The sequence below is a fragment of the Platalea leucorodia genome (genome assembly GCF_965183815.1).
Source record: "Platalea leucorodia genome assembly, chromosome: 16".
Lineage (NCBI taxonomy): Eukaryota > Metazoa > Chordata > Aves > Pelecaniformes > Threskiornithidae > Platalea > Platalea leucorodia.
The window spans coordinates 12,387,915-12,507,842 of NC_138838.1; the positions used below are offsets into that span (position 1 = coordinate 12,387,915).

The 119,928-nt window shown below is 46.7% G+C and overlaps 9 protein-coding genes across 14 annotated transcripts; 5 read left to right on the forward strand and 4 right to left on the reverse strand.

The window, feature by feature from the left end:
• Positions 1 to 7,500: 7,500 nt before the first annotated feature.
• LOC309597909 (merlin-like) lies at positions 7,501 to 26,820 on the reverse strand. The gene is made up of 18 exons (XM_082327900.1): positions 26,680 to 26,820; positions 25,209 to 25,326; positions 23,300 to 23,425; positions 22,804 to 22,926; positions 19,021 to 19,104; positions 18,140 to 18,208; positions 17,841 to 17,923; positions 16,527 to 16,602; positions 15,935 to 16,072; positions 14,103 to 14,177; positions 13,227 to 13,340; positions 12,674 to 12,796; positions 11,876 to 12,093; positions 11,081 to 11,183; positions 10,230 to 10,357; positions 9,479 to 9,629; positions 8,583 to 8,792; positions 7,501 to 7,574 (listed from the first exon to the last, which is right to left on the reverse strand). Exons 1-18 carry the CDS (start codon positions 26,685 to 26,687, stop codon positions 7,539 to 7,541), a joined length of 1,983 nt encoding a protein of 660 aa, XP_082184026.1. The 5' UTR covers positions 26,688 to 26,820; the 3' UTR covers positions 7,501 to 7,538.
• A 4,451-nt stretch (positions 26,821 to 31,271) lies between these two features.
• On the forward strand, positions 31,272 to 36,985 carry MRPS17 (mitochondrial ribosomal protein S17). 2 transcript variants are annotated; one of them, XM_082328240.1, is made up of 3 exons: positions 31,272 to 31,322; positions 32,681 to 32,827; positions 34,171 to 36,985. In XM_082328240.1, exons 2-3 carry the CDS (start codon positions 32,705 to 32,707, stop codon positions 34,459 to 34,461), a joined length of 414 nt encoding a protein of 137 aa, XP_082184366.1. In that variant the 5' UTR covers positions 31,272 to 31,322; positions 32,681 to 32,704; the 3' UTR covers positions 34,462 to 36,985. The 2 variants fall into 2 exon arrangements, with proteins under 2 accessions (XP_082184366.1, XP_082184365.1); XM_082328239.1 differs by lacking the exon at positions 31,272 to 31,322 and adding an exon at positions 31,329 to 31,542 and having other exon boundaries at positions 34,171 to 36,984.
• Positions 36,986 to 37,007: 22 nt separating this feature from the next.
• Positions 37,008 to 52,065, forward strand: NIPSNAP2 (nipsnap homolog 2). The gene is made up of 10 exons (XM_082328236.1): positions 37,008 to 37,209; positions 41,484 to 41,623; positions 41,702 to 41,747; positions 44,617 to 44,711; positions 46,678 to 46,748; positions 47,161 to 47,301; positions 47,727 to 47,758; positions 49,053 to 49,147; positions 49,978 to 50,061; positions 50,847 to 52,065. The coding sequence occupies exons 1-10, from the start codon at positions 37,124 to 37,126 to the stop codon at positions 50,909 to 50,911; spliced, it is 855 nt and encodes a 284-aa protein (XP_082184362.1). The 5' UTR covers positions 37,008 to 37,123; the 3' UTR covers positions 50,912 to 52,065.
• A 102-nt stretch (positions 52,066 to 52,167) lies between these two features.
• On the reverse strand, positions 52,168 to 67,499 carry PSPH (phosphoserine phosphatase). 2 transcript variants are annotated; one of them, XM_082328238.1, is made up of 6 exons: positions 67,378 to 67,499; positions 61,224 to 61,382; positions 60,395 to 60,529; positions 58,673 to 58,818; positions 57,721 to 57,869; positions 52,168 to 56,403 (listed from the first exon to the last, which is right to left on the reverse strand). In XM_082328238.1, the coding sequence occupies exons 2-6, from the start codon at positions 61,361 to 61,363 to the stop codon at positions 56,293 to 56,295; spliced, it is 681 nt and encodes a 226-aa protein (XP_082184364.1). In that variant the 5' UTR covers positions 61,364 to 61,382; positions 67,378 to 67,499; the 3' UTR covers positions 52,168 to 56,292. The 2 variants fall into 2 exon arrangements, with proteins under 2 accessions (XP_082184364.1, XP_082184363.1); XM_082328237.1 differs by lacking the exon at positions 67,378 to 67,499 and having other exon boundaries at positions 61,224 to 61,923.
• Positions 67,500 to 71,777: 4,278 nt separating this feature from the next.
• CCT6A (chaperonin containing TCP1 subunit 6A) lies at positions 71,778 to 79,541 on the forward strand. Its single transcript, XM_082328289.1, has 14 exons — positions 71,778 to 71,971; positions 72,287 to 72,350; positions 73,880 to 74,014; positions 74,636 to 74,809; positions 74,972 to 75,075; positions 75,753 to 75,863; positions 76,413 to 76,572; positions 76,835 to 76,917; positions 77,326 to 77,422; positions 77,842 to 77,989; positions 78,306 to 78,439; positions 78,551 to 78,653; positions 78,978 to 79,050; positions 79,233 to 79,541. The coding sequence occupies exons 1-14, from the start codon at positions 71,838 to 71,840 to the stop codon at positions 79,303 to 79,305; spliced, it is 1,593 nt and encodes a 530-aa protein (XP_082184415.1). The 5' UTR covers positions 71,778 to 71,837; the 3' UTR covers positions 79,306 to 79,541.
• Positions 79,542 to 80,161: 620 nt separating this feature from the next.
• Positions 80,162 to 85,218, forward strand: SUMF2 (sulfatase modifying factor 2). 4 transcript variants are annotated; one of them, XM_082328682.1, is made up of 9 exons: positions 80,162 to 80,262; positions 80,506 to 80,641; positions 81,709 to 81,823; positions 82,387 to 82,431; positions 82,626 to 82,776; positions 83,354 to 83,409; positions 83,856 to 83,940; positions 84,474 to 84,633; positions 84,984 to 85,218. In XM_082328682.1, exons 1-9 carry the CDS (start codon positions 80,199 to 80,201, stop codon positions 85,087 to 85,089), a joined length of 918 nt encoding a protein of 305 aa, XP_082184808.1. In that variant the 5' UTR covers positions 80,162 to 80,198; the 3' UTR covers positions 85,090 to 85,218. The 4 variants fall into 4 exon arrangements, with proteins under 4 accessions (XP_082184808.1, XP_082184809.1, XP_082184810.1 ...); XM_082328683.1 differs by lacking the exon at positions 84,984 to 85,218 and adding an exon at positions 84,032 to 84,104 and having other exon boundaries at positions 84,474 to 84,614; XM_082328684.1 differs by lacking the exon at positions 84,984 to 85,218 and adding an exon at positions 84,035 to 84,104 and having other exon boundaries at positions 84,474 to 84,614.
• A 783-nt stretch (positions 85,219 to 86,001) lies between these two features.
• PHKG1 (phosphorylase kinase catalytic subunit gamma 1) lies at positions 86,002 to 93,649 on the reverse strand. The gene is made up of 10 exons (XM_082328359.1): positions 93,237 to 93,649; positions 90,899 to 91,032; positions 90,433 to 90,608; positions 90,046 to 90,100; positions 89,383 to 89,448; positions 88,992 to 89,155; positions 88,294 to 88,384; positions 87,160 to 87,313; positions 86,947 to 87,072; positions 86,002 to 86,314 (listed from the first exon to the last, which is right to left on the reverse strand). The coding sequence occupies exons 2-10, from the start codon at positions 90,979 to 90,981 to the stop codon at positions 86,063 to 86,065; spliced, it is 1,167 nt and encodes a 388-aa protein (XP_082184485.1). The 5' UTR covers positions 90,982 to 91,032; positions 93,237 to 93,649; the 3' UTR covers positions 86,002 to 86,062.
• Positions 93,650 to 94,890: 1,241 nt separating this feature from the next.
• Positions 94,891 to 97,342, reverse strand: CHCHD2 (coiled-coil-helix-coiled-coil-helix domain containing 2). Its single transcript, XM_082328092.1, has 4 exons — positions 97,178 to 97,342; positions 96,413 to 96,659; positions 95,660 to 95,813; positions 94,891 to 95,200 (listed from the first exon to the last, which is right to left on the reverse strand). Exons 1-4 carry the CDS (start codon positions 97,225 to 97,227, stop codon positions 95,190 to 95,192), a joined length of 462 nt encoding a protein of 153 aa, XP_082184218.1. The 5' UTR covers positions 97,228 to 97,342; the 3' UTR covers positions 94,891 to 95,189.
• Positions 97,343 to 101,115: 3,773 nt separating this feature from the next.
• VKORC1L1 (vitamin K epoxide reductase complex subunit 1 like 1) lies at positions 101,116 to 114,191 on the forward strand. Its single transcript, XM_082328549.1, has 3 exons — positions 101,116 to 101,343; positions 113,142 to 113,251; positions 113,963 to 114,191. Exons 1-3 carry the CDS (start codon positions 101,150 to 101,152, stop codon positions 114,187 to 114,189), a joined length of 531 nt encoding a protein of 176 aa, XP_082184675.1. The 5' UTR covers positions 101,116 to 101,149; the 3' UTR covers positions 114,190 to 114,191.
• The last annotated feature ends 5,737 nt before the right edge of the window (positions 114,192 to 119,928 follow it).

Here is a 119,928-nt window from a genome sequence, read left to right on the forward strand (position 1 = left end):
GAGACTTCTGAGTCACATGGGCCAAATATTCAGGACCCAAATATCTTTAAAATCTGGCCATTAACTCAAAAACATTACCACAGGCCTTTTTCTTCCCCAAGTGGCTGTAGTTCATTTGACCTTAGAGACAGAAATTAGTATTCCAAATGACTCCTGAGTGAGTGTCATCTGCTAGCGTGTTTCTCCATCGACTCTGTTAAACCCCAGTCTTCTCCAGCCCTGATTAATGTAAATAATCTTGTATTTTGCAGACATATGCCTCCCACTAAACTCCAGATCCTCAGGCATCGCACAAGGTACAACATCTCGCCGTAGATCACGCAGCATTGGTCCTGACGCACACCGACGCTAACCTAACAGCTTCCTTTTATAAGTTCATAGATATTTGCGACGAAGGAAATGCAGTAGATCTCACTCGTCGGGGCTTCAGTAAGACATGTGAAATGGCGCCACGTGGTAAATGATTGGCTAAGCCAAAGAAGATGTGACTGGCATATGAAATGTAAAACGGGTAAAGAGCTGGCTGAAAGGGGCATGGGAATTGCTTCAGCTGAAAGGGGATGTGTTAGGCTGAAGGGGCTTTACCAGTACAGTTCCTTGAGCTTCTGCCTCAAAAATTATTCTGCCTAACATTTGCATGAATGATCTTGGCACAAAAAGCAAAGGAAATTGGCTGATGAGGCAAAATGAGATGCTCTCATCAGTCTAGAAGAGGCCAGGATATCACACAGAAAGATTGCCGTGACCTTGAGGTCTGCAGTAATGGAGAAGTGATTTGAGTCAGCGGTGCAGGCTGTACGATCCTGCTGTTGGGGAGAAGGGATAACAGTAGCAGCCATTCCAGTTTGGGAGGCTGTCGGCTGGAAATGTCTGGGGCCGGCAGACCCATGCTATGAACCACAAGACTGTGACGAGACCCTGCTGTTACACGACACAAGAAGAGGCAAATGCAAAGAGCTTGGGTTGAGGGGTTAGGAGAACGCGGGACTGATCTGTGTGAATGCAGGAGTCAACACCAGGGTGTAGTGGACACTGCTGGTACGAGGACATCTGGCTAGGAACGGGCTGGGAATACAAATAGGTGGGAAATCAGGTTTCCATGGGAGAGCAGTGTGTTTCTCATGCAGGTTTCTGACCCAAGCAGGGCAGATAAAAACCCACCAGTGCTCAGATGGGTATCAGTCCTACCTGCAACCAGCATGCTCGAGAAGCCAGCCATGTTAGAGGTGTGCTCTTCCTTCGGAATTGAACTGGTTTGTCCTTACGAGGGCCTATTCATAGAGGCGGTTCAGAGTCCTGTTTTAAGAGGTGCCGCTAACCACAGTGCTGGTTTGGAACCAACTGCTCCACAAGGCCGTACAAACGCCGCCGCCCCGGCGGGCAGCAGCTGCCGGCTCTCTTGTTCCCAGGACAAACGCCAGAGTCACTTGTTCCCTCCGGGACTGGAGGTGGTTTCAGCGGTTGTGGGTTTTTGCTGTGTGATTAACTGCTTGTCCTGGTTTCAGCTGGGATAGAGTTAATTTTCTTCTTAGTAGCTGGTATAGTGCTGTGTTTTGGATTTGAGATGAGAATGATGTTGATAACACACTGATGTTTTGGTTCTTGCTGAGCAGAGTTTACACTGGTCAAGGACTTTCCAGCTTCTCGTGTTCTGCCCGGTGCATAAGAAGCTGGGAGGGGGCACAGCCAGGGGCGCTGACCCAGACTGGCCACGGGGCTATTCCATACCCTATCTCATCGTGCCCAGTATGGAAACTGGGGGAAGAAGGAGGAAGGGGGGGACGCTCGGAGCGATGGCGTTTGTCTTCCCAAGTCACTGTTAGGCGCGATGGAGCCCTGCTTTCCTGGGGATGGCTGAGCACCTGCCTGCTGATGGGAAGGAGGGAATGAATTCCTTGCTTTGCTTTGCTTGTGCACGCGGCTTTTGCTTTACCTATTAAACTGTCTTTATCTCAGCCCATGAGTTTTCTCACTTTTACTCTTCTGATTCTCTCCCCCATCCCACCGGGGGGGAGTGAGCGAGCGGCTGCGTGGTGCTTAGTTGCCAGCTGGGGTTAAACCACGACGCTGCTTCGCTCTGAAACCCCTCTGGCCGCTCAGCGCAAGCATGCAGTCTGGAATCACTGAATAATAGCACTTCGTACAAATCTCCTCCAGAGCATCCTTCTTGGACACTCCCGTCTCCAGCAGCCCCTCCTCTGCCCTGCAGGAGCGGGGCTGGGGCGGCCGCGCACAGTGCCGACATCCCCACCTCCTACGCTGACCGCTTGCTGCTTCTGCTCCCCAGGAGTGAATTTGGTTTTGCAGTTGCAACCTTTTACTCTTCACGTTCCCTGTATTTACCCACCCCAGCTCGCCGTCCTTGCTGCCACATCCCCGGGAACACGGTCACCCTTGCTGGTACCTAAGCACATCACATCTCCTTTGGGATCACCAGGGGGGTTTATTTTGGTTTCCTCTGCATACTTGGCTCTGGTCACCTCCTGCGAGTCCCTCTGAGCTTTGTGGGCTGCCACTCTGCTGAGTCAAAAGATTTTTATAACACTATTTTATATTTTCAGGCTTTTTCTGTTGACTTCCTCTTTCCCTGGAAACTCCCTTTCGAATTTACTGGCACAAGACAGTTTCTGGGGTCAGCTTGTGTCCCTTTCCCCGTGCTCCTTTCAGCCACGGGATGTAGGACTGAATCACGCTGTAGGCAGGATTATTTAATGGTCCCTCCCGGTCTCTCACTTCTGCCCCCCCAGTCTGTGAACCCCAGCACCCGCAGCACCCCCCCGGCCCAGCCACAAAGCTGTCTCTTTGGACAGTCTCTTCCACTTTCCAGCTGATTTTTCCTTCTGTGAATTCCCCAGGGAGAGCACAGAGGTTTACAGCCAGCAGGCAACAAGCTGTCCCATCTTGGCTTTGCTGTTAGGACCAAGCCTGGACTAATGGCAACCGTTAGCCCTTTACTGTCCTTGTCTGAGAACACCTTAAGCCTGCCGGGTGTAACTCAGCATGAGAAACCCCCTCCTGCCAGGAGAGGTATCCTCCTGATTCAAAGTGCTCTTTGGTGTGAAAACTACTTTGTACCCCGGTCTAAATGCCTCAGTGCAGCCCCAGGGGTGGGCTCCCCTGTGTGCCCAGGGCCCCTCCAAAAAGCTGACCCTGCTACCCCTGAAAATGCCTTGCAGGAAGATGGAAAGGAGTCCAAAGAGCGCAGAGAACCAGAAATAACAACACATAGCTGAGTCTTGCATCTGGGCCCGTCTTGTGCCCATTGAGCCACGTGAAAGCAGTTTGACCTGGGATTTTTGCCACCAAGGACTCATCACAGCTGTCCCCACACCAGGCCTGTGTCCCCACACCAGGCCTGTGTCCCCACCATCCTTCCCATCACCAGGAGCCGCAGGCTGGGAGCACGTGTGACAATGGCAAACGAAGGGCGCTAGCCTAGCGTCCCACGCACGCTCCTGAGGTCTGAGCACAAGTGCCAGGGATGCTCTGGGAAGGACACAAGAAGGTGGCAGCAGCCTCCAGCAACAGAGAACAAATATCCTGGGCACAAGAGACAACACTAGACCTTGCCGGCTCAGAGTGCACGAGGCTAGAGTTCTTCTCCCAAGTAACAAGGGATAGGACAAGAGGAAACGGGCTCACGTTGTGCCAGGGGAGGTTTAGATTAGATATTAGGAAAAACTTCTTCACGCAGAGAGTGGTCAGGCACTGGCACAGGCTGCCCAGGGAAGTGGTACAACCACAGTCCCTGGAAGCATTCAAAAAACGTGTGGATGTGGTGCTTAGGGCCATGGTTTAGAGGTGGACCAGGCAGTCAGGTTAACGGTTGGGCTCTATGATCCCAGAGGTCCTTTCCAACCTTCACAATTCTGTGGTTTTAAGTGAGGCAGCGGCAGAGTGAGATGCAGGGATGACAACCGGTTTGCAAGGAAGAAGAGGAAGCAGCCTGCTTCTGCGCAGCTCTCCACCAGCAGTCCGCGGAGGCAGGACGTGAACTCATCGTGCTGCTGGTGGCCGGGCTCCCTAACGGCAGCAGCGCAGGCAGGAAAAGGTCAAGAGCAGATGACTTGAGGGTCAGCCCCAGGCGCTGCGGCACTCGCCTTCCAGGGCCAGGTTAACCTGGATGCAGGTCTCCTTGAGAGACAGGTCCCTGGAGAGGACCTGCTGGCTCTAAGGGCTAAACGGCACTTGCTCACTCCCACAGCTCAGATCAGGAGCACCCTGCTGCACACGTTTTCCATCTAAGGTTTTTATGAGGGCAGGGAGAGGCCCTTGGGGTTAGAGCACGTGGTTTTTTTCAGAGAAACACAGAAAACTGGCCTGAGGAAAGTCATCAACTTCTACACAGAAGAGCAACACTCACTGCGTCGCTCCATGTACGGAGCTCCTCGCTCTCCAGGTGATTACTAGCACTTCCTCACTGCTGCCACATTTTTTCTTCCACTTTTTGCTGTAGTTTGAGACCAAAACATTGCGTCTTATCCAGCATGAAAACAAAGGATGAATTTGTTCTTTCCTCCTTGCAGTGACCCTTGTAGACTGCTCTCAGGCCTCTCCCACCCTCTTTAGACTACACACCACAATTCTTCCATGCTCTGCAAATTTCCCAAGCCTATGCTTGTTCCAAATAGCATTAATGAAAATATCACATAACACCGGACCCACGGGGTCCCACATGCTTCTGGCAGTCATGGATGAAGTCCACCCAGACGGCGATTTTCACAGTCTGATGATGACAGTGATGTGTCAGAAATTTTACAATTTTTTTTTGTAATATGGGGAGCTAGCTCATACCCATGGGACTAAGCTGTTTGTGCAATAATCACCTCTCAGAGTATACTGCTTGTACACTTCGAATCCCCATCAAAAATTATGTCAGGTTAAACTCCAGGAAGAGAACACGAGCAAGTTCAGGCTGCTGTGGGAACATACCAATTGGCAGAGATTCCCAGGGAGCAATGCAGGGCTTCCGAGCCAGGTCTTCCTGCGCTACTGTAGAGCACGTCAAAGCCAAGATAGCCGTGTTCTCTTCCCTGCTTTGGGGGAAACCAGGACTCGTGCTTCTCATGCTTTCTTCAACTGAAAGACAATCTTATATCCTTCTCAACCCATCTGCAGCTCCCTGTTTTAAGAAGTGGTCGATAGTGCAAGTGAGTACGAGCATCAGAAGCACCAACATACAAAGCTTAGTTGCTGCAAATATTTATTTAGGTTTTAAGCAAAAAGATGCCCAGGTGGCACTTCTCTTTGCAGTGCCCTCCCAGGAACAGCTCAGTACATCTGACAACCTGTGGTTGTGCAAACATTTCTCCAGCAGATCCCAGCTCCTCTTACCCCATCTAATCTTTCAAACACCATACAAGTGTGCAGGAACACGGTGCTGCACATGAGCAACGCACAGCAAGAATACCTGCGAGCCAGCAGGCTGCAAACAGCTTGTGCAGAGAGGCGTCATTTGTAAGCTGGCAGCAGTGTGACCCTGTCCTTTTCTTCATTGTGACAGACAGGACCAAGTCCAAAGAAATAAACCCATCGTGCACATGGAGGAGTTCTCCTCTATGCCCTATACCACGATGCAGCTCAGATACGACAGCAAAAGGAAGCCCCAGCACATGTCACGAGGGTGCCAAGGCCCTGGCACAGGTTGCCCAGAGAAGCTGGGGATGCCCCATCCCTGGCAGTGCTCAAGGCCAGGCTGGATGGGGCTCTGAGCAGCCTGGTCTGGTGGAAGGTGTCCCTGCCCATGGTGGGGGGTTGGAACCAGACTGTCTTTAAGGTCCCTTCCAGCCCAAACCATTCTAGGATTCAACGTCACAGAATAAGGGTACAAGCTTAGTTATCTGTGGCAAGACACACACACAAAAAAGAGGAAACAGGAAAAGACCCACCAGGGAAATCCCAGCACTCCGAGAATGCCATGTTCAGAGTCGTTTTGTACTGTTTTCCTCTAGGACCATTTCCTCTCTCACCACTGTCCAAGTTCTGGCCAATGCCACCTACCCAACCTTGGGACCTTGCCAGCATCTGCCTCTCCAGCCTGACACCTCTGACACCTTCTCCATCTCACACAGCTTTTCCCAGCGAGATCAGAAACAATTGGCATGCAACAGTCTGCAAACACCTCGTATCAGACAGAGCTGTGAAGAGAATTAACACGCACCACCACCCCCCTGCCAACCGAAGGCAGGAGCTGCTCTCAAGGCTGAGAGGACCACAGGACAGCGCCGCAGACCGCGGCTACGCGCACCTTGCCACGTAACCGCCAGGACCGCCCGGAGTCCCAGAACAGAGCTGGCTACAGCTGCTGCCCCCCGCTGCGCGCACAGCCTGTTGCAGATGTGTACAGACAGGATTTGTGTGTTTGTTCTCAGCATCTGCCTTGTTAACGTTGTTGGAACATTGACACAACGTTCAGTTCAAAGCTGTTACTAGCAAGTGGAAATTGAAGCTTTTTATTGCATGTATTTTTTTTAATCTTAGCTTTCAGAACAAGGTATTTAACAACATTAACACTCATTTTTACATCACATGTCACATCCTCAATTGTGCTACTACTTTAGCTACAGCTGCATGTCGTCTGCTGCCCCAGAAGTCCTCAAACAAGATTTCTGGTGAAACAGACACCTAAACACACACAAAACCAGAAAATGCAAGTAGGTTTTACTAATGAGGCAGGCGTTTTGCTGCATGCTCCTCTCCATCAGAAACAAGTCCAACTTTAGCAGACACCAATAGCATCTTTTGTCTTTGTCTAATTTGGAAGCTGTGTTACACAGAACTGGGAAACAAGTTAATGTATGCAAAGTTTGCTGAAGCGGCAAAAGCAACAGAAAGTGCTTGATCTAGTTCGAAACTGGAAAGAGAACAGAAGCTTTGCATTCCAAACAAAGGATTCCCCCAGGACTGAGAGGTGTTTGAAGATGTCCACTTCTACATCTGGCATCAAAAGCTGAGATTTCTCACTGAGAAATGCAAATCAATTAAGCAAACCAAGAAATGTTTGGGGAGGAAAAGGATAATATTTGGCAGGCAAACACTAAAATGTCGAGCAGCTCTGTGGGAGTCACGTCCCACGGACCGAACCAGAAACATAATGAGTTTATTGCATAGGTAAACACCAAGCTCATGTGCAATTTTTTTCTCATCCCAAACACATCTCCTGGACACTTGCTGCCTGGCATCCTTGCTACAACAGTAGAGTACCATACTGATAAGTCAGTGTGTAAAAACACCTGGGGGAGGAAGGTTTAGCCAAGTATAAAGTGTTTCTTCAAAAGTGCATAAGTAGTAAACAACACTCCTCCAGGTCTGTATGTTTACCATTGTACCCAAAGACACTAGCCATTTCACAGGGGCAGTTTTAGTGCTCCCAGTTTGTTATCTGCCTGGAAGCCGAGCGGCACCACTCTCACGATAATACCGCGTCTCTTTTGCCGAAGCCTGTCAGCAGAGCTGCGCAAGTGTCCTCGTACAGGTGCGTTTTGCAGCAGCCAAGATGGCCAGCAGGTTCTACCAGTCTGGTAAGGAAAGGAGAGGCTTCAAATGTAGATGACATCCGAGTCATGCTGCTGAACCTACAGGCAAACCAAAGAGGAAAAATTAGTTCTGCCCTGAACTCCTACTTAAAACAAAGTAACGCCCTTTGGTCCAGTTCTTCCTTCACCTCCAACTCTGGAGCCTTTTGCAAGATGCCCTGCAATAGTTTTTTCTTCCTTCTTGGAACAAGCACATTTGCCTCACCCCTGCTGCTTGGATTAGGCTAGTCTTAAAAGTTGCTTCTGTTACTTGCATCAGAAAGAGCTGCTTCCTCATCTGTTGCCACACTCAGCTGTGTTCCTTCTAGATCAAAGCACACAACCCTGAAGATTCAGGTCTTGAATACTAGAGCCTCTAACTGATCCTAAAAACCCTCAGTTTTGTTCATATAAACCAGCAAATACATCAAGCTTTCTTTATTCCTAATACCTTGCACAATCAGCATTGCCTAGAGAAAGCTGATTTCCTTCCCACTGTTCAAGACCACATGCCCTTACAGTTCTTCTTGAATGCATACTAGATTCTCCATTCTAGTGGCATTTAAAAGCAGGTTGTTTTTTCATAAGACCCAGCTCATTAGCTCTTCTGACAGGGATCATATTAGAAGAGAACTGAACTGTTGGAAGTCTAGGCATTTATTGGTATCTTACTCCCTGCCCCTTAAAACCAGAAGGCAGGCACGGTATGTTTTAAGCTCTCTATACCTGGGAGCACATGCTCATTGCCAAGCCTGGCTGATACAAATAAAATTTAACACAGATCCTCCTACTGCATACGGGCATCTCTGTTTCATTCACCAGGGTTACAGCTTTGCATTCCAGCTTAGATCATGAGTGGGCAAAACCAGGCAGCCTCAAGTTATGAACAGTCCCAAATGCTGCGCCAGCGCAGGGTCTCCAAACTCGTGCAACAGCCGTACATCGACTCGTCGTTTGAGAGGCTGTGGCAGAGCTGGACAAAACAGGTCCCTAAAGCCAGCCAGTCCCTACCTCTCTGAACTCTAAACTTTTAGTCAACATTTGGGAATTCTTTACAAATCTGATTACCTTTATAATCTGTTTTCTGGTTCCTGTGCCCACAGTGTTGGCAAGCAAGGAATTTGCTTGAAAAGATGACTTTTCCACTGGCACTGTGTGTTGAATTTTGTTGGTACAAGGCCAGCTGCTTGTAGTATTTAACAAGGAAGGAGGTAAAGGCCTTCGAAGATTTATATCCAATGAATCTCCAGTTTCGAAGGTTTTCATCCACAATGGGGTCTTTAAAAGAAAAGAACACATGGAAATTCAATGCCCTCTCTATCTCAACACTCATTAAGCCAAAAAGAACATCAGATGCATAGTCAGAAAATAAAGGCCATCTTCCCTCAAGGTTTTTGCAAGCCTCCCTTCTCTCTCTAAAACCGTTGACTGGGAGCCATTTTTGCTATCTGTGGAACAACCTGGAAGGACAAAGCCAGCCCTATTCTTGCACTGGTTCAGGAAGAGGCTGGAGTGTTTATATAAGTAACAAGAAACTTATGACAAAAATCAGGGTTTAGTTCCTCACAACCTTAAAAAAAATACACCAAGACTCTTCTTACTTTTAGCAACCACAAAGCACGTGAATGAAAATGTGATGCAAACTGCAAGGAACCACATTTAAATGTGTTATTGTTACAACGATTTCATTTGCTCCAAGACCTTAAACCCTCACTGTGATTTCATAAGCTGTAAAATAAGATGATTATGTTTTTCTTATGGTACTGGTATCCCACCCAGGAAAGACTTCTTAGATTTTGTTTTGACATTAGTTTTCCTTGTCTGTGTTCACGCTTTTAATATTTTACTATCAAGAGTACTAAACATGTGCCTTGAACTGAAATACAGCAACACCTTTGGCACACCCACACGATTCTCTTTTATGGTTCATGCTGAAAAAAGCAGCAGGTGTTTATGGTACATACATTTCCTAAAGAGCGATCCAAGGATCCCAGTACTTCATTCCAATGAGAGTAAAGCCCAGACTGTTTTTCTTCTAGTTTCAAAGCATGTATTTCAGACTTCAGTTCTTTCAGCCGATCTTCGAATTTTCTGCTCTTTTCTAAGTAGTCTAGCCTGCAGTCCACACATTGGAGACAAAAAGCTTATTGGCACAACATAGCTCTAGAGCAGGTGTGTGTGGAAGGAGGAGAGAGGCAGTTCTTTGTTTCATTTTGGTTTTTTGATAGGCAAAAGGAAGTCACACGTCAGCCTGACTCCCCTGGCCCAGTGAGAGGGGGGTTCACTTCCACCCTTCAGCATTCACACACTTAACTTTTTACCAAGCATTTCCTTCCAGACGGAGAGGAAAAGCCTCTCCATGTATGAGATCAAAGCGATATCATGTTTAAACACTAGAGGGAAACTTCTGTCCTCTAAGATGCTGTTACTCCGGCAAAGCCCTTTGCCCCTGACATAATGCTCTCCAAGACGGAAGGGTTCTGGACTTGTCATAGCTTGATGCCACGAGAACACTCTTCCTCTGTGTAAATAGCTACTCTTACACAAACGTAATCCACACCAGCTCAGTAAAAGGCCTCCAGCCATACGTACAAGTAGGAGGCCATCCTAAGTTGTTAAAAGGATGAACTGTGATTCCCAGAGATTATTTTTTTTCCTTTCTGTACTTCCCATTATTAACATTCTCATTTATTTACACCATAAGAATACTGATACCTCTCTCTCTCTATCTCAAAGGATAGTCTCTTGAGGTCAATGTCCTTCAAATCCAGCTTTATGGATCCTTTGTCAAAGTTGGCATCTCTGGTGTCAGCTGGCGAGTAGTGCGGGTAATTGACCATGTGCTGCAAGAGGCAACAAGCACTGTCAGCAAGATCTCATCGTTTGGTTTTGAGTTGCTCTCCCCAGCTCCCACAAGCATGCCATGCTGAGCCATTCCATAAGTTACCCATGGATTCTGAGACACAGATGCTCCTGCAGGCCTTCCCCTCTACCCAAGTGGCCCCAGATGAACTGCTGAAGTCCACAACCCACAGATCCAAGGGCAGAGTAGCATCCTGGCTGCAACGCTCTTATCTATTTCAGCAGAGAATGGAAATCCATTCTCAGCAAGACTGGAGCAGAAGAGGGAGTTGGGGCACACAGCCTTAGCACTGCCTTCTTGCTGGAGACAGCTTCATCTGCTTTGCCTAAAGACACTCACGGGCAATTCACATGCCAGAACAACACAGCTGGCTCAGGACAACCACCTCCACAAAGTGCTGCCTGACTGAGATGGCAGGGAGTCAGTATTAGGCACAAATGCAGGCAAGACAATCTCTGCTCACTAAGTTCCAACACCAGTCTTGTTTTTTCACTTTTGTCTCACCTTTCTTATCATCCTGACTCACTGCCCTGAACAAATGCAACTTCCTACACCATGGTTAAGCACCAGTTGGTCCTATAGTTGTTTGTCCCCCAGCTGGATGCAGACATGCCACTACTCAGCTTGATGGGGGCTACAGAAATGCAATCAACATCTGACTATCTGTGAAGATGAAGTGGGGCCCGGTCAAGCAGCAACTTACAGGATAATTAAGCCTGGTTATGTCTAAGAGTTTCTGCTTCGCTTTCCGTTCAGCCTCCCTGGCTTCATGCAGATCTTGTTTCAGATGCTCTGCTTCCTTGGCTCTGTAAGACAAATATCCTGATGTGAATGGCTGATGATTTCCAGTATGAAGCAACACAGATTTCAGAGCTATGCACCTCATGAGCTTCCAGAGAAGATCCATTACTGTGAGTGATTCCTTTACCCAAAGACACTTGTGGTATGATGGTCACATGGAGAACTAACTGGACACAGCATGACACATGCTTTCAGAGACAATCCTGCACAAACTGGATGAATTAACATGTTTTTCCTACTCCTAATTTCCATGGGCTCAGTTCTGACAGACTCTCCAGGCTGTCAGAGATCCTCCCTGAGGTGGGGAGAGGTGCAACATATCTGCTCTTTGTTTTGGCAAGCTTTTTGGCAGTACCCTAAAACAAGCAGAAGGCCCTTAATAACAAGGTTAAACATCCTCTGTCCACACTGGTCTGCTCTGCATCTTCAGGCAGCACAGTGTTATGGAACATGCAAACACTTACAGAGTGATTTATATTCCACACGAGTTTACCTGGTTTGCACTCCTCAAAGATCTGAAAGGGACACAAGAGACCATCACTTGGTGGAACAAACAAGACTCAAGAAGGCTTAGTCACTCTGAAGCGATGCTTAGGGAACAACCCCTCCCTCACGGGCTTAGCTCTGAGAAAAGCATCACACTCTCCACCCAGGCATCCCAGTAGGGACCACACAACCCCACTCAAGCAAATCTAACCTCCGGTCAGACTCCTTCACCAGCTTCACTGCTATCAGCTCTGCCTCCCGCATCTTCTGCTCCATCAGGCGTTTCTCCTCCTTGGTTTTCAGAGCTGTGATCTCCAGCCTCTGTCGCTCTTGCTCAGCTTCTGCAGCATTCTGGGCCAGCAATTTTGCTTCTTCCTCTGCAATCTGAGCTTTCTCAGCCAGCAACTCTGCTGCTTCCTGGGATCGGAGCTAAGAGGAAACAATTTTTCTTAGTTTCCCTGTCTAGCATCTACAAAGTCACCCCTGCAGACAGTCAGGAAGAGAACATCTTTCCCCAAAAGATCAATGATAAAAATACTATTCCTTAAAATAAAAACTATAGTAAACATAATTGTAGGATCTGGTGTTCCTTCTCTGCTCCAGAATTGCCTAACTTCCTTCCTGCCTCTCACCTCTACAAAGCAGGAGACATTTGCTTGGAGCTGGACAAAGGCATCAACCAAAAACTGAAGTTGGCCCCTTCAGCTGCCAGTGCACCATGCCCCTTTCTCACAATTTCAGCTCCAAGGTTGCTTCCTTTCTTCCCTCTTTGCCTGAAGAAAGCACTGTGAACCTAATACAGGGAGCGAATGGCTCACAGCAAATGGAGGTTATGGCACATTAGAGTTTTCTCAGCATGCCTGCTCCACCAGTGGTCAGAAACTCTCCAGCCTTGTCTGAGCCATAATTCCTGGGGTCTCACAGGAGCCATAAGAAAAAAAATAAAAAATGCTTCCAAACCAAGAAAGCCCATCAAGCACAATAACATTCAGACTAATGTGCTACTCACCAGGGCCTCATTGGCCTGCCTGGCTTCATCTTCCAGCTGGAAAAGACGCCTTTCCAGCTCTTCTTTGACTCGCTCAGCTTCTTCTCGGAGCTGCTTCTCCCTGGCCAGCCTTTGATTCTCCATCTGGAAATAGAATGAGCAATACCACATCTGTGGGTTTGCAGCAGAACCTCCTCTGGGCCTGAGGCAGCACAGCAAATGAATCTAATGAAGAACGGACTGCTCTCTAGCTGGTGGACAGATATTCACCAGAGATGCATTGCTGGAGCTGCTTGCACTTTGCAGCACTGAACTCCTCTAACAGGTACTACTGGTTATTTCAGATAGCACTTGGATCGATCTGTTCTGTAGCCCAAATCTTTGCAATCGCCTATTCAGTTTCACAAACATCACTTACATCCTCAGATGCTGCATACACACTAGAGGTGTTCCCACATTCAATCCTGCTGCCCGTTCTCACCTCCCACACACATATTGATGCAATGCATGGACAGCAAGGGCACCAGCTGGAATAATCACTGTTTTCAACAATAGAGGAGCAGAAATAATCTACCTTTTTTCTAGCTTTTTCTTCCCTGGCTTGTGCTTTCATTTGCTGGATCTCTATTGAGTCCACTTTTCTTCTCCTCATAAATAGGTCATGGTTTCCAATGCACAACTGCAAAATCTGGATAGGAAAAGCAAAGCAAATGCAATTTTGATGTACTTGTGTCCCAGCCACAGGGACAGAGCGCCCCACATTGGCCTCAGGACAGAAGCTGACAACTCTGACCTCTGCACAAGAGCTGGAAGTTGCTTCCCTTCCAAGAAAATCAGCACCCAGGGGAGGGTCATACCCAAGTACATAACAGTTTAGAAAAGTTCATAACAGGGTGAGGGGTTCCTTCTGTCCTGCATCCCCCTCTGGTTCCATTTTCCTGAATAACAACAGGCAATAGATCTAGGCCAAGAGTACACAAGATGTAGCTGTGGGAATGGGCACCTGGGATGGCCCCTCCACAAGCTGAGAAGTGACCCAGCCCCCGTGGCTGTGTTAGGAAGCAATCAGTAATGATACAATTAGCCAGCTGATCAGGTCCCTTCCTTGTTGCTGCTCCCAGAAAAGGAGAGGCAGTTGCTGATTAAGAACCCACAGCAACCAGATGCTGCAGTGGCTTTGCACCTTTCCATACACTACATACTCCCAGCATCTGGATTTCCCTTTGTGATTTGGGCCTTCTTTCACATCTCGCTTCCCACCCATCATCTCCCCTTCCCAGAGAGGACAAACATATGCACCCTGACTTCCCAACCAGAACAACCCTCAGGAAAACACATGCAGAAACTCAATGCTCCCTGGCCTCTCCATAGGTTTTACAAACCATACTTCTCACTCAGATATCAGTCAGTATTACCAGGCTGTTTTAAAGAAGGAAAGCAGGACACTTACCAATTTGTTCACTTTGAGTTGAGAGGAAAAGAACTTGAAGACTTCTGCTTTTTTGTCAAGAGGTTTAATAGTTAACTATACAGGCAAAAGAAAAAAAAGAAAGGAAACAGTGAGAAGGAGGAAAAACAAAGCTGAAACTATTAATACTAATGCAAACTTTAGCCCATCTCCACTTCTCTCCAGGGAAGCAATGATTTATGCCACAAATGTGGGGAGAGTGATGCAAAAATGTTTTGCTCAAAAGAATCAGAACCAGGGCTGCTGTTACACAGGCTCCTCATCTGCTCCCGTAGCAGGCTGTCAGAAGATAAAGCCTCCCACAGACTCACCCCGGTGCCAGTTTGGATGGTGGCTTTCATAATACCACCTGTGCATCGCAAACTATGCTAAGAACCCTGGAACAAGCGCTGGTTATCAGGAAAACAGAACACATTACTAATCCCCAGCAGCAGTCATGTTCCTGAAGTCAGGGAGATGTCAAACACCTCTCTGAACACCAATCATTGCAGGTGTAACCAAAACGTATCGAGGGCCTGAAGGACTTGTTCTTCTGACCATCAGATGACAGTCCTGGAGCTCCTGCTTTCTCACATTTTCAGTCCTATCTCCCAAGCTGTTTCCAGAGGACAGGAAGGGCTTTCATGCTGCCAGGTCAGTACATGCTGTTTCACTTCGGATGTTGTACTTGGTTTGGCTGCATAACAAAATATGGCTCCATTCTTTAAGATCCTGTTTTCTGCGACTCAGGGGTTAGCTAGCACTCTATTCCTATAATTCATTTGCAATGCAATGTGTAATTTCAGGCCACCTGAGTCACCAAGATCATAATGTCCTACAGCTTGTTACACCCTGTAGGTAATGACTGGTTGAATGTGTTGCCTTGTAAGGAGCAGGGCTGTGAATGTGTCACTGACTACAGTGGAGCTTTAATACAGGGCTGCCCAGTTTCCCAACAAGAGGGAGGTAAAGCAGTTTATTCACAGACCAGAGGAGAAGTTTAATGTCATGTAAGGACCGAAAACTTTTTGGAGGCAGAACTCCTGTAGGCTGCCCTGCCTGACTTAATGTATGCATATCTAACTCTGGACAGCAAATCTCATCCTCAATGTTTTTCAAAAGGCCCACAGAAAACGGAACAGGCTGTGCTGTCCTTTAGCTGACAAATCCCAGGTATTCCAGTACCAATGTAGTTTTTCTGATTATAGCCATCCATGTAGCCACATGATTCGTAATGAGACTAAATTTCACCCACTCCCCACTGTACTTTCTACAAGTAAAAGATGGGCTCTGAAATCACAGTGAAATTGCAATGGTAGGGTTGTGCTGAAGACTGAAATCATGCACTAACGAACTGGCAGAATTCAGGCAGAAAAACACATGCATCTCCCTGCATGTCTCCTCTTGCCAGCGTGCTGCAAACCTCATCTACATGGACAGCTTCTGCATATGAAAATGGCATTAAGTCTTTACAGATCATCTAATTCCTGCTGAGAGAACTGAAGAAGCTAGTCACGGTGGCATTCATAAGATCTCTCTTTTTCAGATATCAACACACTTGTTTTGCAAAGGACAAGCAGCAGGGAAGGACCCAGAACAGTGGGCTCCACAAGTTTGCAGAGCTCAGAGCAGCCTCTGGCTCCTAGGGGAACCGAGGTTATGCAGCACATCTGAAAGGCAGGTCTGTTATTTTCAGTTTTGTAACAAAGCTCCCTAGGATTTTTTTCCCCTTCTCCCCCAAATTATTTAAACAGAGACAGCTTTCAGCCTGTTCCAAGAATCCCAGTCCACACCCATGCCCATATAAAAAGAATAATATATCAAAGCAATCATACCTCTTTCTCACTATAGGAAATGTTTCTGATAGCACTCCACTCAAATGACTTGTTTGGAGAGAACCTGTTGTTAATGCTGTAGATATGAATACCTTTGGCATCAACTCCAAGTAGGAGATCTGTATGGTTTTTATTTTGCTAAAAAACAATAGATATCAGTAAAAGCCATTTATATTGACATTAAACAACCACAGACAAGAACAACACTTATTCTAATACATTGATTTTTATCTGTATTTTTAGAAAATTGATATTTCCACAAAATATCATGAGTGCTGTCACTGCTAGCTAATAAACCCAGTCCCCTAGGTGGACTGTAGCCACTCAAACTCTTAGTTTATTTCTCCTTCTTCCTATTAGACACCCAGAGCTACTCAAGACCTTTGTCAGATTGTAAAGCATTGATCTCAACTGTTTTATTCACCTACTCATTTAGCATGCAAGTGAACCAAGTGAGGACAATGAGTACACAGCCCACCATCAGCAGAGAAAAGCAGAAGCCAGGAGTCCCAGTTCCAAACTCCCCGGAGGATTTTAAAAGGACAGTACCATCACCTACAGCAACTGAAAACTGCTAAAATAAAGCACTTACAGCAATTGGAAAATAATTGACACCATACATTTCCAAGTCCTGGGCAATTTTCAGGTAGTTCATCTCAGCTTCATCCCTAGAGAATAAGACACTGATTATACTTGGAGATCCCTTTCCAACCTTTCTGTCCTAGCTGACTCCACAGTTCCCACTTAGACAAGAAAAGGCAATCTGGTTCTTTGTACTTTCTTTAATTTTGCCATCTTACTCTCAACAATAGAAAAAGGATAATAAAAACAGCACGTCTACAGAATAAAGACAGTAAAGCTGTACCTATTTTGAATCATGCATAGTGCAATCTTTACTAAAATTCAAGTCCAGTCTTATCCTTGTGTTAGCTTTGCCACTCCATCATTATTACACCTTGGAGACCTACCCTACCATTGTCTCCCGTGACATGAGGGTATTTCCTTCAGCAAATAGAGTTCATGGAGAAAGGAGTCCTGGACAAATTCTAAACAGAGCTTTGGGCAGAGGCCAAAGAAGGGTGAGAATCTCTCCACCCACCGTTCTTCTCCCTTCAAGGTGAGGCATCAGTAAGTCTTGAGGAAAATATTCAGTAAAGAGTGCTAAGATGCATCTAGAACAGCCAAAGAGAAACTGAACCAAAACATTAGGAAAGGCCTCTGGGTGCCAACAGCTCCTACTTCTTGTTTAATTGAATTTCCAGGTATGCTGAACGTGCTAGAAGTAGCTGAATGTCCACATGGACTAGCACCAAAACTCAGTCCTGGAACTATGAAGCCATGTCTTCACTGTTTTGATTCCTTGCTAAGTATGTCAACACCCTTTGAGCAATGATTTTCACAAGGTATAAAATATATCAGATTCTCTAGAATAAAAGAGAGACTGGCGTGATATGGCTCCAGAAAGGCAGCTGCCACATAAGGCAGACGCCAGCAACTCCAGGTAGGTAACGGCCTTAAATGAAAAGACTAATCTCTCAGGGCTAACTGCAAATTCACCACAGCTCAAACTTTCTGCAGGAACTTCTCTCTGCTGGCACACATGGACTCTGATGAGACAGGACTCTTAATTTAGATATGTTAGGTTGTGAAAGTCTGCAAGAGTCCTCCTCTTCTCTGTTCACTTCAAAGCAAGTCCAGTTTACAAGCACCTGGAGCCCTACACAAGACACTTTTCACCCCAGATGAGTGGGGTTTTTATCCTTAGTTCTAAATTAACCTATTAACATCACAGCTTGGAAACCAGTATTTCTTTGCTCACTCCACAAAAGCCAAATTTCCCTGAAGACAGCAAATAACCAGTTACTGAAATGTATGGGATTTCCAGAGAATGAAATTATTTCAATACCTGGCGATACCCCTGTGCTCAGCATACCAAGCAGTAATCTTTTCTTCCCACATCTCTGCTGTCAGCTGATACTGCCTGAGGACCTACAGAGAAAGGAAGGAGTTTGGTTTCCTCTGAAAATACAAATACATGTGCTGCCTCTCCCAAGCAACGTGAATGCAGCAATGCAGTTCACAGCTCGGTCATTTTGCCAAGTTCAGGGCAAACACAGTTTTTACTGCTCTGGTTAATGCCATAGCAATATCTGTGCTGCAAAGAGGAGATTCAAAGATTTGGTTTTATACAGAATAAAGACTTACCCTTTTGGGTAAAAGTTCATCATGGGCTAGAAAGCCTGGTTCGTGAAAATTTGGGTCATAGTCACCATACTGTCCCAAGAAAAGGAAAGATACTTCAGTTTGTGAGATGCAGAATGCTGAAGAACTTGTTACTTGCGTAGTTTGATGTGATCACTTGAGAGAGATTTTGTTTTGGTTCTCCTACATACAAGGTAATACATAATAAACAGGCTCCCCTCATCTGGACTGTCCAGGGAAGTTACTTCTGGCCTTTGTGCTATGCACGTGGCTCCACTACAGCAACTAAGGTGGCCTATAACCTTGGACTTCAGCCCTAGCCTGCAGCTCTCGGTAACTGCAGATATGAAGGAATTTCCCATGACTTCATACTCCTCTCTGAACTACAGGCTACGTTCAGGAGCGTAAGCTCCCCTACTCCTACGGCCCACTGCACACGGGCTGCGCTGCCGCAGAGGGCCAGCCCTGTGAGAATCTGTGTTTGCCTCCTGCCATTGGGTAAGTGTGGCTCTTGGTGGCACGAAGTGAACTATGTTCTGAGAGATACTAAAATCCATCGTGTCCTTCCACTGTGAGCTCTGGTATCAGCACCTGCCGTATCCATGGACATTTTTTAAAACAACAGGAAATAATTCTAGCTGGGAGAAAGATTACGTTAAAATGTTAGGTCCAAAGAAATCCCTTAAGTTGTGAAAGTGTAGTATGTAATACCAAAATCCTCGTAGTGCCATCTAATGCTTATTTTTCTAGCCATGCCTGTACCTCCCCGGATGACCTACTACTTTAATAGCAAATTTTAACACTGCTGTGTTTTACTTACCACCATGTATATGTGTCAAAAATGAAAAAAAATCAATTAAAAAAGAGCACTTCTATGCACAAACCTTGGCCTGAACAGCATAAGAAGCCAGTAAAACTGTTGCTTCTGGAGAACAATAGATTTCCTCATCCAGTATTTGTTTCTTAACCTAAATCAAGAGAAAAAGGAAGAAAGTTAAAGAAGCTCAAAGTCAGGACTTATGTCAGGCTTAAAATGAAACTAGACATGCCCGGACTATCACTTGGCACCAAAGATCAGCATTATGAGTTAATAACAGCAACAATAAAATGGCACTCAGAAACACAGGAAGCCTTTAATTAGCATTACATTTAATGAAAAAAAAAACAACCCAACTTTTGAAAGTTAAAGTATCTTAATTCTAAGTTCATAGAAATGTCAGTCAGCTATCTCCACACATTTATATAAGGAGTCCTGAAAAAGAATGTGTTATAAAACATGAATTTCATTGTCTGCACTTCATTCCTTTTAACAATTCTTCTTTTTCTTCCTGCTTTGGAAAGTTAGCCTTACAACATGTAAAACATCAAATTTTAGGTTGGAAGGGACCTCTAGAGGTCATCTAGTCAAAGCAGGTCCAACTGGGCCAGATTGCTCAGGGCTGTCCAGCTGACTGACACTGCCAAGGACAGAGACATACTGAAAACCGCACCAGTATGTTCTCGGGCTTTCCAGAATGAGAGAATAAAGGAGACCCCACAAAGGGGAGCGGACTAATAGAGCGCTTCATTTATTCAATCACAGGGGTCTAAGCACAACAAAAACATAGCGGCTTAAAAATAAAAGCCCAGTATAAACGGTAAAGAGCCTTTTAACATTCTTGTCATCTTAATAACCTATGGCGCTACCAAGATCAGAGGTGTAACAGTTTGTAAGATGTTGCTTGACCAGTTGAGTAATTTTTACTTGAAAACCTAAAGAGGGAAAAGGAAATCAATCTTCACAAATCCTCCTCTCAGGTGTAATGTATTTAGCCTACTAACAAGCACAAGACAAGAAAATTTTGCATAAGGCAGAATCTTAAACATTTCCAAAAAGAAAAATGACTTGAGATAGCACTGAGCTATCTTTACCTACAGTGCCAAAGAGTATTTGTAATGTGAACTGAAATGAACCATCAAGAAAGTTTTTCTTTTAAATTTAGTCTCTGGTGAGCACAATATATGAACCTGAGTTATAGCACAGGGAAAATTCTTTCTAAGCTGTTAAAATGGAAAGAATGAAAAGACTGAAAAGACTTTTCTTCCAAATTGGAAAGCTCCAGCTTTTGTACTCCATGGTGCAAATCATATGTTTCAGAATTTAGAACAACTTAAGATAAATCCCCCAGGAGCATTTTTTTCTGATCAGTTCTTACAAGGACATTTTGTTATACTTCTTTATGAAGAAGCAAATTACCTAACCTTTAACCAGACAACATTTAGTTTTAGTCATTTACATTTATTCACACATTTTGCAAAAAGCTGTTATGCCACATTAACTTGTAAAGGTCTGAATAGTCAGTAGAGCTGAAATCTGTAGGCACCCAGATGTCCGTACATGTTTTTCCTATTAGCATCCAGGTGTGATCTTAAGTTCTTACAGTCAGGAAACTTTGCAAGTTCAAATTTGTTTCAGTCTTGTTTTTCTACTTTGGAATGAGAAGAATTTGCTAATTGCATATCTGCTAGTCAAGGCAGGTTCAAGGAGAGAAGGAAAAAGTGAAAAAAATCAGGATTAAAAGACTAGGAAGAAAGTTCTGCCCCTCTCATTCCTTTCCAAAATTAGCTTAAGAAACAAATTGCCAAGTGGTTAAGGGTTCTGGATGAAGTTCTAGTTAGTATATTAACCCTCAGAACAGCAGCGTTTTCCCAGTACTTCGTTAACACATCCTCCTCAGGGAACAAGTGTATTTACTGTGTTTATTTACAGATGCAGACTGAATTTATTCCATAAACCCCATCTACTTGCACAGACACATACTGCTGAAAGCTAGCAGAATAAAGCAACACCCCAGGAGGCTGTAAGTTGCAGAGCACTTGAGAGCAACTCAGGAGAGAAGCTGGATGTCACAGACATTGGAACAAACAGCTGACCAACAAGTGACCATCCAAAACTCAATGCTTATGTACCTATTGCTACAGCTACAGCCTGTTGCTGCAGCTATGGAGCCACGGCATGGCTTTTCCTGGTTGATGCATCTTTATTTTGATAATGAAGCGTTGTACTCCAAGAATTTGCTCCTTTTTAACGGAGCTAAGAGAACCCTAACAATTTCTGGGACAAAAGAAAACCAAGTGGCAAATAAGAAAGCTGTCTCTGCAAAGGTACTAGCATCAATGCACTGTGGGGTTAACTTTATTACTTTTACTGGCTTCCATCTCATGGAAATTTGTAAATTTGTAAGAACCACCACAGTGTACGGACCAAGCTGTGTTCACACAGCCAACAACTCTGCTCTTGAGCACACTACTGCTGTCCTGCAGCTCCTCAGTAGCTGCTCCTATGGCAGAGCTGAAATGGGTTCTGTTACCTGCAATGAAGATTTGTCAGGGCTGGAGATTTATTCTGCTAGCATGAGTAGCAGGCACCCAGTTCAGTGGGGTAGGGAAGACAACTCAAACTGGCTAATCTGACTGGCAGAAGTCAGTGCGTGCAAGTCTGGACACTTCAGAAGAACACCAACACCATACCAAGGGAACAGCACCTCTCATCCAGGGCCTATCAGACAACGCGATGATGCCTCCAGGCTTTATCTTTGAAAGGATCACACATTGTGGTGAATCTTCCAAGAGTCGCAGCTGTGTACGCTGCTCCACTCCTTTTGAAGCTTGCTAGATGAACAAACCCATATTTCAGAATGGCTATCAAATTCTATGATTTTTTTTTTTCCCTACAAGCCAAAAATGAGGATTTCAGAAGGACAGGTTAGGGAGTTCTTGTTTTCTAGTGATTGTGCCTTCTACAGTCGTACACAACAAGATCTCCCAGTAACCACCTGGTCTATTTTTAGGAACTCGCATGCTTTAGTTTCAGGGATAGGCTGTAGTCACAGGGCTTGTTCCATCTGCAGCTGATATGGGTGAAAAAGCTTATTGTCCCCTGCTGCTTATCATCGTTCCTTCCCTGTTCTCCACCTTCACAACTGCCACCATAATTGCTTGCGTAGCTACTCCCACATGCAGTGCATACATCTAATAACAGGTCTCTTCTAATTCTGCTAATTTTGAAAGAACTAGGTTAGGGAATGGTTACACAAGAGGTTACACCAGCAGGTCTAAGACAACAATGACAAGGAGCTGTTGAGCCTCTCTTCATCCAACTTAGCTGCAGCCAGAGCAGAACAGACGACACAGTCCTCAAGATAACTTCTGAAGCTGATAAAAACGATGGCTTCACTTTATCCTTCTCAGCACTGAGCAGTTAGGGCAAAAGCCTCACAGTTCAAGATCTCTCTGGATTATTTTTTTTAAACACATACTATAGGAGCAAAACAAGTCTGGAATATCCAGCTGTGGAATTATCACCCAAACTGCTAGGTGTAAAAGTCATTTTACATGAAACTACAGGTCTCGGCAATTTAACTCCCATTCCCAGCACAAACATTAAGAGAAGCCATCAAGAGAACAAACACCTGCAGCAGGCAAGCAACACTCAGCTTACCAGTACACAAAACCACAGCAGTAAGGAGAGATGTTTGTATTTCATAAAAATGAGATCTTTACAGACACTGATAGAGCTGAAGCCAGCAGAATCATTCTGAGACCAACAGCTGCCAACAAGATCAAAGACAATACAAAAGGACTGGGGTAAATACAGAAGGAATTCATGGTTAAAAACTGTTCCTGACCTGAAGGAAGAATAAATGCTGGGTAATTTCCTGTAGTAGTTCCTCTTCTACCTTCTCTGGGTAGAATTTAGCCAAAAAATGAAAGCTAATGGGATCTTCTTTGGGGATTTCTTGATCTAAAACCTGTTTAAAGATAAAATAAAATCAGCAGCAAAAATAGCACATAAGTGTCTCAAAATAATATTCCAGAGGAAAATCAGAAAGCAGCCAATAATCCACTTAAAGCAGCCTTTCCATATTTTAGAAGGAAGGGCAATGCTGAGCTTTAACCTAATAGCACTCAGTGCCTATAGTGGTGATCGGTATGTGATATGTCAGGCCACGTGTGATAGAAGCAATCAGACCAAATTACACAATGAACTTCAGTCTTAAAAAATTATACCATCTAAAATTGGTATCTAAAGTAGTCATGTAACACATTCCTTTAGCTCCTGTGCTAAAATAAGTAAATCTTTTTATAAGTAGAAAATGGCCATGCTGTTTTTGTTTCCTATACCTTTTTGTCCATCTTTAACCAGGTGCACATTCCTTTTATCGTGTACTGCAAGCCAAAAAACCAAGTCTCCCTTAAACCGAGTGCTCGGCACACCAGATCAAACAAGTCCTTTCCCTTCCACTTCATCTAAAAGAAAAAGAAAATTAAGAAAAACAGGTATGTCGTGAATGAATTTGCTACATTTTAGTCAAGCAAACCAGGCTACCATTTGCCTTTCTCCTATGACCTCTTCTTTCACCTTTCGCTTTTCCATGAACTATGCCTACTGCTGTTTACAGCGAAGGTGCAGTAGTTACAATGCTCTGCCTCCTCCTCCTCTCCTCCAGAGAGACATTTGCAGAGCAGCTGTAGTCATGTAACCACAGCATCATGCACTTCATGAGCACAGGGAATGAGGATTGTACTATTGATTTCCTAGGACACGGCAAGGCTTTATTAATATTTGTAAAAATCTTATTCGATAGTTTATACAAATTGGAGAGACAGAGAAGGCCAGGGGAAATCAAGAGAGTGTGAGGGCACAGTGTAGAAACGCCAAACAATCAAAGCAAATCCATCTTTCACATACCTCAGCTATTTCAGTGGCACCAAGCCAAGCCTTTATGCTACTCTGATTTAAATGAACAGGAGCCTGTCCTCTAGCATAATTTACTAGCCTGGCTCCATAGAGAACAGAAACTGTGATTAAAGGTCCCGAAATTCACAAACATCCAACATTTCATTTTGTCACTGAAGAGGCAGCACATCTGTTTCTTCTGTTTGGCTACATGTTAAGAAGATTATTTTGTCTAATTGCAGGGGTCAGCCACTAAACACTTAATGGCAAACAAAAAACAACTTTTGGGCAATATTTGGATGGAAAGCAGGAAATCATCCCAGCAAAAGAGCAATATTTGGGGAGAAGGGCGAGAGAGCAAAGGAATACATCAAGCTGGATTTGATCACAAGGACTCTGATCTCTAAATCAAATTTTCCAAATCCTTTATTTTCACAACTCTGCCTACAAGTATTCTAGATCAGTAACTCACAGAAGTGCACTGCTTGTGACTAGTCTATTCTGTCCCTGAGGGACCCAGTGAAATACAAAATGCCCCACAAGTCGGTCAAGTCCCTCATTAGAATTGCCAGTCCCATTCGACCTCGGTTTTCTAACTCCTCAAAATAACTGTATGTCTTCCTTCGCTTTTGCTGGATGATTAGGAATTAATCAGGCACAGTTCTGTCTCCTCAATAGTGCAGCCCAATTAATTTAGCAATCGATCACTTGCTGTATTTGTTTTCTTCCATATTTTTCTGCAGTCAAGATTTCTCTATCCAATTTACTAAATAGCCGTAACTAATAGAAGAAAAGCTAGCTTTTTCATTTGATCCTTTTTCTCTTCTGCCCAGAGATGTAACCCAGCCATCGTAGCTAAAGAAATAAACTGGAGTTTACAAGTGGCAAATCACATTTGAAGAGAACGTCCCAGATCAACTGAGCACAAAAGTACCATTTTATAAATTATTTTATCAGCAACATCTTAGGAACAGCTCTGACCAGACTTCTTTATCCAAGCCAACAGTGTCTTAAAGAGCCATGTCACTTACAAAAAAAGAATTTTGTGGAGAAGTAGGTATACTTACAACCAAGGCCTGCATCACGTGCTGGAATGCTTATTAAGAAAGCAGGCCTACTGCTAATTTAGCAGTGTCACAGTCAAATGGATTTCATGGAAACAGCTTTAAATTCTGAATAGTCAGAGGTGTTTAACAGAAGAATGCATCTGAGCAGAAGTAATCCATTGTTTACAAAAATAACAGATCAGTTTTAAGACCATCCATGAACTGATAATCTGAACTTTTCAAATTTATGTCTTGCTGATACGAAGGTCAGTCTCCATCTTTCTAGCATTCTGCTCAGGACTCTTACCTCACAGCTGAACTCCATTTCAGCATCCACCGTTATAATTTTGACTTTAAAAGTCTTCGGTTGTTTCTTCTTCAGGCCTCGGATGGACATATTTTTTAGTTTACGAGGATAGCCACACCTGAAATCAAACATGCATTGTTTAGGGCCGGAAATTCAGTAACGTTTTCTTGGCTAGATTCCAAAGTAGGATGAGTCCAAACTTGCAGAATAAAGTCACCTTTAAATATGCATTTTTGTGTGCAAGAGTAAGAAAGGATGTGGAAACAAAACATTCAGTTTGTTCCTTAAAAACCAATTGCTCCAAAATGTCATTCCTGTCTGTTCTCTCAGACTTTGGCAAGCACTGGGTTCCTACAGCACTAGAAAGAACTTTGTTCAGACCTTACATTGCAAGATCCCGGGGCCTGCCTCTCACTACAGCTGAGGACATCTAGAGAGCCTCCACTCCAGCCCTCGTGCATTCACCCGCATCCATGCAATGCAGCAGTCTCTTGCAACAAAACTCTGCAATGGATCAAGGTTTACAGTTTCATAAAAGTAATACCCTACTTTTGAATAATGCCAACAGAAATGTGACGTTCCTCCTCCCTTTTACATATCCAAGCAAGATTCCCTTTCTCAGGAAAGGTCTCTGCGGTATATACCAACACCAAACGCATCAGTGGAGGCTCCACTTGTAAAACACAGTAGAGAGTTACATCATGCAGCAAAACCTGATTATATCAAATCCAACTCAATTCTTTTCCGTCAGTTATGGCTCCTTGAGCAACTAACCTATTGAGTTTCTTTACAAAATTACATCTTAACTCCCTGAAATGATACAAATGCCAAGAATATATGCAGTGAAACTAAGCAGAATTTACCGTGTTCTCTTGGGCATACTAACGCGCAATGATGAAAGCTATTTAGAACACAAATTTTTCCAGTGAAGTTCTTGTGAAGTGAAATGAATTTAATTTTGCAGAAGCCTACAGAAATCTTCTATTCTAAATGCAATTTACTGCATGCCATCAAGAAAAGTGGTGAGAGACAGCCATGAAATCAGCCTGTAAAGTTTGCTTCTTGTTTTCACTTTATAAAATTAACTGCTCAGACTTGCACAACCTAGTTAGTATCTGTGAACTATATAGGTCAAGAAGAGACTGAGGCATTCTTGGTTTCCTACAATATAAGACTATTACAGCGTGGCAGACTTCCAGTCTCTCCTTAAGGAATTCCAAAATAAAGTTATAGTTTAAACTGAAAAGTTCCATTTGTCTGTACCTTCCAGGATTTTATAAAATATCTTGTCCCCTTCTTTGCTTCTGCTGAGCTCTCAATTGACTTGCAAATGTACTGATTATTTTCCACTTACTTTGTATGTGCCCCCATCCAAAATTTCAAGTAGCTAAATAGGAGGTAAAATGTATATGGATGTTTTTTCTTTTCAAATTGGAGGGAAGCTGAGGCAGAGAACAGCTTAGTTAGTTACCAAATCATATGGACTTCAGCAGCAGTGTTGAGAACAAGTACTTGAGACAACTCAGAGTGGGGAAGAAGAGCTCAGGAGGAAACTCATCTTTCTGACACCATTGAGACTAGTTGAGGAGTCCTCTCCCTCCAGCTGGCTCCGGTGAAGCTTCTGCTGAAGTCTTGTTCGGTTGGGGGCAACACACTTCAGGGAAGATAATGGGTGAACTGGAGAGAATCCAAAGGAGAGATCCAAGGGCTATAGAAAATAATCTGTGGTAAAATGGAAGTACCGGTTAGTACAGAGAAGGGACAAGTGTGGTGAGACATTATAATGTCTGCTCGTCATGACCACAACGGTTAGGACAAGGAATAATGGGCTTAACTAAATTGCAGACAGGTTGCACACTGAGGAAAACCCACTAACAATAATATTGACATAATATTGAACAATATTGACAAGGAGAGCATCACATGAAGGCCTCCAAAACACCAGTAATTATTCCAGTAGTTTTTTGATCTCCAATCTGCAACACAGCTAACAGCAAAATTATATTTTAACCTGCTACATTCCAAAGGTCTTTCCTGTCCAGTTTTCTGCAAAACCAGAGATTTACTGTAAATAATTGTACCACTGGATACAGCAGTTAAAGCATGAGAATTGCTAACTACTATACAATACTGGAAACAACCCCTTCTTCTATTAGCTCTAGAAGAAACATCAATGGCTGAAGACAAAGGAGAAAAAAGCTTCATAATTCATTTTTAATATGTAATTTGAAACGGCCAATTGAATTAAACAGCAACTTGGAGTTAGGGCCAGTACAGATCATTCTCAAAGAGTTTCATATGGAAAACGCTGAACAGATAAAATTGAACGACTGCAGAAGAATGTACTAATTTTCTGAAAATATGACAAAAACACCAGAGCCCTTCATTTTGACTTTGAAGTTCTTTCTTTTTTCTTGTATAACCTGGTTGAAATGACAATATAATTTGTTCAACATTTCCAATAGCATTTTTTTTTTCCTTTCCAGAATTTTTATTCCATGGAAAAGTACATTCTGACTCACAGTGAAAGACATTTTTGAATATCAAATTTTCCCAAGAAATGTAAACTGCATTTTAATCAATAGCACCAGTAAAGAAATAGAAAAGGTTTTCACACTGAATAGCTTAAATGAATGTCAGATACTGACAACATAAGCAAAAGCACTTAACAGTCAAGTTTTTAGAAAAATAACTTTCTCAAGTAAGAGAAATCTTGCCGAATAAGACAATCTGGGTTTGCAATCTTTTGTTTAAATGCAAAAGCAATCCACTCTCTAAATCCCTGCTAATGACAACATTTAACTGTGAATCATGTGCAACGTGTTTCAAGATAGAGTTTCTGTCACTGCGCTCCAGTGATTTATTTCTGCAGTTGCCACAGGGATCGAAGCTCAAGACCCAGAAACAGCGAAATGTGATAGATCAGAGCACATCATAACCTTACCAAATAACACATTAATCCAAAATAGGGCGGGGTGACAAAAGATTCCTGTCCAGCCAGAATCTGGGCACAGATAGTTCAGAAGCTGCGAATGTCCACAGCTTCTCCTGCAGCTTATGAAAACCAACAGAAAGATAATAAAAAGCTTTGCCTGATGAGGGGAACAGAAGTGCAGTGATGAGGAATATAATTTGCAGGAACTAAACGGTCCCGACGCTGCCTTTTAGCATGTTCATGTCCAAGATGAAAGAATTGATGTTCACCAGCTCTGACTGGATTCTAGTCCAGGCATGGTTTAGTGGTGGACTTGGCAGTGCTGGGTTAACAGTTGGACTCGATCTTAAAGGTCTTTTCCAACCTAAATGATTCTATGATAGTCTTCTCCCTTCTTGAAAATGAGAAACTAGCACCTGAGCAAAACGTGGGGGTGCAAGGGAAACTGGGAACAGCAGGCAATAGCAAGAAGAACTAGCAAGGCGACTCTTGCAAGGACTGATGCTTATCTACATCACAGCGCTAGCCGGGCAGTTGTGTTACACCACCGTGCTGCACGCTTTATTGAAAGGGGAAATAACCCACGCATCAGATACCACTTACTTACAATGTTAACTGAAAAGTACAAAGAGAATGAAAATGAAATCAGCATTCCCCCCCAAAAAAGCTCAATGAATCCACCAGAATCCAGTACGTTAGAGAGAGACACAGAGAAGTACCTCAGCAAACAAGCTGTAATTAACCTTCCCAAGAGTGAGAATACAGCTTACTTTCAGCTTAGCATTTCCAGGGTGAATGGATGGTTCGCAGGGCTCTTCACAGGATATAAAGATTCCCCTTCACATGGCACTTGCTCTCAGTGACAACTGTGCACCAGCTATTACCATCCAATCACACTTTGGTCAGCCACCCTCAAGTGAAAAAGCTATTTTCACACACACACAGAAAGCCAGAAGCACTTTTTAAGGTGAGACCTCCTTAGTCTCAGCTGCAGGCAGGCTAGGAATTAATGGCAATTGTGAGACCCCTCTTATGCCCCCAAAAGCAGTCTGCCCTTAAGGATCAGCACATGCACAGGGGCAGCAACTGTACCATCCGCCAGCAAAGTCCTTACACAAGCTGGAAATACAGAACCCTCGGGAGTGCAGTGTGGTTTAAAGAAACAAGGCTTGGGAAGTACTTTAAGAGCCACCAAGAGAAGATGCTTGAAGCACCAACTGCAAAAGTACGTTAACATAGATACTACTACAATTTGAAAGTCTCCTGTCATTGCTGAAATATTTACTACAGCTCTCAATCGCAAATTCCCCTGACTCATTATGTTTCTCCTGGTTCCTGAATTTCTATACTAAAGCTCAGAAATTAATGCAAGCAATTTGAATGCAGACAATACAGGAAAGCACTGTGGGGTTTTTACAGTTGTTGACTCACGCTCCTGCCTGTGCTCCCTGCCCTGCCCAAGTAACAACTGAAGCAAAGAATTCACTGTTTTAAAATGGGTCAGCAATATAAAGGCTTTTCTTACCTCTCAAAAGAACTTATCTAAAGTCACCAGTTGGAATCAAGACTTACCTCACAGATCATTTTCTGAACGAAGACAAGAAGAAAAAAAATCTTTTTAATCCAAAATTCCATATTTTTCAGCAGACATCAATATCCAGCCCTCTCAAGTTCTGCCACCGAAAATAAAATCCAAGAACAACTTTTGTACTTGATCCCCTTTCCTTTGTTTCCTATGAACTGCAGCATGTTAGCGCCCTCTGAAAAATCAAAGAATTGCTTTCCCAGGTGATATGAAAGGCTCTTAACCATTTCCTGCCTGTGCCAGCAAGACTCCTCCCAACTTCTCTGCACTGTAATTCAAGCAGTAAGACACTAAAATAAGAGAAGCCCGTGAATCTTGACTTAGATATCTGTAAGAACCGATAAGGAGCTTCCAAATAACTCCTTTGACAGTATTTGATCAAACTAGTTCAACAGTGTCTCCAGGCATACAGAGAATAGCCTGTTCTCACCATACCCAGCCACCTTAAAAAGGGAAGCTGCAGGGTCTTGTCCTGTTAAGTAAATAGGATTCCCTACCTGCCCTCTTCCTGTGGCGACAGATGATGGGACAATAATGCCTAAAGAGAACAAGCCTGAAACGTGCGCAGCAGCCAAAATACTTGCCAGCAGAAAAAGATAAATGAACATATTTAAATAAAAAAGGGATGGCCTCAGCCTGAAGTCACAGGAACAGAGACCACAAGCGCCATGAGCTGCCAGGAGCACATCACCTCAAAGGCAATGGCAGACAGGACTTTTTTTTGCCATTATTCAGTTTCTAAGGTTTTGGGGTTTTTTTAACTCTCCATTTTAGACACAGATTTACAGAAACTGAATTTCTACCAGGGTATGGATAAGCAAGAACAGGCCAGCTCTCACTTCATGCATGTTAACAGTTATTCCCAATTTACATGAAAACCTTCAAGATTTGGCTCATTTACGTAACTTAGCAGCAGGTGGAAGAGCACAAAACTGCCTCCTGTGCCAGCAGACCTCAGTACCACACAGCCACAAGAAGAGACGGTGCTGACATTTACTTCATCCCCTGAAATTCAGTGTAAAATGGCACCTCAGCTCTCACACCTCACCTCTTCCCAGCTCCTCCAGACCGAGGCCTGCTGCAGACTGTGTCCAGCCCCACAGCACAGCACATTGCTCTGAATGTAGCACCCGGATCAGTTATTTATACCAAAAATCAGGCTTGATTCAGCTATGTGAGCCTACAGGGCCCAGAGGTAGGGCAGGCCCCCCAACAGACAGCAGCCCCTTGAGGAACTGGGGCCCATACCCAGCACCCACTCCCCAGTCTCCCCTGGCTGCAGGCCCAGGCAGGGCCCCCTACCCCCCTCAACCTGAGAGAGAAAGAAAAACCTCATTTCTATCAGCTTTATCCTTCTACTGTGTACCGAGGCACCCTAGGGGCAGCACACATGCAACACACCAGCCCTGCAGCCCCTCAGCCGCCTCTGAGGGGGCCGGGGGTGGCGGCCTGCGCCTTTAAATCCCCCTCAGGAGGCTCCTCCCATCCCCGCCGCTGGCCCCGCCCGCCGCCGCGCGGCTCTTCCGGCTGCGGCTCCGCCCCTTCCGGCTCGGTTGCTTTAAGGCCCCTGAGGCGCGGCGGTGGCGGCGTTGCGGTGAGCGGGGCTGCGGGGCGGCTGTGGCGGGGCCCGGGCCGCTCCGTGAGCTGGGGCTGCTCTCCGGGAGGTGGCTGAGGCGCTGAGCTGAGGCCCAGCGCCTGTGGGACAGGGAAGTTGCTGAGGCTGGGCCTGGTGCGGAGGGCTGTGGAGACCCGGGGCGGGGGGAAGGCTCCGCATCTGTTTGAACTTCCTCGTTTAGTCTCTTCTTCCGCGTGAGGTACGCCTAGCCTAGCTGTCTGGGTCCTGCCTTCCTGGTAGCTCCCTTGTGCTCTGTGGGTGTCCCTTATTTTGTACACGTTCGCCTCTCCCCGGCCTGGTTACTGTGTGTGGTGGTGGTTAGCCCTGTTTTACAGGAGGGCCTCTCACACTGACTCCCTCCTCCGGGCCTGGGGGTCACACAGCTGAGTCAAGGGTGGTAAAAGCAACCCTGAGCATTGCTGCTTGAAGCCTTTCATCCTATGGATGTGTCTCTGTATCCCTAAACTTTTCTTTTGATGTGTTGCAACATCAAAACAAGCGTGATTTAGTGTTACAAAATGGACAGATGGAGAATTCAATAGGTGTCAGTTGTGGTTACCAGTACATAGCTGGGTGGGAGAGAAAAAGGTCATTAGTCTTCATCAGTTTTAATACTGGTTCAAGTCTTCTAACATTTAGTTATCTATTTTGCCTGTGACTCTTGTAAGGGTGGTATAGAAAGCTCTCCCTATTTAAAAAAAACCAAATATAGTAATGGAGTATAATTGCTTACAGGAAAGAACTAACTCATGGTAGGTCAGACAGCTTTCTGATATGTCATTTATGCTTTGAGCAGCTTATTACCTTTCTTAGGTTTCATCAGCTCCACTAATAATGAAGCAAAATACAGAATAATACAGAAGCAAATTACTTTCTGACCAGAAGTTTTAGGCTGTTCCCTGTTTGGCTTAGCTCTGGTCATATACAGACCTGATTAACTATTCCAGCAAAACCAGCTGCTGGTGTGTGAGTTAAATTCATAATGATTTCCACAGCTACATATTCCTATGTTGTGTATGTGACAACAGGCATGACTCAAAGGAATTTTGTGGACCTTGTGGGATAAGGTCTCATCCTCACTCTGTTATGTCCATTTTTACTGCCATCCTGAAGTAACTCCCTGGTAATGGGGACATGTTTGTGTCCTTTCTTATCTTGTAAAACAAGGCTGAGGTAGTGCAGTATACGGAGCTTTGAACTGCTTTTGTGTACCCTGTTTTTCCAACAAAATGACTGAATTAAGCTGTTAGTCTGAAATGGGAATCATGATTTTGGTAATGATCAGAAACTGGTTATGTTTTTTTGTTAAAATAACATGTCTGCTTGCTTGTTGCCAGGCGCTGGATGACCATAACTAAACAATGTCTGTACCACGTGGAGCTGTCCATGCAAAATGGATAGTAGGGAAAGTAATAGGAACCAAAATGCAGAAAACTGCCAAAGTGAGAGTGACAAGGCTTGTGCTAGATCCTTACTTACTAAAGGTAAAAGCTGGTTAACAACTTGTCTTGCATGGTAATTTTTGTGCTGTGTGGAGGAATGCTCTATTGATTTGACTCCTAGAATTTTTGATAGCTCTTTACAATGCAGGCTCCTTAAGGAACTTGCGTAATGATTTGGCTGTGGGGATGACTGCAAAGAATGAAAAGCAGCGTATTGTGTGGGTACTTCTGTACAGATTATCTGCTAAATGTATTTCTTTGAAGTGCTTTGCTAATGTACCTCATTTGATCTCAGTTGAGAAGGTAAGTTTTTGTTGCTTCACACTTAGATTTAATTTTTCATACTGATTTGGAGTATGCTTTGTTTTGAAAACTTGACATTATATTCGTTACTTTTATAATAAATTTTGTAGCAGTTTTTCTGCATGCATAATTGTAAACGTGCTTAGTATTTGAATCTGTACTGTGATGTGCTGTACGAGTTTTGTATTTATCACATCTTGTCAATGCATTTCAAACAGGGAGGTTAAAATTAGTATTTTCTCCATTTTTAGGTAAGGAAACTGTGGTACATGTAGGTGGAATAACTTGCCTTTGGTGACCAGAAGGTTAAGGATACAGTCAGGATTAGATAATGGGTCTTGCGGATCCCAGTGTGATTCTTTATCCAGTAGAAGAACATGTTAATTTCTTTATTAAAAGAAAGATTCTGAATTCTGTCATTCCAATAAGAATAAATATTGAATTTTTATATAAAAAAAATGGAGCAAGAAAACTCTCAAATGACAAACTTCAAAATACTGATTTCAGGGCTGATGAACTTTAGACATCTTAGGATAAGAATAAGAAATATTAGGATAAGAATAAGGCATATAAGAATTAATATCAGTTCTTGAAGTGTGGACTGCACAGGAAAATGATTCAGCTTGGCAGAGCCAAGGCAGCTGTATGGCTGAAGCGGTGTTGATGTGAAGCATCAGAAGGAGAAGAAAGGTTAACACAGCAGAACTAGAGAGCAGTCAGTGGAAAGTGGTGATGCTAGGAAAGGGCATCTCTGTTAAGTGAAGAGCTTGTTATTTGTACCTGTATCCACATGTTCACCCTGAACAGCTTTTTATACTTGGCCTTTTCTTCCCCATCTCCTTTTCTGCAGGCTCGGTGGCAATAACATCCAGAGGTTGTCAGGGAAGGGTAGTGCTGTGCTTCCTTTGGAAAAACAGTAGAGTGCGCAGTTGCATTTCTCTTCATGATCCAAACTGAATCTCATTAAAAAAATACATAAGACTTCTGCTTAGTGAAATTTAGTTTGTTTTATATTAACTATATATTTGCCAATTGCTTAATTTGGAAATCTAATGCCAAGGTTTCCTTTTTTCCTTCTACAGTTCTTCAACAAACGAAAAACCTATTTTGCCCATGACCCATTGCAGCAGTGTGTTGTTGGAGACATTGTTCTTCTGAAAGCTTTGCCTGAGCGGAGGAGCAAACATGTGAAACACGAACTGGCTGAAATTGTTTTCAAGGTTGGAAAAGTCATAGATCCAATAACAGGAAAGCCCTGTGCGGGAACCAGATTCCTTGAAAATCTGTCAGATTCGGAAAATCTGACAGAGGCAGATACTACCTATCTAAGTGAAAAACTTCAGGAACTTAAAGTTTGTTCAACAGACAAATAGTGGGGAAAATATTTAAACAGGGGGTTTCAGCTTATCTCTGTCAGGGGTGTTTGGGGCCCTGCTGTTAAATGGTAAATGTTTTGGTGAAATCTGTAGTCAAAATAAATAGTAAACATAGTTGCTTATAAGAACAGATGTTACAGATCGATAGGCACCTCAAATCTTTAAATGAAAATACAGAGAAAATGTGAGTTTGGTGTTAACATTTCATTTTGTTGCATGTAGTTTTGCCTCAAGCCTTGACACTTTCAAAAGCCAGCTGCTCACTTGGAGTGACTCCTCTGTATTGAGGAAGATGAGAATGTAACTGTATAATGTTTAAGTTTGGTGGGAGGGTCATTATATTATTTGATTGTTCTGTGTTTCAGACAGTCTTTTGTGGTTTGTAGGATTACTTAAGATAACGTTATTAAACCTTTTGAAAGGAAGTGCAGAATTTTAAAACCAGCTACCTGCATGTGTCCTTATTTGCTCTTACAGTTGTTCGTACCACACTGCAGTATCTTCTAACTTCCAGAATCTCTAACAAAAACACAGCCACTTGCCTTTGTAATGGCAGGAAGGTGAGAATAAAAACTTTGGGTAGCTTAGCATGGTTGCCTTTGTAACCTGTCCAAAGGAAGTATGTGGTTCTGGGAAAGAGGGATCTCTGAACTGCCAGCAGGAAGTAGAAGCTGATGAGAATACAAAGCCAAAAATGTAAAAGTAGACTGTTAGATTGAGTCTGGTCAGAAAAGGTCATTAAAACAACATTTTGGGAGAGAGAGGGGTACTGATTTGCTGCATACTTTAATATGCAACTAGAAGGCCATAGCAGTTAATGATTAAAGATCACTTTATCCTGCTACAGCTCTGGGGATCTTGTGTCCTGTCTTCCAGGACATAAAGCAAACTAAGAGCCTGCAGCTGTTCCAGCAGCCTTGTGTTGCTGACTTTTCATTTGGATCTAAAGGGGCCTCTCTCAAAAGCCAGCATTTGTGGGGACAGCATTCCATCTCCCTGTATGGAGAGCAGAGTGGTATATTAAAGCTATGAGAAATCCTTTTTGAAGTGTCTACCTATGTCATTGGTCGTTAAGATCAGAAGCTAAACAAGGTGTATCTGAACAGAGTTCCTCTGACTTAAAATATCTTACTAAAATATTTTAAGAAACTGAGCCAACTCACACTAGTAAGCTATCAGTTGTGTTCTCTTCCATTGTCAGTGGTGTAAATAATTTGCCCTTTAACTTCCTTCACCTGCACAAAATCGGTTTCAGCTGCCTGCAAACTGCTAACAAAGTCCAATTGAGCTCAGCAAATTGTTTGGGCTGGGAGGAATGAGAACTTAAATTTTCTTCAGTGCTTCAAACCAAGAAATACTGCTCTGTGAATGCTGGTCCTCAAGTGCTGTCCTGCGTGTCAGATCAATAAGCTGGGATGCCAAGACACCTTGATGCACATGTCTCTCTGTAAATCAATTACGTGAACATGGTTTCCGAGTTGGAGGAAGTGTCTTTAACTGTAGGTTATCCTTGTTGATAGGGTTGGTGAAGTGGTTCAGGTTTCTGTAAATGGCTTAGTAACTGGAGCTGGCTGATCAAGGCCCGCGTGGAGGCGGAGGCAAACCTGGGCTCTGACTCCTGCTCGAGTGAATGTAAAATGTGAAACTGCATCCCTAGCCGAGATTGAGAGAGATCAGACCCAGGCTAGAGCACGGCCCTGGGCCGTAGGAAATACGCTGAGGTTGTGGCCGAGCAGGTGGTAAAGGAGCCCGACCCTAGTGCTTGGGATAGGGGCGTTCTAGTGACTGGACATACGTTTATAAGAAATAGAAAAGGATTCCTGTTTGCCTAATGAGTTGCATCTACATCCAGCTGGGGAAGTAAATCTTCTTTCCCTGTATTTCTTGTGATTTTTCTTGAGTATCTATGAAAATGTCAGATTTTTTCCTAGGATTGATTCATCACAGAAGGCTGTCAGGTTTTTTCAGTTTACAGGTACGTGCTCAGAGCGTTGCTTGAGAGCTCAAAATGCTGTCGGATCAAAATGTGATTAAATGTACGTAGTCTGAAGTGTAACTCGTTTTTAAAAGAATGATGGCAGTTGTAGGTTAAAGTGGTTTTTAAAGAGGCACCACAAACATTGTATGTCACTGATGTTAAAGCACGTTGCATGTGCTAGCCTTGGGTATAAACAAAACTACAATGGCAATGGATACTGCACAGTGAAATGATATAAACTTTACATGTGCTATATAGAAAGACAAGGTTTGCTCATTAACTTGTTTTCTGTGTGTATGGGCTAGTTGCTTTTAGAGCTGTACTTTAACTATTAGCCTAATTATAAGCTTATTCTTAATTTAAGGTTATTAAGGATGTGATGCTAGGGGCCACCACCAGTTCAGCCAAATTAACTGCCACTGTAGCTGGAACAGTGCGAAGGAAACACTTCAGCTGTGTGGGGGTGAATTTGGGGAATGAGAAACGAGTTTTTGCACATGATTTAAAAAAATGTTTGGGCTTTTTCTCAGTGTTTTCCTGGGGGCGCCCCGGGGGGGCGGGGGGGGGGGGGTGGGCCGCGCATGCGCACCCCTGCCCCCCCCCGGCCGTGCGCCCCTCGCGTCCGGCGGCGGCGCTGCAGCGCCCCCCGCCCCGGCCGAGGAGGGAGGCGGCCGGAGCAAGATGGCGGCGCGAGTGCTGCTGCGGCGGAGCCTGGCGGGAGCCAGCGCCGTGCCGCGTCTCCCGCCCGGCGGCGGCCTGGCCCTCAGGTGAGCCCTGAGAGGGTGAGGCGGGCGGGAGAGGGCCGCCGAGGGAGGCTGGAGACGGAGCAGACGCCGCCCCGCCGCGGAGAGCCCCCCCCCCCGCCCCCCCTCCGCTTTCCTGACTGGAAATGGCGCCCCGCTCGCCGGGGCAGCTGACGGGCCGGGCCCGCGGCCCTCCTGTGGGGCGGGGAGTGCGGCCCGCTCGGGGTGTCCTTCAAGGTCATGGGCCCCAAGGCCAGCCCCTTCCCCTCCCTCCCCCGAGTCCGCCCCTGGGTGGGGATGATGGCCCGGCCGCAGACCCGCCGCGCCGCGCCCCTGCCCTGCCCCGCCGGGGACGGGGTGCCCGCCGCCCCGTGCCGCCTGTCCCACGGACACCCCAGCCCGGCAGGCAGCGGGGGGCACAGGCACCCCACGGCCACGTATCGCCGGGTTTCGGGGTGCAGAGCCGCCCTGCACACATGTATTTCTGGTGTTGGGTGTATGGATGCTCTGCACTCTCCAGGAGCAGGGGTACAGCAACTCCACATCCCAACTCCACCAAGCAACAGGGTGCGCGGCCACCCTGCATCTCATGTCCTGTGGTGTCGGGGTGCACGGCTGCACACACAACACCACCCCTTGGTGTCAGGGCGCACAGCTGCTGCATGCTCACGGTGCCAGGCTGCACCCCTGCCCAACGTCCGTGTTTCCCCCAGTGTCAGGGTGCACGGCTGCGCATGCAGCATCTCCCTGCCTCCGCCATGCACAGCTGTGCATGGACCCCAGCATGTGTGTGCGCCCCTTGGGTGTCAGGGCACGCGCACAGACACATCCATCAGGTTTTGGGGTGCAGACATTTGCATGCCCACGTGTGAAGGGTCAGACGCATGCATGCCTCCTGGGTTGCAGGGGTGCGTGCACACGCATAGACCGTTCTCAGGGCACAGACGTGCACACCTGTGTCTTGGGTATAGGAAGCAGACACACGTGCTCCCTGGGTGCTGGAGACGCAGAAGCCAGGATGGATCTGCACACATTTTTTCCACCCTTTCTTTGAAACAGGGAAAGCTGCTGTCTCAAGCCTCAGAACGGGCAGCAGCCCCTGTGCACAACTAAAGGCGTTACTGCAAGCAGCTGTTTAAAACAGGAACGGGGAGAGTTGTGGAGAGTATATGTTGTGAGATTTTATGTGCATGGTTTGGGTGGGGTTTTTTGTTTAAAATAAACTTTATTTAGACCACAGATCAAGAACTGTCAATTATAGACAAGTTGTTTTTCTTTCTTTTCCAGGCAGACATGGGTTACTACAAAATCTAAATACTTCACCTGATATCTCCCACACAGTTTATATTTTGTGCTAAAGCAGAAGCTAAGTGGGGTAGAAGTGTTTTCACCATCATTTTTAATCTAATCTAAGCAAGCTATTCAGTGTTATGCTTTTGTGTTCACAGCCCAATCTTCATAGCAAGAAAGCTAAGCCCACAGTTAACATTTGTAGGACCAGAACTCGCTAGGAGTCAAGCAGTGCCTTAAAAGATTGCATGAAAACTCTATTTAATCAGTATTGTTCCCAGAAAATAAAAAATTGTGAAGTGTGATGGTAATTCCCTATAGTGTGTCTGCATTCATTCTATGTGTCTATTCACATTTTCATTAGTGGTATTTGGGTTTTGGAACAATTTGGATCCCATATCTGTTTTACTTGGAACAGGTATTATAATATTGTGGGGCATAATGTTAAGAAGTTAGTTAAAAGTAGATCTTTTGGATGATGGATTAGTTTTGAGCTAGTTTGTGGTTGATGCTCACAACTTGCAGTCCAAAGACATGAATTTAGTCCCTGCTCTTCCAGAGCTAATCGTGGGTACATCTTGCCCACTCAGGTGAACCAGTAGTCAGTTCAGGGCTTCTTGATTTGGGGGTGTCTAGAATGACACTGGTAGGGTAGGACTTTTCTAAGGATATGCATTAAAAATAAGGCCATAGCATCTCCGACCGGGTGCGCTGACTGTCCATTTCAATAAACGTCAGCTGTTACCATTCTTTATGATAACTAAAGTGTATATTTAGCTGGATCGTCATGATTTGTTAGTCATTGTTCGTGAGGAACTTTGCAATTGCTGGGTAAAAGATTTTATATAAATGTAAAGTATTACTCATTTCATTGTATTGAAAATTAAATGTACCTCCAGTTTTAGGTGCAGTTTAACATTCAAGTCATGAGACTCTCCTAATAGCAAAGTAATTTGCTTTTTAGTATTATCCCTGTAACTCCAGCTTACTCTTGCTGCTGATAAAGCTAGTTCACAAAAAAAGCAACGTGATTATTTGTCTCTTTCATCGTCAGAGTTTGCTGCAAACAATAATCCTCATAGAAGAGTTCTAAATATTAGTTTGGTAACTCCATTTAATAAAGGGGAGGAAATGGCGATAGTTTACAGATCTGAGTTGCAGAAACGAGCACTGCAGGACTGGGATTGAGTTCTGTCTCCTAGAGCCCCGTTTGCTGTCCAGTGACGATTAGTGCTTACTTTAAGGGAGCTTTTTAAAACAGCTTGGATTTACTAGGTGGGATTTCCCCCTACCATCTGGGACAGCTTGTGTTCTGTGGCACCCATGTAGGTGTGACAACACAACTGCCGTCACCTGCGCCTCGCCTCCTCCAGCGGAGATCAGAGATACGTCTGCTCCCGGCAGCTGTGTACCCTCTGTTCTAGCAACAGCCTTATCTTGGAATGCCTTTTTAAATGCTTGTGCTCAGGAATAGCTGCTTCAGCACAGTACCGTGTTTGTGTAGGGCCAAAGAAGGCACCATTTTCAATAAATACACCAAGAAGGTATTTACCAATTCTTTCTTAACACTGAAGGTCATCTCAGCTGCAGTTGTTCTTCTGCTTGTTATTGTTTCTCTGCTATGAAATACTTTTCCTTTCCTCCATCCTGCTTCCACAGAGTGAACCAGTTCATTATGTTATTTTCAGACGTTGGGATTAAAACGTTGATTGTTGAAAAACACTGCTACTGTGAACTACTTTTGTGTAATACAGGCAGGCATGTTCATGAAGATATTTTTCCCAAAGGAAGTTGAGATTTTCTTTCTCTATTTTTTTTTCCTTGAACGACTCACAAACTTTTGATATCTGGAAGACAGCTTTATAGCAGAAGATTGATAGCTGTCTTCTGGATCTCCTAGTCAGTAATTAAGCGTGAAAAGTTGACTTCTGAGGCAGGAAAAGGTTTACATTTCCAGCTGTAGTGCCACATTTTCAGTACGTCAGAGAAATATTTTAGTATTTCAGCAGAAACCCCAGATCAAAAAGAGGAAAATTGAAGGAAGTGCTTCTTATGAGAAAGATGAAAAAACATCTGAGCTTGGGGTCCCCTGTCAGACATTGTAGAGAATTGATTACCTCTACTGGCTTTCTTGTCCTTCTGCACAACTTTTGGGGATTGAGGGGCCTTCTGTCAGTCGGAAAAGAGAAGAATAATTCCTTTAACTCATCATTTCAAAAGAGCGCAGTTACCAATTCTAATGTTCTGTGTACTCTGTGGTGTAAAGGGAAGTGGTATTATTTTGGAAGTGTACTTGCAGAAACGGCATAGAGATTAGATTAAAAAAACAGTGAAATTCTTCTGTTTCAAAGAAAGGGAAACTGTGAATGTTGTACAAAGCTTCTGGATCTGTACCCCTACATAGTACAGTTGCCAGAATTTGGAGTTGAAATACTCACAGGCTGTTTGTTTCATGCCACTTGTAATTTTTCCCAAATTAGGCTTTCATTGTATTTTTTCTCTTGAAAGATGCGTTATTTAACTTCTCCTTTTTTAGAGCTATATTTAAGCAACATAGGAACATATGGCAGTTACTTTCCTATTTACACTGTAGAAATTTTTCCTTATGCACACTGTCTTTTTGCTCTTTTTCACTCCTCACTGTGTACATCAGGACAGACCCAGCCTTCTTGAGCAAAGACACTTGATTAAAAAGAAGATAAATAGGCAGCAAAAGCAGCCATCCACCCATTCCCTGCCACCGGTACAAAGAATAAAAGCGGGCAGTGCATGGTTGACTGCTCAGCTTTGTATCTAGTCAGATGGTTTGTGAGAGGGTAAATCTCAGTGGGGAAAGAACTGCCTTTACCTTGCGAGGAAGTGGCTCAGTGGAAAGTTTTAGTAACGGACATGTATGTAACTGTGTTGTGATACTGTTTGAATTAAACTTGATTGTACCTATCTTCCCTGTGTTGTGGGCTTTTTCAAGACACGCTCAGTGACAGTATAATGTACTTGTTAATATGTAGGGGGCTGGTATCTTCAGCTAGCAGACCTCGTGAAGACAGTTGGTTAAAATCGCTATTTGTTCGCAAAGTCGATCCAAGGAAAGATGCTCACTCCAACCTTCTAGCCAAAAGAGAGACCAGCAGTCTGTATAAACTACAGAGTGAGTGATATTTTTATATTTAACATTACCATTTCTTTATTCTGTTCCTGCATTTCTCATGTAATGTTGTTGTTTCAGTTCACAATGTAAAACCAGAATGTCTTGACGCCTACAACAAGCTTTGGTAAGTGTGCGTATTATGTTTTCACATTTTAGACATGTTGATTTGATCACAAGCTGGTCTGAAAATTGGCAAATATCATCATTATTTAGAGGGGAGGTGGAAAAAATTTGTTGTACTTTCAGGGTATGGTGTTAAATAGATGATGTTATTCTTGGAGGGAAATGGCAAAAGATACTTTACTCAGTTCACCCCCTGCCTTCCCTCTTGGAGGTGTCATTTTCCTAAGCTGCAATTTAGGATGATGCCTTTTGTGCAAACATTAGTGACATTTGTGGGAACAGCTCTCCCCCTTCCCTTAGTTGTCTTACAATTGCTGGTCCGTGCGGGTAGATCCCGGTACGCTAGCGTGTCCCGCTCCGGCGGCCATGTGGGAATGTGTTGAGGGTGATTGTTGCCTGCATACAGGAAGGAAAGGGAGAGATCACCGGTAAGTAAAACTACGTGCCAGTATTAAATTGAAGTATAACTTTGAGGAGATTTTAAAAATCCAGGGGTTGACTTTCTCTCAGCTCATCTGTGTCCTTCTACAAAAGTAATGTTACTGAGATCTGCTCTTAAAGAGCTATGCGAATCTTTGGATAGGATCTTTGCATTGGGGTGATATCCTCCAAAGGGAGCAACACTGTTATGGGTTTTCCAAAAAGTTACAGCTCTATAAAATGTATGAATTAGTAACATTTTAAATTTATTACTGTAAGGATGAAATTGCCGAACTATTAGTCCTGTTCTGCCTACGTAATCGCTCCTCTGGAGCCAGAACAACTGCCTTTTCAAGAACTGTATGTTTAAATTTGGAAATGTAGTGATCCTCACACTTTTTGAAACAGCAGTGCTTTCTCACTGACAGTGATCATCTTGTCAGTTAAATAAAACATTCTTAGTGTAATGATACCCTACTGCAACCAGTTTTTTAAGTGTGGTGTGTTGGTGAGAACGCCAGCTGGGCTGGAGGGTGGGGAGGAAGTGCACAACTCCCAGTTTATGTCCTCGACTCCGTTACTGGTTGGCTGTACAGCCATGAGCGGGTCATCTAACATCTCTGTGCCTTCACGTGTTCAGCTTTGAAATGGGGCTAGATAACCCAAAAGTGTTTTCCTTGCTATACAAACATAGAAATCCACTAGAATAACATTCAATCATAAGGTATTTTTAGCTTTTTTTGTTTAAAAAAATAAACATACAGCGAAGCACAATTAGCATTTAACCAGCTTTCTGTTTAAAAGCTTAATATTAAACATGTCCAACTATAGAAGACAGGGAACCACTTCTCCGCGTTATCTCATGAGCTGCCTCAATGTTGAGCGAAAGCAGAGGCTTTTATTTTCAAGGAAAGAGACAACAGCAAAGAAAGAACCTGCTGACAGCAATCAGAGGAAATATGTGTGGTTAGATTTATTCTTTCCAAACCGAAGCAAATTTAAGTATTCCAGGAAAGGAGAAAACTTCAGAATGGAGTAATTTAAAAAAACTAAGCCTCCCTGAACTTCCCTCCTTCCTCTCCCTAAATTAAAGATGAACAGGTTAATTCCTTATTCTGTATCAAAGCAGAATAAGGATTAGTCATCATGTATTAATAAAGAAATAATGTAATGAAGACGATTATGAGAGTACTTCATGAATCACTGTGGTTAAGGACCCCTTCTGAAGAATTAGGAACAGTTATTTTTAAAAAGGAAAAAGAGGGTGTTCATAAGGTATTCTGTGGGCATGTTTTTCTATAATTTGCAATAAAATACACGTTAGGGTTATTGTAATAATTTCACATCCCTGTTTAAAGCTGCCTTTCTAGGATCTCATTATGCTTTGCAAAAACGAACTGATGGTGAAACATCCTTGAAAACATCCTTGGAGAGTCATTCTATCGTATTATTTACACTACGTAGTGAGAAGTCGAGGTGCAAATTGGTAATGAGATTTGCTCACGGTTGTCTAGAAAGTCAGTGGCAGAATCAAGAGGAAAACTCGTATCTGATGACTCTCAGCCCAAGATGAGCCTACTTCCTCTTACTCAATATTGTGCAGAGACTCATTGCCTGTGAGCCAAGCTGAGTAAGAGGGGGAATTATTCAGGGAAAAATATTAAAAGGCAAAGTTCAACCAGACTAATTGACTTACTCATCAAAGTACAGTGCAAGGAAAGCTGTCTTAGCCGAGTCAGGAACTGGTTAAACGTAACTTCCTAATGCTAATGTAGGGCACTTCTAAAGTTTGAAAAAATGTTAGAAATACCGGGAATAGTCAAACAGAAGTTTTGTGTTGGAGGTATTTTAAAGGCAGTTTCACTGTGTGCTTTAATGCGTAAGTTGCCTCAAACCAAGACCACTTTCTGAAATGGTAGAAAGCAATGGGGCTGCATACTATGAAGTGCAGTCATCATTTGATCTGTCAAAATACCTGTTTTTATTTGTTCGGCTCAACAGAATCAATAGCCTTGTAACTGATACAGAAGACTGTCCTTTCCTGGGTTTGTATATTCTGCCTCCCTTGATAAAGAAAAGCTTTTCCTAAAGCAAGTCACCCATGTAATTAGGCTGCATTTTCTGTAAGTGAGACATCCTGATATTTGTTTTCCTAATGTGTTGGATGACCTTTTAGGTGATAGACATAATTTATTGCATCGAAAGAACTCTACCATGCTGTGTATTTGTCATACAGTCTAAGAAATGGTAACACTTACCGTAATTTTTCGTAGTGTTGTAGCTATCTTTCCCCTGCATAGCAGATTTTTGTATTTCAGCTTTCTCTTCTGAAAAGTAGAGCTTGTGAATTTTCATACCATAATGATAAACGCGTGGTGATTTGTTATACATATCAACTGTAGCCTCCCTGAAGGAAATGCAACATAGTGTCTGTATTCCTTGTTTTCAAGTCAAGAGGTGCTGCCAAAGATTCATGAAGAAAAACACTACCCATGTGCACTGGTGGGGACTTGGAACACGTGGTACGGAGAGCAAGATCAGGCTGGTAGGAGATAGAAGTACAACAGAATGTAAAACCATACAAGTGAAACGTGTGCTTGGCAGGTTTCTTCTCTTTAATCATCTCTGTTGACAGTAAACCTTTAGCAATGCATACAGTGAGGGTGTGTGTGCATCAATTATCAGTAGCCATATTAACATTTACAGTGCTTGCGTTTTGTCTTGTTGAGTTTGACAGTAAAGCATTAATTCCTAAAATTTGTCCTATCGTTAATACAGTTTCATGTTTTCTAGGTGGTAGATTAACAGTTTGGGGAAATGCTTGTAAAATGTGGTCCTGTAATATTTTGCGGGCACAGATCACGTTCCTGAATATTTAGGGCAAAGGCAAAGGCTTACAAAGACAGCGTTTATCTTGCCTTGGCCAGTATAAAAGCTTTACTCAGACTTTCATACTGTAATTGCTGTACGATAATGAAATGCAAATCGCTCACGCCATCTGAAAAAATGATTGCATTGTAAACTCAACAGTGAGCTAGGCCTTTATTGGAGGAAAGTAAAAATATTTCTGTTCATGTTCGTATAAGGATTGTGCCTAACTATGCAAATTGAAAATATTGAAAATATATTGGAACTAGAAATTACTGAAGAGCTGCGACAGAGAGAAAACCTGGAAAATTTCCTAGGCTCTGGGAAATCGAAGGAATGGGAAGCCACGAGTAGAGTGGTGTACTGATATTTGTTACGTAGTTTGTTACGTAGCTCTGTTGTTAGAGCTATGCTAGTATCAATGTCATTGCTTTGTTATGGAAAAATACACTCATGTACACAGTCATTTTTCCTGCATTCACAGCATATTGCAACATTGACACTGAACAAATGGGAAGAAATAGCAGTAGATAAACCAAACAATGGCTGAGAAACCAGTCTAAAAGTTGAAGGGAAATTGGGGAATGAAGATAATTGAAATGAGAATATTTTAGCCAAGTTTCATTCGTTGCTTCTGTAACATATTAACACAGACCGTATCTGTAATTGCATCCATAGCCTGCCTTGAAAACGTTATTGCAACAGTTCTAGCAGCGTAATAAAGCAGATTATGGGGGTTTGACTTGTTCAGTACTTGTGCCCAGGCTGTGTTAATATTAGGCGGATATATCACATATGCCCTGGGGATAAGACAGCAGAAGCAGGCGCACTGGATGAATCTGCTATCGTAGTGCAGTGCCTTACATTAGTCTCCAGTTCGCTCCCCTGGAAAAGGCACAGGGCTGCTTTAGAGGAGAGAAAATAGCTCTTGTGACTCTTTGAGGTGAAGGATTGTTGCCTTGCTATATTAAGTGCTTGTAAATAAATCTTGTTATGATCTATTAAAGGGATTTATTATGATTTATTAAAGAGAGAATGCTTTGAAAAAACTCAAATGTACGTAACTGTTCCGAAATTGTTTTTATGGGGAAAATCCTAGCAAATGTAACAATTCTAGCATGTTCAGATATCTTCTGCTTTTTTTAATGTCATGTTTACTTCAAAAATAATGCTTGCATCGTTTTTCATGTCCTACAGAAAGTGTGTTGCTCATTGTGCTTGAGTAATTTACTGAACTAAAAAGTCTACCCCTCTATTGCCCTTAGATGAAATTGGTATAAGACACATTTTTGGAATTAAGTCATCCTCTTAAATTGAATCTCAGTTTCAACTACAGTCCTGTAAAGTCATCACATCTTACTAGCATGGCAACAAAAAGTCCTTTCAGAAATTCCCCTGTTATCTTCAGAGTAGATTGCAAAATTTTCCAAGAGAACCCTTTTCAAAAAGCAGATGATTCCATTATTCTTAAAATGTTCAAATGCGTAGTGCTTTCTTTAATGAAAATCTGTTTTTAAATCTGTTACCTGATTTCTATTTTTGTATAATTCGGTAGTATGAAGAGCGTTTTATACTGTGATATTCCGTAAGATTTAGCACTGGTCTGTGGCATCCCCGAAAAAGCTTCCTTTTTTCTGTTTCAGTTCATCTGTGGAGATATGAGGGAGGCTATCCAGCTCTCAATGAGGTCATGAGTAAACTCCGTCAAAATAAGGTAAAATGCATTGATTTTGTTAGAATTGGTTATTTTTCTCAGAAGAGAACAAAGAATAGAGAAAAAAACTGCACGCTTGGATACCCGCTTTTACTGCAATGTCTCATCGCTTCCTGTACGAACTTAGAAGCCTCTTTGGAAAAGGGTTTATTCTCATATTCAGAAATACTGAGGTTTAATACCTGAATACTTTATGAAACATTTACACTTAGTGCTGTGTAAACATGCCACTTCAAATTTTGAAAGATGCCAGGGGAATTTAGATGCCTTTGCAATTTAAAGGATTTCAATATCCCAAAACCCCAGGATAGCATTAAAAAAAAAAAAAAAAAATCTAAGCCATCATACGGCATCCTGCTTTTTGTTGTTGAAACATAATGCACAGTTTGACAGTGATGACATTGTTTTTTAGGAATTCACAGAGTTTCGCAAAGAAAGAGGTAACATGCTTCTCTCGCGCAAGAACCAGTTATTGTTGGAGTTTAGTTTCTGGAATGAACCTGTTCCCAGAGAGGGGCCTAATATTTATGAACTGAGATCCTATCAACTTAGAGTAAGTTTAAATTTTTCTTTTTTTTTTTTAAGCTCTATGCTGTCATAAAATGTTCAAAGCATGTTTATGCAATGTAGATGGAAAACAGACCTCATCTTAAAAGTCTAGTTCTTATCAAAGCTGATGTCTGAGTCATTGTTGCTCTCAAAGTGTGGGGTCCAAAATGAAGGCAGGCTCCAACAGGATACTGATATCTGCAGGGCTGAAAACCCCGAGTTTTCATTTGAAGGAAACTTCAGGCAAATGCCTAAGAAATAATACAGTAAGTAAACAGAGTAATTACAGATGATTATAATATGCTTATCACTTGAGAGAAGTGATTTTGTTAATACATGGTGTTTTCCATACGTCAATGTTGTGAAAACTGTCCAAGTATTCTAACTTTCTTTAAACTACAGTTTTAACAGTCTGTTTTGTTTTTGTAGCCCGGAACAATGATTGAGTGGGGAAATTACTGGTAAGTCTGGCTTTAGCACTTGTGTTCTCCTCTTTGAGAGGTGGATGTTTAAAACTCATGAAGTGGAAGTGGCAGAATGGTACCAAAGAATTTCGGTCACCCAGTTAATGGCCTGCTTCTGTACTTATGCAACTTGTGAGGTAGTTCTTTGACCCTTAACTTATGCTTTGAGGGAAGAAAGAGGAATCCTGTGTGCAAACAACATTGCGGACTCTGTGGTTTGGCTTTCCTTCGCATAACCCTTTTGGTTTGCTGTAACATAGCAGAAACCATTTATTTTCAGCAGAAAGCACTGCTTAGTGAAGGGTAGCAGTTAACTCCTTGAGACTATGTTGATCTTTCACAACTTTCACAAGACCGCTAGAAGCTGACTTTACTTTTAGTTTAAATGGGCCTTAGCCCCTTCTTCGCCTTGGCTCTTTTAATCTTTAAAAGTCAAGTTGCTTCTTGAAAAGCTATTGAGCAGCACATTTGTATTTTAATATATAGGTTAAAAGCATTTGAGACAGTCTTCTGTTGAGTATATGCTTCTGATTTTGTCTTATTTAAAACCCCTGTAAGTTTCTTTCAATTTACATTTGCTGTCCTTGCCATTCTAATGGTTGATAGTTAAACAATTTGGAGTATTTTCAATTGTTTTGACAAAGGTGAGGACTTGGATTTTTAGACTTGCCATTGTCATTGATATAATTTATTTAATTACAGTAATTTGAATGAAGTAAATTGAATTTAGAATTTTTATAAAATAGGCATATCTATAGTGGTAGCCAGTCTGTTTTAGAAGATGCAACAGATCTGTAGTTAAGAGAAATATTGATCTTGTTTGCACAACAAGTCACGGAGTGTTGCACAGGAGAGCTGCATAACAACGGTCTATGTGAATAAAAAAGTTGTATTCCACTACCACAAAATCTGCAGTAAATGAGTGTGGCAAAGTCGATGTGACTGAAACTCGAGGATTTCGGAAGAACCTGCCATAACGATGGCCTGCCACTTGACACTGTTCCAGCAGCTTCTTTATACTGAATCTAATGTTGAAGAATGATTAATGCACAATCTAGTGAAACTGTAGGCCTCCAATTTTAACTCATTCTAACAGGCTATATAGGTATGTTTTAATTACTTAGTGCTGAAAATCAGTGTATTGTAGATTTTTTTCTTATTTTTAATTGCTGATGCATACTGCAAATACTGTTTAGCATTTCGGCTTCCTTTCAACTCTGTTTCCCTTTCAATTATTGCTTATTTCCTACCTAGATCTGCTGTTCTTAATGGCTGCTTTGCTTTTCTGTAGGGCTCGTGCAATTCGCTTCCGACAGGATAATAATGAAGCAGTTGGAGGATTTTTCTCACAAATTGGACAGCTGTATATGGTTCATCACCTTTGGGGTAAATTTGTGTTCTCTGCTTTTTTCTCACTGAATCAGCCCCCAACAGACTGTTGACTTTGCCCAGGAGACAAAGTTTTTACAAAAGGCAAAGGAATACCTTAAAAGGGTTTTTTGATTTCACATCAACAGTGTTGATTTTCTTAATTTTTGTGTCGGTAACATTCTTCTTCAAACAAGCAAGCAGAAGTGAACATTTCATGTTTTGTTCTGTTTCCATCAACAGTTTCTCATGGCCCTTTCTTATTAGGGATTACTTGTTTGCTTTCAATAACATAAGCATGACAAGCCGTCTCCTGCCATCTCTTTTCTGCATCCCCATTCATGCTGAAGTCAGGTTTTTACAGTTTAGTTTCAAGCATCACACCTACAAAAAGGGAAGTCAGGCGTTTATTTACATCACGGTGTTTTGGCTTTCTCTGTGTGTTAGTCTCCACAAAGCTTAGCTGCTTTTCACATGTTAGGATTGTTTCAACTGGAAGAAGCTCATTGTCTAATATTTATTTTAGAAAATATGCAGTATTATCTTCGTATCTCGACAATTCAGAATATTATATTCCAGCATTAGAAATCTGACACCACTCAAGTAGAACTGTACTCTGTTGCATTATCTACCTTACCTGTGTCTAAGACATTCTCTCTTCCCCGGTTCCTTCTGCTTGCGTTGGTTTGGGAGCTTTTCCTTTTTGTGGAGAAGAATTTCTGACTTTTCTCCTTCCCAGTGTTTGCAGCCTCCTAATGACGCACTAGAATACTTTTAAGGGAGCTTTTCGGGTGTAGAAGGAAAAGGAGTTACTGCTAAGCTCTGCACTTGTTGTTTTCCCTCACCAGCTTACAAAGATCTCCAAACCAGAGAAGATATAAGGAACGCTGCCTGGCATAAACCTGGCTGGGATGAACTAGTCTATTACACAGGTAACCTATTAACTTCATTGGAATGCTGGAGGTAGACTTCTGTGCACGCCACCATTTTTGTTCTTCAGTACATTGCACAATGATAAAAAGTTTTGCGTCTCTGGTGTGTGTGTAATCAGTTCTTCTGCTGTAAGGGAAAGGAGGGACATTTCATTAAGCTGTAAAGTGAATTTTGCAGTTGATCGTACAAACTGGGAGATGTTGCCTAATTGTTAAAAAATGGCCACGTTAATAGTAAATTTTTGTACAAGCAAGAAGAACAGATTTGTGTAAATGCTTAAGTTTGTGTCCAAAAATGTAGGGAACCAATAGTGAAATTTATCTTTATATTAAATAATTACCTCTACTATTTCATGAAACACGGGAGCCTTGTTAAATGCATTCCTTTGAAAAGGGAATTTAGACTTTGGAACTAGAAGCCAGGAGATCTTTGAGATCAAAGATAGCTTTCATAACAAAACTCACAAAAGTATGCTAAGCATGTCAGATTTTGGTTCCATAGGGTACATTTCGAAGGAGGTATACCAGAAAAATGTAAGATAACTTTCATTGTGGTGAAAAGGATAGAAATATTTGTCTTCAAAGGACAAAATATATTACATTAAAGAATCACTTGTTCTCAAAACTACCGTGCTTCAGTTACAAGAATGCTGGTGGTTACTGATGACTTGGCATGCGCTAGCTAGCAGAGTAATTTGAAGACAGTAATACCTGTTCAAACTGAGTGTGCAGAACTGCTAATGATCTCCCTTAGTGAAATTAAACCCTGTCTCAATTTTTTGCAGTGCCCCTTATTCAGGAAATGGAGTCCAGAATCATGATACCATTGAAGATTTCTCCGCTTCAGTAAAGTCACTGATTTACTTGTGCCTACATAGATAAAGTGACAAGTATTTGTCTTAAATTAATTTATGGTATACATTGTATATCATAGTCTGAAATATAAAAGTACTGTATTGAGCTTATAAAAGAGACCTCTTTTCTTCAGAATCTAATGACTTTTTGCTCTTAGGATTGTACCAGGAAAAAAGAAATATAGGACTGTAATTAAAAGGTTGGTTAATTGAAAACAAGTACAAAGGCATATATGAGTTCTTCTGTGAGACAGCTCCTCAGGTTAAGTACGGCATACAGTATTTAATATCTTCGGCTACATAGACAGTGCCCAGTGTTCGGTAACAGCCACAGAATGGAGCGTTACAGTTGCTGTGGCCTTTGTGTAGCATTGTAACGACTGCAGATTTTAAAAACAAACGTGGGAGTTCTGAAATTAGGAGCTCTGAAGCCCTCAGGCAGCTCTGAAATGCACCTAGCTGTTCCAGCAGGCCTGAAATCAGTAAGTAGCTCTAAATTTACAAATAGGCAGTCATTAATTGAGGACAGTGCTGTTTGTCAGGTGATAGCTTGTGGACAGAGAGTAGGGCATTCTGTTTTGCAAGGACTCTGAAGCCTGTTGAAACTAATCGCACATTTGTGTCGATATCTCCACCTGAAATGAGTTTTGTGAAGTATGACCTAACGGCTTTCAAAGAGATGCTGACAAGACGTGGTTGTCTGAACATTCTGCAGGGAATCAAGTTCAGTTAAATACATTTATCTCTACAAATGACTTGGAAGTCTAGGAAAAGGGGTTTAATTTAATAAGCAATCATGACTTCAGACATATGCTTGGTCGGGTGTTTCACTAACTGTACAGTAGGTACTTATGAGCTGATGTGTGAAACTGGCGCATGTTGAGTCAATAGGATTGGCATAAAGCGGTGTACCATTATGTCCAGTTCTATTTTGGTTTCACTTTTAGACTAGAATATATCAACACTTTTGGTGTCTGCAATGGTGTGAACATCCTGTAAGTGAAAATACTATTCTCTCTTTAAAGTGGCTACAAGAATCAGTGTAACATACAGAATGTACAAATCAGTTACTGAATGTCCAGTTTGTACATTTCCATGAGTTTTCAGGAAGAACATATCAGTCAATAAAATCCTTTTAATTTTCACATTTTACTGGCACCTTATATGTATTGCACCACCTGTGTCTTCTCTCATCTTGCAGTGTTTATTATGGAAAATTTGAATAATTGCATAGAATATTTCAGCTTAGTTAGCCAAGATCACTTCTCTGTGTCAGGGACAGCATTTCGCAGTATTCTGCTCTCCTTCTCCAAAATGAATTTACAATATCTCCATTGCATCCCATTTTGCTAAGCGTTCTAGAGGTCATAAGTGCTGTGGTGATAAATACAACATATTTTTCCTTTCAATTTTTCTCCACAAATTATGCTTAATTTTTCAGGTCTGATTTCTTCTTTTCGCCCCATGTGAAATACACTGCACTCTTGCCTTCGCTTGAATTTCGTCTTGAACAAAGTCAATATTTGATCTGATTCTTGTCTGTTTTCTTATTTTCCTCCTGTTGTCAACTGATTTGGGGATTTTACTGAGTAAAATTCGGTACTACATTAGCTTCAAGTTCCCAGCTTGGCTTACTCAGTGGGCCGAGTACATCATTTCAGCTGTTCCTTCTTGTAAATCAGTCACGAGCAGTACTATCATCTGGGGCTGTCATTTTTCCAGACTTCTGGGACTACTGTTTAGCTGCAAAAGATAAAAAAAGGATGACAATATCAGCTTCCAGTCCTTGTTACTTCTCCCAGTATCCTCCTGTATTTCTTGTTCCTAGAGAACTCTCCTTGTAACTTGCCCCTCACAACCAGCGGTCTCAGTCAGAGACAAAAGGCGAAAACCATCGTTGGAGTTAGAGGATTTTGTGGGTCCTGATGCAATCTGTGTTTCTTACCTTCGGCCCGGAGCACTAGGAATTAAATTCAGTCAGACGGAGCTCTTGTTGTTTAAGGACCCTGAAGTTTTGCATGACTAAGAAATCTAAGGAATAACTGCGCGTTCCGCGGGGCGACATCATAGGGCGCGCGTCTCTTCAGTCTTCACGCGCTCCCTGAGAGCTGGATTCCCGGTAGCGGTGGTGGTACGCATTGTGAATGTGCCTTCTGTCGTTCCGAGCTTCAAACCCGTGCGCTGGCTGTCATCAGAGAGAGATTAGTTCCTGTTATTTTAGTTACAGATAACTATGTAAACTCACCAAACGTAACACAGCAGATAATAAGTAATGCCAATCTCTTCTTGCTTCCCTTTGCCTCAGCCCTTTCTGAAGTTGGTTTTCCCCTGTTGTGAACACTGTTGTGATTTTCCCTCTTAATTTCATGGCCCAGTCTGCCTTCTTCCTTTGACTAGCAATACGTCAGCACTTCTCAGCAGAATTTGTAGAGTTCAGAACTGAAGTCACTTTCCAGTGGTTGGAAAGTGGGGAGCGATGCCTGGAAGGGTCTCTGGTAATTACCAATTCTTGTTCCGCTCTAATGAAGACACAACTCCAGTTTAGTTGTCCTGTAGTCTTCCTAGAAAAGACTGCAAACTGTTCTTTTAAGAAGTCCCCTCATGCAAATTGAATATCTAACTTAAAGCAATTCTGCCTCACTGAATAATCGCATTAAAATAAAAGGCTTTGTATGAAGTGGCGTCCGTCCCTGTGCTCTTAGGCAGGAGACCCACCCAAAGACCAGGTGTTACTTGCCTGACGTGCGCTACTCTCCAGACTTTGCTGTGATGGGATATGTTCAGGTAAATCGGCAGCTTGGCTGTAACATTGAAACTTCCCTCGCACTGCTTTATTCCTTCCTATTTTTTTCCAGTATTTTACAGACAAAAGAGCTTAGCCACTCGTTAAGCTAAGTAATCCTTCTGGTACCTCCTGGACTAGAGGTCAGGCTTGATATTTGCCCAGTGGAGGGGGGGAGTAGTTTTTTCAAACCCGTCAGACCTAAGGAGCTCTTGTGAAATCATTGGCGCGACGCCCTGTTTCCATAGCACTCGGACTGGCAGAGGGTACTGCTGTGAATGTTAACATCTCTGTGGCACAGAGGCTCCTGCGACCGTCTTCTGACTCTGGCGTTGGTGAAACGCCGTATACGTGAAGTGAAGCCTGCCGCAGTGTGTGGGATCAGGGCCCGCAGCTATAGCGGATGAGCTGGATGTTAGAGTTGGGGCTTTTTTTAGTGGCCTCTTAATTCAATAGAAAACTGCAGCAAATAAAAACACTTCTGCTTCATAACTGTAGCATTGCAGAGGAACACAGTGAATGAGAGCAGGAGTCTATACTTGTTCTGCTCATGCAGTCTTGACTGAACAAAAGCATGATTGTACATGAGCTGCCCTTGGAACTGGCTGAGATATTCCTCGGGAGGAATTCAAAAGAGATCATGTTTAATACTCCCAGAAGAGCTGCGGTGAGCAGCCTGCCAGCTGTTGTCTGTCTTGGCTTTTGTGCAGTTTTTTAAACTCTGTGTACAGATATTCGGTATAGCTGTTTATATGTCTGCCTTCCTCTAAAAAGCCGTCAGAAGTTTGTTTCTGGATTTGTTTTCTTTTAAACCTTCTACTTCTCTAGTATTTAGATGCTGTTGTAACTTCAGGCAGTTCCTGCCTCAAGATTATTTGTCAAAAACGTAGATGGCATCAGTGGGAGCTGCCATTCGTCACTCTCTGGGGCTTTGTTAATGCCTCTTTCCCCTGTATCCTCTCTGATGACGTCGCAGAATGGACAGAACCAGTATTTGTTCTAATTGTTGGTGATGCTTAAACAATTGGACAGGAGCGCTCTCGCTGCACCTCGATTTCATCGTATTAAATTAAGGAAATCTAGTGCAAGTTGTGAAAATCTGTGATTTTCTTGTGGAGACAGTGTGAGATTTTGGAAGGTGGCCACATCGCTTGTTTCTCTTCCTCTCTCTGAAATACGTGGTGGGATGGAGGAGAAGGAGCACACTCAGCCTCATCTTCAGTTTCCAGAAAAATACTGGGACTGTTTGTAAGCACCCAGAAGATAAGAGCCTGCAGAGATTTTTTTCCCAGGACACATCATGTCATATCTGCCCATCTTTCTCCTGTGATGGCATTACGTGGATGGAAGGAAGTGGAAGATGTGATGTATATTTTAACATTAATAAAGCTTTTCACGTGATCCGAGGTGAGATTCTTCTAAGTCAGGGAAATAGAAGTACCATGATGTGTCAGCAAAGCAGGCTAAAAGGACGTACTCGGAGGAGTTGTCAGGCACTTGCTGACAAAAAGGCAGCATTTATCCAGTGTGTTCTTTAGAAGGACCCTCTTGGATCAGACACTGCAGCCCCAAAAGACAACTCCTTAAGAAACAAGGATTCCCTTAGCTGAAGCTCAGAGAAGTACCTACTTAGAACAGGTTAGACCTAGTTCTAGCACAGTTCAAGGTGGTCGATCCACACTTGAGGCAGAGGAAGAGACTAGATAAGTTTCACAGTATTTTCTTAATCAGTAGACTTTTTTTTTTAAAGGTTGATGAATCAGCTTCCATCCAGTTATAGGTGATGGGGGGGATTGTTAAATAAATAAAATGGCTAAGTAAACAGTGTGACCATTTTACAAAATCCCCATTTTGGAGTTTAGTTTAAAGTATTTTAATGAGGTATGGGAACCACTGTATCACTCGCCTTAAAATATGCTTCTGGGACACTGATGAATATTGCATATATCGCAGCTTTGCATGCATCTCGTGTCTGTCAGACTACAGGTTGAGGAACAGTGATGCTGAGTAACAGATGACGTCTCGGGTTCTCCTGTAGCCGTATTTTAATGAAATCAGAGATACTTCGTAATGTTTCCTACCTATCTGTTCGCTGTTTAACCTACTTCTGAGATTATTTGGCATGGAAAGTACTTACCATACCGTTTACCTTTTAGACTATATTATTGTTATTTATTATTATTGATTAGACAAACTTCTTGTTTGTCGCCCCCTTCTTCTTTTGCCACCCAAAATAAGTAGAGGTATTAGCTTCAGTGATTCTGAAACAATAGATATGCAATTTTGACCAGGGGCCAATCCATTAAGGTGTTTTTAACTTATTGATAATTTCCTACCTTTGGTCTTCACTTGCGAGTGAATAATAACTGACTTCTTCCACCTTGGAAAAGATGTTTAACAAAATCTTACTATTTTCATTACAAAATCTTTGAGTAGAGTGGTGCCATTTGCAACACGAGGTTCAGGCCAGAGAGGAGGGTACCCAACACCCAGAATCATTAAAAAATCCAGAACACAACTTTGCAAACAAATATATGTTTAATTGCATTGTATAATGGATTTATAGTTGTTAAATATATTATTTTTCTGTATAACTTATCGTTCTTCCAGTTCCTTTAGCAGTTCGTCAAAGTGAGTAATGTACCATTTAGCTTTCTCCTTCACTTGCTTTCTGATTACGTTTCCTCCAAATCCAATGAAGCAGTCCTGGCAAAACAGAAAGAGTGGGCACGTACATTATTATTGCAGTCCCATGTAAGGACTGGAGCTTCTCAGCAACTAAGTTTGGTTTTAAGATTGGATTTTAAAATTATGGTATTCCTCCCTGCCTCTTCCCCTATTTTACTTTGCATGTTCATTTTTCAAATTTATTAACAGGAACTTCATTGACATTTAATTTTGCACCACTTTGGTTATTAGTTTTGTCCCAGTAGGGGAGTTGCGTCTCAGTGCCTCGTAACTTCAAGATTGTTCAGATCTGAGATTTTACTGAAAATCTGATGGAAATGTGATGCAACATAAGGCCCCGCTATTCAAGAATGAGTTAACGTTCGAACATGCATGCAGCATCTCACAATTATGCCGATACTGTTTATCTTAACTCTGTTTACCTCATTTGATAGATACCAAAAGTAAACATTAACTATGTCTTCAATCATTAACCAGGAACAATCATAATTTCTACATCTTGGAAAACCATCTGCAGTGAAAGTGCAGTGTTTAAAATTTCCACTGCTGCTTTTTTGCCTTTAGGTGGAAAGCATTAAGCAAATACTAAGCTGCTTTGGTCGTGCACATGTTCAACAGTAAGGGACCAGGTGTCACAGCTCACATCAGCAGTAGCTCTCGGAGTTTGCTCCTGTGCATTTCCGTGCACCGGGGTATCTGTCCCTCGGCATTGGCGAAGAAGGGGTATTGGGGTACTTTTATGTAGAGGAAGGCGCTAAAGGGGAGACAGAATTAAGATCTCTCCTCTGTGAAATGACCATTTCTATTAATTTTTTTATTATTTCACCCTGTCAGGGCTGGTATCTTCAGAGGTACCATCACTGTACAGTGAGATGAACCCTCTTGCTAGGCCAGTGTCGGGTCAATGTGCACCAGATCTGTGCCAGACCCTCGTGCTAAGCACCATTCATCAGCGTTCCGAACCAGGATCTTGGCAGGGTAAGACCTCTGCCCAGAAGCAAGCGCTTACTGTGGGGACATAGAGGGGAAAGGCAGAGGTGATGATAGCAGCTTGGTTTGGGACAGGCGGCTGGGCTGTTACACAGCGCTGCTGGAGCCAGCCAGCACCCTGCCTCAGAGGGTGACACCCTCGCTGAGCTTGTCCGAACTGAGAGAAGTCAACCATGGCGCGATGCAGGCTTTCTAGAGGAGAACTACCTACACAGATCTCTTTTAGGCTGTGGGACATGCTAAAGATCTTCCCTGAAGTCCTATAAAGAATTCAAACTGCACTTTTTTTTCCCCCAAAAGGATTTGCTCAAGAGGAATTTAGAATTCCAGTTCTTTAATACTTACAGCAGGGGGACAGGCTTCCATGTCTGTAGCTCCATCTCCAATCATAACTACTTTCTTGAAGTGGAACTGTTCCTTCAGCTGAGTAATAACCTTTCCTTTCCCCCCTGATTCAGCTGTTGGTTGTGTTTCATCAAATCCTGCGTATTCCCCTAGAACACAGTGGCAGGAGAAGTTAGACACACAGCATATTTTCTTGTAAATGAAGATAGATACATGCCTATGGTCTTCACTTCAGGAAACGGGTAATTACCTGCAGTCCTGTAAGCCTCGCAATATCAGCATCCCAAAAAAGTAGTTAGAAACTAAGCATAAAAACTAGGATTTGAGCCAAGTCTTCAGTGGGGATATTTTCAAAGAGCTGAAATGCTAAGACAAAAGTAGAAACCCTGTGTGGGGTAGTGTTACAGGCCCATTCCCAGTCCCTCTGGTCCAGTCATTCTGGTGTAAGCAGTTCAAAAGCAGCAGCTGGTATGATGTATAGACAGTGTATGAAACACCGAGTAAGAAACAACCTCACTAACTACAGTTCTGCTTGATTACACCAGCGTAAAGTCCAGAGCAGCTCTACTAAAGTACATCAGTCTCCATACATACCTCAGAGTCACTGAAAGTAAAGTTTGCCTCTGAAAGCAGGTAAGTGTAATAAACGCCTTGAACTTGAAGGAGCAAGAGAAAATGAAACTCTGCTGTCAGCAATTTTACCTTTGTTTTACCTCGCTTCACCTTTGGCACAGCTTGCAATTAAAAAGTAACTACAGCTCTGTTTCATATGTCTGGAAAATGACCTGAACTCATGTTTTTGGTAAGGTCTTGCCGTTTTCCTACTTGGAGCTAGCTGGATTGGTAACGAGGTCATGTAGGCTGGACAGTACCTGTAGCCCAATATCTGACAGTTTGAACCAAAAAAGCAGCATTAAGGAGCAGAGAAAAGAGACTTTTAAGGGAATCTCACCATTAAAGTAAAACTTCAGCCTGTTGGCAAAGACGTTTGCTGTTGGAATGTTCAGCTGCGAGGCCACGTGCTCCACGATGCTCTGAAACCCCCCAGAGACCAAGAAGACCTGGACGCCTCGTTGATGAAGCCTGCTCACCAGCTCCCTGAGAAGAAAGAGCAGTCGCCAAGCGTGAGCGCCTGGCAGCGTCTAGGGATAACAAGAAAGTTAAAATACATCTTCCCTAAACCAGGCTGCCCATACTTTGTGGTATTCCAGTTTAGCTGGGATGTGTGCTGCTTTCCAGCTCCATCGATCTCTGCCGCCCAAAGCTTTTCCTTCTTCCCTTGCAAGTGTGTGCGTACACCTTGCTTGAAAAGAGCTGAAGAAAACCATCGCATCCCGAGCAAACGGGTATTTAGTTGCTCAGAAACAAGCGCTCCCTAGAAATGTTTTCTTTACGCTTTCATACTGTTTGCATTAGTACCCTTGAACAAATGAGAGCAGACCCAGTTCAGATTTTTTTCTGAATTAAAACAACAGCAAGAAAATGAATCTATAATGCAGAAGAAAGTAGGGAATGTGGGGGAGATAAAGCCACTGCGCCAAAATGCAAAAGTGGGCTGAAAAGTGCAAACATTTTCTAACTCGGAGTTGGTTCCCCAGACATCGATGCTGTCTTTAGAAGAGGGCACCAGCTACAGAAAAGGAATCAAAAAAGAAGCTTTTGGACCCAGTTAATGTCAACGGGGCTTGACGGCAGTTAAAAGGTTTACGGGATTTGGCTCTAGAAGCAGGAGGATCAGCATGCAGCAACGCTGAGCAGTAGAAGCGGCAGCAGTAACAGCAGAAATGCTAAATACTAAGAAGCAAAGTGGAGGCTTAAAGCAGGCTACCCAGAAAAGGAGGAAGAAAGGGAAGGAATGAAAAGGAAAATCATGTGATTCTAAACAAGGAAACAATGTTCTCTTTGTAGTTACATCTAGCTATGCCTTCTACAGAAAAAGCTGAGCATGTGCTTCATTTCACGGAGAAAATACAAGCACAATATCGTCTGAAACTACTGTACGTGCTAAAAATATTTTAGACTTGGAGCTATGGCCAGATTTTGTAGTAAAGAAATTCTTTCCAGTTGTTTGAAACAATTTGAATAGGAAAAAAAAACCTTCCATTTAAATAATTAATGTTTATTCCAAACCCAAAGATGAATGAATACACACATATATATTTATTTCCCCTCAATGATTTTTTAATACTTTTTTAGGGACTTCAGTACAGAATGGGTGGCTCTGACCAATGGATCCCCTGTGCTGCGTCCAGGGGCGTGACTGCGCGCGGAAGTGTAAGAGAGAGGTAATCTAACTGCGGAACAGTCCAAGCCAGTGGTTCATACTGGGTATTAAATCTCCTCCCAGTTCCATCGCCCGTCAAAAAACAGATGTGATTGAACAGATTATTTTCAATGCCTGTTTAATTTGAGCATTTGAGCTTGCTGGCCAAAATGCCAGTTGACACCTAAGACTGTTTTCTTTTTGCATGGATGCCTAGCCACTTGACATGGACGCGGGCCGGTACAAGCTCCTGATACAAGCTTTGTACACAGACAACCTGGAGATGGAGCAGGAAGGCAATCTGAACCAGCGCTGTGGCCTTACAGCCTCACTAATGTCACAGAATTTTGTTGAGTTACACCATGTGCTTTTGGAAGACTTTTTCATTAGATCATTTGAAATTCATCTTACCTTATTCCTGGTGTTAGCTGAGGTGGGTTGTCAGATATTAATTTCTGCACTTGCTCATAGGAGGGACGTATGAGACCTAGTCGTGCTGTTAAAGCTGCTTTGAATGTCACCGTGCCACCCATAGCTCTGCGGGTCCTAAATTGTGATCCAAAGAAAACAAATCAGTGACACTTAACAAGCTGAGGTTTCTCCCGAGAACAGTTACTTGAAGAATGATGAGGAACAAGGCAAGAGTCCGTAGGTTCTAGGTTAAACCGTATCTGTATCGTAAAGGAGAAGATTGGTACACTGAAAAGATTGGTAGCAACCACTGGCAGAAAATCTCCACAGATCAGAGCTCTCGGGAGAACCAGTGAGGCAAAGGAAAACTGCTTCCTTCCCTCTGTGAGCGCATCTGAGCCACTGGGACCAGTGTTGCTACACTGCCGCTCGGGTGCCCTGCTCTGAACTTAACAGAACTTTTCCTGCAAGTGTCAATGGAGACAACATCAGCCGCAGAGGAGTGTTAAGAGAGTTGTCCCCTTTCCTCCGTCTCACAGTAAGGCTTGCTCGTGCTTAGCCATGTTGAATGATGAGGCTGGCCTTAGTCTATCAAAGAAATTTACTTCAGAGAATTTATGTCAGTATAGTTTTGTTGAGTGGCTTCACAATTCCAAAAGACGTTACTTCATTAATTCCACTTCTTATTCCTAAAATCCTTTTTAAACTCTAATAATCTCCTCTGACAGAGTTGCATTAATCCCTATTGTAAATTCATTGTCACAGATTAACCTTATCCATGCTGATTTTTTACTACTATTCCTATGAAGTAAACAGCAAATATACATACATCTCTGCGACGGCGTCTCCGACTCCACAGAACTTCGCAAGCTCATCAATGCCTTCTTCCCTGATGACTGTACTGTCCACATCAAAGCATACTGCATCGGCGTTGCGGAAGATTTCTTTCATCTCCAAAAGGGATGCCATCCTTTTAGGAACCTTCTTACTGTAAGGGGACAAGATAAAGTCTTTCTCTGAGTGACAGTACTGCACTCCGTCTTGAGCCATTGGCGCAACGGATCTGGTTCTCGCGAGTAGGGACGAGCACAGCCTGGTAGCCAGCTTTTATCGAAGAGGGTGAGCAGTGGTGGAGGTCTGGCTCGGTTGCTGATTTGCTCTCTCCTGTTGCTGCCTACTGATGTTCAATTTACGTTACAGGTGGGCTGTGGAGCTCTGGTCAGCTGCTGATTTGCTCTCTGCAGGCTCGGCCCATTGATGTTCACAGGGGGTTCAAGGTTGTAATACTTGGCATTTGCTGAACCATCAGACTGCCAACTGCTGTGTGGGACTTGCAGTTCCCTGTCTCATCTTGTCCTCACCGCTCAAATGGATCTTGATTTCTCATCAGACCCAGTCTAGTGTGTCAAATCAGTCGCTCCAGCAGACAGTAAAAGATACCCAGCCCTTGAGGATTCGTTTGACCGCAGCAGACATAACCATCTTAAACCTATCAGTGAGCGGTTGTCCCAAAATCGTGAAGGTTTAGATCCTTTCCTATGTCCTGATTAATATAAACTCGATATTCTCATCATCTATGAATGCATAGAAGATTTGGCCATTAGCATTAGGAACTTCACTCAATGCCTTAAGATATCACATCGTGACACAACTTTTTCCATTACAGTGCCTGACAAAAGTTTATTTTCTTCCTTTTTATATCTGTCCACTTAAAAGTGCTGTTGTGCACGACTTCTGCAGATCAGAAGCACAAGGTGTTAATCAGGTATTTTCTTACTCTACCCTGCTCACCTTGTGCTTCACCCTTTCAGAAGGGAATTCAGCGTGGACCTCACTATTCACCAATCCGTACGTTTAGACACAAATACAGCTTTCTATCTATCTCACTTCCCAGATTTTTGTAAAAGCTTTTGTTTGGTTGTCTCTTCTAATCTCCTAGACTTCTCTTAGGACGCGTCTTGTGTAATTGGTCTGGGTAGCAGGTTCTCTCCTTTTCTGGGATAGGGGAAAAAATATCAAACAGCATGTTCTATACCTTTGTCATGTTCTATACCTTTGTCGTGTTCTATACCTTCATCATGGTCTATACCTTCGTCATGTTCTATACCTTCGTCATGTTCTATACCTTCGTCTTTTGTTTTCCTCTCACTAAGCTAATTTATTTTTCTCCTATATATCATGTAAATTTTGATGGTGAGAGGTCTTACACAAGTTCCCACAAAACACTGATTTTTTGCCCTTTTTGGACAAACTTTGCATCCCCAGATACAAAGGCATCCAGTGAAGGTGGAGAAGATGACCACTATGTACCTTGCTGTGGAAAAGGGCAGGAGTCATCCAGGGATCACACAGGGTAAGCCCCAGCGCTGTTTCCCGAGGTGACTGCTGTGTGCTCACTGAGAGACCACAGCTAAATAGTTAATGGTCAAAGCAGGGACAGGAACCTTTGGGTTTATTCCCATGACTGGTAACCATATGGTGAATACTGGGATACAAAAGGCTTTACGAAAAATTACCATAATCACTGGAAAAACGTATAGAACACAAACACTCATCTTTTCTCTGTTCGTGTGTATAGAATAAAAGGGAATACTCCAGTCCTTCCTTGAAAGGTAAAAGTCTGTGTAAATGAAGCCACCAAACCTAAGGGGTGAAACATGTTGTGAACAGCTGAGAACCATATTGGTAAGAGAGAATCTCTCTTTAGCAGGGAGATACGAAATAGCAAGAGACAGACAGAGCAAGTCACATTAAAGGCAAAGCTACCCAAAGGCAGCCATGAAACAGGACTGTTTGGCAGGGCCGCTCCAGCTATTCTTGAGTTTTTTGGTGTGAACACGCGGCTGTGGTAACCAAAGGGGGTCCGTGGCTTTTGCGCAAGGCCGGGAAGGTGACCGGCAGCTTCCTCAGTGCTCATCTGCGTCGCAGGTGGGAGCGAAATGGGAGAGCGGGTATCCCCCTGCCCGTGCGTCCCTCCCGTGCGCGCGGTTCAGGTGTGGGAAGGTAGGACGGAGCCTGGGCTCAGCCCCCGCAGGGTGCCAGAAAGCAAAGGCGAGGGGTACGCCGTGAAGAGGAGCTAGTCCAGACCAGGGCTTCTACAAACTCCACCTCTGGGAAGGGCAGAAACAAGGCCTGAACCATAGTTTGAGAGGTCTCTGCTCTCGGTGCATCAGAGCTGTTCCGTGCACGGACATATTGTAAAACTCTGGTCTAGCCTTAGAAGCATCACTAAAAAATTATTGGCTGCAGACAGCACGTCTTTTTTTATATTTTTCTATAAAGACTGCACCGTACATATAAAAAATACAGTCGTACGCCATCAGCACGGCACATAAGAAAAACCTCTCTCAAGTGGCTACAGGTATAAAAACTTCCCTCTGACAGAGGCTGGTTCTGAGCTGAGACTTGGCAGTGGGTGGACAGGAGACACGTGAATGCCAGGTTTACTTTGCGTTAGCCTTGACTTGACATTGGCTCCGCGGCACTGTGTATTTTCAGTGGAAGATTTTGATTTTCTGAGCAGGAGGGCTCTGATGTTAGGGCAGGCCTTGACAGCCATTCGCTAGATACATTTGTGCAGTGGAATTAAAAAAAAAAACATCCACTAACATTTTTTTTAAGCGGCAGGGTGTTCATTTTTTCCATCCTACTGGAAATTATAAAGTCCACCAAAATTTCAGCCATGGGTTTGGTGCCAATTTTAAAGATTTGCTTTACTGGACAAACTTGTTGCATCACTGTGGCGTGACATTTGCGTCACGGTGTTCCAACACTGATTCCTTGTTATGCAAAGCCATCACGTTGCCTCGTGGTAACCTGGGGCTGCACTGCAACATTACCACATTATGACGCAACGTCACTGTGTGGGGACACCGCACTGTGATGTGATTTCTTGGCGAGAACCTGAAATACATTTCTGGATCCGTGTCTTCAAAATTTTAATCTCTCTGAGAAAAATTTTATCGCTAGAAACGCACGTTAGGAGCAGGAAGGAAGAGACATTAACTTTTCCTTCTCTCTGGTATCCTCATTTCCCCTCTGGATGCTCCTTACAATGACGAGACCACCGCTGTGGTGGACTTTGCACTTTGGTGGACAAATAGACGAGTTAGAGGAAGAATTACGGATACCAGCTGTGGAGCCATGGTTGGAATTAACCCTGCCCTCTCTTGTTCCATGCAATAACTCTTTCCAGAGGGTTTCAAGCTGTGGTTTATAGTGCCTAGAAATGACAAGCTGGATGGAAGGGAAGAATTGTGTTTTGAAATGCAGAAACCATCAGTAGTTCCTGACCTCCCTTGTCCTGTGACCTGCTAAAATCTTTCCACTTTCTGCCGTAGCTGGGCACTGAGTCCTGGGGAACACAGACCTGGTTGTGGCTAACGTATCATCACACACGTTGGAGGACTTGTGAGGAACTGTGAAGTAGGGAAGCTCATACAGGAGCAGAGAGGAGGACCTATGAAGGAAGCTTCAGCTATTGCAGGGAAAATTTTGCTGGTGGGAAAAGCAAATTTTAGGAGTTAAGGGTGATTCACGTGGAGTGAAATAAGGTTCTTCTGCCCTTGTTGACAGAGCTCCAGGGGTCACCGTCAGCTCCAGAGGCTGGCAAACGCCATTCCAAATGGTAACATGCCAATCTCGGTAACTTGTGACATTTTTTTCCCAGCCCTAGATGTAGATGAGAGCATAAGGCAAGGGCTATTAGTGGTTGAGTAATGGGCAACAGGAGTGGGGCAAAATACAAGCAGGAGAGGTTCTGCTCCTTCCCTTGTTTTCCAGATTGTCACTGGGCCGTCCTGGCACATTGTCCACCAGGAAGCTGCCTGGGCTTCACCTCCGGGTGAGTGCGCATAGGAAAGGACAGACACCGTAGCTTGTCCACAGGCAGGTGTCACTTGGAAACGTGAGCAAAAAGAATTGAAGCTGTGTAAAACCTTTCTATGGACAAATCTCTACCAGCTGTAGCAAGGGAGCAGCAGTGTTTTATTCCAGAGTGGTATAGGCCTCTAGAGTTGGCAGAGATTAATTACTCTGAAACACAGGGCATCTGATTGCTTAAATGCATCCATGTTTGAATGAGATGGTAAGAAAAAAGAAATTCACACAAATAATGAGTTCTGGCTCCATATGAAAGATGTGTAGAAAATCTCTGATCTTTCTGCCATTGAATTTCAGATAGGTAATCTACTCCTATCCTATTATTTGCATGCTGGAAAAGCATCCAAGCAGCAAACATTTCAACAGGTCTGATAATAAAATATTGTGGGGAAAAGCTGAAAAGAAGAAAATGGGGAAGAGAGGAAACAATGGGCAAAGAAGGGACTAGAGAAGACATAAGAAAAAAGTGACCGAGGGAGAGAGGTAGGGTGAAACTTGAGAGAACGATGGAGAAAAAGGAAATCACAAGGGAAAAGTGGAATTCCCGTGAGATCTCCTTGCCTCCAGACTATGAAGTACTTCACGAGGCCGTTGGGAAAGAAACCTGGCGTTTCCGCAAGAAATAGTTCTGTTTTGTAACGGAGAGGGTGGAGTCACAGAAGCGAGCACAGGAATTATGTAAGACCACGTGCCAAAGGAAAACAACTGAAATCTTTTCTGTTTGCTGACCCTTCAAAGAAGGACGCTCGCCACACTGTGAAAAACTGAAACATCCGCAGTGTCTGCTACATGTAATGCAAAAGGCACAAGAAGGTGGTACGCAGAACTCTGGGCGTTCTGGGGCTGCTGTATTTTGATGAGATCTCGACGAGATCTCAAAGTCCTCACTGTGACTAGACTTCGCTTGTTATCGGATTTCAGCTTTCCGAAGTGCTGCTACGCTGCTACTTTGCATTATGTTCACATTTATTGCTGTGAAAAAATGAAGATTAAGTGAATCTTAATGAAATATTACTTAAAATATCTTTTTAAACAGATCACTCCGGAATATTCTAGTTTGCAGTTTCTGGTGTTTCTGATTCTGATTCACTTTCCCGTTTCACAAGGTGAGAGCGAGCACTTCCCTGCGATACACCGAGATAGGTTCCCGCAGCAGAATAACGGTGCATTGAACCTGCAGTGAGATTAACAGAAATGCAGCCACACTAAACTGTCTCTGTTGCATTGAAGGGAAACTTCTGCTTAGAGTAAGGGATTTGGAGAAAATAGTTGTTGAAACTTTTCTCAGGACCTGTTCCCACTACAGGAGTGGTCCTGCTTGTAAGAGTGTTCACAGGAGTGTTTCCGTGGTATTAGTTTAAACAAACCACTTAATCCTCATCGTTTCTCATCCTATGTCTGTAAAATGGGAATAATATAGCGATGCAGCTTTTCTATGCTGAGGTTTCATTCTCAGAATTAGCAATGTGTTTTGAAAGCTTTAGAGGAAAGGGGATACATTTAAGCAGATGAGTTATAGTTAAGCAAATTGTGACTGCTGTTTGTTTCCCTGCAAGTACTACTCTAAAAGTTCAACCCATCCATCCATACTTGAGAGTTCCTGTGGCTTTCAGTGGGAGAATAGAAAGGTTCAGTCCTTACCCTCACTAAGCACTAAGCACTTCCTGGGTTTCTGTTCAGTTTTTGAAGGCAGTAATACAAACCGGTATGCAAGTCAAGAGATGACTTGTTTGCAGCTATACACTAATACCTGAACAGCAGTGCCTAGCAGTGAATTTATTTAAGCACCCCTTAAAAAGTCGTTGAAGAGGGGCAGAAGGAACCTGACGGGTGTTGACATACACCTCCCAGCTCTCCAATCCCCTCTTGCCTGCCCTGACAAAATGATGATGCTTCCCCCCTGCATGATTGCATCATTCATTCACGCTGCTGTTATAAAACAGGCACCACACTGCTGCTGCATCTTGCAGGGCAGCACAGTCACAGCCCCAGCGGAAGATACTCTTCATTTTCTATGCTAGAAAAATACGGTGTTATGGATCTGATACGCCAAACGCCAACCCCTTCCAAACTGAGAGAAAAAAACGTTCCCAGTGACTTACAGTATTGTACTGGCCGTGGCTGTTGCTGCTGCTGCAAACCTCTTGTCTGGGCAAGAAAAGAAGGGATCAGCTGAGACCTTCAGTCACATAAATACAACGGCACGGGCTGATCTGGAAGAAAGCCGCATTTTGTAAATCACTCTTTTATAATCTGCTGAGTAAGCCAGCCTGGATGTTTTTTTTAAATGGTTGCACACATGTAACCAGAGAAGTCCAGCTGTTCGCTGACAGGCGTAGGGGAGAGAGGTGTAACCTTGCCTACGCCGGGGGAGGAGCCGCTCGGGCCCAGTTTGGGGCGCTCCCAGCTCGGGTAGGCACGGCTTGGCAGGGAGCAGCCGCCGCACACGATGATGGGGAGCTTGCTGGCCCGTCAGCCAGGCACGGAGAGCAAGACGGGTCTGAGCAAACTCACCTTGCTCCACGCAGAGCGCCCGCGCGGGAGGGCGAGGGACGAGGGACGAGGAGGGGCTCTGACAAGCAGCAGTCACGAGTTTCTCGCTTGGCGTGAAATCAGAGGCGAGGCAGGGACGCTGTTTTCTTTCACTGTGGATGAGATGAAAGGTTTTGCGAGTTAAGACTGCAATATTGTATTTTGGCTTAAGCTGTTACTCGGAACATCAGACTGCACGATGTAACACCCCCAAAAAATCAAATCAAAATTCATCAAAAGCTTTGAAGGCAAAATTAAAACTTCTGCTCATGAGAAGGCTCTGTTTTGTTTCCCCAAATGCAATGTTGTCAAAAGCAACGGAAGGATTGCAAAACCTGTCTGTGCTCGTGCTTTGGCATCCCACGGAAGAGCTTCCCTGTGGAGGCTGGTTAGGAAACGGGGGGCTGCCAGCCCAGACCGATGAAGCTGCCTGCTTGGTTCAAGGTCAAGAAAGCCGGGTTTAGCTGATTTAGCTTCTTCCATTCGCTTGTGATAGGAGTCTTATGACTGCTGCCTGTCTTGAAAGACCGTTTCCGCACCACTGGCTGCACCAGTCACATTCTGTGCATGATCTCTTTTGCCATTCTGGCAGTATTACCCCTCAAAATGACATACCTTAATTAAAATCAACAGCCTCGCCTGCCTCTCCTCCCGTCTCTTCCTCAGTACATGACCATTTGTCAACGGGAGCATCTATCAGTAACTTCTTGTGTCGGGAGAAGCTGGTACCAAGCCCCTTTGCTGCAAAACCGGTGACATGGTTCACTGTTCCGCCTGGTCCTGTTTGCTAGCTTTATCATGACAGGACAGTATGTTTTTAAAACAGATTTAGAAAGAATTTCTGTGAATAAGATTAAATGAAAACAGAGCTTGATAAAGATGAAAGAAAACTGCTTTTACTGGGAATCTCAGAGGTTTTTTTGCTAGAACAAGCAGTGCATGATTTGACTAAGAGAATTGCTGCTGAATATTTCATGAAGGATATTCCCTTTATTTGGCTTAGTTTAACAGACACGTTGGTTGTAATTCAGTTAAACATTTTGATTCTAATCTGGTGTAATTTGTTGTAAATCCATTGATTTCAAAGGACGATTTAGGCCTAGTAAGCATCTGCCCGGTATTTCTACCATGCATTAAAAACAAATATGCAGAACAGTTTGGCAACTACAGGTAAGACTGAAAAATGTAGAAAAGCTTGTCCTGATGTCTGAAAAATGCTGCAAAATGGGGATTTAATGTGGGAATTTAATGTGATTTAATGTGAAAATACTAATGAGAAATGCTACTACAGCATAAAATAACTATCCGCAGACACGTGATCCAGGAAAGAAACACGGAGAGTTCTGCCTGGGAGCTTGAAGAGGACGTTGAGGAGCGAAAAGCGCAGCTCACGTGGATGTGTGACTGTCGACACAAGCACAGCAGGTAACTCCTGTACGTGACTACGAAACCTCTCCGTTTGTACGAAAAGCGGAAACCACCTACACGAAGGACTAGAGTATCTTTGAAAATGGCTTTCCTTTTTTTTTTTTCCAAAAAAAATCCATCTAAAATTCAAACTGATTTTTTCCCAGAACAACTGCTTTATTTTCTCCCGGCAATAATTCCCCTCACAAAGCTGAACCTGCCTGGGGAACGGCCATGCCGCTGTCAGCAGCCAGCCCCGCACGTCGCAGGTGTCTGGGACGGATAATTCCTGCCTTTCCGCGGGACATCACCCACGAGGGTCACAGAACAAGGAAAACACCGAATACAACCTGCCCGCGTACGGGATGGACAAGGCTGCCCTCTGCTGAGAGCAGCCCCGGGAGAGGATCAAGGCTAAAATATTACAAACCAGAGAAGCAAAGAACAACAAAATCTTTGTGTGTGACCTGTTGGCTACAGAATCCGGGGCAGAGCTGGGGATTCAGGTGTTTTAACTGGGCATTGCATCTAGGCACCTCAGGTACAGCGCTGCGGCCTCTCGGGGCTGGGATGGCGTGGTTTGGTTTGGTTTGTTACGGTTTCAGCAGGCCGGTAGCATCCCAACAAAAGTGAAGACTAAACGTTAACAGAGTTCCAGAGCCAGTTCTGAAATGCCAAGTGTAATTTCCTGCATTTTGCAATGTTTAATGTTTATTTCTAATGATTACAGTAACAGAACAGAAAGCCCAGCCACTATACTGAAAAGTCACCGTTGTTAAAATATTTTACCACTCAGCTAAACAAAAGGGCTCCAAACTCGTGTTGTACTATGCTCAAACACCAGCTCCATCTAAAACCTTTAAAAACCAGAAACCCAAGCATATGAGCAGCTGCCCCCTCCAGAGCTGCCAAGGCAGACTGACGGGCCATGCACGGCCTCCTGCACGGCGTGGCGTTCTGCCCGGAAACCCGAGATCCTCGCCCAGAGCAGCAGAGCAGATTCCCAGCAGGTGCCACAGCCTCCTGCCAAAACCGGCGAGGCTGCCGAGGCTGCCCTGACACTTGACACTCACCGACTCTTTCAGTCAAGCTCCCCCAAAACATTTGTGCAACAACATTGTACCCAACAGCAGCCTTAGACTCCACGCCTGGAAGCGGCGTGACAGCGTGAACAGCCCGTTGCATTGCTGCTCAGCGCCACCACGGCGGGGTGCCAAAGCCGGGCACCCAGGGCTGCATCCGGGGCTCCCTGCTGCAAAGAGCGGGACGGAGTGGGGGAGATTAACCCTGTGCCATCCTCACGCCTGCTGAATGAGTGTTGGGGGAGGCTGTCTTCTCTGTACCAAATACTGACGAAATCCTGGCCTCGGGGCCAGTTGTCCCTGTTCGCTGGGGGTTAGTGCCCTCCGGAGCAGATGGGCTGCAGGAGCACCAAACCCACCCGGCCTGGGTCCCCCTGACACGCCTCCGCAGCCACAGCCATGATTATTCTGGGGGCGGCACCTTCCCTGAAAGAAGAGGTTGTGCCATGCCTGATAGTTGCTCGGAGGTAGCAGATGGGGGTTTGGGGGTACAAGCCCGGATGGGGCCATGTGGGAGCCAAACTCAGTGCAATCTGTGCCCGCAGAGTGTAAGGAGCTCTGGCAGGAGCTCTCTTCTCAAGCTCCTCTCAAGGGAAACTGTCGATTGTCCTCCATTCGGGAGCCCGAAGCCGGTAAGATACGAACATTGTGCAGCCTCAGGGCCTGGGCCCCGACAGGCCACGTAGGCCCAACACTTCCAGCACCCATCAAAGTTGCCTTAACAGTATTTCTGGTTTTGTTCCACAGGCCCCACGGGAAACCTCTGCGTGGCTCAGGGGAGTTCATCCCGTGCTTAGGAAGCCCTGGGAAGGGCTCAGGCTCAGGAAAGGCCTGGGTGTGCGGGGCTGCGCTGCGGTGGCTGTGCAGGCCCCGGCGGCCCACGCAGCAGCTTCTGTATTAAGACGAGTTTTGATTAACCTCAACTCTGAATTTTTACCGAGAACTATTTTGATTATTAATCCGGTCCGCTTAACTATTAATTCCATCGATCTAATGTTAAATCACCGGTTTAATTATTTATTCTCACGGTTCTGCGAACCTGCCGGGAGGGGGGTGCCTGTCACATGAGTGGGTGGGATTAACGACCGAGCGACCCTGCCCGTTCAAAGGCCTCGTTCCCACACGCACCGCCTGACCGCCGGCCGCCACCGGCCGCTCCCCCCCGAGGGGCCGGGCTCCCCGTGAACGCTCCGCTCCCCGTTAACCGCGGCGCCCGCTCCACACAGCCCGCGGCTGCCAACCGCCGCGCCCCGGCGGCGCCTCAGCGGCGGGGCGGGAGGCGGCCGGCGGAGCGCCAGGCGCCGCAGCCAATGGGAACGCGGCTGACGCGCCGGCGGGCCAATAGGAACGCGGCTGACGCGCCGGCGGGCCAATGGGAACGCGGCTGACGCGCCGGCGGGCCAATGGGCGCGCGCGCGCCTCGGAGTGTTCTAGAAGGGGCGGGCGGGGAGGCGCGGCCTGCCCCGTTCCCGCCCCTCGCCGCGGCGCTCGGCTCCTCCCGCCCGGCGCGGCCTGGCCCAGCGCGGAGCGCAGCGGCGGCCATGGCGGTGAAGGCCCTCAACCCCAAGGCGGAGGTGGCCCGTGCCCAGGCCGCGCTGGCGGTGAACATCAGCGCGGCCCGCGGGCTCCAGGATGTGCTGAGGACCAACCTGGGCCCCAAGGGCACCATGAAGATGTGAGGGAACCCCCCGCGCCCCCGTCGGGGTTGGGGGGGGGGGGGGGGGCGGCGGTGTCTTAAAGCGCGGGCGGCCGTTACGACCGGAGGGGAAGCGTGAGGAGAGGGGCCGGGGGAGGCCGGTGTGGGGCCGGGGGAGGCCGGTGTGGGGCCGGGGGAGGCCGGTGTGGGGCCGGGACGCCGCTCCTGCCGCCGCCATGCGGCCGGGAACAAAGGCGGAGGCGGCGGGGCCGGGTGGGGCCGAATGAATGGAGGGGGATCGCTGCGGGTGGCGGGGCCGGGGGGCGCTGCTCACCCGCCTCCTGTCGCCCGCAGGCTGGTGTCGGGGGCTGGAGACATCAAGCTGACCAAAGATGGCAACGTGCTGCTGCAGGAGATGGTGAGCCGGGCCTCGGCGGGGGGTGGGCGCCTTGGGCAGCCGTGGGGGGACGGGGGGAGCCGGAGCCCGCTCCTGTTCCCGCAGGGTGCCGGTGGCGGAGGGGGCCGCGTCCCCTGCTGCCCCCGCCTGCGTTTCTGGGGCACTTGCCCTGTGCGTTGAGGGGAAACCCTCCCTTGGGAGGAAGGTAAATAAGTGCAGCTTGGCAGATGCTGAATAAAGTTTGCCTGCCAATTTGGCGATTAAAAAGGAAGCATAAGCTGTTTAAATAATGGACATTTTTGTCGCCTTCTCTTTTGCTTACGGAACACGTGCTTCCGTCGTACTTGAGCAGGCCTCAGACAGCAGAGTTCTCCATGAGTTCTTCCTGGGCGTGGAAAGTGTTTAAATCTGGGTGATGGATGCAGCTCGTATCGGCTTCCCGCCGGGCCTGGGGTTGTATCACAGTTTCCCACGCAGGGGTGAAGGTTACACGTGGGGTGATGTCACCCCGCGGGCTCTCCTGCGCTGGGAGCCGGTGGCATGGCCGGGCCCACCCGTGGGCCCTGGGTCCCGGGGCTGTCGGGTTGCAGCGTGCCCCCATCCCCCGGGTGGGCACAGCCCGTGCGTGGAGCATTTCAGTCCACTGGCCGGCTCTTGTAATTCAGCATAAAGTGTCTAAGTTAATATACACGGTGGTCTGGCAAACAGGAAAAATTAATTACGTCGGTTCCTTCACACTAGAGGTAGTGCTTTAAAAAATAATGGTGAAAAGCTAAACGATAGTATGAATGGTCCCATTTGATCTTATCTCGCTCTAGTACAGTTACCAAGCACCAACCTCTTCAAATGGGGGTACTGTTTTGTAGGTTCATAGGCTTCAACCTGTGTTAAAATGCTCTTCAGTCAGCCGTTGGAGGTGCTAAGTGATGTGCATGTTCCTTAAATTAAAAGGCTGACTTGTGTAAGTAGCGTAAGATCATGTGTGGTGGTTGTGAAGTTTGGGCAGACAGGAACGATGTTCATAGCCGGAACACCAAAGGTACTACTTAGCAGAGGAACCGACAAGCAACAAACTAGTTGAATGTTCTTTGGTTTCCTGAGAATGAGTAAAATAAACTGCCAAAGAAATAGCAAACCAGTGAGGGGATGTACAGCACTGGTCGTGCAGAGATTCCTAAATTAGCTCTGAGCATGCTGGTTTTAGTGCCTGCCACGGTCCAGTTGTGATGGTGAATCCTTTGCCTACAGGAGAAAAGGGCTCTGTCAGGTTCATAATGACTTGAGGACTACTTTGGCTCTTAGCACTCAACATGTTTGTGTATAGATGCATAATCTGAGGCGGGAAATAGCATTATGTGGCTTAATTCAGTCAACCTGTTGTCAAAGAGATCATTTTTGGTAATTGATGTTATGTGTTGAAACCTGCTAAATTGAGGTGAATCATGAAAACACCAGCTAGTCCATAAATATTTCGTTTAGCTGATTTCAGATTGCTTTCTTCCTGTACCAGTGCAGTAAGACTTACTGCTCAGCTTCTTACTTTTGTTTAGCAAATACAACACCCCACAGCCTCCTTGATAGCAAAAGTAGCGACAGCGCAAGATGACATCACTGGAGATGGTACCACGTCAAATGTCTTGATCATTGGAGAGCTCCTAAAGCAGGCAGATCTCTATATTTCTGAGGTGCGTATGCAGTGTTTCTTTGGGAGGTGGACAAGGTAAAAGCTTCATCTGAGACCATTCAGCTTGTTTGTGTTTAATGCTTAATGCTCATAAGTCAAACATGGAAATGAATATATATTTCTGCTTAAAATGAGTGCATCACAGAACTTGTAAAATGGGGAAAAGCTGGAGAGGACTTAAGACTTGTTCAAAACCAAAACTGCTTATTGTGGATACTGTAGCTGTTAATAAGGTTTTCTCTGATACCGGCTGTTACTTCTGTCTGTGTGAGTTAAATCACTCCTTTTACTTGTACGTTAACAAGGAGATCCTCCCTGACGTTAGGTATTTTGGATACTATAAGGTACAGAGCAGGCATTCGTATTGCACAGTGAACACCCAAGTGTGCTTTGTAGTTCCCTTGGTTTCAATTCTGTGCTAGAATAAGCTGTGCTTTTCCTCTGCATTGGAAGGATTTGCATTCCTTTTATATGTATTCAGAAGGACAGTACATTTTCTTGTGGGATGCGTATTCCCTATGGTGTGACGTTACATGGGATGTTGAAACCACAGGACCTGTTTGTGAAAAAGTACCATTTTGTCTTCTGTTGTCTAATGATTTCCCTTCTTTCCTCGCATTAGGGTTTGCACCCTAGAATAGTAGCAGAAGGATTTGAGATTGCAAAGGAAAAAGCACTTGAAGTTTTGGAGCAGGTCAAAGTAACCAAGGAAATGGACAGGGAGACCCTTATAGATGTTGCCAGAACATCCCTCCGTACTAAAGTTCACACCGAGCTTGCTGACATCCTAACGGAGGTAAGTGCCTGTCCCTCTTCTGCCTCTTTTTGTGTGAAGAGGTCCAGGTTTTAAAGCGCTGTGATTATTACTTGAGTGAAGGGTGGATGGAAAGATGTCACCTTGCACTTCGGAAGACTTATGGTCGTTTTGGGGGCTTTTTTCCCCTCCCCTCTCTTCCAGGCTGTAGTAGATTCTGTTTTGACAGTCAGGAAACCAGATGAGCCTATTGACCTCCACATGGTGGAGATCATGGAGATGAAGCACAAATCAGAAACTGACACAACGTAAGTAACGCGTAGCCTTGAGCTTCGGTTTAATGGTGCCCTGATGTTTGAGTGGTCCATGCGGTTTTGTTTTCTTTTTAGAACTTGGGTGTCCTAAAGCTACCCCTGGAAAAGTGATTAGGGAAGGGGCAGAAGGACAGATTTCAGCCATAAATGATGTAGGCAGCAGAAGTCCCCCAGTCACTGAACTTGATTCCCTGACAAGAGATTTTTGAATAGCAGAGTAACGCTGGCTTAGGCTTTTACATCACAATATCGAATAAATACTTTTTTTCTTAGTAATAGTGTTTGCTTTAGGCTGGTATCTGTTCATTACAAGTACAAATAGCATTCGATAAATGGAAGCTGGGTTGTGGTCATCCGCGGATATTCCGTAGGCTTTATATTTACGTCAGGGGCATGGGCGAATTCTGCACTAGCTTTCCGCAGTAGCTAATGCAGTCAGACACTATGCCAGAATAAATTCCTTTTTCGCACTCCGATTGGCATGCTGTTCATATGAGAATGGGCACGCCCTTGGAAGTGGGATACACGATCGTTGTTCACTCCCAAGACAGGCGCACGGGCAGCTCGTGTTTGACCAGTCGCACTGTCGGTTCTGACCGCTCCCCGCTTCCACGAAGTGCGTATCTTCTGTATGAGTATGCTGACACACAAAATGCTTTTTAATCTTCCAGGCTGATTAGGGGGCTGGTTTTGGATCATGGCGCTCGTCACCCTGACATGAAGAAAAGAGTGGAAGATGCTTATGTTCTTACTTGCAACGTATCCCTAGAATATGAGAAAACGTAAGTACGCAGCACCAAAGTGAAGAGCAGAAAACGCTCATGTGTTAGACTTGTATTTAAGGTGTGCTTAAGTAAGAACCGACAGGAGTGCGTAGACTCCTCTAGAGCGAGGCAGGCAGTGCGGAAGGTGGAATGGAAGAGGTGATGCTCCTTCTGCAGCCCTTTTTTGGAAAAGGGAAGCCGGTGGCTGAGAAAATGTCTTTGTGAGGCAGAGCTTCGTAGTGGTTTTTATTTTGTTGTTTCATTGAAAAAAGGCTGGAAGTCTGTCCTTTCTTGGGCATAATTTTATATTGCAGAGCGAACACGTAAGTATCCTCCGGAGCTCGCTCCGTTTCGGATGCGTGCCTTCTTTCTTGCAGTGGAAAAGCTCTGAACTAGAGAGCAGGGACAGCTGTACCTTGCACGCTGGTTTGGGTGGGGGGGTCTCATTTGGTTTGTTTGATTTTCTTGGAATGTTGCTGAAAGGATCGATTCCTTATGCTTAAGTTGATTTCTACAGCAGAGAGGATAGTTTTCTTACTGCCTTTATTTTTTGTTCCCCTCCCGCAGAGAGGTGAGCTCTGGATTCTTCTATAAAAGTGCTGAAGAGAGAGAGAAGCTAGTGAAAGCAGAAAGAAAGTTCATTGAAGACAGAGTGAACAAAATCATAGACTTGAAACGAAGAGTCTGTGGCGATTCAGATAAAGGATTCATTGTGATCAACCAGAAGGTGAGATGAAGGGTGTAACTCACTAGAAAACTGAATGGGGACTGCTGGCTTTCTTGGCAAGCCGTGTGCGGTTTGACTCACTTTGTACAGTTCTTCAGCCAGAAATAGCTACATTTTTAGGCTGAACTTTTGAGTATGTGCCTACAGTTCCTGTTTGAGATCTTCTTTGAGCCCTGAGGAAGAACTTGCCCATTAGTGTCAGGCTGAGAGAGGGTGTGTTTAGCTTTTTCTTTATCCTGATGGCCACTGTCTTTGTTTCTAGGGAATTGACCCATTTTCCTTGGATGCACTTGCGAAAGAAGGAATAGTTGCTTTGCGGAGAGCTAAAAGAAGGAACATGGAAAGGTCAGTTCCTGGGGAGAGGAGGGGGTAAAACAACTTGCTCTTCCAAACTCAGGCCAAGTCTGCCTTGAATCCACCTTCAAGGACTTGCACTAAAAGTCCCCTTCGGTCTGTCCGGCTCCGACTGCTGTATCGGGGTGGTTTTACAAACCACAGAAACGTCAGTTCGGCGCGCGGAGTGACGTAGGAACTTGAGCTGTCAATATGCTTTAAACGCAGACACCTGTAGAGGAGACTTCCTTCTACAGGCTTGGTTTTGTGAAGAGTTCTTTCACGAACAGAAGCGAGCTGTTCCAAGCCTTCCACGTAACCAGCGTGGTGGTCGGCGTGCTGAAATACTGTCGTTACGTCCGTGACTTCAGGTTTTACTTAATACAAAGCAAGTGCTAAGCTGCCCGTGCTCTCTCCCAGGCTGACCCTTGCGTGCGGCGGCACTGCCATGAACTCTGTGGAGGATCTCACTCCTGACTGTCTGGGACACGCAGGGCTCGTCTACGAGTATACGCTGGTGAGTACACCGAGCTCTCGGCCGAAGCCGGGCTAAATACGCCCGGGCCGATCTCGCTTGGCGCCAGCTTTCCTCTGCCTTGGTATGTCCGTGCGTGGATTTTTCTGAAGTGCTTTGAGAGCTACGCGCCAGCATGAATAAAGGCTGGTGGCGTTTCACAGCCCGGCGTGCGCTTGGACGTGAGCATCTACCTGGGTATTGGCTCTCGTCGCGCTGTGTTTTCCTGCTGTTACTGCCATGCTATGCTTTTAATATCTGTAAAACTGAGGCAACGGAAAGAAGGTTCTGCTGCTTCTCATCACTTCTTGAAGTGCTGTTAGTGCAGAACTGAACCTGAAAGTGTCTGTTCAGGTTTTTTTATTACACATACACGTTGATTAAGCAGATGTATGACACGAACACGTAACGCTGCTCTACAGGGTGAAGAGAAATACACCTTCATTGAGAAGTGCGACAACCCCCGCTCTGTTACCCTGTTGATCAGGGGGCCGAACAAGCATACGCTGACACAGATCAAGGATGCCGTAAGAGATGGTCTGCGTGCTGTTAAGAACGCTATCGAGGATGGTAAGTCTCCGCTCCGCTGAGCGATGTGAAGGGTCTTCTGCTGAAACTCATCCCCAAATTAGTGACTGCTTCATCAGCTTCCGTGGTACCCGCTGCAGTCGGGCACCGAGCTGAGTGTATCCAGGGCAAAGCGCTTTTAGTTACTGTTCTTGCACCCCGTATTTTGCAAGTGGTTGGTAACTGTGTAAGTACCTCCTGGCCAGATACAAGCTGTCCTCTTAGGGGTGAGGGCAGAGATCAAACTAGACTAAAAAGGAACTGTTTAAATTGGAATAGCGCTTATTGCGCCGTCTCAGTCCCGAGTTCTCCCTTGCAGGATGTGTGGTTCCAGGGGCCGGTGCTCTAGAGGTGGCAGTGGCCAGTGCTCTTGTTAAGCATAAACCGAACGTGAGAGGAAGAGCCCAGCTGGGGGTTCAGGCTTTCGCAGACGCCCTGCTCATCATCCCCAAGGTACGAGGAGCTCCTGGATAGAGTGGCTTTAAAGCACGCTGAGACCCATCGCTTTCCCTGCTGGAGGTCTCGTAATTAACAGCACGAAAGAACGTCTCTGTTCTCTCAAAGGTTCTCGCCCAGAACTCTGGCTACGATCCCCAGGAAACGCTGGTGAAGGTCCAGACGGAGCACGCGGAATCGGGGCAGCTCACTGGCGTTGATCTGAACACTGGTAGGAACCTCCTAAACTAACGGGAAACCGTCATGGCTCAGCTCCCTGAAGAATCAAGCTGCTCTGAATGCAGAGCGCCGTTCCTTTTTCACAGACAGCTACGCGGGACGCCCTGGTTGATCACAATAAATCCTTTATCTGAATCGCCACAGCTGCCGCGGTCGGCCTTGGCGTGCCGCGGCGCTTACGTGTGTTCTGGTTTTTGCGAAGATAAAGCGCGCGGCGACGCGGTGTTGGATGTAGCGATGTCGGGTGTCGGGCAGCGGAAGGTCGTCCTTTGAACGACGTGAACTGGTCAGTTAAAGGCTTGTGCTTCTTTTGCAGGGGAGCCGATGGTGGCTGCGGCGGCTGGAATCTGGGACAATTACAACGTCAAAAAGCAGCTGCTTCACTCGTGGTAGGTGCTCGGTGTTCTCACTTCACAGAGCCCTGGGCGTTCGGCGGGTGAAAGTGCTGGAGCGGTGTGGAACGGAGGGATCCCACGTGGAGGAAGCGGTCTCGAAAGGCGGGAGTGAAGCCGAGCTGTCTTCAAACTACATCAAACCCGCTATTCTAACAGCCTTTCTTTTCTGTTTGTAGCACGGTGATCGCCAGCAACATTCTCTTGGTGGACGAGATCATGCGAGCTGGAATGTCCTCCCTGAAGGGCTGAGCGGGGTCTGCTGCTGGCGACGGCGGTCAGCTCGGGCCGCGCCCTCCGAGAGGCCCCGCGCCGCCGCAGCGGGTCACTGCCGGAGCCAGCAGCCGCTCTCCGGTACGCGCGGCCGCTCAGACCCTGGGCAGCTGTTCAAAGGCTTGGCTCTAAACAGTTGCTATTTATTTCCGATCTCACTGAAGTGTGCAGCTGCACTCCCCTCCCTTTTCGCCCAATAAACTCGTACGTCTGTGCTTCAGGCCTGCCGCTTATTTAAAACTTCCCTCGTGAACGTGCTGCTTGCGGCCTTTGTGAGCGGGGGTGGGCTGCGGGCCCCGCTTCCCCGCGGAGCCCGTGCAGCCCTTCAGACATCGCCGCCTCTTTCGTACAGAACCGGCCGCGTTTCCCTGCTCCCCCGTGGTCCCGGTGGGTGCTGGCAGCCGCGTCGTGGCGCGCGGGTGGATGGTTTTAGCACTTTTTCGGCTGGGTTAAAGTCTTTACGGCCTACGCCGGGGCGAGACCGCCGTCCCGGGCCTTGGCGGTGGAGCGAACCCCTCCGCGGTCTCGGGTGAGTTTCCTTCGTCCCGGTTGTGCTTTGCTGCCGCGGCTGCCTGACCCAAGGGCACCAAAGCGGCCTTCTTCCAGACAAACAAAAACCCGAAAACTCCTTTTGCGGGTGAGAGGCGCGTGGATGCCGGCAGGGTGCGGTGGGTTTGGTGCTGGCCGCCCTTCGCACGTCACGGCCACGTCACCAAAGCGTCCCTTTTCCTGAAAACGCGAGCGGCTGCTCGCTGAGCCCCGGCGGCGGCCGGGCCCGGGGCCCCTCCCCGCCGGCCGCAGCTCTTCCGGGGCAGAGCCCGGCCGTTCCGCCCGCCCTTCGCGTCCCTGCTCCGGAGCCGCCGGGGACGGCGATGGGGACGGGGATGGCGCCGGCGCTGCTGCTCTGCTGCTGGCTGCTGGGCGGCGGCCCGCGGGGTGAGCGCCGGGGCCGGGGCCGGGGCCGGGGCGGCGGCGGGGAAGCCCGCGGAGGGAGCGGCCGCGGGCTGACCTGAGCGGGGCCGGGGCAGGCGCCGAAAACGGCACCGAAAACGCGACCTCGGAGCCTCTCGGGCTCGGTGCCCGGGGGCGCGGGCCTCGCCCAGGGCCGCCCCGGGGCCCCGCCGCCCGACGCCGCGTCCCGAAGGGAAAGGTCCCGCCACCGCCGCCCTTCCCTTGCAGCGCTCGGGGAGGAGGCGGGCGCCGTGCGGCTGCCGGGGGGGCGGCTCCGCACGGGCAGCGAAGAGCGGCGGCCCCGGGAGGTGGCGCTGGGGCCCTTCGCCATCGACAAGCGCCCGGTCACCAACGCCGAGTTCCGGTAGGAGCGGGGCGGCGGCGGGGCGGGGGCGGCCCCGGCCTCGGGGGGCAGCAACGTCCCCGGTGATGAACCGCGCCGGCGGGGGCGGGCTGAGGCGTCCGCCCCGGGCGTGCAAACGCGCTCGCCTTTCTGCCCTTCTGCCGTTTTTCCCCTTCTTTTTTATTTCTCCTTTTTTTCCCTTCTTTTTTATTTTCCCTTCCCCCTTTTCCCCCTTTTCCCCCTTTTCCCCCCTTCCCTTTTTCCCTTTTTCCCCCTTCTCTTTTTCCCCTTTTCCCCTTTTTCCCCCTTCTCCCCCTTCTCTTTTTCCCTTTTTCCCCTTTTTTCCTTTTTCCCCCCCCTTCTCTTTTTCCTTTTTTCCCCCCCTTCTCTTTTTCCTTCTCCTTTCTTTTTTCTTTTCTTTTTTCCTTGCAAACCTGCTTGTGCGCGCCTGTCCTTTCCTCGCTAACGGGGCTTTGGAGATTTCGGGTTCCTGCGGGTTCGGTTCCCATCTGTAAGTAGGGGACGGCTCCTCCGGGCGGTTGGTAGAAGCCCTCGCGCGGGGCAGCAGTAAATGCACTGGGGAAGCGCCTTCGCTCGCCCGCCTGAGCCCCCGTCGCTTAAAAAGAGCCGATGCTCGCGCACACCAGTGACTGCCCAGCAACACCCAGTCCCGGCGGTCACTGCAGCTCGGGCGATGGGGAAGCAGACGGGGCCGAAGCAGGGTGAGGTTATTCAGCGCTATCTGACAGTGGTTTGCGTTTGGGGACATTTAACTCGCAGCAGCCGGAGGTTTTAGTGGCTTTAAGGGATTTTTGGGGTGTGCGACTGTTACATTTCATGGAAGACCAGGCTGCGGGGTGAGTTTACCTGCGTGGGTAAGGTAAAACGATCAGGTCTGCGAAGGGCTGCAGGCGGGACGGCCGGATCCGCTGCGTCTGCAGGGAACCGGCCGGGGCCGGGCCTCCCCGCGCGCGGGCGCCTGCGGGCCCTGCGCGCTTTGCCTTGCTCGGAGCTCGTCGCCTGCGCGGGTCGCCGCGACCCTCGGAGGACTCCTCCCCGGCCACCTGAGCGTGTTGTATTTGTGCCAGGGAGTTTGTTAGAGAAAAGAAATACAAAACGGAAGCGGAAGCGTTTGGCTGGAGCTTTGTCTTTGAGGATTTCTTATCCGAAGAGCTGAAGAAAAAAGTCACCCAAAAGCTGGAGGTAAATCTAAATCCCTTGGGGATGAGTTTCAGCGGGGATGGTGGAGGTGGTGTTTCTGATCGCGTCCCTGTCCGACCTCTCCGTTTTAAGTAAAAAAACCCGGGCGGGGAGCCCCTTGCTTTTCCACTGCGTAGCAGCCACCTGTCAGTGCAGAGTCCGGCCGTTCTCGGTGGTTTTTCTTTAGTCTTGGGTTATTTTGCTTTTAAGACTAAGAGCAGGGTTGAGCCTGGGTTGGTTTCTGGCGCTCCTCTGTCTACCCCCTCTCCAAACAGTGCCAGGCTGGCCTCGGGGGGTGCTCCGGTGAGCTGGGAGAGAGCAAAGCGCCTTCAAGTACTTTATTAATCAAACCTTAAAATAGAAACACTGAACGGCATGGCCTTCTTGGTCTGTTTTCACTTTTAAAAGCAGACGCCTCTACTCTGTTGGGAAGCGCTATCAAAACGCCCGTGGCAGCCCAGCTCAAACTGCAGCCTTCAACCGTTCCCAGACTAACGCGCGCCCTTTACACGCGCTGCTGGGGGGGCACTGGTTCGTCTTTAATCTGGTGTCCCTCCTTTTCCCAGTCTGCCCCGTGGTGGCTGCCCGTCGAGAAGGCGTTTTGGCGACAGGTGAGTAAAAGCCCGAGGCGGTGAGTCCGCTCCGTGCTGGTGCGTGCTGACCCGTACCGACCAAAAACGGGGGGGAAAAATAGCATCTCTGGTTGCTGCACGTTCCCTGCCTTGGTCTGTCCTGTCCTTTAGTCCCTTTTTAGTGGAAAAGTTTATAAAATCCATTAAAATCTGTTTGGCACAATTCCTGCCAGCCCTCAGGTCCTGGCTCCAGCATCAAGGACAGGCTGGATTACCCGGTGCTGCACGTGAGCTGGAACGACGCGCGGGCGTTCTGCGCCTGGAAGGGGAAGCGGCTGCCGACGGAGGAGGAGTGGGAATTTGCTGCCAGGGGAGGACTGGAGCGTACGTACCGCCAGCTCTGACCTTTTCCCAAACCGAGGCATCGAGTAATGTTAGGTCTGCCGGATCTAAACCTCTGTCCAGGGATGTTTTCAGAGGTTAATCTGGGGGCTGCACCACCTCTTTTGGCCTGGGAGTCAAATTATTATTATTATCATTATTATTATTATTATTACTACTACTACTACTATAGAAGTGACTTATCTATGGGCTTAGTGTATCTTCCTGAACAAAGCACTTCTGCCAGCTAAAAATACCATTTTTCGGGGTTGGGGCCAGGAGCGACCACCCGCCCCCCACGCTGACGGCGGCACGAAGCGGCCGCCGGGATCGCTGCCGGGGCCGCGCGCCTCCCTGGCGCGAGCGGTGGGCTGTGAGTGGGAAGCTGTTGCCGATTCCCGTCTCTCCTCGCCTCCTTGGCAGTGTCTATAGGGATTAGAGGGACCGGCCCCGTTCACGCAGCCCCTGGCGGTGTCCTGAGCTGAGCAGGAAAGGACGGTGGTAAAAGCCTGGTTAAAAATAGGCAAATGCAGAGGCTGGAGCGAGACGGGGGTAACGGGCGGCTCTTCCTCTTTGGCAGAAAGGGAGTATCCCTGGGGAAACAAGTTTCAGCCGAACCGTACAAATCTGTGGCAGGTAAGATCCTAAAAATCATCCTGTCGACGCTGAGCTCTTCTGATGGCGTTTAACGCGCCCACGGAGCGCGCGGGGCTGCCTGCGCAGGCTGCACGGGCCGGGGAGGCGATGCAGGCTTACCCACAGGGTGCCCGAGTTCGCTCCGGGGAGGTTATCCGAAATAGCCGTAGAGGGAGCAGAGTCAGCCCAGCTTCCCTGGGAAACCAGGATTTCAGCGCTTCCAAAAACTCATACGTAACCAAAAACTCATACAGGAGTTTGTTTGAAAAGGGGGCGTCTTGGGAGAACCCCGGCGGGTTGGACTCCTCTCTTGGCCAGAAACGCTGCGTAGAGTTCGCGTGCAATGGAGTTGTTCTGTTATTTGGGCGTAGGGCGGTCCTGGGCAGAGCAGGACCTCGTGGCGTCTCGGCGGGGGTCTTTGCGCGGGGTGATCTTTCTTCCCACAGGGCGACTTCCCGAGGCTCGACACGGCTGAGGACGGTTATCACGGCGTCTCGCCGGTGGCAGCGTTCCCTCCTCAGAACAACTATGGTACGGAGCAGGCATCCCCACCCCGGCTTCGGGGATGGCGTCTGCGTCCTAATATCCATTCAACGCTAATTTTGAAATCCCGTAACTGTAGCAGGGTTGCAGATAGGACGCAGGGTCGCGTCAGCATCTCGATAGAACAACCGAGCCCAGCGAAAGCGCTGATGGTGGGTACTGACGTTGGCTGAGGGCACCCGGGGTGCTTCAAGGCACCAAACCGTCCCCGAGCAGGCGGTTATTTTGCACTTCCATGTGATTTACCTGAAAATCCCAAGCGCGTTGTTTTGAGGGCAGCGGGTGCCATGGCCTCGTGCAGGCGGGAAACAGTGAGGCCGTTTAAATGAGAGATTTGGTGAAGGCTGAGCTGTAAACGGGCCGGTTTGCAATAGCGAGCTGCTGGTTCCCAGTCTCACCATTAAACCACGCTCTTGCAGTGATGCTTTGAAACTTGTGCCCCCCTCCCGTACACCAAAGCGCTTTTGCAGCCCTGGCAAATGTGCTCTCATCATCCTGATGCAAAACCGCCTGCGTCTCAGGGCTCTACGACCTGCTGGGAAACACCTGGGAGTGGACGGCGTCGGAGTACCTGCCGCCGGGGCCGCGGCCGCGCGCTCAGAACATGCGGGTCCTGCGAGGCGCCTCGTGGATCGACACCGCAGACGGGTCTGCGAATCACAGAGCTCGCGTCGCTACCAGGTAGGGTCTGGCAACGCCCAGGCGCCGCTCGCAGCGGTTTCTTCTGGCCGGGTTTTTTTGGAAGGGGGGGTTATTTTGAAGGACGTTTGTTTGTTCCTACGCAATTTTTCTGAGAAGCCGTTAGGAAAACATACCACAAATGCTGCTAAAAATTTTCCTGCTATAAATACATTCCTAATTGCTTCTCACATCATGTGTGTTTTCCATCAAGTATTTAGAATTAAATGCTTTTCTTGAAGTTATTCGAGGGAAGTGGAAGATGTTTCTATTCTGTTACAGAGGGTCACGTTAAAGGGTGTAAGCGTTAACTAGGCAGGATCCCTAACTTTGGGTCTCTTTTCCCCCGTGAGAATGGGGAACACGCCAGACTCGGCCTCCGACAACCTCAGCTTCCGCTGCGCTGCCGACATCCCGCCTGTCGCGGCCGAGAAAAGCCGGACCAAACCTGAGCTCTGAAGAGGTCGCTCGGGAAGACCTGGAGGCATTTTCTCCTGTGGAGACGAACAGTAACCCCCAGCAGTCGCTTTCATCGAGACGGTTTTAAAAATTAAAAAGGAATACTTTCAGCTGAAACTCCTTTCCGCACGGGGACGCCTGGGCGCGAGCCGCGACTGGGAATGGCAGGCAGGGCGTTTTGTCTTAGCGTCCGCTTGGTGTGGTAGCTATTGCAGCTCTCCTCTCGGTGTCTGCTTTAGATAAGCGGAGGGGGGCGTGTCTGGGAGCGGGCCTGGGCTGCTCGGACCCCAGCCCCAGGCAGCGAACACCCGCAGCCCCCCGTGACTGCTGGCATGGGGCCGCCCTCAGGGGCGGCTGCGGGGGGGCGATGGGGGCACGTCCCTGGAAGGGGAACCGTCCATCGGTCCCCGTCTCCTTGGGAAATCCCAGCTTCGTACCAGCCTCCGAGCCTTCCCAGAAGTGAAACAAAGTGCTTTTATTGACCCTTAAACAGCGACAAAACCGCACGTGTGCTCGTTTCGAAGTGCACGGATGACACAAACCAGTGACACACACCCCCCCCCCAGGTGCCACAGCCGGCACAAGGGCCGCAAACTGGCTGCGCGCAAGCTCTGCCACCAAAGCCCCGAGCACGCGGGTGGGCGAGGACGCCCCTCGGGGCGCTGCTCGTCCCTCCTCCACCTGCACCTGCCCCAGAAGGGTCCTGCCGCGGGGCCGAGCTGAGCCCTCCCCAAGCAGCAGCGCTGCTGCTCCGAGCGCATCTGGTTACGGCTCTGTTAGAGGCAGCTTCTCCAAACCCATCCCTGACAGCGGGACGCCCCCGGGGCAAATCGCAGCCGTCTGCTGGGCTCGCGTTTGCACCTGACCCGAGGCCAGCCGCAGCTCTTAAGAAAAAGGGAAAGAAATCACCGGTTGGTTTTCAAAGATTTTACTTGCCTTAGCTCTGAGCAAACATTGGCTTACGCAGCCGCGATCAAAACAGCCCTTCCTCGGCTGCCAGGGTCAGCAAAATGGCCTTGCAGGTGTTCTCAAAGAGGGCGGCTCTGTTCTGCGCCTCCCCCTTCTTCACCCAGTGCCGGTAGGTCCTGAAGGCGCAGGCGTCGATCAGCTTGCGGACGGGCTTCAGGGCGTACGGGTCGCGCACCACCAGCTCCCTGGTGACCGACTTGACCAGCCGGTACTGGTAGTAAATACGGACCGACGCCAGGACGGTCAGGCAGATCACCTGCAGCACAGGGGGAAGGGGCTGGAGCGCGTCCTGCCACGGGACTGGGTCGGCCCTGGCGCATCCCCCGTGGCTGCTACCCGTGCGGAGGAGTCGGGAGGGAGCCCGGCTGCTGGCACGGGTATTTAGTCCCGTGTGGGTGGTACAGGCTTTTTCCAAGTGTGCCCGTAACGTCAAAACTGCGGGTTGGTCCTAAGTGTGTCACCTAATGCCACTGTGGGTACCTCTGAGCCGCCCGAACGGCTGGCTGGAGGGAAGGGAAACGATTCCTCTGTTTTACCAACTTCTGCATCATTTGATGCACCCGTGTGATGTCAGGCTCATCGATTTCCCCTTAGAAGTGTTTTGGGTTTGTTTTTTTTTTAATGATTTGCGGGGGAGGCAGGCTTTTCCCTTTTCTTATTTAATCCTCTTCTGTGAAAAGCCCCTAGGAAGGACCAGGGAGCAAGCAAACCAGTGCCTGGAGAAGGGCCTCCACCCAGGCTGCCATATCTTCCCAAAGCCCAGTTCCATCAGCCTTCTTGAACTCCCAGTTTCTCCCAGCCCAGCTGGAAAACCCATCCCACCGCTCGGCTGCTCCAGCTCCCGGGCTCAGGGCTGGGGCACCGAGACACCCCCATATCCAACCTCACCTTGAATTTCCGGAACGGGCTGAAGTGCCGCACCTCCTCCACGTCGTACTGCTGGAAGAAGGGGTGGGCCAGCGCCTCGTCAGCCGTGTACCGCTGCCGCGGGTCCACCACCAGGAACCGGGAGATCTGCACGAGGGCAGCAGATTAACCCGGGGTGTCCCAGGTGTCTGCAAACCGCCCCCCACAAAGGTTTCCCCATCCCCAAGCGCCTACCAGGTCCTTGACGGTGTCCGAGCGGTCGTCCCACTCCGGGGAGCCAAACTGGTAGTCCCCGTTCATGATCATCCGCAGCATCAGCATCTGCTTGCGGTGCCAGAAGGGAGGCGAGCCGGCCAGCAAGGTGTACATGATCACCCCGGTGCTCCACCTGCGGGCAGCCCAGCGGGACCCTCCAGCCCCCAGCAGCACCCAGGGGGCACCCGGCTGGATCCGCGCCCCGGGGGTGGCTCGGTGCCTGCCCCCGGCCGGGGCACGCTGCGCTTTGCCACCCTGGAAAACCAGGAGGACGCTGCCCTGCGTGGTGTGCAACAAGGGCGGCTGAGCTCGCTGCTGAGGCTCGTTAGCCCTGATGGGTAATAAGGAGCAGGGGCTGCCCTGCTGCTGGGGAGGGGCTTGGGGTTTTTGAGCTGTGTTGATGTGGAGCCGCTCTCCTGGATGCTGCAGGAGGAAGCTGTAAGTTGGGGCTGTTTGCCTTTCTTGGGTTTTCTGGGTTTTTTAGGGGACGGAGAGGGTGCAGGAGGGTGGGATGTGGTGGTGCCAGCAGGGCTGGATGCTCTGGGGCTGTCTCAGTTCAGGCTGTGGTGTTCAGTGTCCTGGTGCGGGGCTTAACGGAGGTATTGAAAGTGAAAAGGGGCTGAAATGCCCTGGTGTGTCTCAAGTGGGTGGTTACAGCTCTGACCACTAAAGACCTGAGCCCAAAGACACCAGAGATGGTGGCAAAGTCCCCACAGGGCTTAGACTGGGCTCCGATGGGCTTTCCTGAGCTGGCTGCTCTCTTGGGGGCTGCCTCAGGCTCATGTCTCACTATGGGGTGTGTTTAAAAAGCCCTGTGTCTTGGATTCCAGCCCCTGAGGTGATTTTTATGAGCAGAAAGCGTTGCTTTCCCCCATCCCTGACGGGGCAAAGCGGGGAGACGGGCTCGTCCCCAGGCTGCTTCTCCCCCAGCGCTGTGCCAGAGCCCCCTGGTCGCCAGGATAGCCCCTCACAGCCCCCGAGGGCGTTTTTTGGTGCATCACTTAGTTCCTTCCAAACACTCCAGTTGGTTCCTATCTGCACAACTCTTGCTGTGTCTCAAACCACGCGTGTTTTGGGAGCAGCCCGAGGCAAAAAGGCAAACGCCTCACTCACATATCGACTTCCTTCCCGTAGCCTTGGTGCTCGTCATCCATGGAGCACTGCAGGATCTCGGGGGCCAGGTAGCCAGGCGTGCCGCAGATCTCTGCAAAGACGAGGCAGAGCGTCCCCTGAGCCGCCCGGAGCGTCTGAGCCGTCCCCACCCACCCCCAAGCAGGCGATGAGGGGGTCTGGATCCCAGCTGGGATCTTCGCAGCAATGGTGCTCACAGGGAGTAACTGCAACCTGTGTGCGTCTCACTGGTGACTTTTCTTGGTGGATTATGATAGCTAAAATGCGAGTGAAGAGAGCGATGGGGATGCCCGCGGGGGGGGGATGCCCGTTGTTGGTTATGTGGCTCTTCACAGCGTAGGAGTGGGGAAAAAACCTTAATGTTGGGCAGTAAATGGATGGGGTAACGAGGGTCAACTGGAGGGGAAAAAAGCGGAAAGAATAGGATGGTTTTCCTCATGGGCAGCAACTTCATCATGGCAAGGAGTGAGGTGTGGAGGCTGTGCCGCAGGCAGAGCCGGGCTCGTGCCTGAGCAGGGGGGCACCCCAAGCCAACAGGCACTAATTTGCACCTGCGGCAGCAGGACCGGCCCCAAGGAGACAGTGGGGCCGGAGAGACTCCATCAACTCCCCACAAGCACTGCAGCAACAGGGTGGCCAGAGGCCAGCCCGGCATTGCCCCCGCCTCGCCGTCCTCCTACCTTTGAGCTTCTCGTTCTCGCGCAGCTGGCAGGAGAAGCCGAAGTCCGTCAGCTTAATGTTCATGTCGTCATCCAGGAGGATGTTCTCCGGCTTCAGGTCCCGGTGGACGATGTTGATGGAGTGGAGGTACTGGATCACTTCCAGCAGCGCACGCATGATCTTCCTGGGGATGGGTGACAGCACCTCTCTTAGCCCAAACGCCCACCGGCGCTGCGCTCCCGGGGATGGGGACGGGGACAGGGACCGCGCAGCTCAGCCCCTGTGTCTGAGCGCAGGGCGCAGCCCGGGGTGCTGTTTTGCCCATGGGTGCCGTGCTGGCTGCAAGGTCGTCCTTCGAACCCAGGCTCTGCTTTTGCAACATGCTTTTCAGCCATTTGCATCTGGCCTTACCTGGTTTCCTTCTCGCTCAAGGTGACTTTCTCGGTGAGGTAGTCGAAGAGCTCCCCTCTCTTCATCCTGTGCACAGGAGGGAAAAAGGAGGCAGGCAGCAGCTGAGCTGCAATGGCAAACTGGCCCCGAGCCCTTGGGGAGGACCACCCAGGGGTCACTGCCCCTTAACAGCCCCAGGGCACCCATTGCACAAAATGACAAGCCAACTTTTTCATAAAAAGGGGTAAAAATGCCTCTATATTGCTGCAAAACATCAGGCAAGAGGAGGAAAGGCTGTCCCTGGAGAGGGCAGCTTTCGGATGGGACAGGGACGGGGCTCTCCCAGTGCCCCAGCATCAGGAGTCGCGGTGTCATGCGCACCCCGGTCCCGCTGGGCATATAAATAACCCGCGGGGAGGCATGACAGCTCCCGCCAAAGGTTACGGGGAAACCTGAGCAGCGCTGAGCCGCTGACAGAGGGGAAACACTGCTGATGGCGAGGCTGCAAGGAGCTGGCTCACAGCAATCAAGGCTTGTTTCCACCGTAAGCAAGAGCTGGTTATCCCCCTGCTTTGCCCTGTTTGGGCCATAAAAAGCTGGGGCAAGTGTTGGCTGGTGGCCGTCTGCAGAGTGGGAATGGGCTTGGGGAGATGGTGCTGGGGTGAGGGGCAAGCTGGTACTTACAGGTCAAACACCAAGAAGAAGAAGGTGCTGGATTCATAGCTGTCCTTCAGCTGGACTGCAATAAAACACGGGGGCTGTGAGCACAGCGTATAGCATGTTCCTGTCCACTAATGGACTAAAAAGTGCTGATCTAATTGCTAATTGAATTAATGAGGAGTTGATCTTCACTAGTTTTTGGTTTGGAGGCAACCAAATTCATTGTGGGCACTGCTGGCGTGTGCACGGAGGTAGAGCAAACGATGCTCTAAGCAGGTGCCCTCTGTCGCGTTAGGACCATCAGAGGTCTGACCCTCCAGGGATTTCACCCCAAAAACCCTTCCTGGGGGCACCTCAAAGAATAAATGGGGCAGAAACCCCCCTTGCCCTGATGCTCAGAGCCTGACTTACTGACGTTGGGGTGGCCCGAGACTTTCCGGAGAATGTCAATCTCTTTAGCGGTGGCTTCTCGCAGTTCCTGCACCTCCTTGGGGGATATGTTACCGGCCGTGATGTCGATAATCTTCACGGCATACTCCTGCCGGGTGGTTTTGTGAATGCACCGACGGACGACGCTGCTCACCCCCCTGCCAGGAACAACACAAACAAGTTGGGGGTTTCCATTCCTCCCTGCCCAGCCCGACCTCACGGCCGTGCCATCGGCACCTGGGCTGGCTGGTATTTTCATGCACGAGCGGGTCTCGCTCTGTTACCCTGTCTTGGTGGGACAGAAGAGTTTGAGCTGATGGAAAGTGCTGCTTCGTGCTATTTTTAACCCCATGCTGCTATGGGCCCTGTTCATATCAGATTCCCAGCAGACACTGTTCCTATCAGGTACTGGAGTATGTGAAACCACGGCTGACAAAAACAGCTTTACCTGCCCAAAACCTCCTTCGGCTCATATTTTTCATAAAACTCCTTGGACGAGTTCCAGTCCGGTAGGTCTTCTTCCTTGGTCATCTCTGGCTCCTGTCAGGCAGCGCTCTGCGCTCGTCTGCCGGCGGAAAGGGGCTGCAAGGAGAAAAGAGCAAGGATGGGCGCTCGCTGCAGCTGGGGCGGGGAGCCCCGATCCCTTCCAGAGGAGAAAACATTGAGGAGGAGGGAGGAGGAGGAGGATCCTGGACCACAGACCAAAGCAGGTGTTTTGCTGGTTGGAAAAGCAAAGCTTTGCCTTCGAGACCCTGTAGAGATCCCATTGAGAACAGGAGAAATCCCACTGGATTCCCCGTAGCCTGGCTGGGGCCAAGGCTTTGGGAAGCGCTGCAGCACCCCAAAACCTCGTCCCTTCCTGCAGAGCACCCAGATCACAGGGCACCGTCCTCCAGCTCCTGCCGTGTGCTAAGGGCTACGCCACGCTTCTCCTGGTTCCTCCCACCTGGGAAAGCAATTTAATTAATTTTTTGGGACTCACAGTGGGAGAGCACTGGTGGGGGAGGCAGTGGCTGAGCTGCACCTTAAGCTCGCAAAGGTGCCCAGTAGCAAGGCGGTGCTGGCACAACGGGCCCAAAGATCCCCAGCAGCAGCAGCCTCCAGAAACGTCGCCCCACGCCGACACCACCCAAAGCCCCCTGCAAGCGCTGAAATCTGCCTTGCCTTTTTTCTCCTGATTAAGATGACAAAGTTGTCCGGGACAGTTTAGCTGAGAACAAGGAGGAAAAAAATAGTGTTTGAAGTGAAGGGAAAAGGGTTAAGGAGGGAAAACGGGTGGGAAGGGTCGGTGAAGCAGCATGGGGGGCTCGGCGGGCCAGGGTGCAGGCAGGAACCAGGGGCCCAGGGACAGCCAGCGCTGCGGGGTCAGCCGGGGCCGAGCCACCCTGAGGACAGCGGCTGAGCGAGCTCTCTTGGCCACGCGCGTACAGCTGCCAGCAGCCTCCAAAGCTCCTGAAAGGCTTTTGTCCCATTTCTTTTTTTCTTTTTTTTTTTTGTTCTGTTTTTTTGTTTTGTTTTTGACATGCTGCCATTGCCGGAGGAGGAGCGGTGTGACAGTATTTTGATGGGGAGGGGGAAATAACCAGTAGCCCTGATCCCTAATTTTCACCAGTGCTTCCCTTTAAGGCCTGGGAACTGGATGTCCTCAGCTTGTTCCTGCGCCCGGCATTGCTGAAATCCCGACTGTCCAGGTCCAGCTGCTCTGCAAATGTAGGCAGAGACCAAGCAGCTAGTGTGGAAAGCAGCTCTTAGAAGCTTGGGCAGCAAAATTGTCACCTTGGGGTGACAGCTTGCTGCTGGGGGAGAGAGAGTGGGTGGGCAGGAGAGCCCCGATACTGCGGGTTTCCCTTTGCCCTTCCCGCTGAGGTGGCAGTAACGCTGCCGGGATGCTCCCAGGCAGGTTTGCAGCTCTAAGTGCATTTAAATCTTATTATCAAAGGGTGTCTGTCCTGACCTGGTTCTAAGGACTGGTGCTGTTTGCTGCTGGGAGGGACGTCTAACGAGGGCTGGAGCATTTCTAAACAGCCATGAGTTCGATTTAATTTATAAAATTTTAGCTGTTGGAAATATTGTGAGCCATGCCAAACCAAATGAGGGCTGAAATTATAAATTAGAGGCAGGATCAGGGAGTAGGGAAAAGAAAATATCTCTGAGGTGGGGGAGAACCAACAACTTTGTTGTTTGTTTGTTTGTTTTTTTTAAAAAAGCTGAAAATCAAAGTCCAGGGGGTTGGTGTTGAGGGAAGGGCTAGAGGCTGGGGAGCACCTGCGGAGCGTTGCCTGGGGTCTCTGTGCCGCCTTCTGGGAGGAAAAAGCCCAGGAGTTTGTTTAAAATATCCTTATACTATGTAAGCAGCTGGTACGGAGCACTAACAGGATAAGCCGGTTTTATTATCGGAGCTGTACGAGCTCCATGGGAGTGCAAGGGGGGGAAAAAGGGGGTCGGGGAGAGGTTTCTGTCTTCAGGCAGAGAGGGAGGACCGCTAACGGGGACGGCGCTGGACGGGGCCGGCCGGCCCGCTGCTGCGAGACAAGGGTTGAAATGTTTGCCTTGGTAAATATTCAATAACGGGCAAATATTTATTGAGATCAATCGGGAAAGCCCAAGCTGAAGTCAGGTTTCAGGCCAGCACGGAATGACCCCCCCCCCGCCGAGCCCCCCCCCCCCCCCGGGTTTCTGCAGCGAGGGCGAGCACGGAGGCACCGCAGCCCCGGGGTGCTGAGCAAGAGGGAAGTCATGCTGAAAACAGGACCGAAAGCAGCTTTCTGGGGTAGCTAAAAACCCACCGGCTTCGAAATCCTCCCCGCCCGGAAAGCACCGGCTCCTGAAGCCCGTTTCTTCCACAAGCGGGGTCCCGGCGGGCCGCCGGCCTCGGCTCGCTGCAGGCAGCCCGGGTCCGCCGCCGATCCCGTCCCCGGGGCTGGGGCTGGCGAAGGGCAGCGGCCGGGGGGGGACGAGGGGCCCGGGCGCCGGGGAGCTGCCGCCCGCCGCCGCCTCAGGGCCGCCCGCTGCCTCAGGGCCGCCTCAGGGCCGCCCGCTGCCTCAGGGCCGCCCGCCGCCGCCGAGCCAAAAATAAAATCGCAACGCGACTTGGCAGCCGCGGCGGGCGGGCGGGCGTCTTGGGCCACGGCTCGGAGCGAGGCTCCCTCCGGCTGCGGGCGGCAGGGGAGCCCGTCCGGCCGCCCCCGAGCCGGGAGGGCGGCGGCGGCGGGGAGCGGAAGGGGAGCGCGGGGAGCGGCCTGGCCGCGCCGCCGGCCTTAACCCTGCCCTGCGCGGGGCTGCGCTCGGCGCCGCGGCTAAAGCGCCTCCGGTTGGGCTCCGAGCCGCTCCGGGGCGGCCGTGCTGCGGCGGGGGGACCCCGGGCCCCGCCTGGCCGGGCCCCTGCCCGCCTCTCCCGCCGGGGCGTTGCTTCTCAGCCGCTGCACGCTGCAAACGGCGCTACCGGCCGCGCCGCGCTTTTCCCCACGCCGGAACGCGTCTCGGCAGCCCAGCGCGGGCATTCCTGCCCAAAACGGTTTATCTTTCTCATCACCAGGACGCCGAAACACCTGGCGACCCAGGCGTGACACCGGGGCGGGGGCTGCGTCCCTGCCGCCGCGGCTGCCGTTAGCCCTCCCCGTCTTGCAGCGATTCCCGCGTCAGGTGCGAGAGCTGCCGATCAGAGGTGAGGGCTTTCAGGAACGGGCAGCACATGCAGCAGCAGCAAAGCAGCCCAGGCAAACAGGCCGTGCCCCGGCAGTGTTTCTGACCGGCACCGCGGGAGGAGCTCGGCCGCAGGCTCCCGGCGTCAGCCCGCGGCTCCCTCTGATGGAAAAAGGAGGTTTTTCACTTGGCATCAGTAAGCACTTGTTGAACGGAACTATTCTGTTTGTCCTTCGCGTGGCAGCGGTAGCTTTGTCCCTTGCCCAAGCCCAGGAGGCAAGGCCGGGCCACCTCCACCTCTCGCCTTCCAGCCCACAGCTCCTGCCCTGGGGTGGAGGAGTAAAACCCTCCAGCCTCCGCTCCGTACTGGGAACCACGGGTCCGAGGCGAGGCTGCGTCGTCTTAGAAGCGCACGGCTGCTGGAGAGCGCACGGGCTTGCGCAAGTGATGCCCCACCACCGAAATCCCCTGAGCGGAGGGAAGAGATTTCTCAGAATCTCTCAAATCTGAATAGAGAGCTCATTTTCAGAAGCACGACAGGCGGCTGCTGGGGAACTGGGACCCACCGCACGCGGGGCAGCGTGGAGCCAGGCACGGCCTCCCTCGTCACTACGCGTTTTAATCAGCAGCGGGGTTCGAATGCGCAAGCAGGAGGCGTCCGGCCACCACGGAGCTACGGGTGTTCCTGCACCCCTGCAGCTGCAGCCCGCACAGCTGGCCGCACAGCTGGCCAAAATCGGTTCTCCCCTGCTCACCCCTCAGACCTAACTCCCAAGTCAAAGCACCAAAGCAAGGCGCTTCTAGAGAGAAGTTTATTTTTACACCATATCGCGTACATTCAACACAACAATCAGCAAACCAGGTAACCCAAATCAGCTCATTCTGCTTTATTACTCATCCTTCCATTTTGTGCTAATTTGCTGCTGTAAGTGGTATCACATCTGTAGCGGCTATGGCAGGAATGAAGCCACGAGGACAATAGTGTGAATATACGAACTAACGAGATATCGGACAGCTTGAGACTTTATTACTGAAGCTTTTTTTCATTCACAGGTCAGTTGTTGTAAGATGGTCTTCAGCAACCTTGTTCTGAAGGCTTAGGCTAAACCTGCAAGGGAAGAAGTTATCACAGTGAGTTCGGAGTCCCTGAACGGCCGGCGCTCTTCCTTGCTGTAAGGCAGGTGTCCGTCAGGGTGTCCCCTCTCCCCTCGAACCACAGACTCAGGCAGTCACCCCTCTCCCGGCTCAGGGCGCTTTGGCAGTTGTGCCAGTTGGGTGACCAGCAACGCTCCGCTGCTTCTCCAAGCCTGCTGCCACCGCTCTCCCGGAGCTTCCGGCAAAAGCGGCAGGAATTCATCCTCTCTCCACCCCGTCCCCTCCAGCTACACGTACGGGACCACAACAGGGAGCCAAACACAACAGCAACTGCTTTAACCGACCTCAGCGTATGTGCTCTGTGTCAATCCCCATTCTTTACCGGATGGATTGGAAAAACCAGGATGTTATTCCCACGGTAATTGTACTGATTAGCTCATTTAGTAGCCGCCCGGTAGCACTGTCTACTTACCATTAGCAAACCTGCACTGCTTCAGTACCTCGCTGAAGCCCTCGCACAGCTTGAGGTCAGTCTGGTTCTGCGCACACTCCAGGAACTGTTTCATTTCGTACTGGCAAGGAGCGAACTGCGAGTGCTGCTGGGCAGGCTGAGCTGCCTGGGGCTCCTGAAACGGCAGACACCCCCCTCAGCGCCCTTTCGCCGGCTCCAGCCCGTGAAGCCGCACCACCCCAGTACTGCTTGCTGGGTATTTCTTCCCTGCGTTTTAGTCAAAATGTCCTGTTACTTTTTAAATGGAAAACAAATAATGGGTTGAAGTACAAAATAGTTTTCCTGCAGTGGCATGACGCATCCTGAGCGGTTTTGTAAGTTACAAACACTCAGGTAACTCTGGACAGCACCTGGGCAAGGTAACAGCATTATCTTAATGTCTGAGCAGCACAAAAAGGTCTTGCAGTAGATCTTACTGTCATCAGACCTGGAACACAGAAGTCCTGTCTGAGTCAGAGGGGTGCTACAGCAGAACACAACACTAACACCCTACCGCAAGCACACACCGCTCCCGCACCCCTTCGAACTACTTTTAAGATGCTCATGGTGACTGTGGTAGTTACCTCAGAGACCGAGTCCCTGAAGCTACCCCAGCTTTCCCAGCCATGATTTGTGTGGCCTTTACGTCAACAGCAATTACATCAGCCTATACGTAACTGATGTCCCACGTTAGCTGCGCCTCATTAGCTGGTGTCCAGTTGGGCTCTCTCTTACCTGGTAAGTAATATCAGGCCTTGCAGCTTCAGAGCTGCTTCCTCCACCAAATCCTCCTGTAAGCGCATGGCCTATGGTATGGCCTACAGCAGAGCCTACGGCAACTCCGGCAGCGGTTGTAGCCATCTGTGCCATCAGACCAGGCTGCTTCGGTGCAGGAGCAGCCACAGCAGAAGCCGGGGCCGCTGCGGGGACGGGCGCCCGAGGAGCAGGCGCCGGTGATGCAGCTCTCATTTGTGGTGCCCGACTGCAAGGATATAAAGAGAAACCTCACATCATTGCTCCACACTCACACCGGGCAGAGGCCACCTGGGTGCAGGGCGCAAGCGTTTGCAGTTCCTCCTTGTTATGCCCTCCACATCGATGCCAAGAACTCAACGTTCTGGTGAGTGATTTATGCACAACAGGGTAAAGTTCACGGGCTTCTTTTTGGCTGTTTTAAAGACTAGCCGCCCCCCCCCCCCCCCCCAAGGACTGCGCTATTTGGCGGGAAATGAGATAACCTACAAGGGGCCGATTAAATAGGGCCTTAACGCTCCGGCACTGGATGGCCGGGCCCTGCAGCCCAGTGAGCGCCGAGATCCACTTCCATCCCCGCAAAGCGCCGACCTCGCTATAATCGAGCTGAAAGCAGCCAGGCCACCCCCCCACCCCCACCCCGGTGCGTCACCCAAGCCCGGAATGGCGGAAAGGCCTTTGCCGCCTGCGGCCTACACGGCGGCGGGGAAGGAGAGGAGAGGAGGGAAGGGGCCCAGCGGCCCTCACCTGGCGGGGGGCGCCACGCGGGACGTGCGGCTCCGGCCGCCCCTCGGCATCGCGGCGGGCGAGGTTTGCTGAGGCGAGGCGAGGTGAGGAGACGAGAGAGAGTCCAGCCGCCCGCCGCCGCCTCTGAAGGTCACCCGACACCCGCCGTGCGTGCCTGCGTCACTGCCGGGACGCCGCGCGGGGAGGCGGGGCTTGCGGCGGCCCCGCCCTCTCCGCCGCCCGCCTGAGGCGCTGCGGCGGGGCGGGAAGGGCGGCGGCGATGGCGGCGGGCGGCTCCGCGGCAGTGTCGCGTTTATCCCGTTGAAGATGTCCCTGCCAAGCGCAGGGGGACGGCCTAGGTGACCTTTAAAGGTCCCTTCCATGCCAAAGCATTCTGTGATTCTAGGAATAAACAACGAAGCGCGTTTGAACGTGCGCCTGCCCTGTGAGAACGGCTCTCTCCGGGGAGCCCAGAGGTGGCCCGCGAGGCCCCGGGAAGGAGCCTCCAGAAGCGCCCCAGCCCCTCAGAACGGCTGAGTTTCACCCAAAAGCTGGGGCTCGCTGCTGTCTGCCCCAAAAAGGAGCGAGGGCACCTCCTGCCGCCCTCACGCGTGAGGCCATCTGCACGGGCGGGCATGCGCTCATCAGGATTCTGTTTTAAAACTCCGTATTTTGAGGGATGTCTTAAAAATTTATTGATTGATTGATTTATTAGTTAATTTATTAATTTTACACAAGCAGGTCTAACACAGGCTGCATCGTGACAGCGCCACGGTCGCCGGTTGCTCCAGCAAGGGCTGAGCCCGTCTGGGCTGTCCCTGTGGGTGGAAGGGTCTGCACCCCCGAATCGGGGGTTGGAATGTGGCTGCTTATTTTTAAAAAAAAAAAAAAGAAAAAAGGCTGGGAAGTTTGGGGGCAGATGGTGAAAGGCGGCTTGAAAAGGCTGGTACTGCGTAGTCGAGGGAGGGGAACACAATGAAAACAGCAAACGGAAGAGAATGAATGAACGCCAGGCCTTCTGCGTGAGTCATGATACTGGATCCAGAGCTGTTACAATAACGTGAAGGGCGCTGCGCTTGCTTTGTTAGATGGAGGGAGTTCTTTAGACAAAACACAAATGAGTTTTGGTATCTGCTATGAGTTATGAACCTTAGAGCTTTAGAAAAGAATGAATCATTTAATCAGGCTCAGGAGAAAGGCACAAGTTATGTCGTATGCCTTGGAACAGAATTAACATATAGTCCCTAGAGTTTTCCAGCGAAGCCCAGATATACCAGAGGCAAAACTGCTCTGCTGAAATCTGATCCCTACGTACTCAATATAGCACGCAAGTTGTTTGGTTTTTTCTTCATCTAAACCCCACTGAAAGTAGTGAAAAGGGTCGAGATGACTAACATACAGAGGATGAGACCCAATGAGTTAATAAACTCAAATTAGGCTCAACAGAAAGTGACATTTCAAACAACTCCGTTTCCCGTTACAAGCAAGCACCTCGCTTCTTGTCCTTAGAGTACGCATACACGCATTCAGCCCCAAAATGCAGTTGCCGCCCTGCAACATCATCGCTTCATTATGAAGCCGTTATCGTGGCACAAAATTGCTTGTTCACAATTTATTCGGTTGTAAGGGAAGTAGCTACGCAAGACCAGTCATTTCAACGCCTGGTACGTAAGGGGATGTAGCTATTGTCTGACGAAGGAAGCGTGAATATTGTGAGTTTATATAGCACTGATAATCCAAAAGTAAAGCTCCGGTCAGAAAAGCAGTTGGTGTTAGTGTAAAAAATGTCAGGAGATAAATACAACCGATATCTCACAACTCAGAACAGCAGCATCCGCGCGGGTTCAGACCGCTGGCGTTACTGCAGGAGCTCATCTCTGCACGCGGCTTCTCCCCGGCTCTTTTACTCTTGGCCTCCCTCCATTTTGGCTGCTTCCTCAGCAGCTCTGGGTTTGGGGTTTTGTCAAATGCCTGCGAAAGCATTACGAGTTTTGCACTCCAGGCAGACAGTAAGTAATTCACTTCAGATTTGGCACCTTCCCTCCTGCGGTCGGCCCGGTGGATGACTCCCGGGGCACGGCAGGACCGCTGAGAGCCTGGCAGGGCAGAGCTCGGCCCCACTCCTCTGTCCGCTGCTGCCAGCCCGAGCGGTGCCGCCAGGGCCCAGCCTCCCACCGTGTCCGTATGGCTGACAAAAAGGAAAAGCTTTGGCTAGACTGCATCTTACTTAAGGGCTCACCTATAAATATGCAAGATAGGGTGATTTCTTTTCCTGCAGCTTTAGTACTTCTGTTATTTTTTTGGCTGCCCGTTCTGTCTTGGTCACCTCCGCTCCTTTCCCGTTATTCCCTTATTCCCACTGATAGCAGAAAAGTTGACAGCAGAAGATTTTTAATTCAGTTTATACACTAGCTAGAGTTCAAACAACTCATTTCTTAATTAATGGTTTTCTCAAACTCCTTTTATTGTTTTCAATTTCCCATTTTTGCTGGCAGAGGGATTCCTTCTTCTTGCTGAAGTCGTTTTGCAACGCGTCTCCCATTGAATTCGTTTTGTTTTGCAGAACAATGGAGGCGCGGATGGCGTTACTGGCGGTATGAATGCTGCCATTGTGTTTTGTCATCCTGCCCGCCTTGGGAGAACTCGCAGAGCTTCGTTTTGCACGGCCTCGCTCTTCCACCTGCGAATGCCCGGCGACCATGCGCGTACAAGGAAACGGGGAAGGGAAGGAGGACAAGTAGCCGGTGGCCATCCTCAAAATAAAGCAATAATGGCGGTTACGGCGGGTGTTCACAGTAAGCAAAGATCTTCAGCTACTCGACTTTGGTGTTGCTAGCCCAGAGGTATTAGCTGGTTTCTTAAACTACAGCCAGACGGGTACTGTGGTGTACTGCTAGGTAGCATCCAAAGCACTGGATCAAACAGCTTTTTCCCCACCTCACGTACTCTGCAACAGGTTGACTATGAATATCGTTACAAGTAATCTGAATACTCCACTCCGAATGCGCAGTCACTAACAGTTGCAGACGCGGCGCTTAGGGACACGGTTGGATTCGATGATCTTAAGGGTCTTTTCCAACCTAAATGATTCTATGGTGCTACTTTGCTAGAAGCCAGACGCACACAAGAGGCAGAAGATCCAGCCCTGACCGCCTTTGGTTGTATCCCTCTAATTCTGACCAGCGCTGTTGGCTGACAGGTCTGCCCGCTATATTTAGAGGTGTGATACGAATGTGATCCTAGAGCTGTGAAACAGATGATGAAATCCCGATGCTCAAGTGCGAAGTGTATTCTTCCAAAGATTCAGCCGAGCGAGGCTTGGGGGAATCCATCGACAGCTGCTCCAGAGACAGGCGGAGCACCAGGCGATGGCGCGTGCTAGAAAAAACAAACTTTTAATGCGCTTTTTATATCGCTTGTCCAAATTTCGCATCCCAGAAAGCCTCAGGGTAAACTTTGGGACCGTAACAGGCCCTCAGCGAGGTCCCTCTGCACAGGTGGGCTTTGCGTGGCTGCAGGCTGCGGCGGTTTGGCTCATTCTCTCCAAAATCAGGGAGGAGAACCTGGGGCGCTCCCTGGCGCACCTGTCGGAGGGACCACGGCCGCCCTCGCTGTGGCAGAGGGGCACATCGGCCCCGAGGGTCGCGTCAGCCGTGCCGGGTTTCGCGGCGCTCCGCAGCGGCCCGGCTCTGAGGGAGGAGGGGAAGAGCCGCTTTTCCCGCTCAAATGGCGGGGGGCGCGGCGCGGGCGGGGCGCCCTGCAGTGCCGCCAGCTGGCCGCCAGGCGGCGCCATAACGGCCCGCCGCGCCACGCCCCCCTCTTCCCCCGCCCCGGCCTGACGTGACGTCGTCGCGGAGCGCCACGTCCGGCGCGGGCGGGGGGGCGGGGCGAGACGGGCGCGCCCGCCCAGCGAGCCAATAGGGTGTGGGCGCGCGTGCGCGGGTCGTCGGCGCCGGGCGCGCGTCGCGGGCTGAGGCGGAGGGAGGGGGTAAGATGGCGGCGCCCGTCCTGCTGCGAGTGTCGGTGCCGCGCTGGGAGCGGGTGGCCCGCTCCGCGGTGTGCGCGGCCGGCATCCTGCTCTCCCTCTACGCCTGCCACCTGGAGCGGGAGAAGGGCCGCGACCTCCACTACCAGGCCCTGTGCGACCTCAGCGAGCGGGTCCGCTGCTCCGCCGCCATCACCTCCAGGTGAGGCGGGGATGGGACCCGCCGCCGCCTCAGGCCGCCGCGGGGAGAAGGGGTTGAGGGCACGGGGAGCGGCGGGGTCGGGCCCCGGAGCGCTGCCTCCGGTGCCTCGGGGGCTAAGGCGGGGACTGCGGGGGGTCCGGGCTGGCTCTCCGAGGGGGGCGGCGGCGGCGGGCGGGCTTGGCCGAGCCTACGGGCGGCAGGAGCCCGCGGCTGCGGGCCGGGGCTCGTCCCGGGCAGGGCTTGCCTGAGGCGCAGAGGGGGCTGGGCAGCTGGGCCTGTGCCGGGGCCGCAGGACGGGCAGGCCGAGGAGGGGGTGTTGGGGCTCCCGGTTTAGGCAGCCCCTTCGCCGGAGGGCTGCTGTGGGAAGGGCTGTGGTGTGGGGGGATGGCTACGGGCTGGAGGGTGAGGCACCCGCAATTTCTGTGTTGTAATCAATGGTAATTAGCTAGAGTGACAGGCATTTTAGTGGCAAATGCACGTTAGAGTAAAATGCTGTAGGTGTGACTAGTGGTTAAGGCCAACATAAACACATAGGGTTGTAGATGACTGGCTTTGGGTGGTTTTAATGGGAGTATCTGAATTGCTTTTTCATTATAATGTTACCTGGCAGCACAGGAGATTGTTTTCATGATACACAGGACGTGCTTAATTTGAGAGAGATTTGTATGCCTCAGCAGCAAAAGCCCAGGATGAATCTTGATTTATTTTACTGGTTTCCTGTCAGTAGTTACTTTAGCAGTTGTTTTCTAAAGGTTAATGGTTCTTATTTCTGTTGGGAGAGTTGATGTATAAATTTTAATATGCTGCTAGGTTGACTTGTCAAGTAACTACATGATTGAATCACTATAATGAAAAGACTTAACCTGCTGTATAGTGACAAGTGCTACCAGTATAAACATGCTGCAGGAAATACTTTCAGGTGTAGTTTAGCTAAGAAACTCTCCTAAAAGCATATTCTCAAGTATTTCAACTAAGTAATAAGATGATTTGTCAGCGATCTCAAAATGGCTCTGTGCATATATATATATATGTGTGTGTATACATAGGCATATAAAGACATATGCAAAGGTATCCACTGGTAAGGAGCTGGGAAGGGGAGGGTTTTGGTTCTTCAGCAAATATATAGGTTAAATGTCTCCTTTTTTTTAATGAGAATTTTGTTATTATCATGGTAGTGCCTTCAGCTGAATGAGTACTTGAGATGCCCCCCCTCCCCGGTGTAACCTGTGTAAAAGCTGTCCAGTTTCTATAAAGGTACTTGCTGTGTTATTGTAACAAGCCAATGGGGGGGAATATGCCCATACTCTGTCAGGGGGGAAGCTGGTTAAATTGTTTAGGCAAAATATACAGGGAACTCTTACTCTTAAAACCACTTCTGTGGTGACAGGAGTGGGGTTGTGTTATGTTACAGAGGGATGTGTGTGTATAGATGTCTGAAAGGAGGCTCCTGTGATTGAATGAGGGCTTTAACTCTGCTTTTCTGTCATTGGATAACCTTTAGTTTGCGAAGGTGCTTTTTCATGTCTCTATTTAAGAAGTGTCCTGAAATGAGAAGTTTCAGTCTAAATGGGAAGATGACTTCAATAAACTTGACAGATTACTTAAACTTATAAATTAAAATTATGCGTAGGCTACTGAGATTAAACCATGTGAGTGTCATCAGTAATTGAAAATTTACCACAGCTATAGAGGTAAAAAGAGAATAACAGGGCTTTAAGCACCTAAGTAGCCTCCGTAGTAGTCCATTCTTGTGTAGAATTGGTCCTTCAGGAGCTTTTTATTGTTATTGCAAATGCCGCTATTGAGATGGGGAATTTGAAGTAATAGTTTTAATGCAAGTTTACTAAACGCTTTGAAGAAGTAAAATAATTCCAATTATATCTTTCAGTATTTCTAATTATGGAATAATGCTTGGTAATTATAGTGTTCATTAGCAATGCTGCAGCTGAAATGTTGAGTATACCATGGTAAGACCTATAAATACTTTACTTCAGGAATTCTGTATAATAATGTGAACAGTTAGGGATAAAATCAACTAAAATCTCAGTAGCAGTTGCCAGGAGAATCATGCTTAAAGACTGAAGTGTTGCAAATGTCAGGATAGCTCATGATAATTAGAGCAGGTGGTAAAAGGAGTGTGCGAGTTCTGTTCAGTCAAACCACATTTGGAGAAGAATGTGCTTTCAATGCTGTACAGGACACAGACAAAAAAGGAGTATTGCTTTAAAACTAGGAGAAGAGGGAAGCTGGTAAGAACTGAAATAAGAATAGCATTGAAAGAAAGTAATCTTATTTTCCATGTTGCCACAGCTCCCTATCCGTCAGCCATTCTCTCTCCCTCTCCAGTTGAATATTCCTTGTTACTACCGCATGTCACCAAAGTTTCTCTGAAACTTGATTTCTAAAAGGAACTGTTAACTACTACTTAGATTTCACTGAGGGAGCAGGGTTTCAAATACAGTGTTCCAGCACTTTCCCATGTAGTGCAGATTTAACTTTCAACCGTTTCTTATTGAGCTATTACACTGGCAATCACACATTATATTAGCCGATTAGCAGAGTTAACTCTGCAGAGTTAAATGGGTGAGAAACTTGTACTTTGTGGCTTTTACTGGCTTCTAGAGTGTTCATTCAGTTGTGTGGCTTTTTATTTAAGCTAGATTTACTAATGGAACTTGGAATGTAACCATCTTCACATTTCAAGTGTTGACTCTAGCAGCGGACTAAACTTTGAAAAGCTCATCATGGTGTTGGGATTAATCTTAATAACTATAGAATAATCAGAATAAATTAGCGTATTCTTCCCTGAGCTGAGTTACTTTGGAACTAAGTTCTGGTCTTTGGGGAGGAGTTTTTTCACTAATAAGCTGTTAGTATTTCCAAGTCTTGCTTTTAAGCTAAATCTGGTATTGGCACAACGATGAGAACAGAAATGTTGCAAAGATTACCAGCATGCAGAGGGAGGAGCATGGAAAATCTTATATCAGAGACTGACTCATGCAGAAGATTATGTTGGAAAGATAGCTTCCTAGTATCCCTTATTCAAAATATTAATGGTCAGCATATTTCAAGCTTTTATTACGGGGAAAGTTCATGAAGTAGTTTAAAAAGAAAAACAGCTAAGGACTGTATAATAGGGGAAGGCATGAGGGAAATACGTAACATTTTCATTTGGCAATTGCTGTAGATCTTTTAAGTGAATTGCTGTCTTGTATTTGAGAATAATTAAGTGGTAAGAATGGCTTTATTTATAATGAAACTGGCTAATAACAGTTCCTGAAAAATATTTTTGTTTTTGCTGTTACCGTAGTTTCACAGAGGGAATTCAACTAACAGACAGGTTTCAAGTAATACGGATAGTGCTATGGCTTGACATAAAATGTGACATTTAAGTCGCAATGCAGAGACCCAGAGCGCTTTGCTTTGTTCTTTTGCGTGCCCTGGGAGACTTCTGGGTCTTCTAATATGTTTCTGCTTTCTGTCTTGATTAATTTAAGGTTTCTGCAGAGCAGATTAGCGGACGGCTCTTTTTGAAGGAAATTTTGTAGCCCGGCATCCGTTAATGCTGTAACAACTTTAATACAGGCTGAAGATTGCTGGCATGAATGACGAAAGGGCACATGTCAGGGGATATCTTTAGCAATATTTGTAGCTTTTGGCCTGCTGCGTGAGTGAAGAGGTTTGGAAATAGTCAATATTGATCGAGGTTAACATCTTTAGCTGACTTACTGAAGAAGTTCTAGAGTCAAAATAGGATTTCAAGAATCTGTGTTCATCTGGATATGATTTGATAGATGACATATTTTAGGGATTCCCTGTTCTGAACTTTATGCTAATGTGCAAGGTCTTGGATTGTCATCTTGTGTTTGAGCCACTCCGAAACGCCTGTTCTGAAAAAGTCTAACATGCATGTCAGCCTTACGTCTTCTAGTGGGTGCACCAAAGTAATCATCTGGGAGTTCTTGAAAATGTCCATCTGTAAAACTCTGTGTGTGTTGTGGACAGAGCTGTGCAGACATGCAGTTGTTTTACTGGATTTGCCAAGTGTGACCTGTGACAACTGCAGTAGTTTGTATTGTTCTGCTCACCTTCGTAAATAACTTACACAGTGAATTTAGACCCGTGTAAATGTTATGCTTGAATTGCTTAGTCTTGTGACGTAGTACTTCGGTGCTATGTTGTGTGAGTATAATTAGGCTGGCGGAGAGCTGATTCCTCTGCAGAGTGGGCATGAAGTTATGCTATCAGATATTGCAGGTAAAACTTTGACCAGTGCTGTTTTTTCAGTGGAGCACACCTTGCCAGCACTATTGTTCTGGTGCATCTTTATAGAGCACAGACCGTAACAGAGACCAAGTTGAGAACCACCCCATTATCTAAGGAAACGGGACATGGGAGAAAACTTCCCTGACCCCCTCCCTAACCTGGTGTTTATATTGCAGGTTCCCATTTGATTCTGTTGTGGGGCAGTTCCTGTAAACTTGATGTCTGTCAAGTTTGCTTGATTCCAGGTTAAGAACATTATATAGCAGTTTTCTTTCATATTAATGGTAAGTTCCTGATGTCCCAGCATTTTTTAATTGCTGTAAGCAAGCATTCAGATATGTTTGAGGTGGACAGCTGCAGTTGTTCGTGGCTGCTGTAAGGTGGGACGTGGTAGAGGTAGCTTCATGCAGGTAGCATAAAGGGGGAGGCTTGCTTAGTCCCTTCTGGTGACCCAGCATAGGCAAATGATGCTCATGTGCTTTTTTGAAATTTTACTAGTTTTGTTAGTCTCTGCTTTTTGCTAGTCAGTAATTTCTTTAACCTGAGCTAAGTTACTGGTTTTGTTAGGCATCTTTGATTCTGTATAGGAAAAGATAGAAGTCTGATTAAGCAGCTGAAGGGCAGTATGTGGAGCAGCCGGTGGTCATTCAACAGGAATCATAGTTGTGGTTCTTAGGCTACCAAAATAGTTTACATAAAAATGTGGTCGCCTGAGACCAAGATAAAAATCCATCCTGTGATTTAAAATTGGTGGTTGTTTATTTCTGAGGTCTGTGAATTGTTAGACAGCAGGTGTAATGGTGCTTTTTCAGTTATTCTGTAGCAGGGATTCGTTGGTTTTGCCATCTGAGGGAAGGTTTGAAGATCTCTGTTGACTGGGCAGGGGAAGATCCGTGTAGACAGAATCCATCTAGTGCGTCAAGCACTTTGCTTCAGCGGGATTCGGAGTGCTGCAGGTTCAAGGTGATGGGGAATTGGCCTCGCTGTAGCTGGATGGGGGTGATGCCCCTTTTACAGCTAAGGACCTGAGCCGAAAAAGCGCAGACAACTTGAGGCCAAGAAAGGTTGTATTATCCTGCTTTTTTAGCCTGGTTTCTGAGAAGATTTTGCTGTTGTGTATTAATTTCTTTTATAATTTTTCACTTTTTAATGGAAAAATTTAACAAAGGATACAAGCTACTAAAGTTTTGTAGAAACAGATTCAGTGCCAAAGGGGAGGAGAGAGGGACTCAAAGTAATAACCTGCACTCACACAGCAGGTTTTTTTCCCTTCAGCAGAGGTATCTGTCGCGTTTGGTCTGCTAGCCAGACGGGCAGCACATGTGCAAACAGGAGTCGGAGCTGGTAGATAATGGACTTGACTGGGGAGGCAGGGTGCGGAGACTGGAGGGTGTGAGCTGGGAGGGGTCTGGTTATTTTGTGTGCTGGGCAAGGAAGGGGTTTCAGGAACATTTGTAGAAAACCAGCTTTGTTAGTTCTAAAGCCGGTTGTTCTGAAAGCAGCAGAAGCTGACAGTTCAAGTGATTTTTGTCTCATCTTCTTAATGGAAAATTGATTACTTAATACTTCAGACTGACACAATACGTAGTGCCTGAGGCACGTCTTTTATAAAATACAGCAGTACCCTAGCTACGTGAGGTTTTTTCCCCAACCTTACAGTGATCTGATCTCTAACGTGTATTTTTGCTTTTCATATATAGATCATTTCTAACTTGACTAGAATTTGCAGTAGGGCTGAAAATTATTTTGCCTGATGCAAAGTAAATTCCACAAAGTGCCTGTAGTTCAAATTTGGACTTCATTTATGATAGCTTAATAGAAGACATTGTTTAGAAGGAATACAATGTTGTTGGCTTGTAGCTTGAATAACTAGTGCTTCTGTAACGGCTGCTATAAAATAACCACTGTCTGCTTGAGATTTTGCTGATTTAGACACCGAGATTTTTTTGGACTGTTTCTGAGGTAGAGCTGGAGGATATATAGAACAAAATCTCATTTGTTTATGGTAAATTCTGCTAATAGATTTAAACATGAAATTAAGTGAATCAAAAACTTTGAGCACTCTTGGCAAGCTTACCAATGGGAATTTTTAATCTCCTTTCTTGTGGCTTCTAATTGAAGGCTTTTACTTAATTTATTAAGACTGTTAGAGTGGCCTAAGCGACCTTGTAACCATGAACTAGGTTTAATCCAAAATCCTCTAGCGAAGCTGTAAAGAAGCTGCAACAAAAGTTTCTTAACATTGCTAAGGATTAACGTGCTCCAGATCCTTTGACCTTTATATGAGCTTTTCACTGAAGGCGATGTGTGAGCACAGGCCAGCTTTGCTCCCCTCCTCAGAACTTTCATTCTGTACCATAACTTGCCTCAGAAGTCAGATGCCGCTTAAGGAAACATGCATGTTGCTTGTCAAGTGTAGGCTTTTTTTAGAAAATAGGTATTGTTTCCTCAGGGTTACACAGCGGTAAATGATGCTTGCTGGTGATAATGAAATAACGCTTATGGGATGAAAAATAATCCTGAAATTAGGGGCTTTAAGCTACTCAGAGAACAGAGCTTGAGTTCTTTACTTACAGTTCTCTGAAGATACAATCTTTTTTTATTACTGTTGCTTGCCCTTTTCATTGCAGCAAACCTCAAAACTGAGAGAGAGAAATGTGTTGGAAAACCTGCTGCTGCACAAATGCAGAGCGTTCTCAGATTTTGAATCATACGTGCCATTTAATAATCTGGTCTCCTGAAGGATTTGATAGCATTTTCAACTAGACGTTTAGGAGACTCGAATGTGAACGGGGAGGTACGGTACGTGTGCTTTGTTCAAGGCATCCGCTGCTCGCTGATCAGGGACGCCGTACTGAAGCTGGCTGGACCTGAGCTAGTATGGTTATTTTCAGGTTGAAGTGAATATACAGTAGTCAGTTCTTCCCTTGGCATGAGAACCAAGGATTGCCGAGTGAAAATGGGGTGATGTGATTCTGGAGGTCGTTACTGGGGGATGTTGTGGAGGTCAGCAGCGTGTGTTCAGAAGGCATCTAGGTACATTCAGGAAGGCTTCAAGGTCGGCTACTGACCATGCTGATGTGAGTGAAACCCCAGTTCAGAAGTTTCTTAAGCTGATTCTTAACCTCACGATGATTGAGGTCAAGGAGAGCATCTTGGGGAATGACCTCTCTGCAAAAGCCCTTAAAAACATCTCCTGCAGGTACCTATCAGAAGTGGGGTGCTTGGCTAGAAGAAACAGTATAGCATTTCTTGCAGAGAGTGTATGAGAGAATAATCTGAGTCCTGGCTAAATATATACTTTTTGTTTGTTTGTTTGACTTGTTGTGTTTGGCAGGCTTGGAATTCTGTTCCTTTTTGAGCTAATACTGGTAACTCTTACAGCTTTTACCTTGGTAAACATGGAGGTTGTTTACTTGTCCTTTAAAATGACCGAGATACTAGTGTACTGCATTAGGTTCTCTTGGTTGCCTTCCTGCCAGTGGCATTGTCTCTGCTAAATTACGGTAAAATGGTTAAAGTGTACTCCCATAATACGCTCTTCTGGAACACAGAGGATGTTCATAATTGTGCAAAAGAGGTAATGGTTTAGCAGTATAAGATTTTATTGGAGATTTGTCACTTGTGGATCAAAATGACCTCAGTTGTTCTTGTCTTCCTGTTCAGAAGTGTCAAGTGCATGTAAATACTGCTTTAAACGTCTAAAAATGCCACACTTCTGAGCTTTGTTAAATATCACAAGCCAAAAGGGACGTTCTTTAGAGTGCGGATAATGATTTTCAAGACCTCCTTTTGATAAAAGGAAGTGCACATTGGACTAAAGGTCACTGTGGCGTTCAATTTTAGATGTTAGGAAACTACCTGAACAGTTCTAAACACTTTGTCTGGGATTTCTCGAATCACTATTCTGAAAGCTTTTTTAAAGAACATTCAAAGTTGTGCCTGCAGATGAGAAGCGAAGCAGGCCGTCATCTTGAACAGAGAGGGAGTCTGAGTGACCTGAAACATACAGGAAGATGTCGTAAAGATTTATTTAAAAACTTGCTTGAAGTTAGTTCAGATTGCCTTTTTTTTTTTTAAATAGGAGTGAAACTCGGGTGTGGCGAAAGCCGGTGTGCCACACGAGGCTGTCACAGCGCTCTGAGTCACGCAGGGCGGCTGCAGCGTGACTTTCACAACGGGACACTTGACTGCTGCAGGCGTGGGGAGCCCCAAGTCAGTCCCAGGAAAAAGCTGGTGATGTTGGAACTTTTATCTTGCTGTGCAAGCAACTCTTTAATTAGCGCGGTTCATTTTTCTTAGCATTCTGTATCTGAAAAATTGATCTGGTTAACAATAGTTCTTGTAAATTATATCCTTTGTAAGAAAGGCAGGTTCCCTGAAGAACTTCTGAGCAGTTTATAGTCCTTTTTACTGATGTTTCGTTTCTTGGAGTTTATTCTATTGTTAGGACTGCAGTCTGTCTTCTTGCTATTTGTTTGCCACATGTTTTTAAACTTTCAAAGTTATCATAGCTCAGGTGTGATTTTGGCATGAGAAGGAAGGTTATCATACTCGGTCTTCTTCCTTCCTCCAATTGCTTGCAAAAGTATTTGGTTCATTGTGCATTTTAGTGGGTTTGGGGACCTCCTTGATGGAATTAGGCGATGATTTAGCCTCTTCAGTAGAGAAAGTAGATGGAAATAGAAATATACAAAATCTAAATATTTTGCTTTACAGTTTGCAAACTGAAACAGGTGCAGAAAACTTTCTCACGCTTCAACCCTTGTAAGGCTGGGAAAAGTACTTCCTCTTAAACCACAGGCCTCTTGGCTGTCTCGGAGCGTGTGGAATAAGATGCGAGATTAGAGCTGTACCCCATGGACTGAAATTTAATACCTCGTGTCCTTAAAGCTGCTACAAGGCCAACAAGATCCTTAATGAACTATTGCATGTGCAGAAAGCTTTCACCGTGCTCTGGCCGCCTTGCAGCTGTGAACAGATCACCTGGGGACACTGACTGCCAGGAAGGGCTGGAACTCGTTATCTTCCCGTTAGCAACATTTTATTCACTTGCAGAATGACTGTAGGGTCAGATTGTGTAGTCTGAAGTTTCTGATGTTTTAAGCTCGTCTTTACGCTCGGACATGACAGGATCTGATGAGCACCAGAAGAAGCGAGAGCACGCAGCTAGGGCAGGGAGAGGGTGGGAGTTCGCATCCTGCTCTGAGTTAGGCTAATGCTGAGCCGCAGGCTTAGGCACGCTTTGAGTTAGGCTGCTTAGTCTCTTGTTAAGGAAAGCCTGAGCGTGTTCAAATAGAGTTTAATGTCACCCTACGAAGAATTCTTACTTGGAGACTAGAACAATAAATTGCACCTGTGGATAGTAAGCTGAAGCAGCTATAAATGTGGTAATATAGAAGAATAAAAATAAGACTGTTAAATGCAAAATGATGATACCTTTAATATATTTGTCTGGCTCCCTAATACTGCATTTGGTACCTGGACAACATGAGGCAATTGTCACATGTGCTGTGGCCACCTTATCAAAGTAAGGCTAAGAAATAAACACTTAAAATCCAGTTACCATTCAGTGTGTGGGAGGAGAGTCTTGTCATAGCTGAGATTCTTTGGAACTTGCAGTATTCTTTATAATGTTTGCTTATGTATTGTTGCATGGTGTTTGGTCTTTTTTTAAAATCCCTTCCTCTTGGAAGCATGGCTCCCGTAGCTGTGAAGTGCTCCGCTCACATCTCTCCAGCTGCTTTTCCGAATCTTTGCCATCCATCCTTGATACTGCTTCGCCCATAAACTAAGTGATACCATACGCTAATTGGTTGGCCTTCAGGGAGGATGTGTAACCACAGTCCCCTGTGGTTAGCACAGCCCCAGGCTTGCACTGGGATAACTGGGGAGCGAGGCCGTATTGCCCTGCTCCCCCGAGCAGTTCATGTTGGGTCCTTCCAGCCCCTCGACGCTCTGGGATGCGAGGCGTTGTTCCCGTGGTGCAGCGAGCGTCCGTCGTTCCTGTGCTGGCTTGAAGCTTTGTCTTTGCACACGAGTTTCACTTGAGTCATTTACAAGATTTGAGACCAAACTAGTTGAAAGTATGTTTGGGTTTTTTCTGTTTATGCAGTAAACATGCTTTCTAGGAATCGGTACCTAATTCTCTGCTCAGTTTCTTGGGGAGAAGAGCACAAGACTTGGGTGTAACAGTTAATTGCAGAGAGTTACTAAGTGTGACTTAAAATGATGAATTTGAATATGTTTTGAAAATGTTGCACAAATGGCCATGAGATTAGGAAGTATTTTGGAGATGGTATTAAATTGTACTTATTGTGGTACTTTTCTCGTGTGAGGAAACTGCTTGTAATGTGGTGGTAGCCTTTCACGGGTCTCGGACGTATGGTGAGGTGTATCAGCAACGTTCCTGTAGTGTGCAGAGAGCAAACCTGTGCTTGGCTTAGTAGAACCATTGCCTCTTGTGCAACAACCTACTCGCAAACTGCACTTGTGTTGGCGTAAATGTAGCACGTTAGCCTTTTCTACTGCAACAGCAGGGAGGAGTTGCCCTTTTTTTACATAGTTATGTGGCAGTTAATGTGAGCCTAGCCTTACGTTTATGTAGTGCTCGACTTGGTGCTCCGAAGACATGCTGGCACGTATCCTAACGTTCTCTTGACAGTGAATTAAGTTGCATGTCAAAGTAGTGTTAACTTCTCCATGTTTTCAAGTGACGATAATGAGTATGGTCCTCACTTTGCTTTTACAAATAATGGTGTGATCTGCCGTAGGGCATCAAGTTAATGGTTTCTAGCACAAATACATTTGCTAATTTAATCTTTTATCCCTCTTATTGCAGCAGCAGTTTTGTAGGGCTTGTGCCGGTTTCTACCTTATCACTAGAAAGCTGAAGGTCACTTTGTGGTTAAGGTGCTAGTTCAAAATGTCAGGCTGTGCAAGGGCTCCAACAGGGCAGGTCTGTGCATCCTGTTATGGTCCCATCCCCAGCTTGTCTGGGCTCCTCCTGAGGTGCTGAGGCTGATCAGGAGCAGCTGAAGTGCCAACGTACGTTCTGATCTGCCTGCTCTGATGCCAGCGAGGTAAGTGCTGGCAGAGCCGGTAACAACTAGCTGCCCAGTTGTACCCCTTGCCCTTAGCTGTATAGTGAGCACGTGTCCTGCTTACGGCGGTGGAGAGAACGGCTAAAGCTACCCTTGGAGGAAGGCGGTGTTTATTTGACAGAAGAGCTTTAAACGAGAACCCTAGGAAGCAGACACGGTATTCGGTGAAGTTGCAACTGGGTGAACTTCGTAGTTTCTGGCGTGTCCAATAACTGCAACCAGCAATGTGTGGGATAACGTTGTACCTAGCACGCTCCCTCTTGCAAGCTGCTTGGTTTGCCAAATAACCCTGAACTTCCTATAGGACTGCAGTGGTCCTGTCAGAATATATGCATCTATTTTTTTTTTCCCCAACAGTGATGAATTGAAAATACTGATGTAAAGCAAGAGATGCCTAAATCCAAGTTAATTAGTTTCCCTGTTTTACAGATGGGGTCGAGGATTCGGTCTGTTGGGTTCCATCTTTGGAAAGGACAGTGCAATAAATCAGTCAAACAGTGTTTTTGGCCTCGTGTTTTATATACTACAAATGCTACTTGGTAAGTATTAATTCAGTTTAGAGCCTAAAGTATAAAAGAGGTCTGTGGTGATGAAAGAGGAGCATGTTATACGTTGCGCAATCTGCAAGAGACCAGATAAATGCATGTGATTTTTTTATCTTATTTTTTTTAGCACCAGTCTAATGATACATCTGTCCAAAGGGCTTAAAAACCCAACTGATAACAAGAGCAATTGCATTTTCTCCTACTATGCTATTAATAATATAAGTGTCAAGACAGTTGCTGCATTGGTATTTTCACTTAAATATATTTAGCATTGGATTGCATGATAGAAAAGAGAGGAAAATAAAATGGAATATACAAGTTTTGCAGGAGTAATAGAGATAGCAGGCAAAAAAGTGCATGAAATGTAACACATACATATTTCTTCCTAACTATATGGTCTGCTATAAAGCTGTTAATGCTGACAGACATAACTTGACCAACTTGTAACTTTCCCGTAACTCAGGAATACGGAAGATGGTAAATACTACACATACTTCCTATCAAAGGACTGTCGTACAGAACCTAGAAGCTCCCCTCCAAATAGCGATTTGTCAGCCATCTTGAACTCATGGTATTTTAAACAGCTTTTTATGTAATACAACCTTGCTGAGTAGCCTTCGGTTTGAATTAAGTGCTTAGGCGTTTTGCTTTGTGTGGAGGGGGGGAACGAGAGCAGCGGTAGTAACTCTCTCTCTCTTGTTGCAGGTATGACAGCAAGTGCAGTAGCAGCTCTAATCCTCATGACATCCTCCATAGTGTCTGTAGTAGGGTCATTGTACTTGGCATACATTCTGTACTTCGTGCTGAAGGAATTTTGCATTGTCTGCGTCATCACATATTTGCTGAACTTCATTCTCTTTATCATCAACTACAAACGACTAGTTTATTTGAACGAGGCCTGGAAACGGCAACTCCAACCCAAACAGGAATAACGCCTGTTTGAACTCTTGACTGACAGTCTGAAGACCCAACTTCCATTAAGTTTATTTTGCAGTAATTTTTTATTCTCCATATCAGACACTTTCCCTGAGAATCATAACTGAATTTTTAATTATAAATTCGAAGGGGCCCTAGATAATTTTTTTGTGCTAATCTTCAATATAAATGTGGTTATGAAAGAAAGCTCTAATACAATCAAAGACAAGCTTTAACTTTACTTTGAAGGAGTTTTAGCCACAGCAAAACCTAGACTCTCTCCTCCCCCTCCACTTGTGAAGTGGGTAACACTTGCTATAAAATACCCTGTATATAAATTCAGGTATAACAAGATGTGCTCATGACATTAAATATTCTAGACTAGCATTACCATATTTAATGTTGCCATGTTTACAGTATGTGTATTACTTTTTTTTAGCTGATGGACTTAGATTCGACTAGGACTTATACTGTAAATAAAATTAGAAATATTGGTTTCATCCCTGGAGAACTCACTGTACAATCAGTTTCGTTAGCCTAGGAGCTGTCGGAGTGTTCAGCTAACAGTCGACTGACAGGACGGAAGAAGTGACCTCTGTAGAGAATACCGTGTTGCTGCACTCACTGCTAGTGCTTTCACAAGAATGATGGTTGGGGTTTGTTCCTTTTTTTTTCTTTTTTTGTCGTCTCCAGTAACGAAAATGGAATTAAAGCTGAAACCTGAAGTACGTTCATTAAACCACAACTTCATTAATTTCTGTACAGAATGAAAATAGCTTAACGTGGTCAATAGAAAGCTGCCACCGGGATGTTATATGCAGATTGGGGGTTGGTGTATCAAAGTGGTCTTTGAAAGGACTTAATTTCCATGCAGAGCTGTTTCATTTTTAAACTGCGGTCAGCCAGCCAGTGTTACTGATGTTTGATGTTATATGAATGCTGCAGTATAGAATTGCAATTTGCAGTGGAAACCACTGACGGAGCGGGATAACCGAGTAGTGCACTGAAGAAGCAGTTCCTTAATTGATCTCCGTCAGGATCTTTGATTTGTGCTATATTGGGAAATGAACTTTAGGCCTGACACACATAAGATCCCTTGGAAGGGCAACCTGTTTAGTGGGATAAGTAAGTAAATGTGCTCCTGAAAATGAAATGTGATATAGTGCTATCATTGCTCTTTCTAATAACTAATTGGGAAAAAAAAAAAAATTAAACTGCAGATGTAAGCAAAGGAACAAAATTGTAAATGTTGTTTCTGCACTCAGTATTCTAAGGCTGAATGTTAAAAGTGCCTTCTGTCTTAAAATCTTGAACCAAATACTTTGTGTTGAACTTGGCAGGCAGAAGTGTCCTTGCTTTAAAAATGAACAAACAAACAAACAAACTTCCCAGCAAACTTGCTGGGGACAGAAGAGTATTAAGAGATCTATTTTAGTTTTTAGACTGAGAAGTGGTAGCAATATTGTTTCCGTTAACTTAAATCACTGCGATAGAAGGTCGATGATGCGATTCGCAAAAGTAAAATACTTGTGTTTCAGACTCTGTGACACCAAAATGTATAGGTTCAGCTGCTTTCTGTAATTGGTGCTGTGCTGCTTTTTGCCCTTGTCAGCTTCTAAATATGAAGAATTCCAACTGCGTACCCATTTATTTAAAGAATTAGTTGAACTAATTTTAGGATTTGTTTCTTAAACGTGAATGTCAGAGACACTTACGTTGTACGCCGAAATGGATTATAAACACTAAGTTGCTGAGGATAAACTTGATGGTGAAACATGCGGTGTTCCGTAGAGAAAATAGAATTTTTAGATTGAATTCACAAAATAGTATTTAAATTACTACTGAAGTGATTTTCTGGTTTGTATCAAGGATGTAGGTGGAAACTGCTTTTATGTATAGAATTCTGTGGTATGAGTAACATCTGTTGCATGTAACACTAAATTACTTGTCCCTCTTGTCCAACAGTTTTAGACAACAATTCATTAAATGCGTTTTGTATTGACCAGAGTATAGTTAAAGCTTGTCTTGATGTTTAGTTCTGTCTCTCAAATGCCTTGAACTTTGATACGAGGGGAGTGAATGATTTTAAACTGGTCCCTCGAGGCTTTACTTTGTTCTCTCGCACGCCTCGAGGCAATATCACTGTTTAATATGTTGTATAGATTTATTTTGATGCCTTAGGGTAGATCACAGGAATGCATCTTTTTCATCCAAGGAGGAGGTGGACACGTGCTGCCCGAAACGGTTAGTCGCAGTGCTGATATCTCAGAACAAGCAGCAGTGGAGACAAGGATAATCAAGGATGGCTTGGTCCCGTTTCTGGGCGCAGTGCACCCCGCAAAGAAGGCGAAGCGCCCCATCAGCTGAAAGCATAGGTGTTGGCTGACTTCACTGTGTCTTGTGCTTGTCTGTGTGGGCATAGTCTGTTAATTCAGTTTGTTTAGTAAAATTGTCTCGGGCCAGATTTTCAGCAGCCGTGTCTGCGTTCCTCGTTTGTGTGCACGTAGGGATCGAATGGAAACCGCGTTTGGGGTCTGGAAGAATTTGCAGCTACGCTTTGTGCACAAACTTGCGAATCTGATCCTTACTTGTGAACTCTCTTGTCTTGTGTGCTTTTCTTGCAGTTACTTTTTACTGGAAGTGATTTGCTAGAAATGGCCCTAACTCTTCTACTTTCTCTCTTGTGCTTCAGAAATGCAGTTGGCCTGAATAAAGGGCAAAATAGTGTTAGCGGTAGAAATTTGGACCTTTTTGCTTCCAGTTCTTTGACTCTTTCCTCATTGCTCCCAATGATAGAAAAGCATATTTCTTCCAGTAAAATGGCTCAGGTTACAATTAGTAATGTGGTGGAAATCGGATAAGTGCTTCAAGCAACTGCCCCCAGCCAAAACAAATGTCGTGGCAAATATGTGGTTGACGTTAATTTGACCCTTACAAATCCAAAGGCAAATCCTGAGAAATCGTGAGGATCCAAGAGTACGGGTGAGAGCCAGTGAGTAACACCTGGTCTGGCAGAGGGACGGGGGCAGTGTCGTTACACAGATTCTGGCTGTGGTTTCAACGCTCGTGATTTTTGTAATATACAAACCGTGGTTCTGAATTTGGGCTCTTCCTCCCCTCGGAAGTCCTGCAGGGAGGGGCGGATTGGAGAGGCAGAAGAACCTCATCCCAAAACCTGCTTAGGAATTAAACATTCCTGAAATCCTCTTACTGTAAGGTACTTGCTACTCTTAAGGCCAACGAAGCATTCAAGTCTCATTTAGGAAATGAATGTTCTTGGAAGTCTCTTACTGTAAAGTGTTTGCAACGCTAAGGCCAATGAAACATTCCCTGCCACCTTTGATACCTGAAGTGACAATAAATCTCTCTATTAGGAGATTTCTGCATACCGTAGTACGCATTTGTCTTCTGCTGTCCGGAGTCTCTCGGTTGCTCAGACAGATTGGTGAGGTGCTTCAGGCAGCACTTGGTGCTCCTGATTCAGACGGGCTAAAGTCAAAGAGATCGCATAGCTTTGGTTCTGCCAATGTCGTTTCAAGGGGATCTAGACAAAACTGGGCCAGAAAAGATAAGTATTCTGTTACCATAAAACTGTATTAAGCATGGCCTAAATATTAGGTGTTTGTTCTGTATAGTATGTTCCATCAACTATTTATTACTAGTGCTTTAAACTCCCAATTAAACACCCATTGAAATGGAGTCATTGGGCAGGTGTTCCTTTTATCAGTATAGGCTGAGAGATTCTCTAGTGGAGGTTTAGGATACAATTTTGTTAACAGGTAAAACTGTAAATATGTACGAATTCTATTTGTTGCACATAACTTTTTGGTATAAAAAAATAAATGTAGAAATTACCTGTGGATGTCTTGCTGCAATCATTCTTGTGCTGCACTCATGCAGTCCAAACATAAGAGCTTGAATGAACCCAATCAGAGGCCTTTTTGGACTCAGTCTGAGCCTTAGAAACTGTTTTTCAAGTCAGTACTGTAATTCTGTTTCTGGAACTGTACTAAGTTGTGATTTTTTTCGAAGACACTGTGTGTTAGCAGTAGAAGGGTTAAAGCGCTTGGGTGCCTGGAGATACTTGTTTATAGATAGAATTTCTGCAGCTTCCTCGTGTCTTGCTGAATGTTGTGTGCACATGGGTGTGTAAAGGTTGAGCAGCATTGACATGAGGCTTTAACTGTTTACAGTTCTCTAAGCAACATGCAAAAACCTGTTATGCTGTTGTTACCACTTGCTGCTTTCCCTGGTTCTGTAGGTCTGCTTTAACTCCACTCCAACAGGATGGCAAAGGATCTGGAAACCCCTGTCTGTTTTTCTGGAGGGGGGAAGGGTTGGGTAGGCAGCTGGGGGTGACAATCGCACCGAGCTGTTAAGAACTAAGACTGAAATGCGTGCTTACCACACGTGTGGGTATTAAACTTTGCATCTGTTTCGTTGGACTGAATGGAAGTAAGACCTTTCTCTTCTGCAACCGCAAGCCCTGTGCGTTACGGGGCTCTGAGCCCTGGTTTGTCCTGTGTTAACAACGTCAAGTCTTATCTGTATTTTGATGTGGCAGCTGTTGGTTTGTCATGTCTGTTGAAATGGGGAAGAAAATGGTTTAAAAAAATTATGTCTAGAGATCGAGAAGTTAAATGACTTTCGAACACTGGTAGTGGGCTTAAATACGGTACTCTTATGCCATGGTACATCTGAGCCAGTGTCTTTTTACTATGGATAGACTCTTCTGTTCTGCATTTTTAGTTCTATATACAAACTGTAAACTGGTATAACTGTAAGAAATGTGGACAGTATGTTTCTTCTTTTCCCTTAAAAACTCAAGAGAAATTGTTCTGAAGTCTGCAGTAAGCATGTGTGTCCTCATTCTGCACGTGGCAGTGTGGAACGTGGTGTTGGTTTCTAATGTATCGCATCTAAAGGAAAGAGAATTTGGCCACCACACCACACGAGAGCAAATATTTCTTTACATTGGCAGATGTTTCGGTCACTTTCCCGAGGTACTAGCAGAAGAGCCAGTTGCAGAAAAAGTAGTCATAGCAACAGTTTCACGCAGTATCTGTGAATCTGAATAACGAAACTACGGAATTGTGCGTACTTCCAAAATTCAGTCAGCAGCCTCCAATCTTGTGGTTCTGCTACAGGCGATGCTGCTCTCGGGACAGCCCTGGGACGCTGCAATACGAAGGTTGCAGGCCAAGTGTTCTGAGCTCTTCTGTGAGTATTGGCATAATCTATTCCTGCCTAAACCCTGGCCTTTGGAGTCTTCGAAGACTGGTGTGCAGCCTGAAAGGGGCGTTCCTACACTACGTTGCCGTCTCAAGTAGCGTGTGCACGTTAGTTTACACATCGCCCTACCCCAGAGTGCTTCAGGCCAGTATCAAAGAGATTTAGATCAAATTTACCCTCTATACTATTATTACTGTAGTATATAGTGACAGTTTAATATGAAGGATGCTCTTCCACGCTGGAAGGTAAAACCGCATCTCATAGTGGCAGTTCTGGTACTGTGACTAAATTAAATAGTTTTAAACAAAGTTCAGTTCATGTAGTACCTACCCATCTAACATATTGCACCTTGCTGCTGCAGTATGAATTCCATACCGTACTGGAGTATGTTGGGTGTCCTCACAGAAGTGATTCATGCGCTTCCCGAATGCTGTCAGCTCCCAGAACTTCTCAGGCAGCCGCATACGTTCTGTCCAGCAAGAGAAGCTACCTAAATTGTGCTCTTCAGTAATCCTGCGGACAGC

What these genes read in the sequence shown, in the direction of transcription:
- LOC309597909 (XM_082327900.1), bottom strand. An exon ending in AACTCAAAGTGAACAAATTG is followed by an intron (nt 13,341 to 14,102) that starts GTAAGTGTCCTG and finishes TTTCCTATCCAG; the next exon opens with ATTTTGCAGTTGTGCATTGG. An exon ending in TGGATCGCTCTTTAGGAAAT is followed by an intron (nt 8,793 to 9,478) that starts GTATGTACCATA and finishes TTTCTTTTAAAG; the next exon opens with ACCCCATTGTGGATGAAAAC.
- MRPS17 (XM_082328240.1), top strand. Translation starts at nt 32,705, where the DNA reads ATGTCTGTACCACGTGGAGCTGTCCATGCAAAATGGATAGTAGGGAAA. An exon ending in TAGATCCTTACTTACTAAAG is followed by an intron (nt 32,828 to 34,170) that starts GTAAAAGCTGGT and finishes TTCCTTCTACAG; the next exon opens with TTCTTCAACAAACGAAAAAC.
- NIPSNAP2 (XM_082328236.1), top strand. Translation starts at nt 37,124, where the DNA reads ATGGCGGCGCGAGTGCTGCTGCGGCGGAGCCTGGCGGGAGCCAGCGCC. An exon ending in GGCGGCGGCCTGGCCCTCAG is followed by an intron (nt 37,210 to 41,483) that starts GTGAGCCCTGAG and finishes GTTAATATGTAG; the next exon opens with GGGGCTGGTATCTTCAGCTA. An exon ending in TGAGATCCTATCAACTTAGA is followed by an intron (nt 47,302 to 47,726) that starts GTAAGTTTAAAT and finishes TTGTTTTTGTAG; the next exon opens with CCCGGAACAATGATTGAGTG.
- PSPH (XM_082328237.1), bottom strand. Translation starts at nt 61,444, where the DNA reads ATGGCTCAAGACGGAGTGCAGTACTGTCACTCAGAGAAAGACTTTATC. An exon ending in GGAGACGCCGTCGCAGAGAT is followed by an intron (nt 60,530 to 61,223) that starts GTATGTATATTT and finishes ATCACAATTTAG; the next exon opens with GACCCGCAGAGCTATGGGTG. An exon ending in TGGAAGCCTGTCCCCCTGCT is followed by an intron (nt 56,404 to 57,720) that starts GTAAGTATTAAA and finishes CTGTTTTGCCAG; the next exon opens with GACTGCTTCATTGGATTTGG.
- CCT6A (XM_082328289.1), top strand. Translation starts at nt 71,838, where the DNA reads ATGGCGGTGAAGGCCCTCAACCCCAAGGCGGAGGTGGCCCGTGCCCAG. An exon ending in TCCCTAGAATATGAGAAAAC is followed by an intron (nt 75,864 to 76,412) that starts GTAAGTACGCAG and finishes CCCCTCCCGCAG; the next exon opens with AGAGGTGAGCTCTGGATTCT. An exon ending in AAGCAGCTGCTTCACTCGTG is followed by an intron (nt 79,051 to 79,232) that starts GTAGGTGCTCGG and finishes TTCTGTTTGTAG; the next exon opens with CACGGTGATCGCCAGCAACA.
- SUMF2 (XM_082328682.1), top strand. Translation starts at nt 80,199, where the DNA reads ATGGGGACGGGGATGGCGCCGGCGCTGCTGCTCTGCTGCTGGCTGCTG. An exon ending in GCTGGGCGGCGGCCCGCGGG is followed by an intron (nt 80,263 to 80,505) that starts GTGAGCGCCGGG and finishes CTTCCCTTGCAG; the next exon opens with CGCTCGGGGAGGAGGCGGGC. An exon ending in TGCCAGGGGAGGACTGGAGC is followed by an intron (nt 82,777 to 83,353) that starts GTACGTACCGCC and finishes CCTCTTTGGCAG; the next exon opens with AAAGGGAGTATCCCTGGGGA.
- PHKG1 (XM_082328359.1), bottom strand. Translation starts at nt 90,981, where the DNA reads ATGACCAAGGAAGAAGACCTACCGGACTGGAACTCGTCCAAGGAGTTT. An exon ending in CTCGGGCCACCCCAACGTCA is followed by an intron (nt 90,101 to 90,432) that starts GTAAGTCAGGCT and finishes GTTTTATTGCAG; the next exon opens with TCCAGCTGAAGGACAGCTAT. An exon ending in CGAGAACGAGAAGCTCAAAG is followed by an intron (nt 88,385 to 88,991) that starts GTAGGAGGACGG and finishes TCGTCTTTGCAG; the next exon opens with AGATCTGCGGCACGCCTGGC.
- CHCHD2 (XM_082328092.1), bottom strand. Translation starts at nt 97,227, where the DNA reads ATGCCGAGGGGCGGCCGGAGCCGCACGTCCCGCGTGGCGCCCCCCGCC. An exon ending in CGCGTGGCGCCCCCCGCCAG is followed by an intron (nt 96,660 to 97,177) that starts GTGAGGGCCGCT and finishes ATATCCTTGCAG; the next exon opens with TCGGGCACCACAAATGAGAG. An exon ending in GGCCTGATATTACTTACCAG is followed by an intron (nt 95,814 to 96,412) that starts GTAAGAGAGAGC and finishes CTGCCGTTTCAG; the next exon opens with GAGCCCCAGGCAGCTCAGCC.
- VKORC1L1 (XM_082328549.1), top strand. Translation starts at nt 101,150, where the DNA reads ATGGCGGCGCCCGTCCTGCTGCGAGTGTCGGTGCCGCGCTGGGAGCGG. An exon ending in TCCGCCGCCATCACCTCCAG is followed by an intron (nt 101,344 to 113,141) that starts GTGAGGCGGGGA and finishes CCTGTTTTACAG; the next exon opens with ATGGGGTCGAGGATTCGGTC. An exon ending in TATACTACAAATGCTACTTG is followed by an intron (nt 113,252 to 113,962) that starts GTAAGTATTAAT and finishes CTCTTGTTGCAG; the next exon opens with GTATGACAGCAAGTGCAGTA.